Source organism: Streptopelia decaocto (assembly GCF_964273445.1).
Source record: "Streptopelia decaocto genome assembly, chromosome: Z".
Classification (NCBI taxonomy): domain Eukaryota; kingdom Metazoa; phylum Chordata; class Aves; order Columbiformes; family Columbidae; genus Streptopelia; species Streptopelia decaocto.
In genome coordinates, this window is record NC_138657.1 from 28668593 (window position 1) to 28812771 (window position 144179).

The 144179-nt window shown below is 38.6% G+C and overlaps 1 protein-coding gene across 5 annotated transcripts; it reads right to left on the reverse strand.

Moving 5' to 3' along the window:
- Positions 1 to 16420: 16420 nt before the first annotated feature.
- LOC309451289 (transducin-like enhancer protein 1) lies at positions 16421 to 100085 on the reverse strand. 5 transcript variants are annotated; one of them, XM_082074880.1, is made up of 21 exons: positions 98751 to 100085; positions 98019 to 98119; positions 96328 to 96391; positions 96190 to 96234; positions 77646 to 77708; positions 76642 to 76716; positions 58291 to 58495; positions 57521 to 57537; positions 49150 to 49266; positions 45991 to 46044; positions 44384 to 44536; positions 43456 to 43600; positions 42566 to 42756; positions 41157 to 41233; positions 32381 to 32630; positions 30431 to 30678; positions 28322 to 28469; positions 27773 to 27923; positions 27259 to 27335; positions 18446 to 27097; positions 16421 to 18411 (listed from the first exon to the last, which is right to left on the reverse strand). In XM_082074880.1, the coding sequence occupies exons 1-20, from the start codon at positions 98772 to 98774 to the stop codon at positions 26990 to 26992; spliced, it is 2313 nt and encodes a 770-aa protein (XP_081931006.1). In that variant the 5' UTR covers positions 98775 to 100085; the 3' UTR covers positions 16421 to 18411; positions 18446 to 26989. The 5 variants fall into 5 exon arrangements, with proteins under 5 accessions (XP_081931006.1, XP_081931005.1, XP_081931007.1 ...); XM_082074879.1 differs by having other exon boundaries at positions 76612 to 76716; XM_082074881.1 differs by lacking the exons at positions 98019 to 98119; positions 98751 to 100085 and adding an exon at positions 98308 to 98348 and having other exon boundaries at positions 76612 to 76716.
- Positions 100086 to 144179: the final 44094 nt, after the last annotated feature.

A 144179-nucleotide genomic window follows, 5' to 3' on the forward strand; every position in this document is an offset into this window, starting at 1 on the left:
TCTGCAAACCCTTCACAGTGTATTTCAGAGCCTGCCTCATGATTTGCAGACCATTCGCTCACCTCTTGTCTTTCATTTTTCTCTCATTGTCCTATGCTTGTTCTGTAGCTGAAAAATATTATTGCCACCCCAAACACCTTCTGCAGCCTATCATACAGGGGATTTTCACCTTCTTGGAGACACCAGTGAGGTACTTGTTTGCTCAATGACTCTTCAATGCTTGGTGGACACCTTGGTCTTTCATGTAATTTGACATGAGGCAATTCAGTATTTTCCCACCTTCCATAGAGAAAACCCAGAGGTAAAAATCAGTTGAAAATGTTGCAGTTTCTCTTTTTTTCTTTTAAATCGGAATTTACAAAACCCGACAAATGCCACTGCTTACAATGAACACCGAAGGGGCCACCTTTCAGCATTGCCATGTACAGAAATTCCCATTCATGCTAGAAAAGGGCATTACTTCATTTTGGCAACACATCAACTTGAGAATAGTTTTCTCTTCCTCCCTCTGGCTGGTCTCCTCCTCACATGGGTACTTCTCTTGTCCATGACATAGATTTATCAGGAAAATCTCATGGTAAGGGACACTCACAAACAAAGCTGTGCTAATGCATAGAACTTGGTGCTTTGGCATTAGCTTGTTTCGTTTCCAATAGGAAGATCAACATATTCTTACCCTACTGTTACCTTTACTTCCTCCAAAGAATAAGTAGTGTTTGCAGGTCTCAAAAACACATATATGCATTTCCACCCCCAAGCTCTTAAAAAAAAAAAAAAACAAAAACCAAACACACAAAACAAACAAAAACCAACCAAACAAAAAACAACAACACACACACACACAAAAATAAACCACACATACACACACACAAAAAAACTAAAACAAAAACCAAAAAACAAAAAACACCAAAACCAAACAAAAAAATGCCACATTTTTCTTTTTGTTTTAGATCTCTAATGTAACTTTGTCATTTTTCAGGTAAAAGTAGACTGAGATGCTGTAACTATAGACCTCAGATGTCCTCAGGAAATTCAAAGTGCTTTAGCTAAGCTGTTCTCAGTTTCAGCAACGTGGGTGTTTGGAATTAGCACTTGTCACATTTATCTTATGTTAGAGTGGTTACAAATGCATCACTGAAACCATGACACTTCAACAAGCTGCCAGCATAGATTAGTACTACCTTGCTTTTACATGTCATTTTAGCTGTGAATCTCAAAGCACACTACAGAAGATGGTAAGCAACATGCCATTTAGCAGACAGAAAAGGCTGAGAGACAGAGCAGTGGAAGAGCCTGCCAAATACTGCTCAGGAAAGCAGTTCCTGGCCATGGAAACTGAGGTTGGTAACATCCTGAACAAGGTGCTCCCTGACTGCCTGCCAGCAAACCTTCAGAAACTCTTTGCAGCCATGGGTAGAAAGAGCAGGGTTTCCAGGCCAGATTATGGATGTTGGGCTCTTGTTGCTACAAAAAAAAACCAAAAGGCAAAGCACAAGGCTCCCTACAGGAAGTCATTTCCAGAGACTGGGACATTCTACTAAATTCTTTTTTTTTTTTTTTTAGTTGATTTTTCACCAGGAGTACTTTCCCTTGCTAGCACAATCCAGTGTCATATTTAGAGTCCATGCAAACCCAGTTCTCCTACTGAAATCTACAGAAATCTTCCCAATTCCTACCTTCAAACCAAAGCAATAATTTAACCAAAATATGCTTGCATATGAAAATGCCAGTAGCCATTTTAAACCACAATGTATTTCTTTAAAAGATTATTATAAGCAATCACCCTTTAGCCAGTCACTCTTATGCTGTATCTTAATCTTCCTTCACTAGAGCACGTTGAAGCTTTTTTTCTAATCATGCAGTTGCTAGTGTTTATAAAAGACAGGTTAAGCAGGAGACCAAAACAAAAAAAAAAGTATATATAAATATCCTTCTAATAGAATAGAGCAAAGGTAGTTTATGCCAATTTAGAGGTAAGGTGGCAAAACCTGCAGGACACTAGATTTCAAAAGTGAACACCTTTTTTAAACATTTATCTCAAAAAATCCTAGTGACAAGGCTATGGCTTGAACAAACAAATTCCAATGACAGATTTCAAGAAAGAGAAATCTGTGAAGCAGAACTGGATATCCAGAGCTGAAATTGGCTGCTTAGAGTAAGAAAAAATGTACAGCATGAACAGAAGACCATGCTTAAGCAGCTTTGAATTTCTATACATCTGACATGTTTGAAGAATACTCAAAAGGCATCTCAGAGATGACCACAGCACTATTTCAACATCATCATTTAGACATATGCATGCATCAGAACCAACTCTTCTTTCTCAGCAACACCTAAACATTCGCTAAGGTTGGAGAAGAGATTGGCGTGACCCAGTATAGGCTTTCTGTTGCCTATTCTAAGTCTTTTTGTACACTTTGATGATTGATGTTGCTTCAGGCCTATAACATGGTTTAAAAGTAGATGGAGTGAAAATTAAAATCCTAATTTGCATACCCAGGGTGCAAAACTCAAAACATAGAGTGAGAAACAGCCTAAGGTCTACTTTTGAGTCATTGCACTTTCACGGCAATGACAGAATTCAAAAGTGAATTCATGTTTCCCCCTTGAATTTACTCAATATATTAGGAAAAAAGAAGCAAGGAGGAGAGAAACTTTTAAAGGACAAAAAAAAAAAGTTTTAAAAATGTATCTCATAATGATATTACATGGGACTTCTCATTTGAAGATTTCATGTTCATATTCTCCTGCATAGATCAGGTTTCCCAGAGAGCCCACGTTCTCCTGTGGTGCATCGCTTGTAGTTCACTGTAGTTCTGTTCCCTTCCCTGTTTACCTCAGTGAAGTCCAGAGTCAGGACCTGTGAGCACTAGGGAGAAGAGGAACCTGAGATCTAGAAGCCTGCATCATCTAAGAATAAAAATAATTACCTTTTCAACAACAAAAATAGATTTGCTGTGGAGAAGATAACATGATGCTTGTAAAAAAAAAAAATTAAAAAACAAATCAGATTTTCATTCAGTCTTAGTTACAATGAGCAATTCTTTTATTATTATTATAACAACAAATAATAAATTATCTAGTTATATACTGATGTAAAAGTGATATACAATTCTAAATGAAGTACTTTGCAAATGAGCAGGTTAAAATTTTTTTTGTACTATAATTTTCAATTTGCCAGCCTGACAGAAAATGCAGAGAGAAAATTATGAATTTTGTTATCTGAGTAATTCTGTCCCCCTCCTTGACATTTACTGTACATACAAACAAGTGCATGGAAGAAGTGAATTATCATTCAGTAAATCATGCTTAAACTTCACAACCAGAGTATCCAGTATTTCATATTAAGCACGAGCTCTCAAAGAAGTAGTAAAGATCTCTATCGATATTTGTATCTGTGCTTTGGTAAGTTTATGCATTTGCTGCTGGGTGAAAGGTTTTTTGTAATTTATTTTTCCTAAAACTCTGAGAAACTGGCAATAATGCTATCATTTTTGGCTAAGAAAGGAACTCCCCATATTGTCTAGAGGAAGAGATTAAAATAAACAGAAAATAAAATGAAGAATGTGATATTCAAAGCCTTCAATGGCAGATGTTATTCAAACCATCCCACCTTATTAAAAAAAAAAAAAAAGAGAGAATGGAAAAAAACAACAAAAGTATTCACAATGACTATATAGGGTTATTTATTCCAGCAAACATTGAAGTTCACAGCCATCTTATTCCCCGGGCTAATATTTGGAAAACACTGTATTCTAAAAGCAATTCCTAAAGCCCTCTACATCTGAAGACGAAGGTGGAGGAGGGAAGGGAAATTTCAGTCGGTTTCATGACCCATAGAAAAGAAATACAGAAAGTGAAATTACTAAAATGATACTCCAGGGATGACTACACTAAATAGGTGCTCACATAGGCAGATGTCAGATTTTTTCTTAAAGAATAAGAGTTAAGAAACAAGAGGTTCCAAGCTCACAGGATAACATCCACCCTGCTCTGAGTTACGAGCCCCATTTTCTTTTCATTGTTCTATAGAAATGATCAACTTTTCATTCCTAGTTTCTTCTTCATACTCTCGAGGCTGCTATCCTTCTTCCAATGAGTGGCTTTCCTCAGAGGCTGGTATTGGCACTGTTGCTGTTTAAGACCTTTTTCAGTGACATGGACATTGGGATTGAGTGCACCCTTGGTATGTTTACTGACAACACCAAGCCGTGTGGTGCAGTTAACACACTAGAGGGAAGGGATGCCATCCAGCGGGACCTTGACAGGCTTGAAAGATGGGCCTGTGCAAACCTCATGAGCTGCAACACAGCCAAGTGTAAGGTCCTGCACACGGGTTGTGGCAATCCCAAGCACAAATTAAGAGCAACCCGGAGGAGAAGAACTTGGAGATGTCAGTTGACAATTAGCTCAAAATTACCCAGCAATGTGCACTGGCAGCTCGGAAAGACAACCATGTGCTGGGCTGCATCAAAGAAATGTGACCAGCAGGTCAAGGGAAGTGATTCTCCCCTTCTACTCCACTCTTGTGAGATCCCACCTGGAGTACTGCATCCATCTCTGGGGACCTCAACATAAGAAGGACATGGACCTGTTGGAGTGAGTCCAGAGGAGGGCCATGAAGATGATCAGAAGGCTGGAGCGTCTCTCCCATCAGAGTAGGATGAAAGAGTTGGGATTGTTCAGCATAGAGAAGGGAGGGCTCCAGGGAGAACTTAAAGCAGCGTTCCAGTACCTGAAGGGTGCCTACAAGAAATCTGGAGAGTGACTTTTTACTAGGGCATGTAGTGATAGGACAAAAGGTAATGGCCTCATACTGAAAGAGGGTAGATTTAGATATGGGGAAGAAATTCTTCATTATGAGGGTGGTGAGACACTGGAACAGGTTGTCCAGAGAAGTTGTGGATGCCCCACTCCTGGAAGTGTTCAAGGCCAGGTTGGATGGGGCTTTAAACAACCTGCTCTAGTGGAAGGTGACCTCATGGCAGGGGGTTTGGAATTAGGTGATCTTTAAGGACCCTTTCAACCCAAACCATTCTATGATTCTATAATTCTCATCTTTTTTCCTTACCAGTTTCTTCAAATCCTACTAGAGATGGTTAGGAAGAAATTATTTTTTTAAGCTGAACTAAAAGTTGGAAGCATTTTTTTAAAGAGAAATGACAAATTTACTCTCCACAACAAAAGGAAAACAAAAGAGGAAATTCTAACATAATTAAGTGCACTTTGTTTGCCAAAAATAGCTTTTTTTCCCGTTTCTTTGAAAAAAAAAAAAAGTACATACTTTCCAGTGAATCTTAAACTTTCAAACAAAAAAAATTCAATCAATGCATAAGAGACGAAAAAATCTAACACAAATCCCACCAAAAAAAAAAAAAAAAAAAAAATCACATGAATCGAAGAACTTGCCTTCATGAGAATGTAACCATCTAAACAGCAAAGTAGCCAACAGAAATCACTCTCCTCCAATTTCTTCCTTCTGACTGCATAAAGAAACCTGGTATTTGGTTGAGTGTCCTTTCTTCCCCAGCTTTCTCCTCCTTGCCTTTCTTTTCCTGCTTAGTTTCAACTCAAACCATCTAAACAAAGTTGAGAGTAGACTCTAGAGGGTTACACCTGAGACTCACTGCCTTCAGACAAATAGCTAGGACAAAGTGAGTCTCTTTATTGTTTAGAAATATTTTCAAAGCTTTAACTTTTAGCTGGAAATTAGGATGGACAGCAATGATAAGAGTGACCTTTCATGTCAAGAGTGACCTATTCATGTTTTTTTTCCTTTTTAAGCCATTTCCCCAACCGTGGTGAAGGGATGCATATGGGGAAGGAAACTTTGTGCCACGTACCTGTAACTTCCTGGGTAGGTAGTAGCTCAAAGCCAATGCAATCACCAAAAGTGGCAGACACTGAATTTCAGCTTTCTGGCCTTTCTGACCTCTGGGAAGGGGTAATACATGTCCCCTGCTCCTTGTCTGCTTCCAGGTAAGCTCTTCCCATTTGCAGAAGAGCAGTGTCTGGGCCCTGAAACTTTCTCCTGTTCCTTCATCTCCCACATGAGGCAGCAGCAGTCATATAAAAACCTATATTAAACACAATCTTCAGATAAGGAAGAATCGAAGCATTTACACAGTCCACATTCCTGCCGGGAGTGCCACCTTCAGACTAGAACACAAGAGGTTCCACTTAAATTTGAGAAGAAATTTCTTCTCAGTGAGGTGGCAGAACACTGGAACAGGCTGCCATGGGGGGTTGTAGAGTCTCCATCTCTGGAGACATTCAAAACCCACCTGGACGCCTTCCTGTGTAACCTCATCTAGGTGTTCCTGCTCCAGCAGGGGGATTGGACTAGATGATCTTTCAAGGTCCCTTCCAATCACTAACATCCTGTGATTCCTAGCTTGCTTTCAGATATCATTAAATACAACCCATCAGGCTGGTTTTGCATTGGTTGTAACAATGAAATTTTAATATGTATCTTAATTATTAAAAATCCTGTATGTATTTCTGGTTTTACTTAGCCTTGGTTTTGTCAAATGCAGCTAAAATAACATACACAATCACTATCACATCTTTGTTCCCAAATTATTACATATTTATTTGGCAATAACAATTCTTGCCTTTCGCCTTATGTTATCTTCAATGAGAAGTATGGTTGTAATTAGCAAAAGACTTGTGAAAGCAGAGCCATACCCATCCAGCTTTTGAAAAACAAAGCTGAAGTAGTACTGATGCAATTTAGCTTCCCTTCTGAAGGCTGACAGCTGTGTAAGAAGCCTTTCAACACAGTGAGAACAAGTATTTCCCCTCCTTGATCGTAGTGAGTAACCTGGAGATGTAATTTATGATGGATTCACAAACAAAATGGTCAATGGTTCAGTACAAACCAAACATAAGCAGACACATTTCTAAACCCATCCGTCATGCTGCTTACACAATCTGTTGATCCATTGAACAAATATATGTTGAAAGATTAGGCAGGAGTTGACCGCCATTCAGTAAGATAAATGTAGACTAGACTCATTTTCTGCCTGACTTAACACTTAAGGATTTGTATTAAAAGGGAGGGGGAGGGAATTCCAGCCATCTAGATCTTTGGAATGAGATTACCCTGCCAAAGACCTCACACAGAGGTCTCTACCAGCCCTCTTTCATATACTGAACCATCTGTTTTCTGAACAAAATTGCTAGGCAAGTGAACTGGTACTCAAGGAGCAGTAATTCTGGCTATTCAGATTTTTTTCTTGGCAGAAGAGAAAAAAGGCAGAAGGATGAAGTTTTATGGGGTATAGTTGTAAGTTAAAAGCACTAGCTGTGCTGCCATGGTCTTTGTTGTACTGTTGCTTCACAAAAGAGTTGCAGGCTATCGAGCCAGAGAGAAAACTGAAGACCATTAAGTGGGGAAAAGCATTCATGCTGCCTAGGGCCATCCCCTGGAATACAGTCAATCTAAACTTTTACTTGGCTTCTTAGTGACAGTCCCTCTGAAAGCAGCAGCTTTCCTAGAGTAAGAGTCCTTGGGTTTTAACAGAAAAATCCTTCACCAATAGAGTTACTGATGTTTTAGAAGTTGGATCCGTTAATTCCATGACAGCTGAAATGCACTTGTAAACATTTTGGGACAACTGACTATTTTCTAAGCATCTTGATTCTAATCTCTAACTCTTGCTCTATTTCTCACACAAGACAAGATTCATCAGAAGCAGGTTGGATATGTATATCATTACACAATCCCTCGTCCTGCAACACTCTCCTGGGCCAACACTGGCATGTTCCATTCGGCTGTTTTGCTGCGTCACAAATAAGAACAAATACCTTGCATGTATCAGTGCCTATTTCCCTTGTGTTACAGAGAAGCTACTCTTCCAAGCTCTTTTTTCTTTTCTTTTTTTTTTTTTTTTTTTTTCAGAGAGATGAATGTAAGAGTGCTAAAATATGCTTAACCTAGGCCACACCTCCGCCTTTTTCCCAGTGTGCTTAATTTACCCTTTCCAAAGCAGATCCTGCGGTCTTCAGCAGCCTTTCTGTTTGTTTGTTTCAATGAGGGAGCTAATGGAATGCTGAGCGCTACTGGACACTACTGTAATACTGAAAGCAGCACCTTAGAAAAATAAGCAAGCCCATTGCACCAGATACAGCAAACATTGTCCTAACATTACTATGGTTGATTGTGTTTTATTGTCTTGTGCAAACACTAGTCTATGCATATTAAGTTCAAATTCACTCTATAAATTGAAGAACAGAAAACAGAGATGTTTTTGCTTAATAATCACCTAACATATATGATAACAAACCCAAGCATACTCACTTTTCTAATACATTTTATATTACCGTGGTACTCCTACCCCACTCACAATCCCTCCCTCCTTTGATCTTTGACTCGATGTTGTGGTACCATGTACATGGTAGATGGTTTATGCAATCCTTGGTATCACTGTGCTTTATTTTCCAGCTGTGTTGGTACCACAACACTATGTAATTCTGCAACAGAAACAGATCAGACTTTAGCCTTTTACTAGGTCATGAGTTGTCCTGGGATGACGATCTGCTGCACAACTATTATTACGGTGCATACCTGGCATCGCAGGTTTGCACCTGATATATTCAAGGGCATTCAGTGAGAAAATAGAGAGGACAGTGGCCAATAGCCAGAGTTGAACTAGACAAACAGACACTTTTGAAGACGTCATGTTATACAGCTGTTGCACTTGTTTTGAGAGGGGGAAAGCAACTGTGTTTCCAGCACTGAACAGCTTTTTTTGGAATCTGGTCTACTTAAGTAAGAAAATGGAAACTATGATTTCTGATTTATATATAGTCATTTGACATTTTGTCAAGGAATTGATTAAATCAGATTGTGTAGTTCACAGGTCATGATCAATTTGAATGACACACCCCTCTTCAGAATTACTTCCTTACAACTAAACAAAGATCAGGAAGAAAAAAATGAACAACCTATTGCCTTCAGCTCCGTGTCATGCTACATTACACAACATCAGTTGACTTACTCATAGAGCTTGTCCCATACTTGGAGGGAATAGCCATACTATTTAACTCAAGCAACTTAGAAAAAAGTTCCTAAAAGAAATGAAGGGGTACAATACTATTTACAAAGTGAGAACTGCCCACTGTAGGAGCTCTTTTCTTTGTGAATGGACAGAAATAGAGGGATGAAAGTGATTTTTAGTTTAGAAGTGATAACCCCCCCCTGCAAAAAACCTAAAAGGTAGGGAGGCCTGGAACTATCTTTTCTAGTCAGTTCTTTACCAAGTTTAAAAATAGACACTGTCCTTTTATAGATGAGTCAGTGAGTATCCTATTGTTGTCCCAGTAAATGCTTATTCTGTTTCATTAGAGATTTGATTTCCTGGTTTCTCAGTAAAATCACGTTCAGAAAAGATCAGTAAATAACACCTAGTGTTCTTCCATGAAACATTTGCATACCAAGCATTGATGGTTTTGTGTTTTCTTGGTTTTTTACTCAGATGCAATTTTTTCTATATCACTAGTAGTAGGTATTAGAGTTTCTTTAAGGATTTAATTCTGTCAGAATTAGTTTGTACAAAAACATTTTACTCAGGTTCTCAGGATTGCTTCAGCTTTAGCTTACTTTGATTAAATGACTAAATAAGAACACTTGTCCCAAATTTTGGCTACTTTTGCCAAATCTGTTAAACAAATTAAAAAAGAAAATTCAAAACAACAAAAAGGTATGGGAAGAAACAGTCTGGAAACATGGGCAGACAAAGACATCTAGTATGTTTAGGAACAATGTTTCTTATTCAATAAGTAAGCCATCCATGGTTAGAACAAGACAGTTACCCTGGCTGAATACACTACAACTACAGCTCCCTGTTATTCAAACATCTAGATTAATTCCAGGCAAAACGAATGAATTAGATATCTCTAGATAACCTAAGCCAATGATTCACAAGGTTGTGTAGTGGTTTAATTTAAAAACAACAACAACTACCCAGAAAAGGGAAAGGAAGTGAGCAAAAGAGCGAGGAAGAGGAAGAGGGGGGGAGAAAGGGGGGGGGAGAAAGGGGGGGGAAGAAAGGGGGGGGAAGAAAGGGGGGGGAAGAAAGGGGGGGGAAGAAAGGGGGGGGAAGAAAGGGGGGGGAAGAAAGGGGGGGGAAGAAAGGGGGGGGAAGAAAGGGGGGGGAAGAAAGGGGGGGGAAGAAAGGGAAAGAATTGTTGAACAGTGTAAGTTCTTCAGAAAGAAAAAAATTAGGCACTTGAGATTAGTTTGGCAGTCCCAGGCTTTTTAACCTAGCTGTTAAAATTATACAAGAAAAGAAAGCTACAATATGGTTCTAATGAATTCACTGGAGACAGTTTGCATTTTAAAGAAAACATAAACTTGACCATCTGGATTAAGTTACGGCAGATTGCTGAATATTTTTCTCCCTTCAGTCCCACGTATATGTCTAGCAACATCATATTTGGCACAGCAGTAACCTGTGATAGGCTACATGGCTCTTTTGAAAGCCTGCTGGTACCTGCTCCAAACTTGAGAAGTCAAATGCTAATCTTCATTATAAATGACAGTCAAGGAAAGCCTCATTTTGTATTTTCTTTTGCTTAAGATAGCCCCTACTATTACTCTTTCTTTTCTTGATGTCATAACAAATACTCAGCAAGTAGCATCTACAGACAGCCAAGTCAGTATATCAGAACAGTTAATGTTTAAAATGAACGCTTTATACCAAGTGGGGGGGGAAGAAACACAAATGGCCTAGGACCCCCTGTTATTAATGAGCTTCTAGGAGTGCAAAAATTGCATAGTTCAGAAGAATGATGGATCCATGTTCCAGTTTTTATCCCTACTCAGCTGAAAGGAAGAACAGGCAAACTATATTTTTTATATTAGAAACAACAAACAACACCACAGAAACCAACAAATAAAACCAGACAGAACATAAGTACTGAATAGGAAGGAAAAGGTTCAACAGCTACTGAAGTAGCTCAGTTCTTGATTCAGCACAAGGTACTTCCTCTTCACCAAACACAACATTATGTACAACTTACAGCCAGATCAAACTTCACTCTCTAAAAAGCCTTTAATTTTACTTTGTGGAACTGGCAGATGGATTTGCCAGGTGCCAAAAGCAGGAATTTTACAAGCAGACCCTTATATTGTACTACACAAGGACTTTGAAGTTTCAAACACACTTAAATGCAACTTTTCAAGGATAATAAAAATAATTCTGCTTGAAATACAAGAAGCTGGGACTCACAGTTTTGCCCAGAGAAGGAATCCCACAGTGTTTTAAAATACCTGATTCATCAGAAGGTAAGCAGCAGCACATAGAATGTATTTATTATGTCTTGAGAACACAGAACAGGTCATCCCTGCTTTCTGTTTACACTGCAGTGACCCCTGAAGCTTCTGAAGCAATTTGTTCAGCTGTGTCTACAAGACACATTGTGCACCACATTTCATCTGGCAGGCCACATTTTATCTTAACCATCAACATCCACACATCATTTTTGATCTGTGGTCATCACACTGGAAAAACAATGTTTCTGCCTCACAGGAACTTCATCTTACAATTGGCAACTAGAAAATATAATGTGTGTACCTCAATGCCATGGTAGAGTACATGGTGCCTAATTGGACAAGAACACAGTGAGACTTATACAATAGCTAAAGCTGCAAGTAGTTGAATAAGGAGTAGGAGAAAAGTAGCTCTCTTAGGATGTCTGGTCCATCAGACTGTATCTGGGGACATATGCATACCAGACAACACCAACAACAGAACTGAGTCCTCTCAGGTCTTCCTGGTACTCCCAGAGGACAACAGTCCCACAAAGATTGCTATATCCTTTTGAATCCACATTTTGTATTGTTATCACTAGCCAAACTCATTCCAGTGTAGAGAATGTTCTTTTGACTGCTCAGTTTATACAAAGAGCTTTTAGGACAACTTGGACATTATAAGAGCACATAACAACTTTCTAGTGCTTTTGCAGCTCACCCAAGAATAAGACGTCCTCCATAAAGTCAGTGCTGAATACAAGTGCTGTGCTTGCAGTTAAGAAGTCATCTCAGCTACTGCATGGGAGGGAGTGATTTATATACAGAAGAGCTTTAACAGTTCTCAAGGATGAAAACCACAATGATATTTTTAAGGTATAAATTCCTTCTCGTATAAGGAAAAGGGAAAAAAAAAAAACATGACAGGATTTTACAGCCCACTCAAGACTGAGTCATACCCATGGAGGAGTTAAAATTACCATTTCTTTTTTCCCTACATAAAGTTGTCTTTTCCAGCTTCTCTCATCGCAGCTGGTTACCACCTTCACCACTGTTTGCTTATGCCCATCTAATCTTCTCTCCTTCTACTTCATCCCATCCGTCCCCCACCAGTCATGATGGCAAGTGATACACCTTGCCATCATTAGTGAATTTGAGTTACCACTTGTCTCACTCCAGTAGATAAGAAATATGTAATAAAAATTGAACAAGGACTACAGCTGGAATCATGAAGAGAAAGAAGACAGTCTCTCTTCTCTCAAAGAGCCATAAGGAGAAAGAACAGTCCACAAATCATTCTGCCACATCAAACTATTTCTGCCTGTCAGGACAGTGCACAGGTCTCTGGATGGCACAGCCAACGCAGAAGAGGCAGTAGTCCTTATTTCATCTGGATTTAAAAAAAAAAAAAAAAAAGAAGAAAGAAAGGTTAGGCACTGAAACCTGTTGTCTAGAAAACCTGGGGTATCTCCATTCTTCAAGTTATGGAAAACTCAACTGGACAGGTCTTAGGCTAAACTTAACTTTGAACCAGGCACTGTCTGAGCAGATGTTGCACAAGACATACAGGTATTCTAAATAAATTTTAGTCAATGATCCTATTACAGAAAGACTGCCTGACACTTTCCAAGCTAAAACAGCAACTTTGGTAGGAACTGGCTTTGTGGGAAGAAGAGTTAGCAGGAGGTCAGAAGCCTTTATGATAAACTTCAACATAGGGATTATGTTTCCTCCTTGGTTTTACTGAAGAGGTCATGAACAGACAGTAGGGAGCAAGAACAACAAGATATTAAGCTAGAGGCCTACACTAAATAAATGGGGTAGTTTTATGGAACAAACGCAAGAGAAATGGCTGAAAAATAACTAGATTTTAGCAAAGGCTGGTATAGATGTATAACTGAGGAGACCTATGGTGAATGTGCATGTGTCATGTTCCCCTCAGTAGAGCAAGTAGGTCTATTACTCTAAGTGAAAGAGTCTATTTTTCCAGTTGCTTGTTGGCTTTTGTTGTTGTTTTTTGCTTGTTGTTTTTTTCTTCCGATAAATTTCCTACTGGATGCCTGAATTGGTAGTTATGAGACAACCTCCCTCCACTCCCAGCAGGAAATCAAGCACATATTGATTGCATAATATGACATTCATTGCAAAGCTAGCAGAAATAACAAAACAGCTCCTTCTTCCAGTACGATGAGATACTAAACTCTGTAGCTTCCTAAGCTGCCAAAGCCCAGAAAATTGCAATTTAAGAGTATTTTTAACTCGTTTAATCTAAAGAGGTCAGTCCTGATTTACCAGTTTCTGCAGAATAGTTGAGAAGCCCAGCCCACTCATCACACTGGTTCAGAACTGGATAAAAGAGAAATGCATATTTTGCTTGTGTGCCATCCCAAGATAAACAAAAAATCAAGGGAAAAAATTAGTAGAAGGGTTACAGATGTTAGGCAGGCCTTTGAAATACTCCCCATCTCCACTTAAAGACATTCAAAAAGGAAATTCTTCCTTTAAAAAGCTCAAAACATAAACAGAAAATAAATCAATGAAAGTAAGATCAAATTAAAGTTCTTCTAGAAGGAGAAACTTGATTGCTGAGGGATACTCAGACAATTGCTCAGAGCTGAAGCTGTTCTTATTGTTTAATTTCTGTTTTCTTTCATTTTGCTTTTGTAACATGAGTTTCTCCACACTGGCAAAACAGCACGCTACCTTTCAAGGAGCTGGAGAGACAGACAAATAACTGACCATGTTTTACTTTTGACTGAATGTCTTGCTTGAGGCATATTTTTAGGCTTTGGATGAAAGAATGTGAAATTGCTATGATAAGCCTGAGACTTTAAAGCAGTAGTGTAGTGGGGAAGACACTTTGCTACAGCACATATTGTGGAACATTTCAAAGCAACACAGCAGAACACTATTCTGCTACTGACAGAAGAAGATTCTGTCACTATGTATGGGATTAACAGAACCCACACAAATATAAAACCCACTTTTAAGGATTTCTATAGTACCAGCAACAGTGATTTTGAACGATTGGATGCAATTTTCTGTGTTATTTGCCAGTTTGAAAAGATTAGAGAGCAAAGAATTTTCAGGATTGCCAAAGGATGCCATACAATGTTCAGCACTCAGCACTGTATTAGTTGCAAACCAGAAGCTATTGATGTCACATTATAATTGCCGATGCTTCAAAAGACAGAGGTTCCACCTGGGCAAATACTTCATCTGTTTCCTATATCCAGATTCCAAAGTCTCCAGCATGACTGATCAAGAGTTAATCATCAACATTTTTGCACTGAGAATTTTTAGTGTTTTCTAGATATTGTGTTCCTGAACAGCAAGGTGAAATTTCTTACAAGTAAGATATTTTCTTGGGAACAGAGAGGAGGATCTCTAATGGTACCTGTGTACAGCCTATTTCATTAGAACAATTCCAAGCAAGCTGGCTCAAACCAGAATGTTGAGGTCTCTGCCAAAAGCACATTACACTTTAACCACAGTGGTTAGCCACTGCGTAGTTGGATAAGAATATTTCTCAGGAACTTATCAAACATGCAGATAAATATTTGCTTGGATATTTGCTCTTCCACTGCCTTCTTTCCTGGGGGTACTAAGAAAAAAAAATCAGAACAACCAACAGCCTGTTCTGCCTTTGCTGTACTCAGTTAGATAACACATATGTAATATTCCACCCAGATCTCTTCAATCAAGTATAGAGTCTTGGCTTACCTTTCTGGTGTTACATCTTCATTGCTGCTCAAGTGTGCTATTTCTAATGTATTTCCATTTCCTCTGTAAACAGAAAAGTCTTCCCCTGCTGGCAGAAAAATTATGTTCCTTTCCAGTCCAATCCACAGTCACCTTCCTTTCCAGTAAACAAGCCCCAGATAAAGCAGTTCTTCGTCCTGTCTGGTGGGAGGCAGCAGGACCAGGGTGTGCAATTCCTTCCCCTCAGGTGCTTCAAATCTGCTGCAGAGCAGCTTGCTGCAGGGAGGTGAGGGAGATGACAAGTTCACTGTTAATTTAGTGGACACCCCACAAGCGGAAGCAGCCACAATTAGCTAAATACTTGATGCAACCCACAAATCCCTTTCTTCCAGGTATTTTTTTTCACTTGCCCACGAACAATCTTGGACAAGCCCAGACCCCAAATAACACTTAGTGATAGGGCCATCAATTATTTGTTCACAAATTCATTAGCTCACCCTCATTCATAAAAAACTTATTTATACTGCATCTTTTTACCCCGATTTCCCACTTTCCATACTCTTCTCCCCTAAATTTCCCACTAGCAACCCTCCTGCTAGCAAGTCCCAAATGTCAGTCCCCCTCCCTCAGCTCCCCATCACTCGGTTCCTTCCCCAGCACTCCAGCTCCTTCACCACACAGCACCGGGGATGGATGGCAAGCTGGAGGACATACTATACCTCATCACCTTGTGTGCACCCCAGTGCTCATCTCCCCTCTCCAAAAATTACTGCTGGTCCTCCAGAACGTGGCACCTGGGAACCTCCAAGCCCTTGCTGGCCCTGTCAATGGGGCCACACGCTTCACCAGCCTCTTCCAACTCACAGCCAAGTGCTAATGAGAAAAACCTTGTCAAAAGGGAGGCTTTGCTCTTCATCTTACCCCCTCCTCCCTATTTCAACCTGTCCTCCACCCTGTCCTGGCACCGAAAGCCTTAAGGAGGGCTGTGGTCATGCTATAGCCCTGTTTAGTGCCTTGCTGTAAGCAGAAAGCTGAATCTTTATTAAAGTATAAGGAAAACCTTTTGGCTAACTGTACCAAGCACTATTGGATGTCACCTCACAGTGTTGGGCTCTTAGGAGCAAATGGTGAGGACTAGGTTGCTTTACTCTCAGCTGATGTATCAGAAAGCGTATGGTGCAGGAGGAAGGATATTTTGATAGAACCCGGGTATGCTCAGATCAGCTATTTCTAAAACTTAAACAGCCAGTGGAAGTGATTGATGGAGAACTTGAAAAAAAAAAAATGGAAATTGTTTCAATGAATGACTGCGAATATGATTCTGGGTAAAATGAACTATTCATAGTTCAAAACATTTTGCTGGAGTTAGCAAAAATGACACCAACAAAACACTTGATATTTCATAGGATACTGAAGTAAATTAGAACAATTTTATTACATTTGAAATATTGGAAATTTGAACAAAGATGGGCAAAAAAACCTGCATTTCCTAGTGTGGCAAGGGAGAAGTGTTACAATGGAAAGCATAAAAAAATAAACTCAGGCTGATTAAGGAACTCATATTTTGTTTTTCTGATGTGCTATTGGATGTAATTATCCAATATGAAAAACATGTCCTGACTAAACTCAGACCCACCAGAGTTTAGATTGACAACAAACTCTCTTTGAACTACTTACAGAAAAATAAAGCAAGCACAGCTTAATGTCCTGTCTTTTGCTGGAGCTTATAAGCTGTCACAGGATGAAGGGTGCTACTTATGGCTTGCACAGCTTTTCCAGCCATTAAGTGTTGGCTGAGAAACAGTTTGTCCAAGTAGTTTATTCCCCTGCAACCCTCTCTTAAACCATCCAACTATCCAGAGCAACATTTGGTACACTCCAAATCCCTCACAGCCCAGTCTGAATTTTTGTTCTTTCCATAACAAAGCAAGAGCTTGCAACTTCAAATTTATGACAAGAAGCCCCTGCTTTTCACACAGGAATGACAGGTTATCTCCTTCCTCTGTGAATAATAATAGTCTTGGCCACATTAAAGCCAGAGTAAGCATGCAGGTAACAGTGTTCAGCCAGGATATGCTAATTTCTGCATACTATATCAAGTCAATTTATTTTGTTTGTTACAAGAAATGGCAAATCCAGTGATTAGCCAAGGCAGAATTTTTAAGTCCTCTAAATGGGACAGATTTGTGTGTCCCCTACATGTTCTTTGCTCATTCCAATATAGGCATTGCACTATACAAAACCCCCACATTTGTTACTAAATGGCAAGGTTTATTTTGAGAATGCAATTAGTATGTGATACGCTGGAAGATGAACAGCTATTGTAAATACAGAATAAAGGCTCAAGCACCATAGCTCTTCTGTTCCTGTATTTGTGTTTTCCAAGAAAAGACACACAGCACTAAGCTGCGTAACTTCCATAAAAGGTGCTATAACTGATTTAGAAAGACAATGCCTCAACAAATTAGCATTTCAGATTGACAGACATGTGCATGCATGATCATAAGAATTCAAAACATGGGCCCAGAGCCCTGTAACATGAAGTGCTCTTGATCCTCTTCAGCTGTGCTTTGAACTTTGTCATCCTGCCCTATACTCAGCTCCTCTGCCTCAGCTCTGTAATGTAGGCCACTAATTTTCTCTAATCAGTTGTGCGAGTGTTAGTACACCTTGTCAGCTCATTTACATCAGTGAACACTAATACAATAGGAAATGAACATATTGATTTAACTCAGATCCCTGGGCAGCCGCCACTTACCAACATACTCAGCCAAGTTTGAAAACAGCAATGCTCTTGATTGCAAAATGACTTTTTCCCTGCTGCTGCCCTCCCCACGCTCACTTCTGATCAATACATCATTCTGATTCACACACACATCTTCCTCAGGAGGCTTTGAACCAACTTAGTACAACTGCAAGCTCAGATAAAACATTGGCATTTATTTTCTATGTTGCAAACTAATTCTACATATCTCTTCTCTCAGGATTCACAGAAAATTTGATTCTTTTATTGAAAGGCCCTGTAAAACTGAAGTAAAGTACAAGATTAGAAAGGTAGAAGTAGCAATGACAGAGGATGAAACTCATTGCATATCACACCCTAAAAACACATGGCAATTTGTTTAAACAAGACATGGGTGAGTTTCCTAGTGGAAAGGAATTTAATGCTAAGATCTATCAGAACTAATGTGTCCCATCACTCTTGCATTCAACAGTTACAGTATAAATCAGTTCAATTTCACTGTAACTGCCCCAAAATCAAATGTTTGTTATGGATATACACCAAGAATGAAAAAGCCAAAAAGTTGTTCCTCCTCTGACCAAGGCTAGACCAAGTAGAGGCAATTTTCAATTTTTTTGAGATTAGCTTCAAAAATTATCTTTCAGTTTTGTTATTAAACCTTTGAATTTCATATGTATTAACACCATTTAAATACACAGTGGCTTTTGCCCACCTGTACAATGAAATAAGGCTCTAACATCTCCCACCTTCCAATAGGAAGGAGTGGGGGCAACAAAACCTATCGTTAATGCTTGGGCTTCCTGGAGCAGTCTGGCTACAAGCATAGCTAAGATTTGTAACTCCTTCAACGACACATAATACAGTCTTTATTCAGCAAATAGCAAAGTTGTTTCACACCATGCCAAAGGTCAGCTTTTCCTGTACTAATAGCTGATCTGGGAGGATCAGTGTTTTGCTATCCTACATTTTTTCCGGGGCCTGGAGATGCAATTTCCTACAATCTGCAGGCAATTTCCCACCAATTTTCTTGGGGAGCTAATAGGCTGTGACAGGAGATGGAGCTAGCAAGCAGCAGGCGGCTTCAGAAAAGACAAATTGCATCTCTGCCACCTAACTGGGCAATCTAGAAAGATAGTTTATAGCTTTGTAGTGTTATTGGGCCCCATGCTAACAGCAAATCATTCAAGCTGCTACCTGAATTTCATATTCTTTTCCTTCTGAATTTGTTATCACCACATCTTGCTTTGTAGCAGTTTTTCTACAAATGACAGTTAAGCACAGATCATGTATGATTACTAGTTTAACTGCCTTTTAACTAGACAAGCCTTGCTAAATGCTATTCACACTCAGAAACAGTGAAATATACAGTCTCACTGTCAACCACAGTGATATTTTTGATTATTTTCATACTTGTCAAAGTACAAAGCAGATGCCAACAGAAAGGGATTGATTTGTAAGCTAAATTCAGATGAACCACACAGTGCAAATGATGGGAACATTTTAAAAAGCCACTACAATGAGCACACCTATTGTGGTAAGTCCCACTGATCATATACAGTACAAAAGAAAAGCATTAAAAAAAGCCAAATATGACAGCTAAGTTCTCCCGCTACTCTAGCGGTGCTTGAAACCTAAGAAGTTAAATTGAACGGTCTATGATCAGTTCAAAACCATCCATACCTTACAGATTTAAAATTATTTAAAGTCAGTAAAACTAGCAAATCTCTAAGAACGATTCACCATATCCGCTTTAATAGAAACAAAACTGAGTTAAAGCTGCTAACCTTCACCTAAGATATATAAAAAATAATGAATTTTAAAAAATTATTCAAAGGCACATAACACTAGCAACTATTGCAAGTCATATCTGTCACTGTACTTCCCCTTACTATTACAACAAACCTAGGGGATAAATACTGTAAACACATTCTATTACAGAACCCTGTATATCTGTATGTTTTTCTTCAAAATAGAGAAAAATAAGTTTCTGAAAGCATGGAGAATACTAAAACCAACTAACAATATTAATGAAATTATTATAATTAGCAAAATTTGCAGGCTTAATGATACCTTCCATAAGAATAAATTAGGTAGAGTAAAAACAATTCAATCTAAATTATTGCTGTCCACCGGGAGACAAAATTCGTACTGAGATGTATAAAATTTTACTATAATTCAACCCTAAGGATTTTTTTTAATTACTTAAGTAATGAAAAAATGTAAAATTACAGTGAACGAAGTGTTGAAATCTAACATGCACTTTGAAACTCTCACATTAGAACCACTTGTCATTAATATCCCCATTTCATATTTGTGGTTTTTAATAAGTTACAGCTAGATAAAATACTGAAGAACCAGGCAGAATTATAAATAAGAGTATTGGGTCAATAACTTGCACTCAACAGAGAAAAGTGCCTACATAAACAAATTAAAAAAAAAAATAAGAAAACCATACAAAAACCAGAAGTACTTCCTTAAACAGATTCACTGATTAAAAACACCAAAGAGTATCAGGACTTGAGAATCTTGAAATTAACAAATGAAAATTAATGATTTCTCAACACAAGTCTATAAACTTCTTGTAGTACACATTCAAAAACTCAGTTATATCACTCATTAGTGAATATTCACTCAACTGCTGTCAGAAATACACATCTTACATAATTAACAATCAGAAAGACAGAAAACGAGAAGCATTATGTATGTATAATGCATTAAAATATCTCTGTAGGATTAATACATATCCAGGAGGAAACACAGTGGACCACAGTAATAAACTGGTCCCTGTATGAAAAGGAAACTTGTTCCAGGAAGCAAATTTAGTGTGGCCGCAAAAGCTGAAGCACTGAACTCCAAAGTTTTGTTGCATGCATGGCATGCTAAGCAAATACCAAACTGACATTAAGGTCATCTACATACTTAGCAGCAACATTTGGCTGATTCATCAACAATCAAAAATATTTTGAATTTGCAAAGCCATCAGATTGTTTACTTCAAATCTAATTAAGAAAACACTTAGGTCCAACTGCAAAAAATAATAATAGCTAGATTATGTTTTAAGAATAAAGGAAAGGAAGCTTCATTGCCCTTCAAAATATTTTGCTACATCAAACCACAAAACAGGAGTTATTAGCTTACTTGTAGCCAATTTTTAAAGTAATGGAGTAATCCACTGTGGATTGCTGTAAGGAAGTGGGACAAAGACTAAAATGAACAGATGGATTTTATTTTAAACACATTAGGCTCACTACCAGGAAAGAAACTAGTCATTCCTAAGTTTCCCAGTGCTATGGGTTAACTTCCATTTATGACCCTTCATTCTGCTTGTGAACTTTTTAAAACTGCCATTAAAATCAGTCCTTGAAGAAATCACAGCATTATTTGCAGTTCCAAGCTATCATCTCCACTCTCTATGCTAATGATAAGAGTATACAAAAGAGATCACGATAACAGTATGTTTGATTGCTTAATCTCCAAATATGTGTTATCTTCATCTCTAACTCATTTTTGGCAGAAAACTGATAGAAATTAGGTTCAAGAGATACTATACCTTTGTACTGTGAACACAGAAAAGGCAATCCATGCCAAGCTCTATGAAACAGCAACTGCCTAGTGCTCCTTGCAGCATCTCTTCCATGAATTAAAATAACCTTACCGTGGGCAAAATTGCATGTGAAATTTTAGGAGAGGAAAGATCTCCAAATTTAAGTTTTACCTCAAAAGCCACCACAATTTATTTATTTTTTTTTCTATGGCAAGTCAACTACAACAACCACAAACAGTAAAAGTATGACTATGGAACAATGATGCTATCTTATCTCTGGGTGCTTGCTTTAGTAAGGGAAATTATTACAACGTAACACTGGCTGATATTATCTATTCAGCTATCCACTAAAAGATTCAGTCAGGTTCTCCTGTGGTGTGCATCACCAACAGACTTGTTAGCAACAAAATTCTTACTAATACTTGAGCCAGAGAGGACACAGCCTTTCATTCAGCTTCTAGGAGTGAACTGTGGCTTCTGGAAGTAAGGAATACGGTGGGGAAAAAAAAAGCAAAACCCACACACACACTCCAAAACTCTGCTCAGATTTGCAAATAACTAACATTGGTCCCCACACCATCAATTTTTTTATATTCAGCTTTCTGAGCACTTTAGCTCCAAGGAAACACAAATCTGGCTTTCTCAAGAATTAATATATCATAGAAGCAGTAGGTTCTTTTGTTTTGAGATATAGCATCTTTTAAGAACATTCTGCCCTCTAAAAGCAATTAATTTATTCTTCATATTTTTCTTCATATTTTCTTATTGTATTCCATGTATAGATTTACAGTTATGTAAGAAGAAGAAAAATGAAATCAAACAAACAACGCAAAACAAACAAACAACACGCAACACCCATGTGCTTAAAGTGTGTTCAAAGCAGTTTCTGCTGGTTTAGAAAATGTTTGAGTGTTTGTGCTCTCCTATATAGTTTAACAGAAATTGAGTAAACTTCTCAGAAATGCCAAGTAAGCTAGACCCACGGGGAAGATTTTTAGAGCACCCAGTTCCTACAATGTCTGGTTTTCCTAGCAAAATCTACCATGCTGCACTAAGCACTTAAGCTGCGGTGGGACATCTGGGAGCGTGTTGCTGAAAATGGGATTATCAATGGCTGGAAAGCTGATCTTGAGCTAAAAAAATATTAGTTAATGGGAAATCCTGAGAAATGGCTGTGATTTAACTCTTTCCTCTTAGGATTAGATGACTGTTTATGATGTCAAAGAAATGCCCACTTGCAGTTCCAATACCTGGTTCAGGTCTCCTTGAATTATTATGCAGAAACATCTGAACAACTTTATGGAGAAACAGAAGTCAGTGAAATCACTTACTGGAATCTATTCTAGGTGAATTTTGTAGATTACATGGTAGACTATGACAAAAATGTATGTGTGTGTATCTTCCTGTTCATCCTTGTCTTTCCCTGTATTCTCTGCCATGAACGCTTTGTTCTGATGTTCATCAGGTCCTACTCTGAGCAGCTTCACCTTTCCCATTCCGTAAAAAGAGATCCCTCTCTGGCAGGACACCATGGCTGAAGTCTTGTATAGATCTACATTCTCGCTTTCTTTTCATGCAGTTGTGGTAGGAAAAAAAAAAAAAAAAAAAACTTCAAAAAGACAGCACAGTTGGAGCCAGTCGAGCTCCTCCAGTAAAGTGGTTTAAGGGCTAAACACTTTATCAGTAGTGCAAAATCTGAATTCAGTGTTCTTCCTTAGCCTGAAAACATTAAAATCCACCTTTCTTAGTTACCACAATGGTGGAAATTCCCCATCGACTCAAAATTGCACCCACATAATACAAAATATGAAGAACTACTCTAACGAGACTACGTGATCCCACAGGCTCATAAAATCCGTTTGTCAATATGGATTTAAGTTACTTAAGTAACTTATATACTTCTGAAAATTATACCTGCATCACTAATGCAAAGATGTGACAGAAATATTACGGTCAATCATTTATATACAAAACTGTGCAGGTGACTACATGATAGATTCTACTGTGATGTTTATATTACAAAATAACACTCTTACTTAAACAGTCTATGAGCTTCCTATTAATTTTGTGCTCTCTCTTCCCTTTAAAGGAATAAAAACTTTTAAAATGCCAACAAGTTTAAAAGAATTTATATGGATGAAAATTCTCTCTCAGGGACTCACAGCTTGTGGGTTGATGTGAGGAATTATCTTTGCCTGGAACTACAATCAAAAAGAGGTACTCTGACACACTGACAAATGTATTGTGTGGAATATCATCACAATTTTCTGCACAATTGATTTATAAAATGTTATGCCAAGTGCACATATAGAGAATACACAAATTAGAGCTGGCAAAGGATTTTGTTCACTTGAATTGATATTACCACAAATGTCCTCTGCATCAGTTATTGTTTGCACTGACATCCAAATACGTCATTTGTAAGGACTCCCTGCTTCTATCTGGCACCAGTATTGGCCAGAGTGGCACTGAGACATCTCTGAATACTTAGGGCCACCCAGTCAACAAAGACTGTCCCAGAAAGGGGCTAATAAAAGGAATCTTTCAGGACTGTAATTAAATTGACAAAAAAAAAAATATTAATTACCTACACCATAGCTACTGCTGTACTTCTTTTTCCATGTGCTTTTCCCAGTGCCTTTTATGTTACTGCTGGTCTGGGTCGATCTGTTTCTTCATTCAATATGCACTTATTTCCAATCACTACTTTACACAGGCCAGAAGAACTTACAGAAGTTTTAAGCTCTACAAGTTTTAAATCTTGTAGGTAATAGAGTAGGCAGACATGCCAAGATGTCACCAAATGTATCTTTAATTAAAAATTACATCTATCGGTGGTATAGGCTTTACTGTTTGAAAAATGAAAAAAGTTTCATAACCTATACGTGGAATCTGGGAAAAATAAAAGAGAGGACTATTGTATGATGTGTCCTCAAATTTTCAGACCCAGTGCTTAAACTAGATCTGACTGGGGAGAAAAAGAAGTGACTCCTTAATTACAACCAAGAAACACATGGTACAAATATGATTAAATTAATTCACATGCATAAATAATGTCCAATTCCATAACTGCTGACTCACTGTGCAAGAAAACACCAGGTATTTTGGTATTTTCCTGACATCATGATTTTGAACCTTCTGATTGATAAGAATGTGGTCTTACTAGCAACCACTACATTGCAAATTACAGCAGACCCATGTACATGTGTGTATTTATTTTGAAAGTTACATGAATGTGTTAAAATACTTGCATTCTTGGTTCCTCTGATATCTACTTTTAGGAAAGGCAAAAGGACACCTATGAAGTAAACGTCAAGGTAATAGTAGTTTGGAAGAAATCCAAATGTTCCTAACTACAGCAAATTTGCCAGTTTTGCTGAACAAAAACCAAACAAATAAAGAAACAAACAAACAGAAATTGATGATCATTGGCAGAGTCAGACTTCAGAAAAATTTCAGTAAGAAAACAGGGTTGGCATAAAATTCAAGTAACCTAGTACATACTCTTTTTTTAAACTTTCAGTTTTTAAAATGGCATAGCACTTCACAGGATTTCAAAGTAATAAATAGTATTTGTTTGAAAAGCCTGACAATTCTGCTTTTTTGCCTCACTCTGAGAAAGGAATATAACCATTACCTAAGCTGGTGTTATTTTCATACAGATATTCACAACACAGCAACAGACAAAGATATAGATACACATGGATAAAACACTAATTTTAAATGTCTATGAAACCAGATTATCCTGAATAGTTAACATTTTAGATTCCAAATGCAAAGTTAATATATTAAGGCTATGACAATTCTATATGCTATAGAATGGTTTCAGTAGAATGGTCATGTAAATTGAAAAGAAAACTGATGTCTCCTCAGACTGGAAATTGAGAAAAAATTTGGCCCAAGATGAGAAATTCCCTATCCAGTCATTGCATCTGTCAGTCAAACTTGTTTCTTTCTAGTTACATGTCTTTGAAAGAGCAGGGATATAGGTCATGGTCAAATGCTAGCAAAATGAGAAAGCAGTTCTTCACAGATGAGTCTTAACCTGTCTACCTGTTTGTATAATCTGAATTATTTGCTCAAAGATATCCTTCTGTTCCTCTGTACTCTCCATTAGCAACACAAATTCTAATTAAATTACAGAATTTAGGAAATGCATGGCTGTCACTGGTGCAATAGTTACGTTTGTCTAGCGCACAGTGGTAGAACTCATTAATCCGAAAAAACATAGTTAGAATATAATGTAGACATTCTCTCCTCATCCATTTCTCTTGAGTACACCAAGAAAACTTGATTTGAAGATGCATAGCCTTGGTAACCGGCTGCTTAGCATGGCTCTTCACAGATGTCACACACTGATGCAACAGTGGAAAGGACTCAAAGATTGCTCAGTATGAATACATAGAACCTATAGGCCTGTGTAGCATGGGACACTCAGGAAAATTAATTCTAATTAATTTGTAGAGTGGATTAGTTAAAAATCAAAATATTCCTGTGTCAATATTGCCACAAGAAGTGAGTTTAACTTAGTTTAGATTAATTCACTTCACTTGCAGCCCTGCAAGTATTTATAATAACATTGATTAAGTGATCCCCTGTAAAATTTACACTTTTGGTAATTTAAATTTACCTGAGTATCTAAGGATAGACAAGACATTAAAAAGGAAATGGTCATTAACTACCACTTCTCTGTAAAATACAAAGGGTGCAACTTATCTAACTTTGCTTAATCCTAGACATCCTCAGTTAACGAATAAAGGCTCTGATGTACTTAGCTGAAAAGTAATCTTGCATGAATTCTGTTCAGCTGGGTGATAAAGGAGAGGGAAGTCACCTCTTCTTCTAGCGAAATGACCAAATGACTTATGATTAGGCACATATTACTGTATTTGCCAAAGAACAGATGCATGGGACATCAGAATAAACTTAAAATAAACGGCACAACTTTATGAAATGTTCAATTTTTATATTTACACTATAATTAGTACAAAATTGCCTTTTTTTCTGTAGCACAAGACAGTATCTACTGGACTTGGTACCCTAATATGTCAAAACAACTACTTTGAAGTATGATAAAGGAATCTAGGAAGAGTTATAAAGAATAAGACACCATTTTCAAACTATACATAGTGTTTGCTTTTGCTTCTAAAAAGGTTCTTATATCCCCAAAAGGTTTTTAAATAAGCAGGGTGGGAAGGGAAGGGGTGAGGGGGAAGACTGGTTGTTGGTACTAAAGCCTTTACTGTAATAAACTAAATATATTTACAATTTATACAAATGTTTGACCTTCAACAAAAATACAAAAACATATCACAAGATGCAAAACCAGCAAACAAGTTCATCTGAGACACCACTGCTTTACACAGGACAGAATGCAATTTGAGCTGCAAGGAACATAAAGGTATTTATCCCCCATATTCAGGCAATGAGAACAATTTGTATGAGGTCACGAAGAAAGAAAAAAATAAAAGGCTCCAACATTCTTCAGTAGATTCAGCTTTTAAAAACTATGTCAAAAACCTAGGCTACATCTGTCCATCTTGCCTCTGTGTTCCGTTTGGTCCACGTAGCCAGTATTTAGTTGCTGGATGTTGCCTTCTATTTGGAAAAATCGGAGTAGTTTCATGGCAAGGTCTGGAACCTCAATACTTTTGTTCCTTTTAAAAGGCAAACCCTTTCTACTTCTACAATTAAGAACAATTTTGCCCCAGTTCAACTTCTAAAATTTATATCCCCATCACATTTTTCAGTAGATAACTTCATAGACTGTAGCCTTTTTGTCTCCAGAGCCAGTGACTATGTACTTATCATCCACAGAGATGTCACAGCTAAGCACTGATGAAGATTCTTTGGACTAGAAGAAAAATAGAAATATATTACATTACTTAAAAACCAAAATCTGTTACCCTCACCTCAGCATCCCATTTTGGGTAGATCACATAGGTGAAGAAATCTGAGTCCACTCTTGGGACTCCGGGTGTCCTAGTTTTTTTTTAAAAGAATCATCATCCTCACCTGGAAGATACTGGCCCCATATGGAGTTCTCCATGCATTAAGAAGGTTGTCTTTCCCAGTACTTACAAACCATTTACCTAGAACATAAACCAGAAAGACTATGAAAACACAGGAAACAGACATCTGACAAAGTTCAGGTTTTCAACTCACATCTACAAAATCTGTTAAGTAATTACCATTATAAAAAGCTCACCACTAGTCAACATAGTACTTTTGCTTAAAATCAATGTGGACACTCATGCTTTTGCAGTGTGTTACATACTAGGAAATCCCTAGACTCTGCAAGTAGAAATAACTTTTTACACACAAATCAACACTTGCCTTTAGACAAATGGGTGGCTGGTTGTAGATAAGTATGTTTGAATTTATAAAGCAGAGATACTTATTCATAACTTAATGAAATTGAGACACTAAATAAATTTTGATTATCAAATGAGCTATGACTATGTAATAACTAATCAGCAAAGCATGAATTAGAGCTCTGACCTCCAGTTCTGTTTTCAGGGCAACTTACCACAGTAAGCAAACTTGAGTGACAACACACAGCTCTCATGAAGGTGCAGTTGATATTTATCTGGTTTATTTACATGCAGCACTTCCACGTTGCTGCTCTCCATTCCCACAGCTAGCCATTCACCAGTAGGACAATAACCAAGGGAAAATATCTGAAAATTAAACAATATTTACACCTTTTATTTTTTTCCTACACTTCTATTTGTTTTTCTTTTTCTGCAGTGGTTAAATTAATCACAAGAAGGAGAGAAGGAGAAGGGCCAAATGAAATTCACATAGTTTAACAGCAAGACTGCTGTTCAAAATTGAATTGACTAAATAATCCCTGTTCTTACCATTAACTTAGAAAAATAGGAGAGGATAGTAGTGTCAGGCTATCATTTTGTTCTGGAATTTAACCATAAAAAAGCTCCAAACTATTGGGTTGTGAGCAGCCAAAAGGAAGAGAAGGAACAATCTGCCAGTTGCACTGGGCTCAATCACAGCTTTCACTTTAAATGCTTCCACCATACTACACTCCCCCCGGCAAGCTGTAGGAAAATCCAGTTACCTGTGATGTGAAGTCATGCTGTTGTAGTTGTCTCCCCTCTCTCAAGTCCCAGGATCTGACAGTGTTATCCAAACCTCCTGTCCAGAGCTTGGTACCATCATTAGAAATGTCAATACAGCTGGCTCCGTCTGTGTGGCCCTGGAATTGCCTGATAAAACAAACCAGATTGAATAATGATTTCCTGCCAGCGTACAAGGTAAACACTGTTCTGGTGTTAGTTTTGGACTCTGTACGTGCGTGTCATCTCTTCTGTGTCTGCTGATGGGCAAAAATCAGCCCCTCCCTCTTACTGAGCATGAAATACAACAGTATTATAAAAAACACCTTTTGGGTGCTAGAGAAATGAATTGCATCATGGCCAGATCAACAAACTGAAATATTTCCTATAAAGATTTGAAAACTAAAAAAAAAAAAAAAAGCTTGTGAGAACATTAAAGTACAGTAACTATAGTTAAAAGCACTAAGGACAATGCAGATTAAAACAAGTGCTGAGGGAACAAAACTCCTCCAGTTTCAGAAAACAGCTTCTGTATTTTTCTTTGGCTGCAAGTCAAGATGATAAATAGTGAGCAAATATTAACAGGAAGGGATCCAAACAGAGATCCAGATAGTTAAAACACAAGCATTGCTGAGTCAGCAAAGTTGCATTATCTATGGCATGAGATCACAAAAGTCTAAATGGTGCCGTTTGTTTTAACATCTTCTCATTAGTAATTCTCAGCTTTCAGCAACCAGAAGGTCATCTCAAGTTTTCCTTAATCTTTTTGGCAAAAGCCTTTTGAGGCTCCTGTATTTTTCATCAGCAATTTGCTTTTAGGAAAGTCCTGTGCCTCAATGTGAAAGGTGGAAGGCAGGGCAGGGAAGGACAACTAGCTTGGGAATGAACAGTATGAATCACTGGGAGCTGCCACAGAAAGGTCATGCGGCACATTTTGTTTTGTAGCTCTGGTCTCAAAATTCCACGTGTTATTAATTAGCAGGATCAGCCAGCAAGTGGTGGGAACATACAGAGCAAACATTCAAAATCCAAGACAGTCATACATGGAGAGAGTGCATCTTTACAGAGACTAAGCACGCATAGGGCAAAGTGAGGGTTTTATATAACTATTTGTTGATCTAAAAGTTCAACAAACAGTAAAATTTGCCTGCACATTAATATGACTTTGCAGATAAGGTTACCCTAATTATTGATATACAGGAAGTTTTACTGAAACACAGGAAACTAAGCAGGCTTTTTAGTGTTGTATTCAGAACTTTTAAGATATCACAGCCTTTCCCAGTTTAGGCTTTCTCATAATATTGTAAGCCACCACTACTTTGGTAACCATAAACCAAGATTTAACATCTAGTAAACGACACAGCTAATTGCTAAGAGCCATTTCACATATGGCTCTATTTTTTCCTCATAGCACTGATACCAAATATTGACCTGCCAGACATTTTATTCTTTTACTGATACATTCATTAATCAAAGATCTAATAAAAGATTTTTAAAGTAACTTACATGGCAATCCATGTATTATACTGTTTGCAATATGTTCTGAAAGTTTTAGAGATCAAAATCCCCACCCAAACTCAAAGACTTTTCTCTCATGAATAACCAAACATCAGTAGTCCTTTATGCTTTCCTAAGGAACTGAGAGGATCCAGACTTTCAACTGCTTTTGTAAGATTCATTTTGTTACTTTTCATCGCTAAATAAGAACTGAAAATTCTCTTTATCACTTAACAAGGCTTAAGACAAAGGAAAATAACAAACCTCAAAGAGTTCCCTAACAGGCACGTTCATTCTACATCAATCACAAACCAGCAGAAACGTTGCTTGTAGAAATCTGCAGACAAATCCCAACTGACTGAAACCAACAGGAACTTTAACAGTGATTTCAGTAGGTTATGGACCAGCGCTTAGGGCCTGGAAGCGCACCTTTCAAGACAAGGTTGAAACTACCAAAATTAGTTTCTGCCCAACCCGGGTGCGAACTGGAGTCCTTGGATAAGAAATACAATTTACTTTGCTGTCATGAATTACTATTCAGGGAGATACATGTTTACGTAGATACCCAAAGAGTAATTTCTATTAAAGTCTTCTGTTAACAAGTAATGACTCACCTGACCAGTGTCTGATTGTGCAGATCCCACACTGCGATGTTCCCATCACTGCAGCAGGAAAAGCAAACCTTGGAATCAGGGCTGATGGCCAGAGCGTAGCAGGCAGGGGCTGAGGATGTCAGCTCTGCTTTTATACGAGGAGTTGGTGCTGCCAGGTCCCATATGGATAATGTGCTGGCTTCCCCGCCAACTATTAGGGTACAGCCATCAGGCAGCAATTTACATGAGCGGATGTAGTTATCTCTGTTCTGTACAACACAAATCACCTCAGTTATGTTAATACATGCCTGCTAATAATGACCACCAATATGATTCTGACTGCATCCAAGTTTTAAAACAGTAGGCTATTTTTTCCACTATCAAAGTACTGAAGAGGAACCAACAGATCTTAGAAGGTTTCAAACGCCTACAACTCATCACTAACCGGAGACTGCAGCTGCAGAAATTAAACCGCAGACTCCTGTTGCCACAGTCTACTCTGTTCTAAACTTGACGAATGCTAAGTCTTCTAAGTCATTACATAAAAACAGAGCCAAAGAAAGCTTGCATTTCTGCAAATGCACTCCATCAGCTAAGGTCACCCAAAATAGAAATATTAAAGCAAATGACCTTTCACTTGGCATTTAGGCAACCTTATATGAAAATGCAGTTCAAGGACCATGCCTTTCAGGTTTTGGAGTTTTTTTCAAATACTATTTTGCAATCACCATTTTAAAGTTAAAATATTAAGTACTCCCATACTGGTCCTTCACATTTGTGATACTATTGCTGATTGTGAGGTTCTACAGGGGATTTAGAGGTGGAAAATATTTCAGCCTTATTACAAGCTTGACCCCTTAAGTGTATTGGATGTGCATTTCTCTATAACAGCCGCCAAATTAACATGGTAACAGTTGTTTAGGAAACGGAGGGTTAAGGTCTGTAACTCAAAACATAGAAAAAAATGCTGTAGGAAGTATTAAACAGCATTACTACTACTAACTTTCTTTTTCTTTTCGTTTTTTTAATTGAGAGCAAAGAAGCAGTTAGTAGTGCAGTGGAAATGTTGGCTTACTTAGTCGGCCATTACTGCTCCACAACTAAAATGAAGGCAGCTGGAACTGTGCATCCAGACACATACCTTCCACAGAACAGAATACATATTCAACCATACTTTTACTACTAGACAACATAAGGGTAGCAGTAAATAAAGGGTAAAGTGTAAACAAACAAAAAGCCACACCAAACAAAAAAATCCACCACATCTAATTGGATCAACACTGAAGCTAGCATTTCAGAATGTGTATCACTGTGCTTTACAATATTAAACCTTCTCAGTTAACAGTTCACAAATTTCTATGCTGCTTCTAATATGAGCCATTAACTTTTTTGATTTAGCTTTTCAGCTACCTATACTACCACACTCAGTCCCTTTTATATCCTGCAGACATCTAAACAACCAACCAAAATGTATTAGTTGTGGATCACCAACAAAAAGCATAGCGAGACTTAAAGCGATCCTGGTACCCTGTCATATTCTTTCATTATGTGGTTGCTACACTCTTACAAAAAAAAGAGGTTATTGCTCCTGTTTTGAGTGAAACCCCTATGAAGGTTCTGTGCAGTCCTGCATAATCCAGGCCACATTCCTTCTAAATCGATGCACTAAAATGACTAACATGAGCAAAAGGAAAAATAAGAGAAAAAAAAAAAATCAGGTACACTCTATACTCAGAAATCTTATCTGTTATTTCACCCTTAGTGACAATATATATCCCTAAACAAACAAGCACTCTTCTCTGTAACTTGACCTGTTTTGTGTTAAAAAAACCCAGCAAAATATGTAACACAGGAAAACAGAACTGCCTGCTATTTCCTTGTAATATGAACAAAATCCAGACAAAGACAGCTATTTCCTTATTGAGTCTCCAAGGAGAAGCTACCCTTGTGAAAAAGTTCCTGTTCACCTACCAGGCAGTCCAGCTGAGAGACAGGGCTCTTGTTGCCAGGCTGGCTGATGTCCCAGACTTTGACGCAGCCCTTCCCACCCGTGTACACGTGTCTCGTGGGGTTGCTGATGGTAACTGCACACACCACTTCTCCATGGTTCAGAGTATTGATCTGACGGGCATGGCGAGGGATTCCTGGACCGATGAGGGCATCAGGAGGGAAAGGAACCGGCTGCATCTGACCATCTGCAGTAACGTGAAAGGAGTACGCTCTTTTGGGGAAGGGAAAGGAGAGAAAAAATAAATCAGCCAGTTACAGTACTATAACAGAAGAAAAAAGTTACTTTATTTGATTTCTTTGCTAATCTTTGTCTCATAAAAATCAGAGCTACAGTTCCAAGTAACACAGGCGCATGAAACCTCAGAGGTAGACAAGAATTCACAATAGATATTTTCAGCTTGCCTCACCTGAAGTAGTCATGCAGTGGTGAATAATGTTAAATTCTACCCTTAACTCTAGGGACAAAGGTCATGCCTGCTATCCCTCAGCCACCTTGCTAATAAAAAAACCCAAAAAAAATCTTCTAGCCATGGTTTCTAGCCAATATGTCCAAGTCTAAGTACCACAAGCCTTGCAGCAGCAACCCCTCATCAGGCACTACTCTTTCAGACTTCTTCCATGAGGGCAGCACCTGTTGCCTTGCTGTAGCACTAGCCAAAGTTGAAATTTTGCTCCATTTCTGCACCCCATCTTTAACATCAACACCAGCTGTACTCACATGCCTCTCTTTCCAGCTGGTAACTAGTGCTTTAAACAGAAACTTTTTCACAGTGAGGGTGACAGAGCACTGGAACAGGCTGCCCAGGGGGGTTGTGGAGTCTCCTGCTCTGGAGGCATTCAAGACCTGCCTGGACTCCTTCCTGTGTAATCTCATCTAGGTGTTCCTGCTCTGGCAGGGGGATTGGGCTAGATGATCTTTCAGATCTGACATTCTGTGATTCTGTGAAAATAGAAACCTGCAAAGTGGTTGCACACACCTTTCAGCAGAAAGCTGATACCATCTTCTCATAATTATGTTTTCCTGAATAAGTACTTTGGAACAGCTGAAAGGTTTAGTTTCACATGTAGTTTTGGTACTTCTGTAACACCCTTTACTTGTATTCAGTGCATGACTTCCAGTATACAGAAACCGAGAGTTGAGGAAGTGAATCCCAGTACTAAATAAAAGCACTCCTCCTCGGTGAAAGTACACAAAATTATTTATTCGTGTTTACTGTACCGTTTAAAGCCAGCTCTACACAAAGATGAGGGCACAAGTAGCAGCTAAAAAAGGTTTTCAGGGGGGTTCTTACTTTGTTTTAAATAATAATGAAATTACTACTGCAAAAGGCTGCTTTTTGTCATACTGGTGAACTCCTTTTTTGCTTCTTCTGTTTTAAGCACATCCATAGCTCACATTTTTTATGCTGTTGTTACATTAACAGCACTCTTCAAGAGGCCAAAGTGGATTAGAAAATGGTGAGACATAAGCATCCTTTTTTACTAATGAGCTACCTTTTCCCTACTGATACCCTTCTTTATCTAATATAGTTTTGTGTTCAGAATTGCCCTTTTCCAAATGTACCTTTTTCCTCAGAAATCCCCAGTCACTGTAGTCCAAGTATTTGTATTGCATTCCTCTTCCAAGAACACAACAATCGATAATTCAATTTAATCTTCTGTTGTGAGCTCTGAGGTAGTATTTTCGAAGTATTTTATTGCATGTTTCCAAGTATTGCACAGTTTGAAATAACGGAACAAGCAAGACACATTGAACCTAACAGGCATCACAAAACAAGTGAATATGCCCAGAAGCAGAGCACGAGATATTCCTTTAAAACCCAGTGACAAATTTGAGGGCAGAAAGAATTCTACAGTTCTTTCATACAGAAGGTAGCAGTGGAAACAGTCACCTCATGCAATACCAGCACTTTCACAGAAGGGAAGGTTAAAAACTGTTTAACAGTAACTGCTATTTAACAAAGAAGAAATTAATAGCGCATGTATACGCAACTCCCGTACCTCAGTACTTCATTCACTTCAGGGTTGGACATGCAAATTGAAATGGTGGATGAGTGAGTGGAAAAAAAAAATTTAAAAAATAATTTTAAAAATTGTCGGTATGGAAATGTCAGGAATAGGAAATGCAAGGTAAGAAAAGAAGTGCAAAGTTTACTCCTTTACATGCATACAAGATGCACAGCATATCAAATGTATTTCTTCCCATTAGACCCTTTCTTTTTTTTGTATGAAGAATTACAGTAATGATACAGGCTTAACTAGAAATCTGTACCATTTCTGTGAAGAGGAGTAGAGACAGGACTGTCCCAAAGCAGTTATTCACTAAACAAATGAGACACAGGATGGGAGGAGAAGCAGAAGAGGAGCGCCAATCAGACTGCTTGAGGCTGAACAACTGCTCAGGTTCAGGTACAGAATCCAACTATAGAGTCATAGCACTTAAGAGGCTGAAAAGCTGCATACCATCCCAGGCTCTAGATCAAAGTCAGTTGCAGAACATTTGTTAGCAATAAGAGTACACAGAAATGCACAACTTTGAAGTCTCAGCCTGCCCTTGCTTTTATCATGGACAGAAGAAAAACAATTAAGCAGGTATTAAGCAATTTTTTCCAGCATGTTTAAGATGAATAATCCACTTGTGCATGATTATTTTTTAATGGAAGGTTACAGCATAAATGTTCTGTTCAATTCGAAATACCTAAATAATTGGTGTTTTGAAATGCTTCTGTGCACACACACAGCTTCTCAGTTCTTGCTGACATGGGTGGGAGGAACACAATAGGAACATTTTTCAAGTGCTTCATGCATACTATAGAATTATGATTACTCTTCTGCTCTGAAATGCCAGAGACTTATGCAGTGTACTCTTAATCACATAGAATTTTACCAGTATGCCCATGTTTAAAGTACAGTTATACAGATCATAAGAGTAGTCTCTTTTTTTTATCATCATGAGCACGCATTTGCTCCCAAGACTGGTTGGTCAAGACTCAGGGTGGCTGAGTTTGAGTGCCACAGACCAGTGACAGTTTCCTACAAGCCAAGACAGCTTTTTCTACAGGGCAAGTTACCAGCAATCCACTGTGTAAGGACATGGCTATCCATTGCTAAAGCCCTCTGCCCCTGCCAAGACAAGCTCACAAAAAAGTAAATGGTGCTGTTTGCTCAAAGATGTGTGGCAGGTCATGCTAACATCACTGCTGTCAGCATATTTATGTGGTCTAGTAACTTGTATCTACTAGGTATTATGGTATAAATTTTCATTAGGTATACCTTCTACTTTGAAAAAACTTCCATCATCTATGTGACTAACACTCCCTAGACAATAAAAGCTCATCTCCAAAAGAACATAGTACTGGAGACAGCAGTGCAAATGGCACGCAGCCACTGGCTGCTCAGTCGTTGTTGTCCTTGACTACCTCTCCATCAGGTCACCATGACAGAGGGCCTACTCTGCTCCATCTAGGGAAGACTGTGCTGCCAGTGCTACACCTACAGAGCTGCAGGTACACTTGCATGCGATTAAGAAATGACACTAGATATATTCACAGACCTGAATTCTCAAAATTGGCAAGCATTTTGGCTATTCAGCCTTAAAAAAGTAAATATTACATAAAAGTTGGTATCTTGAGTTCTCTAAATCTCAAGGTATTTCTTGACAGGCATTCCTTACCCACCCATCTTTCTCCTCAATAAATTGCTATTGACATCTTAATTCCATAACACTGCAAAATGTAATGTGCATTTTTGTCCTTTTGACATGATCTTTTAGAATGGACAGTATACACTAGAAACTGCTGTTCAGCTTCACAATAATGAGTTTTCTGTCTCACCCATATCATTCTGCCCCTATGAAATGACTGTGTTTTATGATTATCCATCTTCAGCCAAATGACTGTTGGCATTAAAATAGCCCTTCCTCATGTTGGGCTAACAGCCACAGTGAACAGAGAAACCATTCTTGTACAATGCAGCTATAATTTAACATAAAACAAGCTAGTATATATCAACTAATATGTAAATATAAACTTGTAATTAATTGCATATTATGAAAAGAATAGTTGCAAGACAAACTTACATGCCTTTTATTTCGGAAAAAGTTCTGAGAAACAGTATACTGCCACGATTATATTCTTTCTGAATAACAGAAATATTCTTCTGATCTATTGTATCCAAAAACTTTCCTCCTCTCTGTCAAAGCAGAACTGAGAACCTGCAGAGTTCCTATACATTACAACGCAGTAGGTAATACTAATACAACCCAGTGTCTCAGTTTAAATCTGGTAATTATGGCCCTCTAACTTCCAAATAAGTATAAAATAAGTAAGCATCATCTGACCTGCTGAGGAGCATTCAGAACAGTTTTCTCCCCTTCGAGGAAATATTTAAGAGAGCAGGCCTCCACATCAATTCACTACTCAACAAATCAACTAAACTACCTGCCAGCTACTCTAAGTATTCAGATTGACATAATGCATGTAATTCCTGCCTACTTAAAGCACCATGTCTTACAAAAAAACCACTTCCACGTCATCCCTCCAATTTAAACAGAATTCTTTAACTAGCACAAAAATCCCCCAACTACAAAACATGAAAGCAGACATTTCCTTCTATTGATGACTGCATTTTACTTTCTGCTCTTCTTTGTACTCATGCTTATTTTCAGCTATACTTATCACAACAAACAGTGAATATCTGAGTATGGTGTTTCATTATATAGGACAAAATGCCAAGAAATATGGATAAAGGTATAGAAATATTTGTACAGAAACAACAAAATCTTTAACTTCATATATATCATGACATAATTCTATCCAGAGGTACAAGTGGGAAAAAAAAAAAAAACAAAACACCTTGTTATTCTAGAACATAGTAAAATTAGCTTTCCTTTAAAATATTCCTTATTGTATATTCATTGAACAACTGAAGATCAGGAGAATTGAAATCTCTTTAATTTTTGCCTTGGGCAATTCCAGAACAGCACACTATTCCTCTTCAAAAACACAAAGTCAGCTCATTCCTAGGAGATGAAAGAGTTAACATTTATTAATACCACGTGAAATTCCCTATTCCTACTACAATGAGAAACGTGTATTTTCAGCTCTTTCTGGTCTCCATGTATAACATCTTGTGCTTCGTTTAAAATCACATTTGAAAAAAATACTGAGAAATGCATTTGCCTTAATGCTGCCATTAATTCACAATTGTAGACAACAGGAAAGCAATACTATGGACAAAAATCTTACCACTGAGCTTGAAAATCTGTGTTCAGTGCACAATCCAATTATTAGAAGGTATGGTTCACATCAAGGAGAAATTCACAACAATGTTAATTTAGCAACTATGAAAGACTAAAAGCTAAATAAGTACCTCGCTAGAAAGGTTATGCAAAGCAAAAAGCATGATCACAGCAACACACCAAGAACTAATAGTTCAAAATGACAGAGTGCAAGACTCAGCCACCACAGATCCATGTCCAAAACTAGTACTGATTTCCCACCCAAACCTAAGACAAAGTTAATTATTGATTAGGTGATGATTCAAGGCAATCTAGAAGGAAAAAACACACACCTCCCCAAAAAACCTAAAACAAAACCAAGAGCTGCTAAGAAAATAATCTACTGATGGGAATCAACTTTGAAACCAATAATATGACAATTTATTTTATACACATTCATACACACATATGGATAAAATCCTTGTCTATAAAATCAATTTCTGAACTACAAACAGCTAAAGAGAAAAAAAATAACTAATAACAGGTCACACGTATGTACACCAAAATATCAAACATGAAAAACCTGAAAAGCCTAACGAAATTAAAAAAAAAGTAAGCAAACAAACGTAACCCAAAGCAAAAAAAAAATCCTAAACCCACCAAAACCAAACCTGCTACCAAATGCAAAGACTAGCTCATTTGTAAAATTAAGAAACTGATGAAGACACCGATTTTCTAGATTGCTACCCAGTCACCTAACTACATCTGTACCACCACTAACAAGATTAGACTCTGCAAAGAGGAAATCTGAAGGATTCACATCCAGATACAGAAAAACATGGTAGTAAAAACTTATATTTAATCAAGTTACAAAACAAGGCAAGCAAAAGACAAGCTTTACAGACAACGGTCCCTTGATAAAAGCACCTAGACAAGTAGGAGTGGGGTCTTCAGAGGCTACTTACTTTTCTACCACTCTAGTCATTAAGAGATACACACTGGTTAAAGAAAACTGGGTGCTATCATAAATGTCATTCCTTCGGAAAGAAAATTTTCTCTTGAAAGCAGGGCAGGGTGAGAAAAAGTCCCACTATAAACACTGATAAAAATGTGCAGTCGTGAGCATACACATATGGCCGGGTATTCAACAGTTCAGTTTAAAAATTCTCTGTACCACTTGCAACAAGACTCAGACTAAAGCTCCACATCTCATAAAACAAACCTTAACTGCACTCTAGGAAAAGGCCAATTTTGAAAAGAAACCAGGAATACTCCACTAGTTTGCACAATTACACAACCCATGTACTTCGTACCAAATATATAGGAGACTTTACTAATCTAGGTAAGAGATACTCAGAGATACTGCTGGTAGCAGACAGCATCTAGCTAGCTGTAGCCAACCAAGACTAAAACAAGAGGTCGTTCTAAAGCTGTCAGTGGAAAGATAACAGATCAGTTTATGAAATTTTAGGTTTGCCTCGCAATAAAGATAAGCAAAGAAGTCACTTCAGAGGAAATGACTGGCTCAGTCAAGCAACATGACCACAAAAAAAAAAAACTATGACAAAACACACCAAGTCAAGTGGAGAGTAGGGAGAATGTATTGTAGTAGGTGATCTACGAAGCAGTGTGAGTAAAGTGGTGAAAACACCAAATAAAAATATTTTTAAAAAGAAAACCACACAGACTGTAATTTAGCTATGAAATACCAGGATACTAAGTACAGCAGCATACCTGCACTGCTTTTGTGCCTTGAATAGCACAACAACTAGAACTCAGACACAGAAGATTTCTGACTGAACAAAAACAGGTTTTCATAGCTTATAATATGAAATATTGCCAGGCATTACTGATTTACTAAGTCATTGAAAGCTTATAAGTATACCTTTTTAAGAGTAAAAACTTAGAGCCACTGGAGTATGCAATCTCCAAAAATACGTTATATAAGTAATCCAAATTCTACTAAAGTCAGCAAGGATGAATCTGACCATTAATAAAATAATTTTGAGAACAAAGCCTGTTCCTTACTGTACTAAATTTAAATATGCCACCATCTGATATATATAACACCATCTCACCGAGCCCCCACTTTGGTAATTTTGTCAACATACCACCAACTTTTCTCTAAGTAAATCCAAGATTTAACACATTTCTCACACTGCCAACAGACAGTTAGCTCTCTTCTCAGAAGTGTGGTGGATAACAAGGAAAATACATTCAGGATGGCTTTCCTAACAAAAGTCTGATGCTTTCCTACTGTTATGGAAAAAGAGTAGAAGAAAATACATACTTTTTTTCCTGTAACCTGATGTACTTTCAAGGACATTTGCATGACTAACATTACAATGTATGACCAGCTACTACCAGGAGTTCAAAATGAAGGCAAACAGAAATATGCGTGTACGTAACTTCCACCACAGTAAGTCTTACAACTTAGACAGTATCCTAACAGTAATAGCTTCTGAGTTTTTTGAAGCTGCCAAAGGAAAAATTAAACCATGACAGACTGGCAAAGAAGAAAGTATGCACAAGGAACACACAGCACAGGAAGTGCAGTGTTGAGTTTCAAAATTATCTAAGTACCTATCAGATAAAGTAGTACAACTACATAGTTGTAACTGCAAATTTTTGTTGCAAGCGTAAAGGGACAAAGAAGAGGGTCTAACAGAGTGTCAAAAAAATCTGTTACAATTATGTCTGTCCCACTCTCCCCAAGAAAAAAGATTAGTCAAATTTGCAGTCCATGCTCTGTTTGTGCCTACATAGACTGGTTGTCCACACATACTTAAAAACTCCCAAAGACAAATTGCTGAAAAATTTGACGTATGCTGTTTTGGTGAACTTATTTTATTATAACATCAATAAGCCACAGCATCATATTAGTATTTTATTTAACCACCTCTTCATCAATAATTAAAAATTTGAAATAAGAAGAACTTGTTTTGAAAGTTATCCTACATCTATGCACCACCTGCTGTGCAACTGCTTCATCATCCTTCTGCTCTTCAGCTGCACACTCGCAAAAAAACATTTCGCAAAGCCTGCTCAATTACACAAGGTATGCATCAGTTGCTAAAGAAACTGCTTCAGATACCCACCGTCATCAAGAGCTGCAGACTCTCAGGCCTGGTGCCAGACAAGGTGTCTGCGCGTTTACATGAGACATTTATGCTCAGTATAGTACAAAGTTTAGTTTCAGTATGTTTTTATCTTACACATTTTACCACTGTCTCCTAGTTTGTATAGTGCCCTAAACGTCCCCCAGAGAGGAGGAAATAAAAAGCATTAAAGTATACCTTCAGCAGCTTTTCCTTGAAATAGGTATATGTACAACTATTTGGGGATATAACAACTACCATCTGAGAATTCATATACTGCATCTCTTACTAGCAGAAGTCTAAAACAATCTCTTGGGAACAACCAGACACTATTGCCTTTGGAATTCTTGTTCACTGACACAAGATAACTTTATTCTCTCTAGATGTTGCAGATGCTACCAAAATGTTAAAAGTTACTTACGGTTTTCCCCCAGGAATCCCTGCTAGATTTGGAGGGATTCCAGGTACTCTCATGTGAGGAGGAGGATCAAACCCAACCTGACAACGAAAAATGAATTAATCTCACACTTTCAGTTTCTCATTCAGCAAACCCCTTTTCCTCACCCCCAAGATATCAGGCATTTAACCAAAACGTGGCTTTTACCCACAGTATTAGGTAAATGCGTGTCATTTTGCAGGAGAGGTGGAAACAACATGTTTTCTTTGGTCGTGCTTTGGCTAGAAGTATTTGTATGTGAATAGAAAACCAATAATGCATATCGTGCATTCACACCACTAAGCATAACACAAATAACCCCTGTGTTAGCACAGAGCAGGCCCTGGAGTGAGTCCATGGCACGTTGGGGTGTAGGCACACCAGCACTCCCCAGCTCTGCAACAGCCAGCCCGCACCCACCCGGGCACGGCGCTGTGACAGGCAGCAGCTTCAGGCCCCAGCCAACATCTCTGCTGGGCTCCACGCCGCACCATGTGGGCACGTCAGCAGACAGATCTCTCATGCGGCTACACCACAGGGTGCCTTTCCACTAAACTTTTATATCCTCAACAAATATTTATGTCAAACAATTCAAATGGAAATTCTGGCCTAAACAGCCTGAGTTTTAGTTCTGAAGACTACACCTGAGTTAAAATTTTTCATGCTTGAAGGAGTGCATTTGTGATTTAGAATTGCCACGTTTTCATATAAAAGCCCTGTTTACCAGTTTGAAAAAAGTAGCCGTATCTACAATAATGAGACGATGACAATGTTAAGTCCAATCTTGCAAATACACAAGCAGGTAAGTCTATCTACGCGTAAAGCTGCCATCAAGCTTATGTTTGCAGAATCAGGCCTCTAGGTTTTTCTGCTCAACAGCAACTGTAACTACTATGCTCCACTTACTATACCCACAACAACAACTATTCTTAACAATCCTTATGACAGAGGTCCAAGATATGTACCAACCAACATAGAGACACAGATAAAAAGACTTGTGTATGTTTCAAGATTAATTTGTTGTGTCTATGCAGAACACAAATCTGGTTCAGTAAGAGAAAAGCAGATGTTGACAGCACCAATGAAATGTTTTGTACCTACCACAGCCTACTTTTTAATTTAAAGCATACAATCATTTTTTGGCATTTATTAATCAGTGAAAGCACTGATGAAGGTAAAGAAAAAAGGAAACATTCATAAATACACCAAGATTCTTTGCTTTCAAGGTGCAAATGTGTTTCTCCAGCCACACAGCAAAGTGAAACGCACAGTGAAGCTGTCAAGCCTCTGGCGCTGCTGTAACTTGGGAATTTGACAGTGCTAAATGAAGCATGTAGCTCTTCTCAGTGAACCACAACTCACGCGACTGAGATTGCATGCAACGTATGGCCTACCATAGGAGACCTTCCATAGGCAACCACAGCAGCTGCAGCAGCAGCAGCACTCATCTGGGGTGACATATTGTGCAGACTGGCATAGGCTGCCCCTGGACTGGTTAATTCTCCATTCATGCCAGCATGAGGTACCATTCCAAATGGAGCAGGGTACGGTCCTGGAACTGCCAATGGTGTCCGCAAACCTGCAGCTGCAAAATAAAGAAGTAAAGTAGTTCTATTTTTATATTCCTGCATACAGGGAAGAAAACAACCCCTTTTGTCCCCTACAATACCTAATCTTCCCACATACTGCCAAGAAACACTGCCATAATTTATCACTACCACCACCTCTTTTCACTCAGTGTAAATAAGTTCTACTGAAGTCTGAACTTGCTGATTACTTCTAACAATCTCTTCTAGAATTACCTATTTCCATTTCTGTAATATTTCCCTGTTTACATTAATCTCTCCTTTGCCAAATTAAGCACTAAAGCTGACAGACCTGGTTTACACAGCTCATGTCTGAAGCAACTGTGCTGAATAGCAAAAGTAAACTTCCCCCTGCATTTGTCAAGATTTACACTGCAGCAAATATTAGTAGCTTCAGACAAAGAGCCAGAGAAGAGATTGCATTCAGAAGAAGTGCCAGAAATTTCTGAGAAGTCTTTTTATACTGTTTTCAGTCCCTGGGTTATTTGTGTAGAAAAAAAAAAAAAAAAGTAAACAAAGAAGGATAAGAGATAGAAAGGTATTCAAACTCTTGATAATCCAAACATCTGCTTCTCATCAAGCCCTCTCCTGATATCAAGAACAAAGCAATACATTTAGTTAACATTCACATAGAACCATACATGTAAAAAAAAAGATTAATTTTTGGAACCATAAAAACACGTGAGGTAATGCATTACCAGCTTGGTTAACCAGAGGGTCCATTGTTGGAGGCTTGCCAAGGCCTGGACGAAGTCCTGGAGTTGCGCTAGTGCCTGGGGTTGGCACATCACTTCGAGGAGTTGGTGTGCTGGATTTCAGAACAGGCGTGCTGGCTTTTTCATGCTGGTATCATTAAACAAATTAAATGAGTATTATTTTTAATCCAGGCCATATTATACAATTTATCACAACAGCAGCTGGGATGCTGGGCACCTACTACTTAGTCCCTCAGCCAGTTTTCATAAATCCATGCAACGCTGACAACATTAACTTGTGAAAGAGAAATGCTGACCTTTTTGATTGCTGCCAAAATTAAAATAAGAAATGAAACGTAAAAAGTTATTTTTCCTTCTTCCATTGGCATGAAAAAAAAAAATTCCTGAACTTATTTCTCTTCAGGACAATAGAGTATGCATCACCAAATCATTTTAGCTTGAAATCCTTACTGTCTCAGTTATTACTGGACACAGTAAGTCTAAGTAGAAAAACAAAGTATCACCATAGTTAACAGTATAAAAAAATTGTGACACAGAAGCTACGGAGAATCTGACCAAAATATTATTGATACTTCAGGAAAAGTTTTCAAAGAGTAACAGCTTATTCAGAAGTTTAACAAAAGCCTGGAAAACTCCTTAGTCACTATATACAGACTGTGTTAATCCATAAAACTACTGCTCAAGAAAGAACAAATAATGCTAAAGTGATTCTTGAACTATGTAATAAATTTGCAACTCATTTGACAGAAGTGCAGAAAACATAAGAAATCAAAATGAAGCAGGAAATATTGCTGAGTAAGGAAGCAGAATAATACTGTAAAGGCCTGGAAAAACAGCAGTTGCAGGAAAATGGAGAGTGAGACTTTACAAGAAAGAAGATCACTTATCCGGACAACAGGCAGCTACCCACCAGACTCATTTCTTTGGATTTTAGGGAAGTGGAACTTCCTGAAGAGGCTGTAGATGCTGGACTGCTAGAGGCATCTTTCTTCAGCAGGCGGTTTTTATCTATACCGTTTTCACGTGGTGAATGAGTGGGACTTGCCCTTGGAGAGGAAGGATCCTAAAACAATGAGAAGGGAGGAACAGCACAGAAATGTGTCATGGGTTAGTACATAACCACCACTAAGAAGTCTATGGGGAAAAAAACTAGAAGAATTTAAGCAGTAAGTTCAAATGACAGGACATTTTGTTATCTCTATAGAAAAAAAAAAGCTGAAATCCCTCCACATCAATTTAGAGACATAAAAGCATATAGTAAGCAATCTGGTTTCATTTTACACTATATGTAGTCATAAAAGGTTTCCAAGCATAGAGCTTCAAATCTAAGTATACCCAAATACAAACTAAAGCAAGCATAGATGACGTGATAAGATCAAGAAAGACCGAAAGGAACTGCACTAAGTTTACACTGTTCTCTACACACTGCTAGTGACAACAAACATTTCAATAATCTATTTTAGGCCACACAAACCTTGTTCAACTTTGTCTTCAGAAGAAGAGATAAAGATGCATGCTTTATATGCTGTAATATCTGCCACTTCCTTCTAAATATCATCTGCAAATGCCTCACTACTTAAATCTACAACAAAGACAGAAATCACCTCTCAGGTGGTTATCTTTCTCTCTTCCAGAGCACTGTTTGTGTTTACTTTAACATGAAATAGCCAGCCCAGCAAGCTACAATGCCATCAGAGCTCCAGGTCCTCAATGCTCCTCTGGCTCATGAGAACAGCAGCAAGGAGGAAGCGGTCCTCACAGGAGGGCACTAACTCCACAGATAGATGATTGAGCAGTTTCACTGTAAGCAGGGCTTCTGAAAGGATTACTAAAGTCCTTAATTGGATATCCATTTTTCTACTTGGCTGACATCATTTGGGCACTTCAAGCTGCTGAAGACACTTCTCTGTCAGATTCTCTCCCTGTGCTTTTCACAGAGCAGCAGAATCTCACTACCATATTCAGGCTTCCTAAACCTCTTTGTTGTATGAAATAAAAAATGAAGGAAAGGGAAGGATGTTCCTTTCACCTTCATGCCACCGCCAAACCTCTGACTTTAGCTGACTTCATTCTAAAAACTAAACATTTCTGGAAAATGCTGTATTTAACACAGCATGTTAAAATACTACTAAGGTACCAAAAATCTTTTTAATAATACTCCTGCTATTAAATCCAAGGTCAGGTATTGACTTCCTTTTTCATTTGAAGACAGTAGTTTGAGAACCTTTGCCCTCTTCCTGCCTCTCACCACAACTGTCACCACTACAGAGCAGCTGAGAACTGTCAGAACATAACTGCTGAGAGAACAGACCTGGACAAAGCAGTAGAAGGAAAAGCTGACAAGGCATCCAGATAAAGCTCAGAGGAAGACATAGTAACTGAGGTACTAACAAAAAAGGAGAAGTTGTGAATATTTTAACATATCCACACAGAAGATTCTTTTTCTTCTAGCATCTAAATGCAGTTTTCCTTAACTTTTGGGCAAACATCAAGACTACAAAAATGAAAAAAAGTTACCTCATTGGATACATCTACAACCAAGTTATCGTCACTCTTGTCCCCATCACTGTCCTATTAAAAATAAATAAATATCGTGTTCATTTCAATTAGTACATTAAGAGCCCAGAGAGAAAGACTACACATCTACTCAGACATACTTTTTCCTAAACAAAAAGCAAACCATCTTTCAGTACGTATGAGCAATACGGTAAACAATGAAAACAGGAACACAACACCTTATTTCTGCTTCAATAATAAAACCCAAATAAGACAGAAATAGTTGAAAGGTGGTGGTCTCACCAACAGTGCAAGACGGTCAAAGACTCCTCCCTATTACCATCGTAAACAGTGTTATTACTACTCCTTAACACAAACTCATTCTGTTCATGTGCTAATATATTACATGTTAATCTTATTGAAATTACTGCTTTGCATACCTAAAAAACTCAGTAAGTTGCAGAAAGCTTTTAGGCATTTGTTTAATGAATCAACTTCCTCAAAGTAGTAGAACAACTTTTGTTCTTTTACAGAAAGGAAAATTTTGAAATGGAAAGTTCTGGGGAAGAAAAAGCTTCAGAAATGACAAGGCATTTCAACATTTTATGCCTAAAAAAACCCAAAAACATAATACTTTGACATTCCCAAACTGAAATGTTTTATTGTGGCTTGTCAAGCTTCATTTTCATTGTTTCACATAAATCTGTGTTCACCTGAGCTGTTCTAGTGCCTCCTGATAGATGTTACACAAGTGCCTCCTGGTCCCTATCTCCAAAATGGGCTGGGATGTCCCAGTAGACACATGCTATGGTACACAGTGGTCTAGTAATTTCCACAGAGGAATGTGATGGTTCAACCAGAAGATGAGTCTTAACTCCAGAAAAAAAAAAAAAAAAGTGAACAACAAAACTTAAAATTTTCATGTGGGCAAGTTTGATATTTCCAAAACCAGTACTTTAATGTAAAAAGTTTCTAAGCAAACAAATCAGCTATACAAGATTGCTCAAACTGTCCTCTATCTCTTGCTTTCAGTGTCTGGGCTATCACACTTAACACTGGCAGAGGAAGTAGAACACCAGTTCCTTCTTCTCAGTCCAGGCCATAAATATTTCAAAAAACCCCTGGAAAACCCAAACATGTACTTTCAACCCTTTCCTTCTTCTTTAGCAGCTGAATATTGCTGCAAGAAACATTGCAAACATAGTGGGGAACCCAGAGTGTCACTGAAGACAGAATGGTGGCTCAATCTGCCACTCAGAAAGCTGTCCAACCACAGGGTGCAAAAGGAGAAGGAACTGGAAAGCTTCAGCTTGGGTTATCCGCCGCCCCTTGACAAGTATGAAGCACCCAGAAGGCAAGAATTGGTTTCCATATTTGCGTACGTGGGAACACAGTAAGTGGGACAGTTGTTCAACAGAAATGCCACCCCTGAGGAGGGCAAAAATAGCTGCCAAGCAATGATTAAGTGCACTCCACTGCCTTTCTCATCTTGGGAAATGGAAATTTACTGGGAGTATCAAAGGCATCTCTTATAGGGACTTTCAGTATCAGAAAATTCTGCTCACTCACAATCTCACAGGTTGAGACTATACAGATTCTAACATGAAAATCACTCAGAAGACAAAAAGAAAAAAAAAAAAAAAAAGCATTTTGCATCTTATTTCCAAAAGCAACAATTCCTAAAACTCATTTATCTCCCTTCTGATGAATGCAGTACTTCCTTGTCCCTCATAGGGCCTCACTTAAAACAAGCTCAAAAGCAGCAGCTCTGTGTTTGCAGAATCAGGAAACCTTTAAAAAGAAAGATCATCTTCCAGATTAGAATAAATCTGGAACTTTCAAATATCCTTATTTTGCTCAATTCTTTATTTTGATACTGCTTTTATCTGTAAAATCCATTTCAAGGAAATAGCAAAGAGATCCACATGTTTAAAATGTGGATTAAAGCAAACTGCTTCTACAATGCAATAATATTAATTTTTTTTCCAGTAGAAATACAAGGAAAAAAAAAAGCAAAATAAGTTTTTTTTCTATTTTTTTTTAACTTAAATAAGAAATGTAGCTTAAGAATGCTTAATCTTCAAACATTTAAAATGAAAAATTCCCATAGAATATAAAACCCTCAAAGTTGAGGGAATAAGATAGGGAGGTTTGCCAAACCCTTATGTATTCAAAATGTGATTATTAGAAAGTGGTGGGAATACAACTTGCAAAACTGTAATAGTACTACAATGCCACAGTGTGCAGAAAGGGGAAAGTAGCCTCATCTACTCTTAATAGTTCCAGGCTATCCAATAGCTGCTCAGAGATACTCTAGGTCCAAGGGGAGAAATTTCCCTAACAAACAGTGGGGAAATAAAGTGATTTTCTCTTGGATTTCAGTAACCAGGAAGTAATTAGTGATAGGCTTTGTAGAAACTAGACAATCTGCCACACTATTGCTGCCTAGAGTAATATTTTCTGTTAGATTTAAGTTCTGCTTCTCAGTACTCTTTCACAGCAGTACTAGTGTCTAAAGCCTGTTTAAGTATCATTCTGTGATTTGATTGAGAATTTAGACTTGAAGCTGAAAGCCTATGTGAACCTTTTCAGGTTCATGTACCCCACACTATTGTAAGGAAGGGCCTCTTCGAAACCAAGTAGCCAGCAAGCTAGGTAAAGATGCAGAACACAAACTGTGAACTTTTCTTATTTCAGTTGCGTTCTGCTGAAACTGCCTTATCAACCAAAAGCAAACTTTAATGAGCTGGCACAGCCTCTTCAGATACGCAATTTGCAATGGTAATTATTACCCAAGGTGGTAGCAGCTAGTATCAAAAAAAATGTACTAAAGCCCCTCAAATCAACAAAATCTTCCATTTCAAACCAACCTGCAGGTTTTAGAGCAGTCCAGAAAGGATCTCTTGCTTGGACTCTGAGAAATGCCCCAGAATACCTGTGAACCCCAAACAGCTACTCCTAGCTCATTATTCCCCGTTGAAGAGTATTACTTGGCAATAGCCCAAACTATCGAGTCACTACTCTTCCCACAATGGTAATATGGTCTCCCTGGCACATATATTCATGTACTACATCAGCCTCTGGAAACATCCTGCCTTGTTCTTCATAGCTCTTTTACTCCTTACATCAGAACAGTATGTGCAAATAAATTAATCATTTCTTCGACTCAGATCTGCTTACATAGTGACTGGAATCCTTATCATCCACCTTTCTCTTTTTGATGTCATTGGTATATTCAGGGCCATTCCTGCGTTTATCTGTGCTTCGCAGACTGTCTGGGACCAACAGAGAATTACTCTGCAAAGACAAAAAACAAGGTTAATCAAAAATTCTTTTCAAGATTCCTTTACATATGCTTAAAAACTCAAATTGGATATGATAGATGCTTCAGAAATGTGATACCTACATAGTCTTTCATTCCATTTAATTCAACCCAAAGTCCTCCAGGCAAACATGTACAGCTTCATACATTCTAAGAAGCTCAGCTTTTCGTTGTTCAACTTCTCAAAAGTTTAGTTCACTTGTCAGTCATCATCTATTTAACTAGTTAATCCAACTGAATATATTGTTCAGGAGAAGCAGAATTACTGTTTATTCATGAGCACATAACAATGATTTTTTTTTTTTTAAATATACAGATCTCATATAATAAAAGAGACTTACTAAATATAATCTGAATGATGGCTCACCTCAGACCATCATAAACAGTTGAGGTTTTGGTATGTCTAGGCCTGCAGGCATGGATAGATATATGGCAATGTGCCTTTAACTCTTAAAATAACAAATATTGAGCAAATAAAGTTATGCAGTACTCATTTGTGAGCTGCTGTAATCTCCAGTTGGATGCCTTCAACAAATGTATGGCAAACAAAGATCAGATATTTTACTTCCAGCATAACATTCACGACTAGTGTAAAATTAAGGCTAAAGTGTTGTTTAATAAGACTTGGTCTGAAAAACTGAGGCACACACACACAAAAGACTTATCTTTTCCTCAAACTACACGGACTGCTTTCATTCATGCTAAGTTATGCTAAGTACAAACTGTTGACTCAAAGAGAAAGGCATTTTAGACACTTTTCAGTCACATGACAATTTGACATGCCCATGATTCCCATCTCCGCTCCAGCTAAAGCATTAAAACAATGTTACAATGAGTTCTTTTAAGTGCAGGATTAGCATATGCAAGAGGGCAATTTGTTCAGTGATGTGTTAATGCTGTGAACAATACTGAAAGAGTTGAGAAAAAAAATCTCATTTCACAAAGACCTGGTAAGCTTAGTTCCTAAAAGCCAAGTACATGCTTACATAAATAAATATATGCTCACATAAAGATATAAGTAAATACGTATTTACACAGATACACATATCTCTCACAAGGTAACAGCCTAATACTGACAGATATATACAATGATATAAGTGTACGCCCTCAAAGGAAATACTTAGATCTACCCTAGAGCCAGAGATATTTACTCTTAATACAACTCAAACATATACTAATAGCCAGTGAACTGTGCATCAAATGGCTTCCCGTTTAAAACTTGAGGACAGCAGGCTAGTTTTGCAGAGACGTTAATGTTTAGTCCCAAGGAGAGGGAAAACAAAACAGGGTACATAAGGCAATCTGAATCCTCTTTTTCCTACTTCAGAAGCTGCACTTTAAAGGCAACCCTAAGCTCTTTTATTCATGACTATTCAAGCTAAATAAATGCCAAGGGACTTACATAAAGCATACAGGAGGGTCTAATGAAATTCTGTAAAAAGGAGCTCAAAATAACGTCTTTACAACAATGTTTTGCAGCTAAAAGGTGGGCTTGTTGGATCACTGAACTAATTGCCTTGACAAATAGTCTGTATTTAACCCCTTATCTACTCCCAGATGCACACAAACTCAGGGATTCACTAGTGTGAAAAGCATTAAAACCCATCTTCTAAATTTTAATATTGAATCCATCATGTCTGTAGCAATAGAAACATATTAAGAAGCAAGCTGTAAATTCAAACTTGAGCAGGGATTCATGCTTTACAAATGTCTTTTCTTAAGGAGGAAAGTCTTTTAGTTAGGAGATACTTCCCTTAACAAAAATCATTAAACTATTTTACTTCTGAAGAGTTTAGAATGGAACGATGAAGGCAAATGTAGTAGAGTGAATAAATGCAGTTTCTCATTTTAAATTACCAAAACTATGCACAAATAATGGAAAGGTGGCAAAGGGGCAGTGGCTGGGAAAAATTTAGCAACCCTGCTATTTGAAGTTACTACACAAAAGTGTACGGAACAGCCCACAAATTCTGGCATCAAATGCATGTAACTACAAAGGCCAATATTTTTTTCTGGTTTAATGTAAAGTCTACCTAGAGAATGCTGTCAATATTCTGTACAGTTTGTATTATGGAATTTAAATACTGTGAAGCATAGGTAAGAACTCCTATGTACACCTAGCTCCCACTGTCTCCTAAATGCCAAACAAACACTATTACATCTCCTCAAAAGACTGATGGCTTACTTATGTTAAAATACAATTACAACAATAGAGTCCTCACAAGCCTGTTCTGCAAAATATTCCCCTCTATAGTCATATTTACGCTGCCCTTCTCTGACTTACCACATCCATTAAATCCCTGTTCTCTGAAATCACACTTTCCATGCTAAAAGCTGTAAAGCAGCTTTTTTCACAATAAATCCACTAGCAGTTGCAAATAGGAACATGCCGTTACTCCGGCAAAATTTAACAGCAAACTCAATAATTATAAACTTGCTGTTTTCTTTCTCTTAGTAGTTCAAGGAAGTTCTAACAATTGTGACTGAAATCAGGTAAAACATAACTTTTGATGAAAACCAGTTTGCTACTGTAACCTACTACCATAAGATTATATTCAACAATATGAAAATATGCATATCTTAAAGTAACAAAGGAAATACAAACAAGAACTGGGAAAGAGAAGATCATATGTGCTTTGGGCTATTGACACTTCTTACCCACTTAATGTTAAGGTTCAGGGAACAGTGAGAACAGCCTACTAAAAGCGACCTTTCTTCATTTCATCTCCGGTACAGTTTATATTTGTTATATGTTCACTACCAAGCATAGGGTTAGCTAGCAGACAGCAGCAACAGCTTCACAATTATAGAGTTCTCCTTATCTTCTCTTAAAAAAAAAAAAAATTAGTTCTTCTACCACGCCTACTAACATCTGATTTGTTTGCATAATAGGACACTTATTTTAGCTATAATATTTACATAATTTTCAATAATGCTATAGAAATTTTCAGCTGGGATTGATCTTCAATAACAACATTTGTACAAAAAGGGAAAAAAAGATATCATTTTGTCTTAATTTCAGCAGACTAGACACAATTGAGGATAAACCTTGCTTTCATACTAGGAGTTCAATTTATTAGGGATTACCAATGCAATATCTGTAAATCATGACTCTCAGATCAGAATGGTCAAATCAATTTTATGTAAATGTTTTATTTTTGTCCCAATAATTCCATATTTATTCACATTAATCCCTTCTTCAAATAAGACCCGAAAGAAGACAAAAAGCCTACCGTAGCACTACATCCTGTAAGAGTTACCACACTGGATAAGGGCTGTGTGACAGGAAACTGAGGATCATAAAGCGGTCTTGTTGCCAGCAAAAGTTAAACACTGAAACCACCAGCAGCAAATTTGAAAGTAAAACCTAGTAATGACACACAGAGAAAAGGTAGGTTCCCTATTAGGAGGATAACACTCGCTATTCAAATGTGGTTCCTCAAGGGCCCTGCAGTTCCCCATTGGAACTGCTTCCAAACCACAACTACGTGTGCCAGCAGTACAGGCTCAGCGCCCACTGTATCTCACTTAGCCCCAGTTATCATACAGCACAGACACCCCCCTAGAACATCCAGAACCAACAATTAACTTTATACTGATCATTACAGCAATTAAATAACAGTATTTACGTGACATCTGTACTCATGGTTCAACTACACCTGGTCTCAACTAAGAACTTCTCTAGTGCTGGGCTCCTTATCCCTCCCAGTCCCCTTTCCCCAAGGACGTGCACACAGACACTTGCTCTGTGCTTGGCCATTCACTGTCTCTGCACATCCAAACCAACTGCACTCACCTGCCATCAGAGCCTGTCATTACAGCTCCAGACCTGGGCTTGCCCATATTAAGCAGCGCCGCTGTGTTTATTTAACCTTACACCAGACCTGTGCTGCTGCACCACACCCAAGTGTTATCTACAGATACCAGTTCTTAGACAGTAACAAACGTACTCCCTTGTCGAATAGGCAAAACAGGGTCAAGTCTAACAGCTACAGCCACAACATCAGTTACTCAGCAGTCCCACTGCCCCTAGTTGGGACTCTCTGATAGGACTATAGTGGACATCTGAAGAGGGACTAGCGGTTAACCATCACCCAGCAAGGCATGAGATTGCACTCAAAGTTATTTAAATCAAGAATCTTTAACTTCCATTTGTTGAATATGCTTCTTACAAACACGCATCAGCAACCCGAAAGTTGACTTACAAAGTCAGTAGAGTTCGTTTTAAATTGCCAGTGACTGAAAGCTACTGACTTCACCCCCTTTTCACCCACAATTTTAAGTTATATTTATACTAGTATGTTAGAAACAATGAAATCTAGAAGCCTAAATGGATTTGAATCACTCTCCACATTGATTCCATTATCAGGAGATATTAACAGAGAGTAAGACTTCTGTTGATTTCAGTATTTTCTAGCTGATGTTTGTGAGAATCAGGGTATCCATAAAAATTTGTACCAGAACACCCCAATCCTCTTATTCTTTGCCATCAGCCTCATGCTGCTTTCTATTAGTTACAAACTAAACTGCAACGTGTCATCCTACATCTCTTCTGTATGAAAAATTTCTGCTGAAACTAATTGGCAGTTTGCATCCATGAAGACTGTAAGATTTGACTTACTTCTAAGTTGACAGAGCCAATAAAAATAAAAGATATAACTCACTAAATAAATTTGCATTTTTAGATTACAAGCTATATAATGGAAAATAAACACTATTCACAAAGGCCAAGATGCATACATGTGCTACACTGACGAGTACCCTACATTTTCATGTAACTCCTTTTTTGATTTTTCTCCCTTATTTAGAAGAATTAAAATACTAAATGAAAACAGCTTGCACATATCAACCAAAAAGCAGCATCCAAATGTGCATGCTCCATTCCTCCAAGACTGGGAGAGGAGGAAGAGGACAGAGAGCTAGAGACACTGAAAATTCTTATCTTTAAGAAAAGAGCATTTGCTTTGCAAAACAAGAGCAGCATTTATGCTTAACAATGTAGGTTAAAAAAAAAATCTTACAAAATGTATGACTACTTCGTAAGTCTAAGAAAACAAGTTCAGTATTTTCATGAGGACAAAAGACAAACACCAGCTTTAATGTAAACTGCAAGTCAGATTTCACTGTCTACAAATTATTACTGGTACAACAGAGCGCTTCAGAACATTTGCATTTCGATTCTGTCTAAACAGGATACTAGAACAGTGGGAAGACAAGCAATAAATGAACATCTAAGATGAGTTTGAGAAATGCTGCCAGTATGTTCCCTAGAGAAAAAAATGCAGACATCAAAGTTCTTTTCCACTGATGTCTCCCAAATCTTTATTAATCTTGAGTTGCAAAATTTGCTTACTTCACCTGGCATCATTACCTGCAGCCAGACTGTGTCACAACAGTAGGGATGCCTGTCTTCCCACAATAACATGACCCAGTTTTGAATGGTCAGAGATTCATCAGCCAAAAGCCCCCTGCCATTACCTACGTAGTCCTGTAATTTAATTTTGACCAAATAATTTTAGTAGTTCATGTATGAAGTATCCTATTATTACTAACTCAAAGGTTATATATTACACAAACATGCATTTTCAAAGAACTTACTTTCATTTTACTTCCCCAAACTTTAAGTAATATAGAAAGAAAAATGTAGCCCTTGCCATTTACATAAAGTGAAAGAAAAATGGTCACTCATCACAATCAAGAATAATGAAACCACTACATCTTTATATTCAATTGTAAATACATGAATCTCACTGCATTATTAAGTATTTCTAAAGACATGATACATAAAAGCTCATGACTGCTTATTTGCCTAAGGAGACTTCAAAAAAAAAATAAAACCAAATCTTATTTAAAAACCAATATGCTCTATCAATATGCCACAATGTAGTTTAACTCAAAGTTCTGTAAAAAAACCCTCAATTTAAAACCAAATAGGTAAGCGCTAAATTGTAATGTTTCAAACTTACACATTTAAAGCTGTCAGCTTCTACTGATGACAGTTGAAGGTCACTCTAAACATATTTGATGGAAAACATACTGTAGAACTGCACAGTAATACCAAAAATGATTAATTTAGGTAACTGACAGACAACCACAGGTTTTGGAGTCGTGGATGATGAAAGCAAGCCTTTGTGAGGATCTCTAGCAGCACAATTACACTAATATGTTACTTTGAAAATCAAATTGATCTTATCTTGGTGACCCAGGTGTTATAAAGTAATTTGCAAAATAAGAACTTACTGCTCAGTTGAAACCATATGTAAAACTTAAACAGACCTGCTGGTATGCTTGTGTACTTGTGACCAATTTTATACTATCCCTAAAAATGTATTTCATATTAAAAAGGAATCCATTAAAAATAAGAGAATTAGAGAAGTTCAAAGACTAAAACATTCCCAGCTGCTCATTTTAGCCACAAATTTGAACTGTCACTGAAATTATGATTCTTTCACTGAAGACACCATTTACTGCTAAGCCAAGATTCTAATGTAACATGGTATTCAAACAAGTTTTAAGTTCAAATTCAAGTTCACCTGTAGTCAGCTATTAAAGTTTAATTTAATTACAAAGTATTATTCTCCATGGGGACCAAACAGAAACTACGGACACCACAGTGTAGTAAGCTGAACTTGATATATCCATACAGCAAAGTTATCTTACGAAATAAAGTCTCAGATTGTTTAAAGGTTACTTAGACTTTTTTATCCTGGGTTTCCCACTACAGATAATAACCAAGAAATCATGACTTACACATATGGAGACAGAAGTGACTCCAGTGACGGTTTTATGTAGTTTAATTAAATAAAACTGACATATGCAGTAAACTAAGCAAGTAATATTGCAAATTTCCCACAACACAAAAGCCAGATTTATTTTTTGACAGTTCTCCTGCCATACGCAAGAACTATTGTCAGCTACAAGATGAATTCAGAGTCCAAATCTCACAATACTGTGAAGCATTTGATTTTAACCCAAAAACCCTTTAGGAAAGTACATGATGGACAGGGCCAAGTAAGGATGGGAAGAGAGCAAGGCCAGGAAACTTAACAACCACATCAAAACACCAAGTCATCACTCCCACATGTGCACGTGTGTGTGTGTCCATAGACATGGACTGCAATCCTCCTTCCTTAGCTCTTAAGACAACTCGATGAGAATTCTGCAGTTGACTAACACCACTCAAAGAAATACATACTACTCAAATAAATATGTCCCACTCAAAGAAATACATCCTTAAGAACTCCGAAGCTTCAGGAAAACCCAGCCTAAAATTATTTCCACTGCTACACTGTCATTAATAACATTAGGCAAGCAGAAATGAATCCTTCTTGCTTAGTAATCTAGAAACAAAAAAGTTTGCTGCAAAAGATATGCAGATTGTTTCCAGTAAATAATTGTCAAGCCCTAGTACAAAAACAAACAAACAAACAAAAAAAGAGCAGCCAGAAAAATCAGAAGTTTAGTACCATAAAGGTATCTGTCAAATAACTTCTCCTAGTTATTTTCTAATTGAGAAAAGGAAACAAAACAGAGCTCAAATTCACCTCCAGCATCAACAAATACCATTAGCTTTGTTACTTGAAATGATGTGAAAGCTTCACCAGCCCATCTCCAACAGATTAATATAGCAATATCACTCAAAATACAACAGTATAAGAAAGCTGTAACAAAGTAGGGCTTGACTGGTTTTCAGATAAGATTGTCTTAGACCAATTCTATTACAGCTTATGTCTAAAAGGAAAAAAAGTATTGCTAAGGAAGTTATACCTGAGGCACAAATTAAGCAGTAAACACATTTGTAGGGCTTAAGGAGATTCCGTTAAAGAAATTTCTAGGGCCAAACACCATCATGACACATGAATTTTAAATTTCTCACCTGTTTCACAACAGTAATTCCTGAAAAACCTACAGGAAAAAATTTTAACTCTGACTAATGACATTACACTTTAATTTCCAGTCAACATTCTGTTTGATTTGCAGCTTCCCTTACACCCCAAATATGTAAACTAAAGTTCAAGCTTCCCCATAATCATTCTGCCCAGAAACAAATCCAATTCATACAGTCCCACAAACAAATGACTTGGTGTTCTGCATAAATCAAGAGCCATCTTACACCTATGCCCAGTATCATGAAACTAACTAAAAGGAAGACAAAACAGACAAGCAGTGCAATGTCTGATTATTACATTATACAGAAGGGGAAACATTAGCAGGAATGTTGGTACTTACTGTGCCCGGCTCTCTGTCTGCTCCCGCAGTAACCAAGAAATGCACAGACATGCCCGTTCAGACACAGAGGCAAGAACAGAAATAAAAAAGGGGGGAAAAAATTAGAACACAAGCCGCAAACAGTTTTAAAATGGCTTTTATTTATATAAGTCATTGCACATTCCTAATACAGTGATTTCCTGAAAATTACAGTATTTTGTAAACATGATTTACAGTTTAACCATACACAAAGCCTAGTTGTATTTCATGACAGAATAAATTACTTTCTTTTCAAAAATTAGTCAAGTGCAATTTTGCCCAATATTTATTTGCGTACTAGATTTTAAGCCTATGAAACTAAAGTAACAGATGCAATTATCTAAATCTTCTGTTTGAACACATTCACTTCAAAATTTAATTTCTTGTTCCCCCTAACTTCCCACCCACCCATTTAACAACATGACTTTTTTGTAAAAGTTACCCATTATGCAATTAAACTGTTTTCCACAATACGGTGCAGGCCACTTGTGCTACAACTAAGCATTTACTAGGATGTCAACATGCCTTGTGAATTACAGAGCAGGTGACACCTAGAGATCCCCTTTTAAAATACTGAAAGCTTCAAAGCTGAATTTTGCTTCAGTGGTATATATGCAGACATTTTTAAGTTTGCCAACAGTTTGGTTTTGTTTTTTCTCATTTTATATAACTTGATTTCTTTAGAGATGCACATGATTTGCAGCAATGTGCAAATCTGACAATGTCCTAATCAGGCCTGCCATGCCTCTCACCTCTGTGGTGTTCTGCATCGTGATGCTTCTTGTCATCTTTTATTGCCAAGTGAGACTGCCCACCCAAAGCACTAGAAAGGGCAAGAAGGCCAGCGCTGCTTCCGAGTGGAGGGATTCCTGGAGGCTGAAGTCCTGATGGATGCGGTGTTAGAGGCACTGGAGGTCCATGGCCATGGGAGAGATGTTGAGCCTGCAACTGCTGCTGCTGTTCCCAGTAGTATCATCATCCCCAGAAGAACAATGCAGAGCACACAGTTTGGGAAGGAAACAGGAGAAATTTGGTTAATTACTGAGAATCAACAGTGGATTTTTTAATTTGTTTTAAATCTAGCCTCTTCTATTTGTCCCACCACACTACACACCCTGTATTAGAATCACGGAATTATGGAATAGTTTGGCTTGGAAGGAACCTCCAAAGGTCATCTAGCCCAATGCCCCTGCAATGTGTAGGGACAGCATTAAATCATGCTGGATGTGGACTGCTCTGCTCATGCCCCATAAGCCAAAAAAGTTTAGCTGTATACTTGTTCTTCAGTCCAAGGAACTCATTCAACTACTGTAGGTTGTTTTGGGCAGCTAATGCCTGCCACAGCACCATGGGTGAATAACAGCAGCGACAGAAGGCCCGTATACCCTTCCCTCTCTATAGAAAGAAGTATCAGTGCTCTGGGAAAAAAAAACAAGTTTCACTGGCAAGACTGATTTAAAGTCTGCCCCTTCTCTTCCCCCAATTTAGAAACAGTAAGTAGGTTTCTACTTTGAATATTTAAAAAAAAAATCAAATGACACCGTTCAATTTCATATTTAGTGTAGTTAAATTTATATTTTGTTCTAGCTAAGCTTAAAAAAAGAAAAATCTTGAGCTAACACTGTGTTTAGGAACCAACTTTGAGCTTAAAATCCAGGTATTCCACATAGCATAAATAAAGTCATGGAATCCCCAACAAGAAACATTATATTAATGAATTAAAATACCTCCATCTGTTTCAAAAGCAGCTTGCAAGATCAATGTCATAATGAATGAACATATAACACTGTAACCAATCTGGCAAAATAACCTATAAGCAATTTTAGAAACAGAGTCCTTCTAATGGAAGGACTTCCTCAGAGTTTAAATACTGAGATATTTTCCAGTTAAAGCTCTTTTCCAAGTTCAGGTAACCATTGGATTTTTCCAACATGCTCAGTCAGATTTATTTAGAAAATTATGCTTCAAAACCATCTTTGGCTTAGTCATAGCTCCCCTTTAGTCTGCTACAGGTAAACAAATTTTCTGCCTCTTTCCTTCTTTCCTGTGCCTGGGTATATTAATAGAAGACAGAACAAACCTCTCCACTTTGGCCACGCTTCATCATCTCTCTGCTGAAGGTAGGCACCATGAAAAAATCTAAAGTACCACTCAATTCACGGGATCAAAGAGAAGACAGACAAGCAAATGCCTGAACAGGATGAGCTCAGTTAGACATGAGAGTTTGACCTGGTGAATACCAGTCATCCTGTAAGAGCAGGCAAAATTGTTACAGTACTGCTGACAGCTATTGAAATCACACCTAGACCAAAGCTCACAATATTTCACAAATTACTCCAAAGTAGCTCAACTTGAAATAATAAAAAATATTTTATCTGCTTCCATAGGCCCCAAAACTCTTCAAGACAAACTGTCAACAACATCTGCATAACATCTACTGGTATATGAATGACTTAATTTATTACTATTTAGATAATTACTGTGCCCCTACACTTTTATTTCTCCTCATCACATGCCAAGACATGCCTTGAGCTGTTTATAAATTTACGTAGACACGAGTGTCTGACACTGAAAACCTCTGGACTGGACCTGCTAATATTTCACTTTTCTGCTGTCCCAACTGTAAAGCAGCCATCATTTACTTATTTTTGAAATACAAGACTGTTTAGTGACTTCTACAAGGCCTCAAGTTTACAAAATATTTCTCACAGTATGTACCAGGAACTTCTGCAAAATCAAGCAGCTATTGCCAATGAAAGTTAATTTAACTGAAGAACTCTCAGTAAAGGTGTTTTTTTGTGGGTGTTGGGTTTTTTGGTTTTGTTTTTTATCCAGCCTCTAAAGAACAAGAGGACATCTCTCTTTTCACAGACTTTATCAAGACTTTAGTAGTTTCCAGTATGTTTCCTCAAATCAGAAGATAACCTGAATGTTTTGGCAGACTCTCTCCGGGAGATGGTACCTTAGTAGTTTCCTTCCTCATTGACCACTTAAGCCAAGTCAGTAATCTGCACTTTAACTGTGAGACAACACGCATCAGCAGTACTGTACCACATGCATGGCATTGGCCTTACTTGTCTCCATGCTGCTACTATCACATGAGCACAGTAATCCCCTCTAACAGATTCCAAAGCGGAGAGCATGTGGCAAGAAGGGCTAGGTCTTGTTTCTGTGGTGCAAGTGCATACAAGTGGTGGAGAGTAATGCCCAGAGTAAGGTGTGGAATGGAATAAAAGAGCTGCAAGTGGAAATGCATCACTCTGCATTATCCCTTAGGAACTTTGCAAAATGGTTACTGAGGGTAACAGAGAAAAATGGTACCCTAAAACGCTTAAATATTGAGCTATGTTAAAGACTGAATACTTGATCATGGTCCTTTATGCCAACAAAGGTATATCGTGGTTCAATGTTTATTATGTGAGGCTCACTGCTGTTTAAGACCAAAGTATATTGATTTATTGTTTATATATTACCTATTCATAATAGGTTTAAAGTTCTCCCTAACATATAGATAAATATGATCCTTTCTGGAAGTTCTTGCTTTTTTCATTTAAAAAATTTGAATTGTTAAAAGTATATTGTATTTTCTTCATAGAAGGGGAGAAAGGAAAATGTGCTGCACACAAAGGAAGAAGCTAAAAACCAGGGAGATGGATAACAGCAGTGCTCAGCAGATGTACTTAGTAACTAGACATTTGCCATAGTAGATCCTAGAAACAATTATGCTATGCATATAATCACTTTCCCGTCACTTCAAAGACACTAATGCTTGCTCTGTCACCTTTTAAGAGCTTAGCAGCAGTGAGATATAAAACGGAATAAGCTGGCAGCAGTACCATGGTCTACTAGGCATGTTCATTAGCACTTAATTAAAAACCAGACACCTGCCATAAGAAATATGCTCAAAAAAGGATGAGTAACAGGTCTGTCTTACTACCAATTATTACCATTACTTGCAGAGCAAAGGCTGTGTCCACTTTCAGAGAGAAGTGGGAAGGTAGAGGAGAGTGCAATGATGCATACTTAAGTGACTGCACTGAGATAATTAGCCACAGCATTGATTTTAAAAGCATCAGTAGTTCACCCACCATTTTGTTGAAGAACAGAAGTTCTTCATATTTTCAAAGGGAGAAAAGGAATGGCAGACAGCTTAGTCTACTATCTAGATGCATGGTTTACTGGCTTTTTTTTTTTTTTTTAAACTAATATCCCCCTAACCAGATTGCAAAGACCCAAAAATCCACATATGAAAAGCACAGCACCTGCTGGTCTGAGGAAGCACCTGCTAACAATTTTAAAGGCAATATGTTTTTTTACCTCCAACATTACAGGCAGGTTCCAGCTATAAAGAGCTCTATAATTAATTTTTAATCTCTGCCATAGAATTCCAGAAACACGGTTAGAAAATCTGCTTCTCAAAGACTTACTATACATAAACAATGACACATCTCTTTGGGCTCCTTGCTTATCAAGATAGAGCATGATCTCCTACAATCACACTTCCCACCTTAAAGCAGCTCTGTTGATGTCACAAACACCTATGGTTTACTTTAAAAATCTAGTTTTGAATTCCTAGCTTTAAAGGGCTAGAGTAATGTTTTGTTCTTAAACAGATGTGTGATGTGCTACTCAGTATCTGTTGAAAAGTGCTGAATTAAGAATTCAGATGTAATTGTATGTGAATGGTGAAAAAAAAGTTTATACCTGGTCCCAAACCACAGCAGCTGTCTTATCCTGTGCCCTCCTAAATAAACACCAAAGAGTAGGAAAGTCTTCAAATCCCTATCAGCACTAGCACCACTAACACTATCAACAGATTCCCTAAAGCTCCACAGAGGTGTTTTGAAAAAAGTAACTGGCAAGCACAAGAGTCATTTAGAGACCTAAAATGTAAGGGGCATTATTTCAAGTCGACTTCTGTAAAGTCAAAGAAATTAGATTTTGTTAAATTCAAGCAGGCAGAAAGATATGAAGGGAAAGTACGTATTACTGTGTTCAATTTTATGGCCATATTCTCTTCCTTCCAAAAGGGAAATCTTCAGGTTTTTTATTTGCTTGCTTAAGTAAGGAAATAAGAGCCCGTACCATGCATCTATGGCCAATGAACACATAAAGGTCACTTTCTGAGCACATACAGCTAGCTGACCAAGCAGTAACCTTCTCCCTCCCTCTTTAAAAAGATTCTTAAAACTGCAAGATTACATTGCAAATATAACCTTAAAAAAAAAAAAAAAAAAGGGAAATTATTCAAGGTAACACTCCTATGGGATCCAGTCTTCTCCCTCATTCCAAAAGAGTGCACAACCTAACAGTAGAATCTTGCAGGAGTAAACTCTAACTAGACAGTCTAAGCCATTAATTAATACTTGCATTTAAGTTTGTAGGTACTTTTCCAAAGAGTATTTCACCTGCGGGGAAGAACATATTGAAGGACAACAACCAACATCCCTTAAGAATACATCCACATTCTTCTACAGTGGAGTGACTGCACCAGCAGACAAGGCAAGAGCCACAGACGTCATCTACGTAGACTTCTGGAAGGCCTTTGACATGGTCCCTCACAACATTCCTGCTACTTAATTGGAAAGATATGGGGTTGATGGGTGGATTGTTAGACAAGTGAGAAACTGGCTGGATGACCTCATCCAAGGAGTCAGTGAGACTCAATCCAAAGAGTCAATGGTGCAACATCCCCCTGGAAAGCAATAACTAGTGGTGCACCTCAAGGATCCCTAGTAGGACTAACACTATTCCATATCTTCATCAAGGACATAGCTAATGGGATTGAGTGCACCCTCAGCAAGCTTACAAGTGACAGCAAGCTGAGTAGTACAGTTGATTCACCTGAGGGATGTGATGATGTCCAGAAGGACCTTAACAGGCCTGAGGAGTGCACCTGGGTCAGGGCAATCCCCAGTACCAATACAGACTGCAGGATGAATGTATTGAGAACAAGCCTGCAGAAAAAAACTTGGGGGTATTGATAGATAAAAAACTGGATGTGAGTTGGGAATGTGCACTTGCATCCCAGAAAGTCAGTCATTTTCTGGGCTGCATCAAACAAGCACGGCCAGCAGGTTGAGGGGTGTATTCTCCCCCTTCTCCGCTGTCATGAGATGCCACCTGGCGTATTACATCTAGTTCTGCGGTCTAGGGAAGGCTCCAGGGGCACCTTATTGCAGCCTTTCAGTATATAAAATGGGCCTATAAGAAAGATGAAAGACTTCTTAGCACACAGCCTGTAGTGACAGGACAAGGGTCAACGGCTTTAAACTGAAAAGGATAGGTTCAGATTGGACATCAAGAAGAAAATTTTTATTGTGAGTATGGTGAGGCACTGGAACAGGTTGCCCAGAGAAGTTGTAAATGCCCCATCCCTGCAAGTGTTCAAGATCAAACTGGATAGGGCTTTGCACAACTTGATCTAGTGAAAGATGTCCCAGCTCATAGCAGGGGAGTTGGGCTTGATCTTTGAAGGTCTCCTCCAATCTAACCATTCTATGATTTTATGACAGATGAACAGACTGATGTATGAGCTACCCAATACGGGTTGCCTAATACTCCACTTTCAAACTTTGCGTCACCAGCAGAAGCTGAGTTTCTTCTTCATTACTTTTGAATATTTCTTCCTTGATAGTATCACCATTATATAATACTAACTAATCATAAAGCATGTTTGTTAACAGTCCCTGCAAGACACTTCCTTCTGATCTATTTGAACCCTAATCTCCAGTACTGTAGCAGCAACCTGCAAAACTAAGCTGCAAAACTAAAGTCCAAATTTGCTTTCATTTGCTGATGACACAAAACTGGGAGGAGTGCCTGATAAACCAGAGGGCTGTGCTACCATTCACAGACCTCAACAGACTGGAAGACTGGACTGACAGGAATCTTGTGAAGGTCAACAAGGGGAAGTGCAAAGTCCTGTACCTCAGGAAGAATGAACCCATACACCAACATAAGCTGGGGGCCACCCAGCTAAAATGCAGCTTTCACAAAAAGTAACCAGTAGTCCTGGTAGACACCAACTTGAACATGAGCCAGCATTGTGCCCTTGTGACAATGCAGATAAATGGCATCCTAGGCTGCATTAGACAAAGTACTGCCAGCAGGTTTCCCTCTACTCATCACTGCTGAGGCCACATTTGGAATACTCTGTCCAGTTGTGCACTTCCCAGTACAAGAGAGTCATAGACATACTGGATAGCATCCAACAATAGGCCAAAAAGGTAATTAAGGGACTGGAATACCTCACATATGAGGACAGGCTGAAAGAACTGTGACTGCTTAGCACAGAAAAGGCTCAGGAGGGATCTTACCAATGCACACAAATACCTAAAGGGAGGATGGAAAGAAGACAGAGGCAAGCTCTTTTCAGTGGTTCCCAGTAACAGGGCAAGAGGCAACAATCACAAACTGAAATACTGGAGGCCTCCTGAACATAAAGACTTTTTTTTTTTTATTTATTGTGATGGTGACTGAGCACTGGCACAGGTTGCCCAGGGAGGTTGTGGAGTCTCCATCTTGAAGTTACTCAAATCCGTATGGACACAGTCCTGCATAACTGGCTTGAAGTGGTCCCACTTGAGCAGTGGGGCTGACTAAATGACCTCCAGGGATCCCATCTAACCTCAGGCATTCTGTGATTCTGCAGTTCTTATTGCTTACTGTTTTCTCCCCATTTAAACATGTTTTAGAAAAATGAGTCAGCTACTGCTATCATTCCTTAATTTTCTACCTAATTCCTTTGAAACATACGCATTTATTTTGGTTCATTTGGTTTCCTTACTTCCTCTTCTAAATATTCAGTTTTCTAACAGATAGGAAGCTACACTATATCACAGTAAACAAGCATCTCCAGATAGCGAGCCAAGAATGAAGCCTTTGTAGCTTTGTTAAAGTTATCTGAAAACTATCTATTATGTGAACAAGCCACAGTGCCTTGGGTGCAGAAGGAAGTCTTAGGCAAGCCTCTTCCATCTCTAAACCATGTGAAATGTGATTGTACTACAAAGACTGAAGCCCACAGGACAATATGGGCAAAAGCTATTCAAAGCCATATATATCAAACATATAAAATTTGTGTGGCAGTGGCATGGTTAAATACCCCACTGACTCATGGGGAAAAAAAAAAAACACTCCTTTCTTTCATGCTTTATTACAGAAGATGCATAGGATGGCACCTTTGGGTCTCAGTGTAGAGAACAGCTATGAGAAACCAAATATCATATTCAGAAAGAAGATGAAAAAGTTAAGTTTGTTCTTTGTTATTATTTTCTACTATTGGAATCTGTTTTAAACTAATGTTAAATTTCTGAACAGAAGCCTCTTCAAAGTTTTTCCACAGTTCCTTTTCCCATTTTTTCAAACAACACAAGCCATACTAATAAGCCTCAATTGCACATCAACTTTTTTGAAGCAGTAAGGGGTTGCATAAATTGCCTCACATAAACCAGAAAACTGATGCTATATTGAGATAAAAGCAGTTTCCCCCCTTACACGCTCCTCATGCAGTCCTTTTCTCACAAATTAACTTCATCTCTAAGGTAACTGAAATAAGGGTGAGAAGTTTTATTTCACTGCTTTGCTGATATAGCGATTATAAGCACACTAACAAACTAAGCCCTTTACCTAATAAGAAAACAAACCAAACCAACCAAACAAACAAACCAAAAAAAAACAAACAAAAAACCACACAACAACACAAACACCCAAACAATAAAAGAAACAAAACAGGAAAAAAAAAAAAAAGGACGCTCAGCATGTCCAATGTACTCCATCAAGCTACTGCAAAACAACACAAACTCCATGGTTCTCAGAATCTTATCTGTTTTCCTTTCTTCACTCCTTTTTCTATTTGGTCACTTGATTCCTTCCTCCCTGTGTTATTTCCCTCATTTTCAGAAACCATTTTCAGTCCTCTGCTATGCAATCCTCCTTCAGGAATCAAGTCTTGTCTCTTTGTTCTTCGGAAAATACAAAATATGAAAAGCAATATTGATTTCAACTAGGCCATGAAGATTAAAAAGACCACTTAACGCTCTGGTGCTCTCACTATACTTTTACACTGATGCGTATTTGTCTCACTGTAAAACGTATTTCTGCTACAGATTTATGCTACACAGTTTTGCCATAGAATACTAAACCTGGCAAGCTCCAGAATCTGGTTTGTTGTGGTATTTTTCTCCTTGCATTAGAGATGAAACTATGTTCTTTAATCTTGCTAAAGTAAGGAAGGTTAGCATAAACACTTACTAGAATAATTCCCCATATACTTGCTCTATAAGGCTAAAAGTCATTCTCTATCTAAAGAAAGAAAATAAAACCTAATTGCAGTCATGAAGCTTCCACACTAACTTTTCTGTAACAAAAATAAGTATTTTTTGATTGGCATAGTTCAAGTGAAAAAAAGATCCAATAGAAAAAAACACAACACAGGAAAAGAAGGCATTTTGACATGGGGCCAGCAAACCACTGATATACGTGGGTCACCTCCAAATTGCCCAAAGAGGGCAACTGAGATTGCCAAGAAGGGTCAAAGTAGTTATACCAAAGCCAGCTTCTTCCTACCAAAACTCTTCAATTCTATTTTCCTTACAACAGGAAAGTTTTCCTGGGAGCTCGTTAAAATCCTTATAAGACATAGAAATACTTAACACATATTCTTTAGCTTGTATTTCGGAATGTGTTCTGTATTCCATGAGAATTTTTTTTTCACACGGAAAATGAAATCTCTCAATACGAGAAAGGCCTGGGTTGCTATCAAGTCAAATTACATGGCCAGTACCTGCCGGTACCTATAAGTACACACACAGTACTTCCACTGAATAACACAGATATTAATACTGTAGGTAGGTTTATACCTATAAAACTAGAAACAAGTTCTTCAGTACTCCCCGACATAATGCAAATAGCAAATTTAATTTCAAACGGTAGCTTATTAACAATTGATTAGTGGTCACCTCACCATTATAGACTGCAGACATACAGACTGCAAGAAGGAAAGAAGCACTCTATCTTTTCCTTAACACTACACTGAGCACCAGCTCTGATCATTGCTGCTCCTTTCTGTTTCACATTGAACAGCCAGGTTGCTCTGCCCTTCCAGCATTTTGGAGGGCAAACCCAGGCACCAGAATTAGAAAGGTAGAGTTATTACACTTCAGGGCTCGCTCTTCAAAAAGATCACTCTTGTAAACAGTAATGCCAGATGTGGGTGACCCTACCCAGGCGATGAGACCGCACCCAGTGAATGAGCATATCAGCCTTTTATCCACTAAAGTGATCAGCAATTAACAACAGTTTAGTGATAATTGTTAAATGGCAAAGATTTTTAACATCCTATTGACACAGAGGGAATAATTACAGAGTACTGTCAGCATGACTGGCACTTTCACAAGAGCAGATCTGCACTTGCAGCCCAGCTACGCTGCAGAGCCGCCACAGATTGTCCCACGCCAGCAGAGCCCTGCAGCCAGGACACCGGACATTGCCAGCACATGGAATTCTTCCAGTTCAGCGACACCTTCTCTCCAAGGTGCATTAGCAGTCCACTAGTGTGGATGTGTTCACATAAAGGTTTTTTGCCAACAGAAAAGGGGTTTCTTCCCTCCTCCATGCTTTTAGGCACTGTAAGTCAACCTAAAACTTAGTAGCTTGTAGTACCATGTACAGACCCATTGAAGAACAGCTAGTGTTTCTGTCAGCAGCTATGCTGGCAACACAACAAGCAGCCCATGAACTACAGAAGCCCTTTTGCTAGCATAACCTTCTATATATACACACATAACATTTTCTATATTGTATTCACACAATTATATAGTTTATATCATATCAGTAATATATTGTTACATGCTACATATACTATGTTATATATTATACATGTTACTCTATATATTACATATTGCTATATATTGTTTATGCTTCTATATAAAAATATAAAAGTTCTTCTGTGTTTTTGTATATATAGCTTTTTCACAGAGAACTGTTCTTCTAAAAATATGTATTACAGGTCTGCTATAAGAACAACTCCCTTCTCTTGCAGTCTCTGGCAAATAAAGGCGATAGAAACAAGTCAGAGGACTAAGTTCTAAGGGTCCTCATATTAATAATGGTACTTTTTTTCCTTGGGTTAAATAATGTTCTTTTTATTTCCCTTGGGCTAAATACTGAAGAAATAAGGGACAAACAGCAAAGTTGAAGTCACACTGGAGGAAAGAGACTCTGCAACAAGGGAGGAATCAGAGAAGCCTTTATAAAGGACAGATGCCAGAAGGTAAGAGGGAGTGGTAGAGTCAGAGTGAAAATGGCAAAAGTGATCCTTGCACAGGAAAATGTCTTCACCAAAGGATTTCCCAGATTCTGAAGAAAAGTAACAAATTCAAAATCACAGAAGATGACCTTAAATTCTCTTGGTCCAGACACGACAAAGGATGGTTTTCTGAAGCCAGTTACGTTCTTCTGATCACTGTCAGGTTAAGTCAGTTTGTGAACAATGCTTTTCTTTCATTTTAGACGAGTACATATGGCTTTCTCTGGAGACTCAGAAGCAAGCCTTAAGTCTCTATAATGAAGCTGCCTACACACACTGCTTTTGGTTTGTGGGAACCACCAGCACATTTTTCTTCTAAGGCAACTCTAACTTCCTGCTATTACCCACCTTTTAACCTCATATCTACACATTTGCCTTTTTAGCTACTGTTAGCATGACACTACCATCCAACGACACTTCAAAAGCATGTTCCTGCTACCATAGCAGCCAAAAACAACTAGTTCAAGCATGCACCAATTTGGAAACGACCTAAAGATATTAATCTAGGGGTTTTTATTACTGACACATGGTTATCTCAAAGTATTTATTTTCCTCCAAGGCTCTTATAGTGCAGAGAAGTTTAAATCTTGCAAAACAGAAGACAGTAATTACAGAACAGAAAGGCTTTTTGGTAAATTAAAATCCATAAGTTTAATACAGTATTTTAAAGCATATTCATCACCCTTTTGTCCCAGCTACTACTAACTACAAAAGCATTTCAGAGATATCAAATAAAAAATACGAAAGTCATGAGAAAAACATTACTTTGATTTTTATCTACTGTTCCAAACCACAGACCAGATTCTTGGAAATTCCCTATAGATTCTAATGACTTCTTCCTACCAAATGACAACCACTTCTGAACATGCATTTGAGTAATCCAGTTTTGCTAATCTTCGCTTTTACTACCTCAATACTACTGCTTGTCAGTATTCAATTTAAAGAGCTACAGTTAGCCAGCACCTTTAGAAACAGTACTGGACATTCTCAGGAAACTAAGTGTTATACAAGACAGCAGCCTCAGCAGTTCAGCAAGTAGTCTGAAAAAAAGAAAAATAATGTGGTCAGCAGATACCAGGAATCCTGCAGCTGATGCAAACTCTTCAGCATTTTGAAGAGTTAGAGCAAACTGCTGTACAAACTGTCTTTATTTTGCCTTGAGTATTTCCTAAAGTTATCTCAAATGCCTATGCTAGTCTCTCTCTGTGCACTAACAAGGAAAGCAAGCTTCTCTCCCTTCTCTTCCAGTCCTCCCACACAGCCCCCTATCTCGACAGTTTGCCTTGCTCTTCAACCACGAAAAACCACAGTGGGTTGGTGTTTTCTTGCACATTTCCAGTGTTTAATATTTACAGTATTTGTGTCCACCTATGTCTTCCTCTAGCTTCTCTTCATCCATCTCTCTGCACTTTCCTGCTCCACTGACTTCATCTTTGCCACAATCATCCAGTTACAGGTATATTTTGCCCGTGCAGTTCACACTACTGGACTCACCCTTTCTCCCTTCAGCACACTGACAGTTCCTCTCAGTGCATCAGTGTTATCAAAACTAGACCACAGTTCCTTTTGAATCTGTATGCTTCATTTTTTGCACCTTTCTCTCCTACCACAAAGTAGTCCAGCTTACAGCCCTACATCATCCAACATGTAAACTCCCACCACCTTTCTCTATTCTTACTCATATTGCAGGACAACGCCATAACCATGCTTCGTTTGATTTAACCTCATGGGCAGTCTCAGCTGAGTTTCTCCTTTGTCTGGGCCAACCAATTGCTTCTTCCCACCCAACTCCTCCCTCCTCCAGACCTAGCATATCTCAGACTTCTTTCAAGAGAAGCACTGAAGGTCACATCATATTTTTATCTCAGCCTACTGACTCTTCACCTACTCCAGTTCCCTCACACGTCTCATTTCCAGTATGAATGCAAAGCAGACATATTGTAAGAAAGAAGAAGGTATGCTCATCTCTTCAGTCTGTCTCCTTTTATTTCCTTGCTAACTTGGGGAAAAAAAGTGGACAATACACAAAAAAAAAAAACTATCTTCAAACATAGAAAGCTATTCTGCTTATATATACTTAGATCAAGAGAGGTGCTTTGAATCACCCTCTGGAGGAGACAATCCTCTGGGATTAAATAACCTACTCTTCCATGCCAATGACTTCTATATACACATATTGAAGCTCCTCTGCCTCAACCCACCTTCAAAAGTAAACCTATCCCTAACCCCTATTTTGTCTTTCCAGTAGCCCTTCCATATTTTCTTTATTAAAGTTCACTGAACACACTTTCTGTAAATCCTTGCTTTGAAATGTACTCTTCCAGCATTTTGACCCAATTTTAGTCCTTTCCATTCCCCTGAAACTACTTGTTCCAAAACAATGTATTTAACGGAACCATTTGGAGTGAAGTTCATAAAAAGAAGGAATCATTTCTTACACCATTATCAACCTCCTCTGCTTCTACCTACTTAACCCTTCCTGAAAAGATATTCTCCATTTAATTCTCTAGTCTTCTGTTTACTGTTGCCAAATACACAAGTTTTTCTAACCTTACCAGTCCCACCTGTGCCTCTCTCCTGCTGCAAAACAGAAAAACTTACAGCTCTACACCATTCAACATGTATATTCCATATGCCCAATTTCTGCTCAGTAGACAGTAGTTTAGCAAGTGGTACCTCGCATACTCATCTCATCAGAATCTACCTTCTCTCTGCATTCATAGCTGCATATCTTCAGGTTTGAGCTCCAGCCAACCGGAATTTTTTCCAGACATCTCTCTTTCACTCCTTTAGTGAAAGCTGCTTAGCTTCAGAAATTCATATCCATCTACTTGGTCTCACCTTTAACTTGTAGCTCAGATACTAGGTCTAGATGAGAGAGCCACATAAAGCTCTTCTGTTCTTTTTGGACAAGATCCAAGATGTAGCTTTTTCTATCCACCCACACATGAAACCTTTAAAGGAAAGGGAAGTCTGGCCTGCAGTTCAGTTACATTTAACTTTTGGATGCTATTTTCCCCTCTTTGGAATAACTGAGAATATAATCTTCTCCAGGAAATTTTTGTCTCATGTAGACACTACCCTCCTTTATATCGCTGCTCCTCTGTTTCCCCATCAGTCCAAAGTGCAGGGAATATGAGTGTGTTGGGGGAGGAGGGCTGGTCAAGTGGAGACTAAGTCTGGTCAACGCGATCTATTAATTCACATCTTACACACCTTCTCCCAGGTTTTCTGTTTTGACTAGGGCAAACTACAAATACACATCAATAACACCTTCCTATTTTTCCTCAGACTTAGTGGCACTAAGAATAAAAAACTGACTGCTGTGTGGGGACTGGTATTTACAGAATACCAATTGCCACACAGATGAATACCATCTACCTTCACTACCCATTTGAAACTTAGTTTACAAGTTTGGAGCCTTTGTATTCTAAAAGCACACGCTGTGACAGACTCCTAGCATGTAGTTAAGGCTTCCACATATTTTAAAAAACAAATATGAAGAATAACCCAGGATGTTGCCACACACTAGAGTTCCTATTGCCAGAGTTTAGTAATTTAGACTTCAGGTTAGCTAGCTTATGTTAAAAGTGAGGACACTGTGTCTCGTGCTTACTATGTCTCATTTTATTTAATTTAAAAGAAGCAGGCAATTTCCCCTCCCTCGGGACATAAAGCAGATCATGGCTGAGGAAGATCTAAACTAATGCTACAGCTGCTTAGCTTTTCCCTTGCTTTAAGTTCTGCATTCATTTTTGCTCTAGTCTGTATTTCTATTTTATAATGAAACATACAGCCTAGTTATTTATAGGCTTTCTAGGGATTAACTACACACTCATAAGAATAAACCCTCAAGAGGTTAACCTCATCCTCTTAAGCTTCACACACTACAATCCCAGAGATAGCTGGCAACCACAGCCAAGAGAGAAAAAAAATAATCCCACATCTTGCTAATCCTTTAGCCAATCACCTCACGCAACAGTGGAGAGGCCTCTTGGAGGCCTACAACTCAATCTGTCTCAAGAGTACTGTCTATCCAAAAGATACAAATTTCATAGAATCATTATCAACCCACCTCAAAAGGCAAAATAGGACATACCTGACTACTCAGTGATACAATGAAATCATGCAACTAAAATGCAATGCTGAAAAATATTCCAGTTTGCTGCTTGTATTTCCCATTCAGATATTTGCATATTCTACTCATAGAACTACCTAGTTTATTAATTTGAAAGTAAATTAACAAATTTGTCATTGTTTGCAGCCAGACAGACCAGTTTCACCTGTCCTTTATATTTCCTAGAATGAACTTCCATTATCTTTGATTTTCAGGGCAGATCACATCTCTAACAAATAAGCAAACAAACAAAACAAAACAAACAAAAAAAAACCAAAACAAACAAACAAACAACAACAACAAACACCTCATGATAATCTACCTAATTCTTTCATACCACAGTCTGGATTCTCCTGTAACCGTAAATGTAGACACTGCCTGAAGCTGCAGCAGTACCAAGGACTTAACAGGTACACTTATCTTTTAAGTCAAAGGTTTCCATTTTGATCATTATTTATCTAGCATAATTGCTACTTAATTCAACTTTAAAATAACAAATGGTGCAATATAAAAAAAAATGGCAAGAGGTTGCGAGTAGAAGGCACAGCCTTCAAGAACATGCAGGAAAAGTATAAGGCCAGAGATATGACTGTTGGTAACCAAATATCATCCACAGTTCTTTCCTGAAGTAAGAATTTTTAATCAACACAGAGGATTAACACTGCTTACAAGCTCACTGAGTCCAACTGTATTACTTAAAAAAAAAATATATATATATATATCTATATATAAAAATTCCTTCATTCTCTTTTTTACGTTCTAAAGATACACCAATTCCAAAGCCTGGATTTTGACTTTGTAGGTAAATTCTCTGAAAAATCTCGGTCCTATGAGACTACAAGTCCCTATCTTCAGTATGTCCTCTAATAAGCTTCCACTTTTTCAACTGAAAATGGAAAAAAGCATAAAATAAATATAGTTCAAAACCCGGTTGTATTTCCAACATTTTTCCCACTATTTAAATGCTTTGTTCCCTTCCCAAATTCAAATATGGCCCAGCAGCAACAGAATTGCTCTAACTCAGGAAAGCCAACTGGGAAACACTTGAATCATCTAGTGTCAGGAACCAATGGCATGTAAAGAGAGAAAGGAAGGAGGGGAAAAAAAGTTAAACCCTGACAAAACTGCAGCTTTTATCTAATCATGAGTGAGAAACCATGCAAGTGAACACCAGCTAGGAAAATTAAACTTTCCTGCTACCCTCAAAATTGCTTGTACATGTGCACCCTCAGCAGTATGAGGCCAGAGGCTACTCGATTTCATCCTCTACTGTTACAGATTGCTCCAGCCTATTTGCATTCTGAAAAGAAGTTTCATGATCTTTCATGCTCATAATAGATGTCTAAACCGTCAAATTACTATTTCTTTTCTTATCTTGAAAGACACTGAACTTTAACAGCATGGCCCTTCCATTGTTCTTTACACTAAGTCAGGTCCCTGAACAATACTGACAGCTGCTATAAAACTGGGCCGTGCTCATTCTCGGTGCAGCTGCTGCTTGTAGGAACAGACAAGCTTCTGACGTCTCCTCCCCTCTGGGGAGAGGGCTTGACATGCTGTGTGCTCAGTGAGGGGGAGCAAAGGTCCACTGAATTGTCAACCCAATTTTATGCTATTCAGATTTTCCAGGATGCACACCATCCCTTTCAAACAAAATCAAGCATATGTCGGAGCATGAAACTTATTGTGCAGCACAAGATAATTATTGATCATGTAAGACTGGAAAAAAAAAATCACTGTGACATATATCTAACTTTAGCATTACATATATGCAAGAGCACTGAAAATTTTGTGCCCAAGGTGTTCCTCATTCACAATTTTGGACTTGTATGGTATCATTCAGAAGTCTTTCAGAAGACATAGGAAAGTATCTCTTCCAGTGATTCTTAGATAACTTAAAAAACTAATTCAAAAGGTGGAAAGTTCTACTCCTGCTTCCAAAGAGCCTCTTCCCCTTCTTCCCCTCGCAAAAAAGTTGTTAATTGCATGTGATACTTGTAGATCCTATTGCTTTTAAAAGACTACACTGTGCAGACTTTAAAAACATGCTTGAGACAGCAAAATTTGGTTTGGCTAAGCAACACTATTCTAAGTCCGGCAAGAATATTTTAAAATATATTTTAATACATATTTCCATTTACTGCATAAAATATTCTTTAAAACTAGTTCATTAAAAAAGGTTTTCCATTCCATTTTCATCGTAAAGAAGTAATTCATTTAAAAAAACTGCAGGAAATACAGTTCTCTAATCTTTGCTAATCAAATACCACAAATGTACATTTGCTGTATTTCAAAGATCAAATCAGGTATTCATAAAGTAATTCATTACACAAGCAAAGCACAGAGGAGATTGTGACAAATACAGATGTAATTGTGTGGGTTTCTAAGATGTGATTAGCAAATCAACTAAGTAACAGTCAAAATTTGATACGAAGGGAAAAACCAGCTCAGATTTGAAGGGGGGTATGTTTATGCAAAGCTAATCTGTCAAGTGTAATAAAGCAGCTTGAATAAAATTTAAGCTGAAAATCCACTGAAGCTCCCCATTTCAGGGAGGAAAAGCTATTAAAAGGAAATGAAGGTCACCCTCCCAGTTTATTTCAACTAATTGACTGCCAATAGCTTACCACAGGCAAACCGACTGCAGATCTGCAATTGAGAAACTGATGAAAGGAGAGTTTTCAAGCTGAGGCTCATTCTTTTAATCCTCCCTCACTCCTATTTTTTTTTTTTCCATCTCCAGTTGGGATGTAATTTTAAGCACAGATGGATTAACTGGTTCCATTGTCTGTAGACGTCATTGGACTATGGCACTGTTAATCCGTACAGCAGCATGTCTAATTATCATTACAAAGTGTCTGAGGGAACTATAAAGACCAGCAGGGCATCTTCTCACAAGCAATTAACATAAATTGATAAATGAGTAATTTGAATCTGCTCAAGGCGCTCACATATGAATAAAATCAGAAAGGACGGCTTCTTGTTTCGGCTACTTCTTTCACTTAGTCTGGAAGGGCAGAAAACACGAGAAATATTCTAGACTTAGTGGCGGAGAAAATGCACTCATGCAGTGGAAGGAATGTATGGTTCAGAAAGTTCATTAATACAAAGCAAATGACTTGTGATTGACAACCAGTCACAAGCAAGCAGTATTAACTTATTTCAGCATATTCAGAAGTACAAACTTGGTGAAAGGCTATTAGAACACTGTGTCAGACAATTAATACTACTTCAAAAGCAAGTGAAGTTTCTTTTCAGTAGCTTGCTAATTTAAAATTCATGAAAGATTCACAAGAAAGGGAAAAGAAAGAAGAATGAAAAGTTGTACAGGCTCCAAGAATTCTAGTGTCACAAAAAGCATGAGGCAAAGGCAGCTAGATCAACTGACATACAATACCTACAAATAAACAAGCAACTCTCCTAATCATTACATTTCTTGCAAGAAAAGTTTTGTTACACCCAGCATCACTGCACAAAATGATGCTCTGATGAAGTAAACTATTAACTTTATCCCTGCTAAAAATCTGTCTGAAGCAAGGCAAACACTTCAGCAACACTGGGCATCAATACAGTGTCACATATCAAAACATTAAGCTTATTGCAAAAATAGTAAAGCAGTAAGATATGAAAGCAAGTTATACACACTGTAGGAGGTAGACCTGGAAGGCCACGTACCCCGATGATGGCATTCAGTTCAGCCATGGTCACTTGTTTGGCACGTTCTACGGCTTGGGCCACTTGCTGCTGATGCTATCAAAAGAAGAAGGGGTATGGGGAGGAATTTGTGTTAAGGTATTGCCCACACCAAATCAAACGTGGATCACAGACACTTGCACAACCAGTTTTCCTGCAGAAGCCTAGCCTACCTATTCCAAGACATCCCATGCAAATAAAAGGTAACAGTGCCTTATTTCTCACCTGTTCAAAAGCAAACAAGAGCCCTGAAGGCACCTAGCTTACCTCTTCCCCCATGCCAGTTCAATATTAATTTTCTGGCAAATGAGTAATCAGTTTCTAATTGAGTTGACAGGAAGATAATGTCAGCTTCACATTAGTGTCAGTTTTAACATTTATATACTTTGCACTCACACAGCAAAACCTACTGAAATTTCAAACAGGGAAAACAAGTGCTTCACTGACCTCAACAAGAGTTACAAATACTACTTGTAAACTGTAGAGTTTGAAAAGGCATATTCAAAATAACAGGCTTCAAAGTGTAACAGCAGCTGCCCACAATATGCTACAATCACAGTCATCCAGACCAGATGCAGGCTTGTAATCTTAAAGAGTGTTTTGCATCTGAGCTAACTACTCACCTTTTACATTAAAATTTGATACAAATTACATAGACAAGATAAGCATGCTGATTTCACTAGATTCCCATTTGACAACCGAATATCATATAAGCAATTGCCATGATTAGAAATAAAAGCATTTTCTTGCATTGGTAATATTATCCAGACTCCCACTCTCCTCAGGCAATGAATAAGGCTGAGCCATTGTCACTAGTTTGAACTCAGATTTGTTAAGACTGAATTAGCAGGGGGTTTGCACACTTCAGCTATAACAGATGTTCCTTACACTTGTGTATTGTGACAAAATTAACATCTTAAAACTAGCTAATTTGCAAACAGAAAAGCAACATAATTGCACTTTAACAGCTGAACAGTTTTACTTACTTCCTGAGACAAAAATGGGATGACTTGTGCACAAATTGTATTCAATCTCTTGGCGATTTCTGTCTATAGAGGAAAAGTATTTTGATTAAAACTGTGGTTTACATTTGTTGCCATATATCAACTAGCGTACAGGATGACATTACGTTCACACAGTTAAGGAAGGAACAACAAATCCACATTTTCATACTACTGCCAATGTAAATAGTTAATATATAAGCCCAGATGAGGACAGAGAGTTAGTTAGCTACTCTAAGACATCTGCCATGTCTAAAGCATCTAATCTGTATACACATTTAGGCACAAATCTGGTCGTTGTACATAGCTCATTAACAAGTAAAGCATTTTTGAAATCCATTAAGTTCAAGATAAAGCCTTTTAAAAGGTAGATTTATTATTACTCAAATTATCAAGCAGCATAACATGAAAGCGACAGGCATGGAAGAAAAATGTTTCTTTCATGATCAATTTCATCTGCTTATTAAAAGGTAAAATTAGTTTAGCTGACAGAAACACACCATCAGTCGTACAAAAGAAACATCAAAATAGAAGCAAGACAGAATGGAGACAAATGGTAGAGACTTCTAAAACACCCATATTGAGAGAGAATTAAAATTATGCAGAAAATGAATCAGATCAGAAAATGTGATAATCAATAACAACAAATTAGCGAAACCAAGAATAAGGCCAGGAGCCAGCAGAAAACAGAACGATCCTTCACTGAAAGCAGCAGAGAAGACAACAGGACAAAGTCCAACTTTTCCACAGCTTTATCTATCTCAGGCTTTTATATCTCCCACTTTTAGCACATGAAACTGAACACAGGATTTCTGGTAGGGCACAGGTATCTTCTTCTCCCATTACTCAGTCTTGGATGTACTTACAGCTTTTCAGACCTATACATCTGCCCACCATTAAGAGCGACCATTAGAATTAACCCTCAACTCTTAAAGGTACTTAAGATGGTCCTACAGTTTTCCTTAAAAACACTTCCTGCAGTCACTGCAGTACAGTTGCACAAAACTAGGAATTAGCATCCAGATGTAAACAATCTATATATAAGACACTCTGAACAGCTCCTGTCCATCTCTGTTGTATTACTAATCCATGTAGATATTTCTTGGCTTTATTTGTTTTAAGACACAAAACTGCTGAGAATCATTAGGCCTTCCATGAAATGACATGCATAAACCTGAGCAAAGATAAACTCTTCCAAAGAAGTCATATAAAAACATGGTTAACTCGTTTGTCTAGTTTTTCCCTGAGCCCTCCCATCATCCTCAGTTTCTTAGGAAGACATTACTATGCACTGATCCTTACATATCAGTCAAGCAGTAATTAGGATACAAAAGACACACTTGGCTTTTGTGCCTCAACAGACAGGTGATTTGGGATTTAAATACACCTGGCAAGCTTTAACACCTCTTTCCTCACCTCTGACAGACACAGGGAGAATTGTTGATAGCACTAAGACATGTCTCTCTGACACAGGCTGAACTATCCTACCTGACCAAAGTTTGGTATTTGACACATCCACGCTGAAGTTTTGCAGAGACAAGCATCTCCAAAGCAGTTCTGGGATGGTTTCTTTCTATGGCAAAAGGGTTCCCCTTAAACAAGTTCAACGAAGTGACAGTTGCTTTACAGCAAAAGCTTTCTCCCCCTGCAACATGGGGAACAGATCTCTGTTCACAATAGCAACAGCTGCCATGTCACAACCATAAAATATCCGCCATTCTGTAGCCTTTAGGACTTACAAACCAGTGCAGGCAATAAAGGAAGTTACCAGCTTAAGTATTATCAGTTATCAGACTTAACTATTACCAAATCTGTTGTTAATTTCAGTGTCTATGCCACTGTGAGAGCTTATGTACTAAAGGGCATTTTTCCACATACTAGACATGCCTTCCCAGAAAGCAAGGTATGTCAGGTATGGAAAGAAAGTCTGTTACACAGTAGTCTGATTGGCTGATGTTTAGCTAAGATATTTAAGGTTCGAGAAGTTAATTACCCTAGACCAACAGGATTACCTTTGTTTTTCAGGACAGAAGACAGGATGAATCACAGCAGGTGATAAGAAAGAAAAGAAAAAAGTAAAATAAGACATTCATCTGTTTTTTTACTGGAAAGTTCTTTGGTCCATATGGCCTACACAGAAGTCTCCCTGTTTCATAATACTGATATACATATACTTATTGCAGCTGAAAACAAAACAAAACAAACCTATTTTGAGTAGTCTATACAATATGTAAGTTGTTCACGTTATTAGGTTTTCCTGCAAAGGTCCCAAATATCTGAGCTTCGCTATAACAAATAAGATAGCATATTAGTAATATTCATCTGCAGTGCTAGGTGAACTTCAAGGTACATGCCATAAATCAGTTTATTTGGGGACTGATTGCTCCTATTACAAGTGCCAGTTAAGATACATTTACATTGAAAGAAAACTGAAAAGACTATTCTACACTTTGTAACAAAAGTCTGCTTACATTTAAAAGGCAGTTTGCCTACTAGTGGTTTTTCCTACATACAATTACTTATCCACTATGAGATCTCATACTCTGTTTGCTGCCCCCAAATGTTCAGTAAAAACTATTCTTATTCACAAACATGTTAAAAAAGTAATTTTTTTTTTCTCTAGTGAACTGCAGAAGTTAGATTTTAATGCACAATTCACCTAATCTTGCCCATCAGGAGTTGCAAGAGTTTCTTTTCAGAATTGAGAAAAAGGAACTTTCATTACTTTAAATATAAACCTAGCTGTTCAAAAGGCAATGTACATTCACCTTTCAAGGTAAACCATCTTGAAGTATACATGTGTGCGTGTATATATAGATACATTCTGAAAGCAAAATTTTTTTGAAGTATTCTAGAAGAGCTTCATTAATCAAGACCAGACATCAGTAACTGGTGGCATTTGAATAAGCTACGCATTCCAGATTTGGGGCTTATGCATTTGAAAGTCTTAAAAGAAAGGTACTTATCAGTTACTTCTAGAGGCCTCCCAATAAAACGTTAGCTATTATCCAAGAATGAGTAAACAAAGAAAATTTTGCAGAAAGCTGCTGGAACATAGACAAACATGACTAATAGCCCATGTTCTTTGGGTCCTTGGTAAAGCAGACTGTAGAAGCCTGCATCTCTCATGAAAGCCCTCCTAGCTCTACAGCAGCTCTTAGCAGTATCTGAAGTGCCCTTAATTGTTTGTGTTCTTAATGCAGAGCCACTTGAATACATTCATTTTTAATAGAGGACTTGAGTGTGGGCCCCATCAAAGAATGACAAAACTACATCATTCACTGGTTCTTGCCGTTGTAATGACTGTCTTTTGATTTATTTGCAAATGACAAGCTCGTCAGGCCCCTGATTGAAGAGCTACCCTCCTTTCTGAAGTATCATTAAAAATTAACATGAAGGAATTCAGCTGCATTTTGTAAAATTAAGTTGAGCCGACAGATTTTTTTCTTCACTGAAGTATTTTTTTGCTTCTGTTCCATCTAATTAAGGACTTAAATGTTTTGACCTAACCATTGCCAAACTCAAGTGTTTGTACTTAAGTTTGTCCCTTGCTAAAGTGAATTCTTAACATAATGGCAAAGAACAAAGCAGCCGGACTAGTTACTAAAAAGAATATGCATTTAAATAAGCCATTTTACTAAGCAGTTAAGAAAGAGCTTGTATATACAATTTTAAGTTTTTTCCCTTCTGCACTGTTAAAAAAAAAAAATTTAAAAAAATGAAGTGTTTTCCTCTACAGTAGTATATTCTAGATCATTTTGAATTTTGACAGCTTGTACTTTGCAAAGCACCATGTAAGTTATCATACTTAACATGATTTCTTAAACACCTACAGATTTTTGCACTGGAATGACACAAGGCAAGTACAGTACAAGTATCCAAACTCTAACGGTATTTCTCACCACACCTAACACTCATGGTGTTATCACTAAGGCTGGAAGCCCTAGCCTTGGTAGCCACCGCTGTGGGTTGAAAGTGAAGAATGCAACCTTTCTCTGAGGAGAAATAGTTAATCACCTTTCAGCTTCAGAGATTTCAACAATAACAATTCAGGGTTTGCTCCAATCAGTGTCTACCGTATATGTCCCAGTGGTGACTTTAGGTAGAACAACCATGGTGATCTAAAGCAAAAATTAAATGTTAACATGATGTTATTTTTAACAATCAGTTGTATTGTGACAAGCAGCCTGTTATCAGAGTTAAGACTCCCCAAAGTTGTCCAGGCCCACCTATACAAAAAAGTGCTCATCTAAAAATGTCTACTGTATAACAGAAGCTTTTTTTTCCTTTTCTTTGCAAACTGCACTTCCTTCATCACAAAGTTAGATCACTATTTGAAAGCACTCTATCACTACTTCTTATGGACAGTCTCATGTATTCTCATTTATTACTTTTTTATTTACTTTAGTTATGTCAACCCAATTTTGAGAATCACAGTTGTCATTACACTGGGACGAAGCATATAGCTTAGGAACAACATGATTAAAAGTAAAGCAAGAAAACCCAGAAGTTCTGATGATGCCAAATAAAGAGTATGTCCTAGTCCATTCCTCTAAAGCAAAAGAATCAGAGAATCGGCCTTTAATGTACAGAAATAATATACCATTAAATCACATTCACAAAACCTTTGGAAGGTAATTCTGAAGTACTCTGCCTCCACTTATATTTTCAACATGTAGAAAGCCAAATACAACACTGAACTCCTTCTGGAAGAACAAAATGGACTTCCTGCCTTTTACAGCATGTAACACAGTAATCCACCAGGGACTAAAGGTCAATGTTGCACTTTTGGTCATTACTGAATCATTTGAGATTATCTGTGGTGAGGATGAGAAGAAAATCGAAGGCTATGAAAATGCTGCAAATGGCTTGACCTCAAACCAATTTTCATCTCCATCCATCTAACATACATGTGGATAAAAGCCCTCTTTATGAGACATGCTTGACCATTTTTTTTAATCCTTGTTGCTAGCCATAAATCAGTTAAATACTACATTTCAGAAGTCATTGGGTAAGAAGCTGTACGTGTATATTTTAGTCTTGAGCTGAAGTTGAGTACCTATATGGAATTTTCATATTTCCAGCAGAATCACTGAAATAAGCAGTACACTTAAATAACACAGCCTTTATTCTTTTTGTAACTGAGCTCTTCAAAGACAAAAATTATACATATTCACAGAGTAATTACAAAAAAAAGAAACATTTCACTGTGCTTAGCTCTCTGCATGCTTTGTTAGAACTTCGCCACAGAAAGACTCAGCCACTTACAAAAATGTGTTGCTAAAAATTCAGGGGGTGAGGGGATGTTTGAGGTATAATTAAATCTCTAAACTTAAATATTCAAAAGCCTCAAATGATTAAGGTTAGCATTCTGTGAACTTTGTTATTCATGAGCTATTGAATCCACGTTGAGCACTGAGATATGCATATATTATTAATGCCCTTTTATTTAAAACTAATACACTACAATCTGTTTTGGCAATGGCCACAACAGGAAAAAAAAAATATATAATAAGAAAAAAAAGGCAACATGCCATTTAAAAGTTTAGGCCTCCATAGTATATCAATGTCAAACAACAGCATGTCAAGCTAAGATTCAATTCAGGTAAGTGCCACTGCCAAATTTTCTTGTTCCCAGACGTGCTTTAAGATTATTTTATTGCTTAAAATTTAATTTGTTCCAACTCGCATCTCCATGACAACGTTGGCTAACCCTGCAAATCATTTGGGTAATTGGATATCTTATCTTTCTATTGCTCTCAAATCGAATGATTCTGCTAGAACTGCAGCAGCCAATCAAATTTACAGGCCTCTTGAGTAATAGACTCGCACAAGTAGCCACATTCATCTCCCCTTTACCGCCGTATTAACTACCCTGTGACAAACTGTGGAAGTTGGCCTTCAAACTCTACTTTAAATTATAAACACTGTCATTACTAATACTCTCACCAATAGGCGGGGGTGGGAAGGTTTATTCTCAACAGATACTTGAAATTCAATCTGACAAGCGTCAACGGGTAGCACTCATTTCAGCGACAGGAACAATCTCTGTATTTTGGGCTGAAGCTGTCAGTTTAACATGACATATCATTAACAAATACAGCTTTTCCTCTGCCCCACATTTGTACTACTCATTTTAATTGCAAGGTCAGCCACCCACAAGATGATGATACTGAAACCCCAGAAGACTGGCATGAAAAATCTTTAGCTATGAAAAAACCCAAAACATCACCATATTGCAAGTGGGAGTAGGGAGAAGAAGAAGTAACATAAGTATTAACAGAATCAAAACTCGAAATTATAAAGCTACAGAATGCCAAATAGTTTCCAAAGTTAAAACAGTAATTTTTTTTTAAATTCACTGCCTTAACTACATTTATCTGAATACTCTTAGATGTCAATTTAAATTACAGAAAGGTCAGGTTAATTTAAAGAAGGTACATATGATGCAGAAGTCAACAGCAACTCTTGCCAAACATCTACTACAGGTTTGGACTTCATTCAACTGTAAAGTGAAGTGACTAAATATATTTCAGATGTCTAATTTCAAGGTTTTCTATAATAATAAAGAGAGGCTGCTGCGAAGCTCTCAATGAACCAATGTACACAACTGTCCATCCCATTTGCAGCTGTAAATCCTGTAGAACCTAAGCCAACTGGCAAGAAATAAGCTGTTGTCAGGATGTTAAAGTGGTCCTTTCACAGATCTTCACTATGTCAAGACTCTTCTTGAACTTGACTAAACAATACAGCTATCACATTTCTCCTTTAATCCAACTTCAGCCCATCTTGGTCAAGCACTCACAACTACAAAAAGTTTTTATTCAAGTTTTAGTTCCACAACTTACCTTCCATGCCTAAGCTAACCTTCAATACACAAGTAAGTGTTTAAATCTTGAAATCAGTACACAGCTTTATTTTACTTTCCAGCACACAGAGTTCCGACTTTTTTTACATTCCATGAGATGCTGAGCAAGTCCAATGCTGACTCCAATCCAGAAGAGAAAGCCTTGCTACCTTTGCTTCCAGAGGTACAATTTCTTCACACAACACTGCAGACATCTGGACATGTCCAACATCTCAACTAACTAGTCAAGCAGAAAACAGGAAAGATCCAGCTTAGACCACCACAACAGTGAGTTAAATAGGCTCACAGGAGGCATCCGTCAGGTAGCAGAGCAGCCCAAAGTATCAGAAGAACCAGGCTGGGAGCAGAGGTTTTTTGGGGGAACAGCAAGCTCCCCCTTTCCCACAGGACTGAAATCTCATGTGCTCTTACAGTGCTCCAGAAGAAGTGTGGTCTCTAAAACTATCCAGCCTACTTTGCATTGTTACCCTTCAGGACATTACAAACTAAATTTCCTCTGGACAACTGAGCTACACTATACAAGAAATGAGATACAGAAAAGCAGTATATCTGCAACCGCTAAGCCCCTATCAGAAATGAGCCCTCTTGACTTCTCACTTAGTCATTATTTTAAAACTACTTAATATTTTGCCTACCCTCCCTCCCACAAGCTGCATCCAAATTTCTGCATACATGGTCGCAGCACTTGCCACACTGAGACACTTTATTGGGATGGTAGTAGAAAATCAGAGCTGAAAAAGTGCGTAGAACCACACAGCTTCTAAAACTTAGAGAACAAAGTTCCTCAAACAAAGCACATACATTTAGAGTATATAAGTCAATAACAAAACTCCCAGTCAGGATTCAGTCCTTATCAACACTCAAGATTATAATAGCAGTAGAATCTGGATTTGACTAGAAAAACAAGCATGCCACCTGCCAATAAACAAGACATATCAAAACAAGGGCCTGAAATAAGGAGGAAAAAAAATACGCTATGTTCACCGGGACTTTAGAAATAACTTCTAAATCAAACTTTCCAAGATAGTCACATGCACTTTTGTATCTTAAATGCAATTTCACCATTTTACAATACTTAGTATATTCACAGCTCAGTTTCAAAAACTCCTCAAGTCAGAGAAACAACTAAAGGCCTTATAAAGGTGTTAATATCAATGCTTCAGGTGCCATCAGCTGACTCACTAATGAATAACATGAAGAGTGACAACTCTTTTTAGCAACTAGCAGAATAATCCGCTACACAGGATTTGGAAGGAAGGTGAATATAATAGAGGTTTTCACTACATGGGAAAAAAGTTTGGAAATCTTTCAGCAAAACCTTGGGAACACGTTAATAAGTTTCTTCCCCATTTTATTATTTTATTATGTATATTCTGTTGCTCACAGAATGGAAAAAAAATAGTAAGATAGCATCTAGATTACATTCTAATAGAGAAGAATTGATTGACACTGTCAAAATAGAAATTAATTTGATTGAGACTGACAATCATTGCAGAGTTAATAATTACTGGGACAGGAAAGAGGAATGAAAAAGCCAGTAAGACTTCAGGAAAGCTAATGCCAACTGGTAAGATCAGCTTTATAGGATCTGTTAATGAGGGGGGAGATAAAATAGCATTACAGAGAGCTGACATTTTCTTTATGAAACAATATTAAGGACATGGGTCATAGTTAATACACCTGAGAATGGAAGAAGGGACAGAGGAAAAAGGGAAGGGATGGAATTGTGCCAGGAAAATTCTTAACTGACTTCAAACAAACAGGAAAGCATTCAGGAAGTGGAAACTAGGTCAGGTGAGGCAGTATGAACATATACAGCAGCAGCAGCACACATTTTTGTAACTATGTGCCACTAGTAAGCTACAGCTAAAGTAAAGCTAGTGCTCTACAGGTTGGAATAGTTGGAGAAGAAAAAAAAATGGTCCAGTCCCCTCAATTAGAAAAGGAAAGATATGGTCAAGGGACATAAAGAAGGCCAAATTAAGCTATATTTTTTTGAATCTGACTTAGCTATACAAGAATCACTACCAACCACATAACATAAATCACTAGTTACGCAAGGTCAACACTTCAGCTTAAACAGGAAAGGAACAGGTCAGAGTGTTCCAAGTAAAATGTCTTCAAACTGACATGGCCTGATGAAATAAAAAGAGCACATTAGTGAACAGTGAGCAGCTAGCAGACGCCTTGCAGAACCCGCACATGTCAAACAAATAGGAAACCCCAAAAGAACAATGCCTAATAAACAGAAAGCAGCCAATGAAGGAACAAAGACACTCCAGTTTAATTACCATTCCTTAAGTCTAGGGCATTAAAAAGCCTCTTATCCATGAACATCTGTGTGAAAAAGGGATATAAATCACAACTCAGAAATATTTTTTGGCAGTAAATAACATCAGAATTATGCAATGTCCAAAAAGAGAAAGTAATTATGGCTAAGAGAAGCAGATGATGTTAACATCCTCGCTAAGAATTTAACAGTCATAGGACTCTTAGGAGTAACAAACTGCACAACCCAGCTAAAACTTCACAGGAAGAAGTATAAAACTGCTTGATGATTAAACCATGTATGAATACATCATTCTCTTCTGTAAATTAAGAAGGCCTGCATGCATGATAGGCCCAGTATTTTTCAGTGTTTCTCACTAACAAGCATGAAGATCTCTTCATTTGCCCTAATCCTTAATTTGCAGAGAGCTTCAAGCTGAGAAAGACAGAATATGCCAAAGAATAGCTTCAGAACTCACTTTGCAAAGAATGAGAAAGTGGACTACAAAGGAAAAAAGGACAGGGATAAACAGGAATAAAAGACCATAGCATGCCTAGACAGGAACATAAGGGAAAAGGAAATAATGGGCCAGGAAGGAATCTCTCGGTCACAGCAGATCAGAAGTTGAATGTAAGTCAATAGCATGCTGTTGCAAAAAAGGCTGCCACCACAGTATGCCAGAGGCTAAGTAAACCCTCTCTGCAGCTCAGCACGGCATTTCCTCCCGGGAGTACCGCACTTCATCAGGGCAACAGCATTCAGAGAATAAACATTAGACTGTAGAGGCATTCAAAATCCTTCTGGAAGGCAGGCGAATGATCTGTTCTCCCTGTCCAAGGTGAAAAAATGCATAGTAAAGGAGCTGAAGCTGTAACAGAAGAGACTGAAGTTGTAACTGAAGAAGCACTTCAACAGCAAGGACATAAAAGCACTCTGCTACCTGGAGAGCTTGTGAGTCACCACTCCTGCGAAGTCTTTGCTAACAGATAGGACAAGCATCCTATCAGGAATGACACCGGTATAGCCAGTCTTGCTAAGGCACAGGGAGCCGCTAGGTACTTTCCAGTTCTGTGATTCTACAGTTCATACTTCAGATTAAAGAAACAGCATAAGAGCTTCCCATAAGTCTTGTTAATTAAAGATTTTGTGTTTGCTTAACTGGCAATCTATAGCCATAATTTGAGGCCACAGACAGCCAGCTGTCTGCACAGTAACAGCTGGAAGCCTTATACCCATTTAAAAACCCAAAAATTTAGAGTGACCTTATACCCAAATTCACACATCAGCAGTGACAAAACATTTCAGCTTTTTTGGTTTTAAACAAAAAACTTTGTTGTAAATGGAAACTATTGTGGCAACACCACAAAAGGATTATTTTGCTGTTAGTTATTTTTCACAAGAAGTTGTGGGTTTTTCATTCCCTGCCCTCAGGCATTTAATTCAAATCTATACATTAAAAAAAAAAAAAAATTGAGATCATCATACCATGAAGCAGAAACTACAGCAATTTGAGGGTTTTAGAACACTTATTTTAATAAATAGGCAGATTTCCACAGCTCATAAAAACTATCCAGTTTCAGATGACCTTTCATCTTCTTGACTTAACAAAAGCAGGTTTCCTCATAAAATTACTACCTAAACAAGGTAGCTGAACAAGCATATCCATTCTTGCTTCCCTTCTCCAAAACTGAAAGCTATGTTTTTGTTTCTGCTTGCTAATCCATAGAAGCCTTTAAAATGGCACAAACAGAGGCAGCAGTAGTTTGTTCTCTAAATCAATTTTATCCCCAGCCATCAACTTGATGTTCCAGCACAGAGAAAGAACAGTCTTTTCCTTCTAATTCAAAAATCCATACTGCCATTGCCCTTGCAAACTGCTAAACAAGCAGTATCGGCAAGTCACTTGTGTTCTGTAATATATTTACTGCAAATCCCAACGGCTCGCCTCCTAATGCAGTTTTCTATTGTGTCTGTTCGTGTCAATACACTGACTGGTCACCTTACAAGTAAGTTCCTTTGACCGACTGTTTACACAAACATCAAAAAGCTTCGAGAAGAATAAAAAAGACTGAAGAGGAAAAAAAAAGAACTTCCATGCTGCTGGGGGAGGGAAACAAAAACAAACAAGCTAACACCCACACACAAACAAAAAACACACAACCCTACAACAAAACACAAATTAACCTCAGTTTTCAAGTTCTGTTATCACATAGCCAAAAGGGCTAGTTAGTTCTTCAGATCACCTGCGAAGTACAAGGTATTTCCAGATAAGCAGCCCCTACACAGAGCCTACCTAAGACTCCTTAAAACAACTTTAATTTGTAATTTAATCATCTGTGCCAATTTGTTCACGTCTGAAGAACATAATGAAAAGGCAAGCGCAACTCAACCAGTCCTCAAGCAGAGATTAGAATCTTAAACACTGTGCAATTTATCATTAGCCACAGAATACTATTATCATTATCAAAAATTCAGTGAAACCTACCAAACTTTCTTTAACTGTTTTGCCCATACTAGAAAATATATTTTATAACAATGAGACTTGCTAACAACTAAAATATGCCTCAACATGTACGAACTTAAAATACTACTACCCTATGAAATAATGCTATAAACATTTTTCTATTCTCATCTCACTTGAACATATTGTGAATATGGTTCCAAGTGAGAAAACTCAACATTGTTTCAATTTATTTTTATGAATCTTGACACAGCAACAGAGTGGGCTCTTTTTTTAAGTACCCAAAAAAGTGAATCACTAGGCCTTCTTTCAAAAAGGGACAACCTCAGGAAATAACTTATCTTTAGAACCATTCAGATTTAAACTAGAGTTCAGGTAAGAATAAACTGGGTTTCAGCAAGCTCTAATCTACTCTTCAACCCTCTCCAGCACTATGCCATAAACAGGTCACCAGTGGAGTTTCACATGAGCCTTTACTGCAATCTGTTTTCTGAACACTTTCAGCAGCTCAGCCTGGAAAAGAAAAAAACAATGACTGAAGAACTGCAAAGAGACCTTACAAGTCTAAGCGGGCAATGAAAAGAATTGTATATTAACAAAATTTATGTACACAGCGAGTAGCCATCCCTGACCTCAATGTAAAGCGATGGCTCCTGAGCTTATAATCATCATTCAGGAGCAAGAACCTAAATGTGAAAGGTGACTCCAGCAGTTCAGCACTCCCTGGCAGCCAAAAGAGCAATCTGATACTGGGAACTTTACTAAAGGGGAAAAACCAAACCAAACCAAAAAAAAAAAACAACCCACACAACAACAAAACAAAACCAACCAACCAACCAAAAACAACCACACACAACCAAAAAAACCCACACACATCCAGAAATAATATAAATCTCTGCTTCATCTGCACCCTGAGAACTGCATTTAGTTCTAGTCCCCTCATTTCAACAGGATAAGTTAAAAATGAAAAAGGTTGAATGGAAAAGCAAAGAAGATGATCAAAGAAATCTACACAACCGTGTGGGCTGTGACTGCCCAACCTGAAAAGGAGTCAACAGCGACGGGTTACAACAGAGACATAAAATGTTGAGTGCATTGAAAAAGCAGCTAGGCATCAATAACTTGTAGAGACAGTGGAAGCCTGGTTCAAAGTAAACACAGGTTGGTGTGTGTCCTGCACTTGGGAGAGCCTCCCCACAACAGCACAGCCAGGATGGAAACACACTAGGAAAGAGTTTTGCAAAATAGGGAATGGGTGCCCTGAACAACAAGTTGAATACACATCAGCACTACTCCCTTGTGTTGATGAAGGCTACATCTCACACTAGGATGCAACTGTATGACTGTAACAAGCTGGCTGATTAAAATCAATTGTTCTCCTTTTTGTTGCGCTTGTGTGGCAAGAGGAAGCAGTTGCCAAACTGGAGCAAGTCACTAAGTGACGCCAGTGAGATGATCAGGCAATCTGAGCACACAATGTACCAGGAAGAAGTCAGTTTTGTTTAGTTTCAAGAAGAGGAGGATCAACGGGACAGGAGATCTGACTGTTGACAAAGAGTTGATTATGGAGAAGACTAAAACAGACTCCTCTCAGAGGTGCACAGCAGAAAAGCAGAAGGCTAGCATCACCAGTGCAGAAAGGCAAAGTCCCAATCCCTAACATTCTGTGATTCTGTGTGAAGGTCAAATACTGGAAAGCGTTGCCCAGAGATGTCACATAAGATTACCTACGCAAAATATTCAAGATAGAAATTTGATACTTGCAAAAAGCACAGCCTGTAAGCTCAGGTTGAACATGAGACCAATTTGCATGTACTTCAAAAGTCATTGCTTACAAGTAATTGTAAGGACTGATCTGTTAAACTAGCTGTTTTGACAAAGAGGTGCTGAAAAAATGGGAATTATCCCCATCTACTGTAGTTTTTCCCCTTTCTGAAAGAACTATGAGAACAACTACTATTGCTCAAATAGCTACACCCAGAGTACAACTAAGTAATATGATGTAAAAGACAAAAAGAGTGGTGTTTGACGTAATTGCCATTTGATATCCCAAAGTCTTATTTCAAGTGGAAAGATAACAGCTTTGAGTAGAACTAATTAGGTTATCATTTTTAAAATAAGAGTACCATGCACTCTTCCCATAAGTGCCAGTTAACCTGAAATAGTTTTTAAAGGCTTTTACTGTATGCCAGTGGTGACCAACTATCAAACCTGTAAGATCTTCCAGTTTGCATAGGAGACACAACACAATTTTACTGCTTTGCTACAAACACTTTAATGCTGGAATAGGGTGGGATGAAAGGCTATTAAAATACTCAGCTTGATTTGCTATAACAACTAGCAGAAGGAAGAAAAGTGTTTCCCCAGAATCCGTTGTAACAAAAGGGGTACTACACATTCACAAACATCTTACTCTTCTTCTTGCCCAAAAAATTAGCAGGATTTTCTTTTGCCCACTTGAACCAATCCATATATATACATATATATACATGTATATCAACAGACATTTGGCAACCTAAGTTCCAGCAATGCATGTGGCTGGTAGGAATGCACCTCCTCTCTCCCTCCACAGTTCCATGAGGAACCTGAAACCTGGTAGACAAAGTCTAAAATGTGAGATGATCAAGCAGTATTTAACATATGCACAGTGTTTACACTGTGACATACTTTCAGATCAAGTTGTATATGGAGTCAACACAGTAGATGGTATCTGACAATATGGTTATCTAAAAACCACATACAGGCTTATTTCACACAGTGCCCCGAATCTGTCAGATAACTCCTTAACAGTAATAATGGTCTTGAGCTTGAGTGTGGTTCAAAAGTTGAGAAAGTTGAGGTAATTATTCTAGTCTTTCCTCCCCATTCAAACTGGCAACTCTAGTTGTGGTTGAAATGGCTGCACTGGTGATACAACTGTACTCATTTAGAAACCAAATAGTTGTAGAATAAGTACAACTTTGGAGTGAAAAACATTATGTTCCAATCAACCTTACAAAAACCAGATTTTGTAAGCCTTATGTGACAGGGCCAACTGTAAAATGCTCTTGAAGCACTCACTGCACACCACACCAAAGCCTTAAGGATTATGCAGTTTTCATTCCAATAATTAAAATGCAAAGAGGAAAAAAATAAATTCATTTATCTTCAAATCCCTTTCAACAGCACAGCCATCCTACTCCAGAGTTGTAGAGAGCTAACTAAGCTCCTTAATTCTCTTCTATTTAACCCACTCCTGAAAACTGATATTCTGATATACCCATAAAAGTTTCTGTCCTTTGCTGTTGAGCATTAGAAATGATTCCACAAAACAGTCCAGGCTAAAACATTTAACTCTCATACAATTGGTTAACGTAATGCAGTTTGGGAGTTTTGTACACTTTTCTACAAGCCTCAAGGTACCAAATGACAGATCTGCCTCCAGGCGGGTCACAGACATCACAATAACCCATCCAAAGAAACGGAAACCTAGCTGTCACCATTGGGATAGCAGAAACCCACATACTGTAGGAGTTTATATAGTCTGTCAGTTGGTTCAGTAGTGATGAATTTTTCTTTCTTTGGCTGCCTGCCACTGAACAAAAGCTAATCTTGCACCTAAACAATCTAGGCATTAAACGCACAGGAAGCCTTATCTTCTGACTTATGACAGAAGATGACAAACAGAGCCGGTGAAAATAAAGAGGCACTGCCCTAATAGCCAAGAGCAGCAACCCGTTACGTACAGCATGATTTTTAACACCCAACCAACTTTATATCTTGGCACTAACAGTTGATGCATCTGCTTTGCCAGCCAGGTTGTCACAGTGGGAAAACTCTGACTTGGATGGTATAACACAGAAGACAAAGTTAAGACCATTCTGTCTTCTTATGAAAATAATATCTGAATCAACCCTAAATGAATCTTCAGGTGCTTGTTTGTTCCACCTGTGCAAATCTTAGTAACTATTCATCTTAAAACAATTAACTCTGAAAATGGCATAAGAATTCACACAACATCCTCCTAAGAACTAACCTTTGAAATTCTTTAAAAAAAATATATATATATAAAATAAATCACACAGAAACAAGACCAAAAAAAAAAAGACCCTCACAAACCAGCCACAAATATGCCAGAAAGATTATTTCCTGACCCCTGTTCAGCCAGCAGGTTGAAATGCAGCAGCACCTGGGCTTTAGGACACACTCCTGCAATTCAGCACTTCAAAATGCCCAAACCGCAGTTGTGAAGGAAGCCTTACTATGGCCATTTCTGGACTCAAATGCAACATATTCAAGTGGAAAGCTCTGCACTACAACTGTTTATGTATAGAAAGTTCACCTCAATTAAGTTTGTGTATAGCAACATGAAAGTCCTGACTAACTTTTAGTCAACTTGTAACAGATTACTAATTCAAATGAAGACAGAACTGCTGCTGCAACTGTACCAGTACAAGAAATCAAGCCTTTCACAAGCAAGCAAACTGCAAGTACTTCATTTTATCGACGTGACTCTACCTTAACAGTGATGTATGCACCACACCGCATAAAAAAACACCGCTGCAGTGTAATTTTTCGTTTTTTTCCATTCAGCAGTGCAAGCACTACAAAGGGCTTCACATAGAGTGAGTGCAGCATCCAAATAGGAGGCAGGCCTTAAAAATATTAAAGCTTGTTCAGTGGAAAGTTTCCCCATCACTGCATTTTTCAGTAACAAAGACGTTGTCAGAAATGACAATTTTTCGTGTCCCCTGATGATGCCTTGCTAGCATTTGGTTATAAGCCATAAAGCAGGAATAATTTCAGCCTGTCAGGAATCTAGCTAATGCCCAGTTTCCCCCCAGAGAGAATTCCTGTCAAACGTAATGAGAGCTCCAAAGGCCCTCTCTACAACATAATGAGCACTTAGGCCATGCTGGTGATCAGCCAGCAAAAAGCATCAATTTGAGCCTGGCTACACCCTTGGGGCTAGACGTCACCATTTTTAATAAGAATTATGATTACTATCTGCCAAAAGCCTCCTCAGAACTTATCGTTAGCCATGGAAATTCAGAAGAATGTCATTGGTAGGTTACAGGAAACAAAAAACCTAAGACCACCTACATACCGACAAACTGTAACACCATTTGGCATCCTCATTGCAGGCATCTAAATCAAGAGTCTTTAACAAGAAGGTGCTACTTTTACTGGAAATCAGAATTACTTAACATGTAAAAGCATAGTATATGAGACTCATATGCAGGGAAACATATTTATGCCTTCAAAAGCTTATTCTTTTCTTAACAATGTAACATGCAGAGCAAGTGTGCTCTAGTTCCCCTGGCTAAAGCCAACATAGGTATAATGCTCTGTTATAAATCTTAAAAGCTTCCAAAGTATCACTGCCTACTGGCTATGTAATTATAGTTGTCATACATATAGAACATTAAACCCTTGCAACACACAGATGTTGAGGTCAAAGTGGAAACCTGAGTTCTGACTCTCTTTAATCTTATGGGCTTAATTGATTCTATCTAAAGATAATTCCTAGTACATTTACTGAAGTCACACATTCTCTTCAAAGATCTTCTGAAAATAACATCCATTTCACACCAAGTAAGGCTCCTATACAGATGTTGGCTTCCTCACAGGTTACAGTGTGCCAAAAACTCGTTTAGTAAAATTAAAAAAAAAAATCCCAGAAAGAAATCTCCAAATTACAATTAAATCCCCAAATTACGAAGTCACCTCACAGAATAACTGATATTCTTCTAAAACACAAGACCCAAGAAAACCAATGCAGCTACAGTATATAATCAAGTTAAACACTACTGTAGTTGTTCCGTCTACCTATTCAGTGCATTACTTAAAAAAAAAAAAAAAGTTGTCTTAATATTTTTTCTTTTACCAAGATTTTAGATTCAAACAAGTATACCTCTGAAAACCAAGAGAATACCTACCCATGTAGAAAGTTAGCATGGAATTATACTACTACCTTATCAAATGTAATATTTTTAGGGGAAAACAAAACAAAAATCAAAGACTCCAGAGTTACAAAAGCAAACTTCAGCTCTGCAATTCACTCGCTTAATGAAAGTCTTTGAATACGCTGAAGATCCAAAGCCTGAACTAATCAATTTCTTTGCTGTGCCCTAGCCGGTCAGCCATGCTCTTTAATTTAATGAAACAAGAGTTTTAGATGAAATAGCACATACACATAACGAAAGAATTGTATTGTTGCACTTTGAAATGTGTCCAACTGTGCAACTCCATCTAATGATAATTTTTTTTAAAAGGCCATCGATTTCTGAAAGACTTATTGTACCAGTATCTTGATGAAAAAGTGAATGTCAGCATATCTACAGAATACTTACACCCTGCCATTAATGCTTTATTTGGCAGACAATGACTACTCAATTGAGGGTCCTCTGGGCTGAGCAATCATTTAGCTTTTCTTCTCTTATGAGGTCCTTAGTGTCTTGTTCCAGTTCAATACTCTTTTTATTCACCATTATAGTGGCTGTAAGTGTGAATTTTATGGGAACTTGCAAACTCATAGTCATAACTAGAGCTTTCCAAGCCACTAATCTTTTCATACCTTTAAATGGCAAGGATTTGAGCAACTATCACTACAGGCTACACAACCATAAGACCAGTTCTACATATCAAAAGCTCTACCACCAACAAAAGAAAACCATGTAAAGCACCGAATTATACTTTTGAAACCACAGACAAGATCTTTCCTATTTCATCAATGTATTTCAGGAACAGTATGAAAAAAGCCTGGCATTTAACCTAATCTCTCAGAAATCTACCTCATTGGACAGCAGGTACGCAAAGGTTTACTAATAATAGCTACAAATCAGCCTATTGATTCAGACACATGATACAGTCATCCAAACATAAACGGAACAGCTACATTTAAATGCACTAGACAGACGGCAGATTTTGTGGTAAAAACAAAATGCCTTACCTGTTTGTGCATTTCAATGTTTAATCCATACGACATTTCATAATACTGCAAATGAAGAAGCACACATTATTTTCTTCTGCTAGCTTACATTGTATTCGGAGATATTTACTGAAATCAATAAAAAACAAATACACTTACCATCACATAGTGCCTCTGCATTTCAGTCTTTTCGCTTGCCAGTTTCTCACATTCCAATTTAAGGCTACAAAACAGATCACACTTTAATGTAACTGTTACATCATTCATTTTGACATCTACCCATTTTCTTTGTATTTTGACAGAAGCAGATAATTTTAAAATATCTCATAAATTAACAAGCAATCGCAGGAAGACTTAATTAAAACTTTAAATACAAAGGCTGAACAGTAAATCTAAAAGGCATTTCATGGGTGTTGTGTCAGACCTAGGCTGTTTCCAGAACCTAAACACAGCCAGACTTCATGTTTTGATAAAGAGCTGCTATGAAGTGCTACAACTTTCAACATGTAACAGGATCTGAATTTCTCCAAAGTACTTCTCAGTAGTAAAATAGAGATATTTCTTTGTAGATGACAGCAAATTACTGCCAAATAACACAACTGAAGTTTACAATTACAACTTGAGTATGTCTATAATTCTTAACCCTCTAGCTAATGTTATCTTGCCGGCAACTTGAAAATCCGTAACTTTGATTCTCATTTACTGGAAGGTTTGTTTTCTATTTTTGCTTCCATAAATGAAGTTGCATTTGGCACTTGCCTATCTAACGGCATCTAGAACAGTATAATGCTGGCTAATTTCACTAAGGGTAAATGCCTCAACATCCCCTTTGTTCCCTGGCAAACTGATTTTTTTTAATAACACTAATAAAAATCCTAAGGAACAGTTAGTGTGTAAGCCAGCATTTTTCAGTCATAGCTGCAATAGTACATGTTTACACTGCATTTCTAAAGTAATAAATGGCTTAAACAAGTGAATGATTTTAGATAAGACTGAAACCACAGCATCATAGGTAAGAAAGAGGAAGTCTAATCAAAACCAAGCAATTTTTAACTGGGAAACCTGGAAAGATTTTGTTCCTATCCAGATCCTGCAGGTGCACATAACTACAAAATTAAAGAAGATTAATGCCCCTTAATGCCAACTCCCTTTTGTATGCAAGAGCCCATACCCTAAATCTCTGTGGGGACCTCAGCAGCAAGCACAAATACAACAATAACATCTGAAGGACAGCATAGCAATCAGAAACTCATGCCATAGCTTCAGTAGATTAACATCGACTTTGCGTCAGTACTCTAGTTCTTGTGTGCTTTAACACTCCTTCTTGGCTCTTCTAAGAACCGCATGTTAGCATTTTATTAATCTGTACATTAACACCACAGACAAATGAGCAAACATGAGAATTAGCCTCCTTAATGCTCTGTGCCACAGAATTCGCACTGTTTTTCTCTCAATATACTTAAAGTCCTCCACGTAAGGATCCCTAATAAATACTATTTTTTTTTAATTGCATATAAGCGCCTAACCCCTCCAGTTTCGACGTTACCGGCCTTTCGCAGGTGCCCGGGCAGCACATCGGCAGGAAGACCCGTGCAGAGCAGCAGCGTCATCTCCTCAGCGCCCCGTCCTCCGCGCACCCCCCACCACCGCTGGGACCAGAGCTCCCCGCGTCGCCTCTTTCCAAACCGTCCGGCGGAGGCCGGCAGTGCCGGGGCGGTCGGGTCCCGCGGCGGGACGCAGCGCGACGCCGCACGCCACCGCCTGGACGCGGCCGATCAGTGCAGCCCCCCGCGCCCGGCCGGGAACGGGGCAACTACCCCCAGGCTCTGAAGCGGCCTGCCGGCGCTCACCTGTGGTACTGCGCCTGGAGGAACTGGAACTCCTCCTTGATGCGGTCCAGCGACTCCGGAATGGTGAATTTGAAAGGCTGGCCCGCAGCTTGGTGCGGGGTCTGGTGCGGCGGCGGCCGGTGCGGGAGAGAGAGGAAGGTTCAGACACAGCGCGGGCGCCCCGCGAGATGGTAGGGGCGGCGCCGCCCGTCCCGGCCGGGGCGGAGGGATGCAGGGAGGGATGCGGGGAGGGAGAGCCCGGCCCGGCCCGCCCGCCACCTCCCCGGGGCGCTACGCACTTGTTACCCACCTTCCCGTCCCTCATCTGCGGGGGACGAGGCTAACCACGCTCTGGGAACCGCTCTGGCCCCGACCCACCCGCTCCTGCCGCCGCCGTCGACCCGAAAGCGGGGCGTGCCGGCTCCTCCCCGCCGACCCCCGCCGCGGGGGCACGCCCGACCCGGGCGCCGCGCTCGGCGGGGAGGGGGATGCTGCCCGGCCCAGAAGCAACCTCCCGCCGTCATTCATAAAGCAAATAAGTTGCCGACGAAACAAAAGGGGTCGGAGGAGGGGGCGCGTACCCTCCCTGGCCGCGCCGGCAGACAGGATGCACCACTCCCCCGAGAAAGGGACAAACTTTGGGGGGCGCCCGCCACCCCCATTGCCGGGCGGGGGGGCGCCGGCAGTGCGGTGCCGCCCAGCCCCCGCCCCGCTCCCCCACCCGCATGGAGCGGCGGCCCGGGCCGTACTTACGGGGTGCCGGCTCTGAGGGAACATGGCTCTGGCCGCAGCGGGGTTCCCTCACAGCGTGGTTCTCACGTCGAGCTCTCCGACCTGTCCCGACTTCACACCCCGGGACGCCGAGGAGGCAGGAGCGGCGACACTCGCCGGCCGCTTTCCCTCCGCTGCCGCGAGCAGAAGCGGGTGAGGCGCCGCTCAGTGCCCCCTCCGCGGGGACATCCTCCGGCCGCGGCGTCCTTTGTTGCTGTTGTTCCTGGGAGGGCTGGGGTTGCCCGGAGGAGGGGGAGGGACCGCGCTCGGGACGGTCACCGCCGCTCCGCGCTCCTTCAGCTACGGTCCGGCCGGCGGGCGGCGCCTACAGAACCCGGGCGCGGCGGGACGGGACCCGACGGGACAAGGGGGTGGGGAACGGCCGCCCCGACGTGGGAACGAATAATGCCTCTCTCGGGCTCTCAAGGTGCCGATGCAACTGTAAGGCCGGAAACCTCGGGCGCGGGCGACTTCTCTCCCCACTTCTGCCTCCTACCAAGAGGGGAAAATCCAGGCGGACGAAGCGGTTCGCGGTGTCAGTGGTGGGACCGTCGCAAGCCAGGGGGGCGAGGGAAAGTCTCCGGGGAGGGCCGCGATGCTCCCGGGCGTCGTCGGAGGGGCCAAGTCATCGGCAAGATACGGAGCGATGAACAAGAGAGGAAGGCGGGAGGAGGAGGAGGAAGGGGGCGGAGGGGGCCTCTGCACAGCCGGCCCCGATCGGAGCCGCTCCAGTAGCACATGCACGAAACGCAGGAGGGCAGAGGAGGGGGAACCACACACGCAGCAGAGACTGTTCCGTTAGTTGCAGCGAGGTCCCCTAGGACAAAAGAAAAACGAAACTCCTCCAAATGTCCGTTGGCCCGACCGGTCAAGCCGCCCGCTCGTCGGAAAAAAACAAAACCACCACCAACAACAAAAAAAAAATAATAAAAGAAAGATAAAAGCGTCTGTTTCGGGCTAAATCAGACGAGAAGTTCCTTCGTGCAACGGCACCACTGCAGCCGCCTCCGGGCGAGTGCGCATCGGAGACCTGCGCTTCTCACCAGGACCCGCCGAACGCGTTACATCGCGACGGCATCAGCAGCAGCAGCATCCTTATCCTCCCCTGCTCCGCGCTGCCCCGCCGCTCCTGGCCGACCCAGGATGAAGTTCTCCCCGGTGCAAAATCCGGACCGGAGCTGCCGGAAACGCCACCGGCCTCCTTCCCCGCTCCGCGCTGGCTGGGGCAGCCGGGGCGGTCCCGCGGGAGGCGCTCGGCGGGACGGTGCGCGGCCCTGGCCGAGGGGACGCGCCGGGCTCGGCCGCGCCGCTTACATTAGCACGCGGTTTCACACTCCGCCAGCTAACCAGCCGCCCGGCCCCGCCCACGCCGCCGCGCAGGGGACCGCCGCCGCCTCCACCCAATCGCCGGCGTCGGCACCAACGTGGGGCCGTGATGCGCCCCGGCGCCGCGGACCAATGGGGAGAGCCCGAGCCTCGCCGCCTCTCAGCCTTTCGCTGGGAACAGTTTCTGGCGGAGCGGCCGGAGCTCTTCGAGATGGCCAATAGGAGGGCGCAGAGCGCGGAGAGCCGCGGGGAGGAGGGAAAGGTCGGTGGGAAGGAGAGTGGAGAGGCTGAGCTGTCAATCAAAGTAACGTGGGGCGCTCTGGCGGGCGGGCGCAGTGGGGAGGGGGGAGCGGGGGTGCCGGCGGGCGGTGCAGGAGGCGCCTGCGCGCACCCTGCGCCGGGGCCGACGGCTCCGCAGCGGAGCGGGGGGGAGCGGGGCGGGGGTGCGGAGCGGAGCGGGCGGTGCGACCCTGCTCTGCGCCTGCAGCCCAAGAGGGGCCTCTTTTCCGAGGGGCTCCGTGGCTAGGGGCGGTTTACTCACCAGCGGAGGCGCTTCTCAGTGCTCTGCGTGCCTATTGCGGGCGGGTGCTCGCGGTGCACAGGTCTGCATCCGCCATCTCTTGCGATTAACTGCAGGGGTGCGCGTCGCGGCCGTGGGAAGGATCTGGCCCCTCACCCAACCAGTGCTCTCACGGAGCGTGGCACAGGGCACTCAGGGAAGAGGCTCAACTTTCCTGTCCCGAGAGTTCGCGTTCTAACGCGGGCAGGCGGGTACGGCACCTCCACCCCTCTTCTTTTTGTAAAGATAGGGGTGCATGCTGTGGCAGCTGCTGGCGGTGCTCTCAGCTATATAGAAACACCGTAAAGAAGGATGAAACCTCACACTTGTGTGCATCACTCAAATATACCAACTGAAATACTGGTTAGAGTGACCCTCTGATCAGATGGAAGTTGTCCTTTGGGCAAAACTTTTTTCTTTTTTTTTTCATAAGAGAGGTCTGCTGGAGAGAAGCTGTCAAGAACTTTGCTGTTGTAAATGGTTTATAGGCCCACTTGAGGTAGATGAGGGTCAAACAGATTCCACCGACTCTCTGTGACTACTGAGATGACAAACGGTGACACAGATTGTGGTGGGAAGTAAACTTCAGAACATATCCTCTATTAACAACCACGTTATTCATAGCCGAATTACATGATAATGGTGTGAAATAATGGTACCTTCAAACTTAACATCTTAAGACATATTCATGCTGTTAGTATACCTATACACTTACTAGAAATAGGCCTTAAAATGTTGTATCACATTGTTTAAACACAGTAAGACTAGTTTTATAACTTGCATTTTCTTACAATTCCCCATTAATGTTTACAAAATACACTTATTTAGAATTGTACTATGCTTCATCTTTTACTCTAAAGAAAGAGCAGTCTACATTTAAAATTTGATATGAAGTTTTATATGAAATTTGATATGTTGCAATATCAAGATACAGCTTTCTCGTTCGCAGCGCTAATTTGCATAGCACATTATTCCCAGTTCTACATAGAAATGAGCAAAGAAAAAGAAAGAAAATGACATTCCCTCAGTCTTCTGCAGTGAAGTGTGTACTTCATTCTGGGACTGCAGAGCTTTGACAGTGAAAACAGATGCATGTGTGTCTCTTTGTGTGTGTCTGTGTGAACGTAACAGTGTCCTTACCTATACATATGTATGTGTGGTCACATGCATATAATGTATATGTACATACATCTTTGTGAATATATAAATAAACTTGAAGACTTCTGACATTTTTTTAAGAAATTAGGCAAAATACCTTTGGTAGTGACCTTTGATAGATTGTGTTTCCCGGGCTGTGAATGTAAATTTATCTAGTGTTCCATGTGCATAAGTAAAGTTAAAGATCTTGCATTCTGTTCCTAGCTGTTCCCTTGTAGTCTTGGAAAAGGCAACTCACTGGCACTGGAAAGCTTAATTCATTAATGCTTATAGAGTACTCAGATCTTCAGATTAAAGATGCCATAAAAATGCAAGCTTATACTTTGTGTATGTACGTAGTAGCTATGGAGTCTGTAATAACGTAACACTTACCTAACTTTGGTTGTACTTTGCTTAACCTGCTGGCACAAGTTGTTAATGAGATATTAACAGATATGACATTAAAACAACACTATGTTTTGGAACATAAACAAAAGCTTTTTTTTTTTTAATTGCTCGCCTACATGAAAGTTGAAATGTCTTGTAACCTTTATTTGTCATCATTAAAATGTCCAAGGCATGTTTTAACAGAAACAGAAAAGCTCTATTTTCCTGTTTTTTTTTTAAACAAGAGCTTTTAGCCTACTTAGACGCTGGAATCAGACACTTAAGGGCATTTTGAATGTTCTCCATTATAACTGAGATAGAAGAGCTGTAAAAGCAGTAGTAAAATCAAATGTGATTTTTTTTTTTCAGATGAAAGCCACTGACATTACATAGTATGAACAACAACCAACATGATCTGATATTTAACTAATTTATAATGCATCATCATTGGCTGACTAGAACATAAACAATTCCCTTTTATTGGATGACTACAAACCTGGATTAATCCCAGAAAATAGAGCATCCATGTTCCGTGGCAATACTCACTATTTACTCCACTGAAAGGCCAAAATATGGCTAAATATTGTAAGACCTTTATTCAACACAAGGTAGTATTTTATACCAGATCATTATGCCACGATACTGTACATACTCTACCCAGTTCTCAAACTGGACTAAAATAATTGTGTTTAAACCTTTGTCTCGTGTTTTAAAAATCCAATAAAAACAGCGCAGTGCCTTCAATATTAACCCCCCTAAGCATTTTGTTTAATCATCCATTTGACTCTGCTGTTTGAAATCAATTATTTTTCACTGTAAGCATTTCAATGCAGTGTTCCTAACTCATATAGCAAAGGGCCTAATACTGCATTGACTGTGTACTGAAAACTGTCACTGGAAGCAGTTGAAGCTTTGACTCAAAAAAAGGCATTACTGGATCCAAAAGGTACTTTGAATATACTGAAAGGGTTTCATTTGTAGCATATGTTCTTTAGGGAAATGAAGTATTGTATCATGTTCTTTTTATCATGCTGTTTATATTTTTCCCTTTACGGTTAACAGTAATATTTGCAAGCAATATTTTTTAACTCCCCACAAACTGGCACATATAATAAATATGTTGATTATGTTAATCACTAGGCGTTTGCTGCAGGTGGGTGGGAAACAATTTAATAAATTCGTGATTTATCCCACTGTTCTACTACCTTTGTAGTGAGAGCAAATCAGTGGAGGAAGCAAATATGTAATTCAATAGATGTTATGCTTTCGAAGTTTTAGATTGAGAGATCATTGGATTTTCAACTGAAAGAAAACCAGAGTATGTTTAAAAATTATGTATATGTGCATGGGGAGAGGGGTGTTATTTTTTTTTTTCTTAATAGCAGGAAGGCAAATGTGGAATAGAGAAAAAAATAGTACCTGAGTCATACAGTGCATGTGGTATAGTAGTGACTACCTATGCAGCTGCAAGAAAAATAATTGTTATGAGAGCATGCAAAACAATATAACTTTAAAACTATTTCTTTATTTATGAAGTGCAAATTATGTGAGCAGGGTAAAGCAATTACATTTCTAATTATTCACTATCTTTTGGCTAATAGCCATTGCATACCCTCTTTGTAATTTGATTTCTTTTTAATTAGTAGCTTTCCTTGTAGGCAAGAGTGTTCAAAACACTGCACTAGGTCATTTTACCATCATGACTGTATTCTCTTCACCCATTCTTTCACTCTTGAAAATTCCCTGACTTTAATTTAAAAAAAAACAAAAAAGTCAGTAGCAGATCGTGCAGCAGTAAAACCTCAAATAAAATCAGATCCAAAGAATCCCTTGTGGTTTCACACAATACGGTAAAATTAGAGATTGCAGGAAACCAACAAAATTAAACTGAGAACATTTGAAGAGAAATGACCAGGCTTTATGAAAATGACACATTGACTGGCCAGTGTGTTTTTTTTATCAACAATATCTTTGTTGAGGCATAGATCAAAGAAACCTGCATATGTTTTCATTTTGTTCTAAGTCTAACTAGAAAATTACATCCAGATGTTTAATAGGCATTCTGTTGGTTTTTCTGCATTGATTAGATATGTTGGTACTGTTTGCTTACAAGTGTAGCTGGATCATTAGCTAATGCAAAGAAATGTTTGCAGCGAGTTGCTAATTAGGTCTTTTGGAAACTCTCCATACTCAGGAACAATTTGTACGGTGGCCAGAAAAACTTGTGGCACTTGAGAAGTTGCTTTCCCTTCTGCGTCTGGGAAAAAACAGTCAGTCGCTTTCCCTAATCTTCTTTTGCCTACAGGGATTGCAGTGTGATCCCAATGGGTTGAAGTGCAAATAAATTAGGAAGAGACCACACACACACACGCACGTGCATGCGCCCCCGCAACACACCCCCCTCTCCAATCGGCTCTTTCAGTCAAAATGCAGTCGTACAATCTTACAAAAAGCTAACCAAAATGGAGTGTTTAAAACTAAAACCTGATAAATTCTCAATCTTCATGTTATCAAATATACAGCATTTGTGAGCATACTTTAGAGACAGATGGGTAAGCCCTTTATGATAAATGAGTGTACTTGAATTCATTACTGTGGTACTTATAATTAAAGCAGCTCTTTCACAACTTCACCACTTCTGCAGGGTACTTCAAGACAATGCTTAGAGGAAGTGTATACATGGATGACAGAGGGGTGAAAGAGATGCAGAATAACTTTAATCTGTATTTTGTTAAGTCTAAAAACAGGGTCAAACAAATTACCTGTCTACAATATCGTCGGGGAAATTTTTGTAGACTTCATGACTCTGGCCTGATAACCTTCTAGGTGCAAAGTCACCTTTCAAAAGATGCTTGACAGTGTCAATGACCTTTCTAATAAAGACCACCTGCCAGTATATCACACTTCAGTCTGTTGCAGAATGAGGTCTCCACCACAGGAGATGACAGCAAAAGGAGCAATGTGTGTCTGTTTTGTACAGTAAACAGGGACACATGCTCATACCAGATCCCTGATCCTGTTGTCATGCACATGACTAAGTTTACTCCTGGAAATAGTCCTTTTGAAGTCAATGACAATGCTTGCATGAAAAAGGATATCTGTGTCAGACTTTACCAAATCAGGGCTGCATATATAGAATGCAGTTGTGTGTGACATACATATGCAAAACACATGTGTTTTTACCAGTGAGGCTGAGCAAGTATAGAAGACTGGGTTATATCCCCTTTAGTGAGAATTATCTAACAGGGAAGAGTGTCTCAGAAGTACAGTTAACAATTTCACTTCAGTGGACTAGCTGTGGTACACTATATTTCCTTGACTTGCAAAATCCTAAAACTTTTCCAGCCTACTTTTTTTTTTTTCCCCTGTGTATTGACATTTGACAGAAATAGTAGATTTTTGTTTGTTTGTTTGTTCCCCTAAGCTGTCAATAACAACTTAGAAAGAGTCTACAGGTCACCAAAGATCCTTAGAATTAAAACCATGGATGAAATAGCATTGAGACAAATGGTCTTGTGGAAGTATTCCTTCCATAACATTTGCTGAAATGAGTGAAGTTTCATTTTAGAAAGAAAAAGATTATCTGAGTGGGAGAGATGGCTCCAACTGAACTGGCATTTCAAGGTTAGGAACAACAACTCCTTCCTTCTGCAGAGGTACATGAATCCCTGTCTTTTACCCTAATATCTGTTCTCTGTGTATGAAAGCAACAGCCTTGAGGAATCTTTTAAGTACAGATGTGATAAAGAAATATTGTGTGCAAAATCATGACTCTCTGTCAGCCAATACGAACTAGGTTCAACTGGAAGTTGGCTGGAGTTTGGCAGCTGTTTCTTTAACACTTCTGCCTCTCAGTTCTCCGGAATCTGAGTTCTTGCCTAAACTGAGGTTACAAACCCCAGATGAGCTTCTCTCACACCAACCATCTACTCCAGACCTCAGATTTCAGTCTGGTGGAGTCTAGATGAGAGCAGATTGTGCTGTCCTGCTGTCTTTTCATAACGCTGATGCTGTAATGTGCTGGCATGCTATGGCTGCAACATCTGTGGAGATGCTTTTCCAGCACTGGTGGCACAGAGGCACTAGGTCTGTTTCCAGCTTTCCCTGTACTGTAAAAGCTCTGGGCTCCCATACTATTGAGGGAATGGATTTACCAATATGTCTGTTAGGATCCAATGGGGAGCAGAGAGATTATGAGAAAGAAGTTGCTGGACAGGGATAGTGATGGGGAGGAGGACTGGGGAGAGGGAATGGGATTATACTGGGAGGGAGTCAGTAGCAACATAATGCAATTCTTAACAAATCCTTAACAAAGGAAATTTCCTTAGAAAAACACCATTGAACCTCAGGCGAGATTGTAAACAGTTATAGTCACTCACAGTATAAAAAGAAAATAATTAAATGTCTCAGTCATCCAGCACTGTCCACTTTTCTGTTTTTCTTCTCACTCTGAGCTTACTGCTCTTCCACTACTTTCAATGGAGGTATCTCAGTTTATATCCTGAACGGCTAATATATAAAGACAACTGAAAGAGCTTTTATAATTTTGTGAAAACAAAGGCCTAATGAGTACAGTACAGCTGGGATCCTGTATGTTGAATTGCTTGGGTGAGGAGGGGATGGTTGTATGGCATTTTTGGTTTTGATTTTGGTTTTGTGTGGTTTGCACAAGAATGATTTACCATCTATCCACCTGAGCTCAAAAGCAATAAAAAGTATGTGCATATCCATAATTTACCATTATAAATTCAACAGTTGGTAGTAAAATATTTTCTATCCAGCCTATCACATTTTCTGCTGTAGCTTTACTGTGCATTAATGTGCTTATGCATACTCAGGAGCTCAGCTTTCTGAGTTACGTAGCATCCATGCAGGATAAATTCTCAATGTTACAGGACCCCAGAGCATAGCTCAGGAGAATGTATATACCCTGAAACTGGCAGTAGATTGTACTTTGGGAACAGACTGGATCACATAAGTGAAATAATTATATTTTCATTAAATTTACAATAAAATAGTTTGCAAATCTCGACAATGCAAACCATGAAAAACAGGGAGAAAGCAACACAAGGCATACAGATATGCACATACACCATTTAGCATAATTATATATTGGATTAAGTGTTTTCCTATTGCCCATATGGACAGATAACAGTCCAGTGTCACTATTTTGCTTCTGAATTAAGGTCTTTCACTTAAATGAAAGATAGATGTGATTAGTCTTCTGAAGGTGGTTCAATACAAGACCACTTTCACCAGTGTACTTCACATCTGCAGGTGAGCTGTCTTTGAAAGAAAAAAGACAGTATTTGGGGATTTGTAGAAAGTTGTGTAGACCATTTTTAATGGGGTCCTATGAAGCACCTTTTCTGAAAACATTCTATTGCATAATAACACACTGCCAATACGTCCCTCCCCCCCAGCATTTTGCTTTTAGCTCAACAAAGCTGGCGAATATTTGTCTAGCAAAAGGAAGAAGTGATTAAGCATTTAGGGATATTTCCTATGTGCATTTTGCATGAAAAACTCTGAAGTCTTGCAGAACAATTCAGAATATGGCCTTTAATTTTCAAGGGAGATGTACTACCTGCAGTAAATGGCACTTACTTCAATGCAACTCCTCTAAAATAGTGGAGTTATTTAATTCATTTAATTAATCTGGTAAAGCTTTGTCCATTTTGGTTTTACTTACATCCTTAGGAGCTTGATTTTCCCAGTGTTTCTGATAGATTGTGGTATGTCTGAATGTAGATAGACTCCTGAATATCTATCACAATTATCCATTTAAGTAGATATTTTTATTTTAGAATCACACATTGTCATTTGAAGTAGGGGGTTGTATAGTTTCTTTTCTTACACTATCAGTTCCACTGAAAAAAAAACGCTAATAAATGTGGGAATAAAAAAAGAACCACAAATCATTGTTCAACTTCAGGTCTGTCCTGGGCTGAGATACTATGAAAAAAGAAAAGGCTGTATTCTAACTCAGTTTTCTTTAAGTGGATCCCATAGGGCTTCTGCTGAACTGGCCAGATGGTGCAGAGAAGGTCACACATGTTTTTAAATAATTTTTGAATATTGGTTGTCTCTCTCCGAACTAGCCAGCCAAACCACAAGACAACTTCTGAATCTTCAATTGAGCAAAACTCCCACAAGCAAATTGCTCAACAAAGCCTGGCATATTTGGCCCCTGTGTTTGAAAACAAAAGGAACAGGAAGAATATTTCCTGACTTACTTCTGTCCCAAGCTGTAAGACACCTTACAGAAGGCCCTAGGAGGGGAACAGGTCATGTACAGAACAAAGGGTGTAGCACTGGGATGGCTGTCTTCTAATGGTTTCCCTTGAATGTGGGCTGCCAGCTGCAGCACAGCCATAAACCTGGTCTCCTTTTCCCTGTTCTACACATCACTCTGCCTTGTTTAATACCATAAATCATGCTGATGTGTTTCCCTGTCTACTGGGTCATAAAGTATGAAAGACTCAATGCATGAGGTACAGGGCTGACTATAGGAATATCAACTGTGTAGGTTTCTTGCTCTATGCATTCCACAGGTCCCGTTCACTTCAGCTGGGGTAGCATTTCATCCCAGGTACCTGAAATGTCTAGAAAAATACACAGAACATCCTAAGATATACTGAGAGCTTTCCTGCTTGAGATATATAAGAAGAGATAAAAGCAACCACCCAGAATCACCTATTTTAACCTGATAGTCAAGCATAGTTTTTTTCTTTAGAAACCTGTGCAACTGCAGTAATGTTGCAAGGTATAGTTTGCAGAATTTTACTGTAGGGCATATTTGTCCCTTTTTGTCCACTCATTTTTTATTTTAAGGTCTTTCATAATTGTGCGGCCCTGCACGAATGTCTTCTTCTTTTGCCTGCAAAGGACATTTGGGACTTGTTACTTACTTGCACAGATAAGTGCTTAGAATATAGCTTATCTGGAATACAGTATTAGAAAATATTTTATCAGCAGCTGTTGAGTTCAGAAAAAAAAATGTGTCTTTTTCTAGATAGCCTTCTATCACTTACTTTTTTTTTTTTAATTTTTAAATACCACAGAATTTTTTACTTCTAATGGGAATGCAGTGGAACTTTAAAGATAGACATCTTCAAATCAATCAGTTTATTATGTTGGCAGTCCCCTGGAACATTGTTATATGGTTGCAAGAAGTTGCAACTCTGCAGTAAATCTCCACCAGAAACGAAGAACACATTTATCTGGATAATAAGTATTTGAAAGGCATGAGAGAGTGGAAAATAAAGTTAAATTTATTCGTAAGTGCTACTTTAGATACTTTCTTTACTGGATTCTTATTGTTTTCATTGAAAACATTTGAGAAACCATTACACGAAATCTTGGGCCTAGTTAGGTATTTCCTTAGTGAGGGGAAGGCTATTACAAAAAAGCTGAACTACTAGCATCTGACTCAAGCCAGAAAGATTATTCTTTTATAGAAGATAGACTGTATTGCCTCAAGCCTCTGATTAAACTCTATTTTCTATCTAGTATGTGACTATTATTTGCCCTCTCGTGGATAAAATGCATCACTTTCAAAGTGTTACTTTAATGACAAAGTGAGCATTATGCTTTCCCAAATTTTCTGGAAAATCACAGTTTTATAAGCATCCTGTACAGATAAGATAATAGCAAAAATGTATAAATTTTATTCTCATCTTTCTCTTACTTTAGCTAAGAAGACAGGGAGAGTCACAGGCACTGTTTGGGGCAAAATGTGTGGTATATACTAAATGATGGAGATGATACAAAAACTTGCATGATTCAGGGTATAATTTTGTGTTTCTTGGTTGTTCTGAATAAAAAAAGAGATATATGTTCTTCAGGAAATCAGGAAGTTATTTATGCATACATACTGGTAATACACGTATGTGTGCACATACACCTATACATATACAAAAACACGAGGTACCAACTGATCCATTCAATTCTCAGGCAGGCTATTCTGTGAAGCCAAAGGGCTGGGAAGCGAGAACCTGATCCAGAGGTGTACAACTTTCAGTTCATGCCATGATTAATTGAAAGTCAAGCCAAAGTAACCTCACTTTTTTTGTTGTTGTTTTTTTTTGTGTGTGTGTGTTTTTGTTTTGTTTTGGTTTGTTTGTTTGTTTGTTTGCTTGTTTCCTATCCCTGTTCCAAAAAGAATGCAGAATGCTTAAAATTGTCCCTGTTGGAGTGTGAGATGCCAGGGAATGCTGTTGTCTTCTGTTTTCACCATTTTCTATTTTCTGTTCCTCAGTACAAAATGGCAAGCTGCAACTGGCACCTGAGAAAGTGTTAAAACACACTGAAAGTATTGAAGTGATGCTGATAAGTGCAAACAGCCTGCCTGGGGGAATATCACCTTCATTGAGATCATCTGTTTTCAAATGTGTATATCTGTGAAAACACACATATTTTTATAGCTTTTACCACCAAATCAATACTTGGAGAATTATTTAAATGAAATAATAAATATCTGTTTATAGCTTCAGAAGAAAAAAAAAAAGCTCCTTAAGATAGTTCTGTAATTAAAGAGTCCAAAAGACCTTAACTGTTTATCGTATGATAAAAAATGGTGAAACATTCTTCTTGCAGTGAATAGTGCAAGAGTTCCTGTTGTGTTTTTTTTCTTCAAAGTTTTATACAAAAACAAGGCAAAGTATATTTCTCTCTTTTCAATACAGAATCTGATTTTATTAAATGCTAACTCAGTTGTAAAAGTGTGCCACCATATTAACTGATTCATAGTTGTGCTTTAGATTATTTTGTTCTATTGTTGCACTTTCCTTTTAAGCCAGTCTGTCCTTTTCTGGGGCAATACGCTTCATTCAGATGGGATTTAACATTCACATTTTTGAATATGAGAATGTGGTGTTCAGCTTTTTTCTCTACCTCCATAAGAGCAGGTGTGCACACTCACACACATTCATATATTCACATAAGCAAATACAACACTAATCAAAAGATGTTTCATGATTGTGGAGGTAGAAAGCCACTGGGATTTGTAATCAATGTATGCAGAATAGGAGAAATTATAAGAAGTATTTGATTGTGTACTGGTGGAAAGGATATTCTAGATGATATGTAAGCTTGGTCCTTTAGCTTTTTAGATGGAGGTTGATATGACATTTTACATTTCTATATAGGAAGTAAACAAGCTGTGAACTCACCATCATCCCTGAGTCTGGTTAAAGGGCAGCATTAGAAGAGATACAACTTTCGGCTGCATGCAAAGGGTGAACTGTGAGACTGTGTAGGTAGTCTATGTGTGGTTCATGCTGGGTCTGGTCAGCAAGAGTGAAGTGACCACCTAGTGTACTCAGTACCAAAATGAGATTTTAGTATAGTGAAGAGTGACATATTAGAGCTCATATGGGATGCTGATGTACTTCCTCTGTTAATTTAAAACTCTCAGATACAGTTTTTAGAATACATGACGCTTTTTTACAGGGGTGCTTTTTCTGTTCCACATACCTTCCCCGCATTTCCCATTTGCATTGCTCCTGCTGCTACTGGTGAGAGACGGAAAAGAGATGTCTTGCAAAACTGCAGAGCATTGCAACAGGATGTACTCAAAAGTTATGTATTGCTCTCTGACTGCAGTACAACAAAGTGAAAGAGTCCGTTGTTTGTTAGGGGAATCCAGCAACTTCCTCTGTGGTGTACTCCCCTGGTTTTATGAAAGAACACAGAGCTAGGCAATTCAGAGATTCCTGTGCTACTTCATGTATGTTGTCATGTTGGGTTTGTCCCACAAAAGCACTATTAGGTGCTGATTATATATATATATATATATATTTTTTTTTTTTTTTTTAACATGCCAAGTAGCATCCCCAGGTTTCAGGTTAAAAATAGCCACAATTATGAAACCCTGTTTCATCCAGTCTTGTAATTCCAGATTAGAAAAAGGGTTTGGTTTCATGTCTAATCCATTTATTTTAAAAGGGAATAAGAATGTTTCTGTGAACCAAGAAAATAATTAATAATGTAATTTTGTGCATTATTTTAAAAATATTCTAATTCAAATTTTTGTTTTTGTCAGTCTAGATCAAAGAGTTTGTTGTTGTGTTACCACTTCAAACTTATCTTTTACTTAAATCTGCTGAATATTTAGGTGCCAGAGGTATTTACGAAAGAAGATTTAGTCAAGTGGAGTTATTAATCATATTGTTGCAAGTAGATTTGGCCTAGTGATTTCCCAGCCTTTTATCTGTGAGTTTCTGAAGGAATGAGAGGTTTCTGTCACTGAGGATAGGGCTGGTTATGTGTTTAGCAGTTGTTTTCAGTTCAGAAAGGACTTACAGGTCCAGCTACAGCTCACTGCTGAAAGACCTCCATTTTCAGTTCAAAAGGAGAAGGTCAGTAGTTCACAAATGAAGTACCAAAGTTCCAGTTAAAATGTCTATAGGTGTTGAAGGTTACTGAAGGGAAGCATCCATGTAACCAAGGTTGGGTTTTATCCTTCCTGATTTTTTGTCAAAAAGAAATCACACAGAATTTAAATTTACATCTGTATCTTTGGCAAACAGAATACATTAATAATGTTGGCTAGAAAGTGAGTACATATTTTAAAGTATTTTTTAATAACTGCTTTGCAATATTTTGCAAAGTACCTACATTTAAAATTCACCTGTCTGATTATTGTGCCATCTTTGTAGGAATTGAGTATAGGGTTAAGAACACTAAAAACATGAGTAACACATATTTAATTTTTTCTTCATGTTGTCAGAGGTGAACTTTTAAGGAGTAGAAACAAAAATTCCTGTGACCAATCTGTTCTTCACAAACCCTGTTTAAGATTGTACTTCAAAATATATGGGTCTGTGCTCACAGCAGCTGTGGAAAAAAAGATTTTAAATGGAAAAGGAAGGATGGTAAAATATAGGAAAGAGACACAGTTCAAAACCTGCTTTTCAGTTGGTGGTCACAGCTAGATCACTTCCAGTGTCCATTCTACTTAATTTAGAGCTTGTTATCAACCATGTACTCTGTATTTTTGTGGAAATTAGTCCTTGGACAATTTCCAAAAGGAAAAAAAAAGCTTTTGTGATGGGATGCAGTGTTGCAGTACATGGACTTACCTTGTGGAGTAAGGGTGAGATAGTTCAACCCATTGCAATGGGGAACTAGCTGGAATAGCAACAAAACAGCCTTGCAGAACTGAAGAAATATGAGTGGGTGCTAATGTTATACATTAAAATAATTTCCAAAGAGCACCCTCAGGCCTCCACTGGGAAAAACAACAGTCAAAAGATTGAATTTTTTGTTTGGCATTTATGGTTGTTGACACACAGGAACAGCAACCCTACTTTATTGACCAGTGCAAAATACTAGGAATGACACCAACACAACACGATAATGTGGCAACATGAGAGAGGAGCAATAGCAGCCATTGTGAATCTTGTCTTACTTTTCCAAAGAATATGAATATAGCCAGTAGGTACAATAGCAAGAGGAGAAGCTTACTTTTCCAAAACAGACTGGTATCTACGTTCCTTTTCAAGGAACACTGCCTGTGGCTCACTTCTCCTTGTGTCCCAGAGGGTGCTGTTCACAGGGACTTGGACTTGCTGGCTGCATAACAGTGATTTCTGATGTGGAAAGGTCCTGTGCAGGTCCTTCTGCTCTGGCACAATTTCCTTCTTGAAAAATTTTGATTGCATAATCAGATATGATCAGGAAGATACCTCACTTGTTTTCCATTTGTTTTGTTTTGTTTTGTTTTCATCAAATATTTGCTTTGAGATTTTAGACATAAATTCAAGATAGAGAAGTTATGCCATTGAAAAAATAGTTTAAAACAGCTGGTGTACCCAGAATACAGCAACAAAACTAATAGGAGAAGAAGGAACTCCAGGCATTATGGATGACAGCTTTGTGCTCTTGTATGTCTAGATCTAGAGCTGCAGTGATTGCAAAGGGAAAGAGCCACATAAGCAGACACATAGATTTCATGCTAGCAACCCCATGCTACATTGGTAATTTGTGATCTTAAGCCATGTTTTCTTTCTGGTGCAGTTTATCCCAATATTTAGCCAAAAAAGAACTTTATAACAACCTTTTGTGGGAAGTCACAGCAGCTTGGAGAATATAAGCAGACATTTGTATATACACTGCATGGTTTGTTTTATGTATACTGAAAAGCTCTCTTTAAAGTACACTTAAATGATAAAAAACTAAGGAAAGTACAAAAAATCAATTGATCTGCATTTTTTTTTTTCATATTATCCATTTGGCAAGCATTGACTCAGCTTTCTCAAACCTGTGAATGAAGCTTAGAGGGAATTGATGAGCCTCACATAAGAAAGAAACCTCATGGCTGTGAGTTGCTATTATGTGGTAGAAGTCATACTCAATTCTCTTTCAGTTCTACAACTCACCATCTACCAAGACACTGCTTCAAATCTCTACCAGGTGTCCTTCTTAATTTAGATTCTCACATATGAAATCCAGCATAGTGACAAAAAGCAAACACCTAGTCTGTTCGCAAGGAAGTCTGACTCTTCCTAATGGGAAAAAATATCTCTCTGTCAATCACGGATGATATTTCCCCAGAACTGAGACCTACATTTTCAGAGTACTCTCAACTGGAATTAGGAGATTGATCAACAAATGGTCACAGCTTTCAGTATCCAATGACCTTGACTGAACTTCCTGGCATATTATTGCTATTACCTTATATTTACTTCCTTGTGCTTCAGAAGCGGCATTTTTTTGTTTGTTTGGTTTTGTTTTGTTTTGTTTTTAAAAAGTCTTGTTATAGAAATGCAGTTGTAGCTAAATTGCTTGAAAGAAGAGACATTCAATTTCTGCATCTTCTCATGTAATGTCATTGCTTCCTTATAGCATATTTGCCCTATACCTATCAGCAGGTTTGCACATTATGAGGCTGAAAGTACTCACAACTTAAAACTTATATTTAAAAATACTACTTTTCCTAAAGGAAAATAATCTTTATTAGAATGAGCTCATAAGCTTTTCAGAAATGTTGAGGTTCCCTTGAGTCATCCACTGTTTGTTGCATGCAGACATCATTGTTGCCTATCAATAGGTAGAAATACCAAGGATGGGCTTACTAGCACTGAAAAGTCACGATTTTTGATCTGAAGCAGCCCAAGAAGGGCATTAACTGTTGAAAGATCTATAACCTTTCATAGACTGAGTCTTATGGAAGTAAGACTCCATCCATGGAAAGCTGATGGAACAACTTATTCTGGATGTCATCTCCAAGCACGTGGAGAAAAGAAGGCTATCAGGAGTAGTCAGCATGGATTCACCAAGGGGAAATCATGTTTGACCAACCTGATAGCCTTCTGTGATGGTATGACTAGCTCAGCAGATGAGAGAAGAGCAGTGGTTGTTGTCTGCCTTGACAAGGCTTTTGACACTGTCTCTCACAACATCCTCATAGATAAGCTTGGAAAGTGTGGGTTGGGTGAGTGGACATTGAGATGGATCATGAACTGGCAGAATGGCAGAGCGATAAGGGTTGTGATCAATGGTGCAGAGTCTGGTTGGAGGCCTGTAGCCAGTGGTGTTTCCCAGGGGTTAGTACTGGGTCCAGTCCCAGTACTACCAAACTGGGAGGAAGGGCTGACACACCAGAAGGTTGTGCTGTCATTCAATGAGATCTGGACAGACTGGAGGACTGGGCAGAGAAGAACCTAATGAAGTTCAACAAGGGCAAGTGTAGGATCCTGTACCTGGGGAGGAATAACCCCACGCACTAGTACAGGTTAGGAGTGGACTTGCTGGAAAGCAGCGTTGTGGAGAAGGACCTGGGAGTTATGGTGGACAGCAGTTTCACCAGGAGCCAGTGATGTGCATCCTGGCTTGTATCAGAACTAGTGTGGCCAGCAGGACTAGGAAAATTATTATCTCACTCTGCTCGACACTGGTGAGGCCGCACCTCAAATACTGTGTTCCATTTTGGGTCCGTCACTACAAGAAAGACACTGAGGTGCTGGAGAGAGTGCAGAGAAGGACAATGAAGCTGGTGAGGGGTCTGGAGCATAAGTCTGCTGAGGAGTGGCTGAGGGAACTGTGGCTGTTTAGCCTGGAGAGAAGGAGGCTGAGGGGAGACCTTATTGCCCTCTACAACTACCTGAAAGGAGGTTGTACCAAGGTGGGTCTCAGTTCCTTTTCCCGAATAACAAGCCATGGGACAAGAGGAGATGGCCTCAAGTTGCACCAGGGGAGGTTTAGATTGGATATTATGAAAAATTTCTTCATGGAAAGGGTTTTTGGGCCTTGAAACAGGCTGCCCAGGGTAGTTGTTGAGTCAGCATCCCTGAAGGGCTTAAGTGGTAGATGTGGTGCTTCGAGACACAGTTTAGTGGTGGCAGCATTAGATTAATGGTTGGACTATCTTAAGGTCTTTTCTGACCTAAACAGTTCTATGATTCTATTTGATGATTGTACTGCCTTTAGAGCTCTGCAGAAAATTTCCAGTGAGACAGTATCTCACCTCAAAATGCTGATTCTGCAAAATAAAAAAAAAAATTCTGTGAGAACATGGTGCCTCTGTTGTAAGGCTGAGTGGATGCCAGGAAGACAGGTAGGATTACTCCTGGGTGGGGCAAAATAATATGCAGAGGTTCAAGTTAGGTGAAAAGCAGAATTGTCGTTTTGTGGTCAAGATTCCTTGATCTGTAGAGCTTAAGGTACATCTTTCCCTTGAGACAAGTGTGTTGCAAGCATTGTGTCAAAATACTTCACAAAATACTTCCTAAAACACACACACACAAAAAGGTCAGAGCAAAATTTATGTTCTGTTCAATACTAATTGTTCTCAGTTGATGACTAATGAAATCTCTGCGAAAAGCTGCATCTCTCAGACTCTCCTTTCTGGGTATCTCCATGGAAAGAAAACCTACCTGTTTTCCTGTATGGATTAATCCCGTGCCTGCCACAGTTAAAGACAAAATATTGTATTAAATCAATCGTGAGGAATTAGACCTTCAATAGGTTAAATCAGATCCAGTACATGTAAGGTAGTTTTCAAACACTAACAGACAAACTATTTAGATGAAAAAAATTAAGATTTCCTTCTACATATTATGGATTAATGCTAACACATTCCATACTATGTATCAGCACTAGTTGGATAAGAAAGCAAGCACAGATTTCTGATAGTCTGGTTCAACTGATTTCAGCAATTAATAAAACATCATGGTGGTTTAAATTGCAAAATAGCTTATTCAGAGGTTAAGTGCCTGAAAATTCTGGCCCAAATTCTTAGTGCATGGGAAATGGTTATGTTTCATTTAAAAGAGAAATGTCTGCCAGTAGGCAAGCAGGTAGGTGTACATCACTGCAAAACCAGAAGCATGGACCCTGTTCCTTTTTAACAAGTATCTTAACTGTAAGAATGTAAGAATCTGTTTTATTAGCTAGACCTATCACCTTTGTAAACTTTTACTTCTGAAAAATGTAGATATAGATACATATTCTGGAGGAGGGGAGGGGAGGGGAGGGGAGGGGAGGGGAGGGGAGGGGAGGGGAGGGGAGGGGAGGGGAGGGGAGGGGAGGGGAGGGGAGGGGAGGGGAGGGGAGGGGAGGGGAGGGGAGGGGAGGGAAGGGAAGGGAAGGGAAGGGAAGGGAAGGGAAGGGAAGGGAAGGGAAGGGAAGGGAAGGGAAGGGAAGGGAAGGGAAGGGAAGGGAAGGGAAGGGAAGGGAAGGGAAGGGAAGGGAAGGGAAGGGAAGGGAAGGGAAGGGAAGGGAAGGGAAGGGAAGGGAAGGGAAGGGAAGGGAAGGGAAGGGAAGGGAAGGGAAGGGAAGGGAAGGGAAGGGAAGGGAAGGGAAGGGAAGGGAAGGGAAGGGAAGGGAAGGGAAGGGAAGGGAAGGGAAGGGAAGGGAAGGGAAGGGAAGGGAAGGGAAGGGAAGAAAAAAGAAAAGAAAAAAGAAAAGAAAAGAAAAGAAAAGAAAAGAAAAGAAAAGAAAAGAAAAGAAAAGAAAAGAAAAGAAAAGAAAAGAAAAGAAAAGAAAAGAAAAGAAAAGAAAAGAAAAGAAAAGAAAAGAAAAGAAAAGAAAATGTGCCGCATCACAAAAATATTCTTGATGAACCATAAGATTAAACTGTCTGCCTTGAGAATTTTGTATTTAATTGTTAAACAACCAAAATTCCCACATGCATCTTTTGGTTCTAAGTGTCGCTTTTGTAGTGTGTGACTTCATTATGTAATATTACAATTGAGTTTTGATTAATCTTTAAAGGAGGTTCAATTTACTTAAAAAAAAGAAAGTATTTGAGACTGGAAGATGATTCAATTTAGAATACAAATTTAATGGCTAAAAATTCCTTACGAGCTTTGTATTTATAAAACCTTAAATATTTTTTCTTATTTATATTATTTTAAATACTTTTCTTGTAAATATTGCAACTCAATTATGTCTTCTGTTTGGAGATAATTACTAGAGCATCACATTTGCCATTTCTGTTGTATGAAACCCATTTTTCATGGGTTTACAATTGCCTATATTAATTTACACTGTAATTATTAATATTTTAATTCACAGAGGTTGTGAAATTTTTTTTAGGTGTTACTATGTTCCTGGACTTTAGGCTTTTCTATTGTTTTCTAAAAATAGAAATTGTTTAATGTTGTAAAAAAAAGCATTCTTACACATATGATAGATGTTTTATGCTGCAAAATCTATGCTCATATGACTGTGCTTCTTATGTGCCTTTCACAGAAAGCCATTAACATCTCCTTACTGTAGTGACCCCAGGTGAGGCTTGAGATCCCTTTGTGATACATACAACACAAAGGAAAAAACAAGACACTTCCTGCCTCTGAGACTCACAATCTGAAATTATGGTTTACATTCATCCCTCCTGGAAGATGTTTTGCCTTCTAACAGATAAATAAAACCTTATCTACCTTCTTTGTAGTCTGGGTCATTGTGCAAAATGCAATGCAGGAAGAGAAAAGGGAAATGTCATCTCTCCTTAAGTGTCTTCCATGAACTACACAAACAAATGCATGCCAAAGTTCTGCACCCTGCTGTCATGGACAATTCAGAAAAGCACATAATGAGTAAGTGGTGGGTAAGCTCTTTATTTGAATTAACAGCACAGTAAATGTCCAGATGAACCAATGTTATGAAAGCCAGTGAAAAAAACTACAAGTGTGTTATTGTCATCTAATTAGTAGATTATCTTATAAAAACCTTACAAAAGAGTGGAATTATTTCTAGATGGAAAAAAAAATAGGTGAGGAAAAGAGTTTCTGAATTATTCTTCTGTCTGTTCTGACTTTTCCTTTTGTTGATTTTACAAAGTTGTTCAGCTACTGCACAGAGACTAAAGCTCTGCCCATCTCAAGGTCATTGCTTCTTAACACCAACTTTTACTGTAACAGATGCTGTGTCGGAAGTTCAAGGCCTATACAGTCAAGCATCTGATGAATAGTATACTATCTGAGGAATAATATCCTCAACGATTCTTTCTATTATTCCTTTTTATCTCCACAGGTATGCTTTAGCATAGTGTGGCCTACAACAACTTGTTCAAGACTGTTAAGGATATTTTTCTTTTGTGTAGTTTTGATTTGAGTCAGCGTATAGAAGGGAAGTAGTTTCCTACTTTTAATCCTGCTTCTTCAGGATTTAAAACAACTTTTGAAAGTCACTTTACATTAAAGAAAATGTGATGGTAATCTTATGCAAGACATACAAACACCCACTTTTGATAGTAAACACTCATTCTGAATAGTGTCATTATAAGGGCATTCAGGCACTGAGCAAGAGACTGAACATCATAATTTTCATTTTGGTTGGTATGTCAGCCTATCAGGGTCATGTCAGCAGCAGTGCTTGCCCTGCTGCATGGCATGTTCAGAAGAAGAGTGGCAAATGGAAATACTGCTCTGAGGCAGAAAGCTAACACCTGTAATTGAATTTTTGGCAGATACTAGAATTTTTTTATAATTTTCTGCAGGCAAGGAGACTTTTGAACAGAGGGATACAATTTAAATTTCACTGTACACACCCCTCCAATTTTTTCACCACCCACTTTCTTATAGAAAAATGTCATTGATCCTCATAGAGAAAGTGACAAAAATTAAAGTTCTTCTTAAACATAGTGACAGTATTACATAGGAAACTAATTGTTCATAATTACAATGTGCTGTTTCTTTCCAAAGTAGTACACTGTTAGACTGTACCAGGACTGCCAGATGGCCATTTTTCACTGTGACAAGGCTAATCTTGGTTCTGTGCAATGCCGTGCTTAGTGTTAAGACGAAGGCCACAGTTATAGGGATTTTGAAGAATGTAGGAAGAAGAATGATTTAAAGAGCCTTCTGGGTGAAAAAATCCTTCCAATATTTTTTAGTTATATTTTCCTCCATTTCAAGTAAAACTAAAGCTTACTGGTAGTGCAGATTGATCCTTTATTGACTTGGGTAGGGATATGGTCAGACCATGAGCTAAGACCCTGGTCTATGCAGGGATGTAGGACTTTTGATGACCCTTGTTTGTAGGCACTTGTCCCTCATATTCCACAGTGAATGTACCCTTTCTTGTTGCACACTCAGGCTACTGGTACAATGCATGTGAAGGGTGAGGTCCCTTGAGAATCCTGGATATGAAACTGCTGCCTGAACTAGCATGCAGGGAAATTTCAGGACAGTCGATGTCTCAATTTCTACTTCAGTCCATCACTTTGACTTGGGACTGTGGGGAGATATTTCTCACAAGGAGCACCTACACCCACAGCCTTTTCTTCTGACAGCTGAGCAAGGAAGTCTCTTAAGTGCATTGAAGGAATAAGGGGGGGAAAGAAACAGTAGAATTTCACTTCTTTTTTTTCCAGCATAGCACCCTGTTTTATTTGAGTGCCAGTCACCAGAGTACTGCCCTGGGAAAGGGTTCAGCCTGAAGAATTCAAAGCTATTCTCATGTGAGGATACTTTCATTTTTTTTCCATCTTTGCACTAGCATAGCTGAAAGGCTTGTGTGACACATTGATCAGCAAGATATAGGGTAGGATGAAACATATTTTTCCCTTGTCAGCTATTAATTTATAAGACTTAATTCAGTATGTATATTAGACAATTATAAATAAAGAAAACAACCACAGACTTCAGAAGTGACATGGGACACCATCATGCTTACAATGAGAAACCTGACTTAGAGCTTCTTGACTTTTTGGACAAGAATTTCCACTTAACGTTGTTCTAATGTTGCTTTCAAGTATAATTTCTATGTGTTTTTTATTTTACCTTGCCTTCCTTGGAGTAGATAAAAAATATCCTAGCTACAGTTCAACATCCCAAAGTATTTCTGCATATTCTGATCAAATACTATTTCCTAACCACAACAGCATTTCTTAGAAGGTGTCTCTTACTCTTCCCCAAATGAGAATATATTTCAGACTACTTTTTTGGTTAGCATAGCATCTGACCAGACAAATGAACCTCTGTAACAAAACTGCTGAACTATTCCTGTCTACCATATTACTAGTAAAGTGTTATTTTGAAATGCATTTTGTTATAAACGTCCAGATAAAACTTTCATCAGGAAATCTGTCTAATGCCCACATTTTCTGGGTACAAAGTAATGCCTCAAGTTTTCCAGTATTTTGGTAATAATGATAACAGTGGAGGCTCAACTACAAAGGTAATAACCAAAAATACTTAAAAAAACCCAGCACACACACAAACCCAAAAAAACTTAATGTACTTGGTGTTTGTTGTTGTTTTTGTTTGTTTGTTTGTTTTATGACTGTAGTATCAATCAAGTAGCAAGTCTACTTATTAAAACAAGGAATTACACACTGAAGTCAAACCTGATGTAAGAGGTACAATGTCACTGACTTCTAATTGGCTGTATTAGGTTTGCATTTTCCCTGAATATCTAAACTTCACCTGAATCGTTGTCTCCTGACAGAATCACAGCATGGATGGGGTTGGAAGTGACCTCTGAAGGTCTTCTAGTCCAACCCACCTGTTGGAGCAGGCACACCTAGAGAAGATCACACAGGAATGTGTCCAGGTAAGTTTTGAATGTCTCCAGGGAAAGAGATGCCACAATTTCCCTGGGCATTCAGTGCTCCTGATGCACTGAAGGACTATGATAGTTTTAAAATCAACTCTGTCCTACATACTGCGTATGAGTAATAGCATCTCAATTAGTGGAAATAGTTACTTCATTTTCCTCTTGAATGCATATTGCCAGTATTATAAAAAGTATTTTTGTGAGCTTTTACCCACTCAGTGTATTTTATAGTATTTTCTCAGAACAAGAAGCTGAAATGCCATCTGGTTTTGACTAGTCTTGGCTAAATTTCAATTATTTAGATGTTCTGTGACATCGCTTTATAAATTATATACTGATATAATACTTTCACAAAAGTAACCATACAGGACTTCTGATCCTATGACTGTCTTTGTCCACACTTGAACCAGCGATCTTTAAATTGGTGGTGTATGTGTCCTATTGCCACACCCCTGAACCATACAGTCCCTTGACATTGATATGTCATATTTGTCATTTGTAAAAACATTTCAGTATTTGATAATGTTTAGCCCTTGGCAATGGCATAATGGTATGGTAGGCTATTATTAAATATATTGAGTCAGTTTCATTACCCTTCCTTGTGTTGAATGGAGCTATTATTTTTAAATAGATGCTCTAGTTTTAGTGGGATTGTCTGTAGAGAAATGGTGTAAAGAGAGGGCAGAAAAAAATAATATTCACCTTGATGTAGTCTGTAGTACTAGGTTCATCTATGCTAGAATTTTCATGTATTGTGTTCTGTAAAAAGAAAAAGCTTACAATTTAAAAATATAGCATATTCCCCACCCCCACTCCTCCCTCCAATTGTATCTATTAATTATCTCCTAGGGATACTTGCTGGTTATCTGAAGTACTTCATCATATGTGTTATTTTTTATACTCTGTGATCTTTATTCAATTCCATAGGTAAAGGCTGCACTTTGTGTATGGGAACTGCCAGAAGTAGCTAAGTGGAAAGCATATGGGAACACCAATATTGATCTGAGAGAAAAAAGTATAGGCAACTCTGAGTAGAGCTGGGAAGAGAATCTGACTGCTAACCCAGCAAAACAACAATAATCATCCTCCTTTCTCTTACAACAAACCGCTATGTTTTTAAGTATCTACTTTCCTAAATTCTAACAAGTGTTTATGCCACTTGCATATTTTTATGTGTAAAACGGCATAGACTCAATGGACGGCAAAAAATTCTTCTGTTAAAAAACTTCTTGAATAGTTTTCCTTTATTTCTAGGAATGATGAACTGCAAAACGTGGTATTTGTGAAACAAAGTCAAAGAACAACTCTGAGAGAACTGTTGAAGTGGACAAACAAGAAAAAAAATAAAGTATACGAGGGTGAATCAATAGTAAAATATAATCTGAAGATACAGCTTCATTTAACACCATCACATTTAATCATGTTCATATTTGAGGTAAGAATAGCCTTAGTGATAGAGTTTCAAGCACAACCAGCATGAAATCAGCTACAAGCTTTTTTTCTGTCAAGTTTTTCAAACCTAAATGTGTACATGAAGATGTGTTCAGATTTCCTCTAAACCTGTTACTCCTAAGCTCAGAAGTATGATGCCTTCTGCTGAGGTGCAGTACTGCCAACATGGCCTTAGGGAAACAAGATACATCGAAGTTTTAATGTTTAAGAGGGAAAAATGCTGCCCCCTTACCTAGGCTGTGGCTAAGCTGAAGCTTGCAGAAGTTTGTGAAAAGGAGGGCAAGTAAATTTAGCTGTGTAGCGCATGCATGGGAAAAGGTCCTAACTCTGTGGACTGCATGCAAAAATCTGTCTGTGCCTGAGAGCCACTGAGACAGACTACATACTTTGCTGACTCGGGGGAGAGGAGCTGTGTGAGCTGCCTATGGCCATGAGATGTATCTCTGTGAGAGATGGGGAAGTACATGGTGTAGAGTCCTCTTAGTAATATCAGGGATGTGGTTGATGTTTAAGAAGACTAAACCAGAATGAAGAATTGCCCCTGGAAATTTCTATTTATAAGGCAACCTCCTCAGAAACCTGTAAATTCAGTTTGCATGCCACTTTATACCACAGGGGTGCCAGAACTGGTGTGATTCTTTTTCCATTGCTGGTGTGCAGGTACAGGCCTCAGAGCAAAAATTCAAAGATGTAATAAAAAAAGAGCTTTGATGAAAGCTCACACCCCCATTGTTTCCAGCAAAATTCAAGATAATTCAATGAAATAATAAAGATTTTTATTCTGAGGCAGTTAAACTGCCAATAAGTTCCTAGCTAAAATCCAGACAGAAATGCAGTCGGCATCGACCCTGTATCAGAAGATTAACTTTAATGGCAAACTATTGTTCTGAATTTGGTGCTTTTGTTGGCCGATCCCATTAAAAAGCATTATATTACAAAATATGTATTTGCTTAGACCACTTTCTGCTATTATGTGGGATGTGCCTTTTCTTTTTTCTTACATAAATTTTAGAGGCAAATCTTTTAACTAGAGTTAGTCTGTGGTTGTATAGAGTCAATGAGCAGTATACATTTCTAATTGTGACCTACTTTACAAGTGAATGCTAAATTTCAGGATCATTTTCATGCAGATCCTACTTCTTTGGCTATGACTGTGAAGTTTAGGGCATACATAACCATGCTAGGATATAGTGGAGGAATTTTAGTAATTATTTAAAACTACTTATGCTTTCTGGTACCTCTCTTGTTTTATATGCAAGTTTTTGTTTAATTCATTTAATCCTATGACAGTTTCTTCCCACCTTCCACTCCCTTAGGTCATAAGGTGCAGAAAGGAGCATCAGGTCCATTTTCAAATAAACGAGATAAGAGGCATCTCCTGGACTATACAGACATCTGAAAAATATTTTTAGTATTCCAAAAGTCTGAATTGAACAAGTTCATTTAAATACTTCATTACAGTCATTTTGGCAATCATTCACTAGAATGCCATATGTTGCCAATAAATAAGCCTTCACTAGATAGCCATTGTCCCATACAACAGACATAAGCACTAGTTAATTAAACCTAATTAAGCCAATAGCATACATATTGGAAACACATGCTGACCAATTTGCTAACCAAAGTTGCCCTGGCCAAGTCTTCAGCTTTTGGCAGATTGCTGACATTTCAAAGCCATTTACATTAATAAAAAAATCAGGCTATTTGGGAAGATTGACATGAAAAAGGGTTTTGTACACAGACACAACCCTGACATCTGTATAGATGTAAGGCTCATTTTCTCTGTGGCCTGAGAGCCAGCAACACTTCAATTTTATAGAATTCAGTCATGGAAAGTGTCTCAGAGAAAACAGAAATCACACACAACTTCTTTACCGCTTTGTCAGTGGCTATGGACAGGGAGCACCAGTGAGTGTATGGCCAAGAAGAAGTATTGTGCCATTGCAAACTCACGCACAGCCACATCATGCCTCCTGGTGCAGACACCAAAGGCTAGTTCCCCTAAAGAACCTGCCCGCCAAATACTGTGACCCATTCACAGGATGCCAAGAGTTTTTACAAAACCAAGAGCTCTTGCTTCAGAGGTGTCTGTGTGCTTTCAAATCAGTAGCAAGTTATTTCCAGATTTTTTCATAGTTGCATTAATACTATACAGACCCTTTTTATACATTAGCAGGCTACTGTGATATGAGGAACAATAGGAGAACAATACATAAAGCTACATAACAACTGTCATTCTGCTTTAGAAGTAAAGCACTCTACTGACAAAAACATTGCTATACTTTATATCCTTCCTTCCTGCCTACCTGCCTTCTCCCTTTCCATTTCCCTTTCCCTTTCCTTTTCCCTTTCCTTTTCCCTTTCCCTCTCCCTTTCCCTTCCCCTCTTTCCCACCACTAAAATTCACCATTTCAGCACTCTGAAAAGCTCAGTCCACCTGAGCTTTGTCACTTGGAGCCATCAACGTAGAGAAGGACACAGATAGTCACCCGTGAGACAGGCTGCAGGCAATGGCAAAAGGGCTGCCTGAAGTGTTAGTGCACATTTATTGTTCAGAGTATCTGTGGCGTTTTTACTTTAGTGGTAAAGCTGCCTGATAGCTGCCATGCAACAGTGTTTCTTACAAAGCATACAGTATAAGAGTGCAGCAGGCTTACATTTTCATGAGGTTATGTTCTTAAAATAATTCTTATTTTGACTAGCAAATTTACTAGTCCCATGTCACACCTGCTGCCTTTTAGAGGCTGTGACCAGTGGTGTACCATAAGGAACATGACTTAACTTTCAACACAACAGATATACACTGAAATAGAGACATTTTTAGGAATATGGACAGGAGAAACATAATTGTGTTTGGTTTCTACCTACCAGACATTGCAGTTTCTTATCCAGATACAATTTTTGTATAGAATATATTGTTAATAAGATTGAAGAAGACCAATATGATTATGTATGTTCTAATATTCATAGTTGTCTTAATCCTGCTGCGTGAATTCATTCACTTTTCCAATGTCTAGTATGACATTTTAAGCCTAATGCAATAAAATGAAAGCGCCTTTATTTTTTATTTAATTCAAAGCAAAATTTAATTCAGATGTCTCATATGCAACCAAACATTTGTATGAAACATCCTTGGTTTATGAATATTATATTAGGAACATTTATTAGTTGGCAATTTCAATTATCCTTTATTTACATATGCAATATTAAGGCACAAAATTGCATAAGTTTCCAATTACTATAAAAGAACCGAAATTATTTACAATGTTTAAAGTAACAGCAGGGAAGTTGCTGTGTTGCAATAGTGGGACAAGAACTGGTTTTTAAAACACAGCAATATCTGTGGATTCCTTAGAGGGATGATGTATACACAATTGCCTTCACTCAGGAATCAAAAGAAGTATCGCAGTCCTTTGAAGTTTAGAGTATGGTGCCAAGAGATGGTGAAATTATGGTGGGATGATGAATTAGATCAAAATACTACCTCATACAGAGTGGTGGAAGTTTGCAGGAGAATGTGCAACCAACTCTTCCTACGGGAAGTCATTTGAATTATTTCCTCTCCACATACAAAAGGGAGACAACAACATGTCCAAGTGTTTCTGCTGTTTTTTTAGTGGTCTAGGACTACACGGGAGTCACTAAATGAATATGTATACTTCTGGAAAAATAATTTATTACAAATACTGATTTACCTCTCCTGATTTTTGAGAAGCAGCAAATAAAACAAAATTAATTTTCCAGACTATTTTTTTTTCTTTTAGTAGAATGTAAGCAGAGGCAAAAACAAACTTAAGATGCCAGACTATACATTCAAAGTCATAGGGAAAACATTAATTCTTGTTGCTTTCTGAATAAAATATTTTTTTTTCTCAAAATGGCAAATGCAAAATAAATCCTTAACCTCAGTTATATTTTCTGTTGATTAAAGCAACACAGCATTTCACATGGGCAATCTAAAATAGACTCTTGTTTATAGAATTACTAACTAGTTACAGAAGTTTGTGGTTTGTGATGTTCTGGAAACAGAGGCATTCAAACTAGTTATGCCCATCAGGTTTTCTAATTAATCTTCCTTGAAGAGCTATCTGATTTACTTCATTACTTAACCGTGCATTTTATGGTTACAGAGATTACTTTCAGATTGAATTTCTTTATTTGAACGTGCTTTTAAAATATGCTACATTAGTTTGTGTGAAGGTTCTGTGTGTCTAGTGGAAACTATGTGTATGACTAACTTCATGAATCCCAGAAGCTGTGCTGCAAGAGAACAATTGTGCTTATGGAGTTCGCAGATATAATAAGATACACTTTATTAAACTCTGAAGAACTATTATAATGTATGCTTACAGAAAACAATTTGTTGCAGACAGGTACAGGTGAAATGCAGCAGCCTTCATCATGCCATTGATAAAATATCCATTGCAAATCTCTGATGGGCAAAACTGGATTCGCATTAAAATGAAGGATTTTTCCTCCTCACTCTATCATTTTCATGTTGAATGTGAAGATTTTCCATAGAAATTTGACCACAGATTTCCTCAGAAAATACTCCGATTTTCAGGTCAAAATGACCATTTGATGAGAAACCATTGTAAATCACCAGTCATGTAAACATAGGGAAACCAGAGAAATAGAGTCTAATGTGAAAGTTGTAACATATCAGGTCCCAGTATTTTTTTCCAGATTTCTGTTTCATAAAAGTTTACATAACTTATAATATTTGTTCCAAGATGAATGCAAAAAAAGGTCAAAACATAAAAATTCTTGTGGGAATTTTGTTCCCAATATGATGCATAAATTATACTATTCTCCAGAGGCCTTTTCATCTCTTTTCTTGAGAAAGATATGAGAGATGTTCCTCAGACTGACCATTAAATTTCTTCAGGTTTTCTTATGCGAGAATGCTATACCAGCTTTTTTTCATAAGAATGGTAAAAGGTTCACTGCCATACCTTTAATTTTAGCTTGAGTAAACCATCTTTATCTCACTACTTGTCAACAGTTAATACATAAAATCGGGTAATAGTCTATATTTCGTAGATGCTTGTAAAAATTGTGTTTTGGCCACTAACTCTTTGAAGATTTTTAAGTAGAATCATAGAATAAGAGAATGTCCTGAGCTGGAAGGGACCCACAAGGGTCATTGAATCCAAATCCCGTCTCTGCATAGGACAACCCCACAGTTCCCACCATGTGTCTGAGGGTGTTGTCCAGTCTCTTCTTGAACACTGTCAGGCTTGAGGCCATGACCCCTCCCTGGGGAGCCTGTTCCAGTGCTCCACCACCCTCTGGGGGAAGAACCTTTTCCTAATGTCCAGCCTAAACCTCCCGGCACACCTTCCTGCATTCCCTCGGATTCTGTAATTGGTCACCACAGAGAAGAGATCAGCACCTGCCCCTCCTCCTCCCCTTGTGAGGAAGCTGTAGCCGCCAGGAGGTCTCCTCTTTGTCTGCTCTTCTCCAGGCTGAACAAACGAAGTGACTTTAGCCACTCCTCATATGGCTTCCCCTCCAAACCCTTCACCCACTTTGTGGCCCTCTTCTGGACACTCTCCAGTAGCTTTATGTCCTTTTTATCCTGTGTTGCCCAGAACTGCACACGGTGCTCCAGGTGAGGCCGCACCAGTGCAGAGCAGAGTGGGAAAATCACCTCCCTCGCCTGCTGACAATACTGTACTTGATGCACCCAGGACACGGGTGGCCTTCTTGGCTGCCAGGGCACTGTTGCCTTATGTTCAACTTGCTGTTGACCAGACCTCCCAGATCCCTCTCCACAGAGCTGCTCTCCAGTATCTCATCCCCCCATCTGTATGTACAGCCAGGGTTGCTGTGTCCCAGGTAAAAAATCCAGCACTCGCCCTTGTTGAACTTCATGCAGTTGGTGATTGACTAGTTTTCCAATTTGTCCAGATCCCTCTGCAGGGCGCCTCCACCCTCAAGAGTGTCAACAGCTCCCCCAGTTCTGTGTCACTGGTGAACTTACTATTCCCTCAAGTCCTAAGACTAAGTCATTTATAAAGACATTGAAGAGTGCTGGCCCTAAGATGGATCCCTGAAGAACCCTGCTAGGGACTGGTCACCAGCCCAACATAAGCCCATTTACTAGAACCCTTTGAGCCCGGCCCATCAGTTAATTACTCACCCACTGCATTTTGTGTTTATCCAGCTGTGTTCTGGACATCTTGTCCAGGAGGATACTGTGAGAGACAGTATCAAAGGCTCTACTGAAATCTGTAAAGATCTCACCAACAGGCTTCCCTTGGTCAACTAGGTTGGTAACCTTGATGTAGAAAGAAATCAAGTTGGTCAAGCAGGACTTTCCCCTCATGAACCCATGCTGCTTGGGACCAATGACTGTGTTGTCATTCAGATGTTTTTCAATAATTCCCAGAACAATCTTCTCCGGAATTTTGCCAGGAACAGAAGTGAGGCTGACACGCCTGTAGCTACTGGGGTCATCCCTGTTGCCCTTCTTGTAGATTGGGACAACATTTGTCAGCTTCCAGTCAACAGGGACCTTTCCAGATTCCCAGGAGCGTTGAAAAATCACGCAGAGAGGTCTCACTATGATGTCAGCCAGCTATTTAAGCAAATCCCATACAATTCCCAGATTGATTGGGAATTTATTATTCTTGCAGCCATGGCTTTTTAACCCACGGTTATGGGGGCCCTTAAGTTCATCATCAGTGTTGAAGACTGAGGCAAAGAAAGCCTTAAATGTCTTGGCTTTGTCTATATCTCTGTTAATAAGGTGACCATACTCATCAAGTAACGGGCCAATGTTATTTCTATGTGGCCTTTTGCCACTAATACATTTTAAAAAGCCTTTTTTGTTGTCCTTCACAGTACTGACCAGCTTCAATTCTAACTGAGCTTTGGCAGCTCATGAATTGCCTCCCTACAGTGGTGAGCAGCATCTCTGTAGTCCTCCCATGTTGCCTGACCTTGCTTCCACTGACCATGTAATTTCTTTTTATTTTTATTTCAAGAAGAAGATCCCTGCTCAACCAAGCTGGCTTTTTGGCTCATCTGCTGGATTTTTGGCATCTTGGAATTGCCTGCTCCTGTGCTTTTAATAGATGATACTTAGAAAATGACCAACACAGATGAACCACAGCACTTTCAAAAACTTCTTCCCAGGGAATCTTACTAAGTACTTCTCTGAGCAGGCTGAAGTCTGCTCTCCTCGTATCTAGTGTTAAGATCTGGATGGCAGTTTTCCTCCTATTAGCAAAGATTATGAACCTGACTGCTTTGTGGTCACGGTAACCAAGGGAGCTACCAGTTGCCACTTCTCCCATGAGACTCTCTGTGTTAGTGAAAATCAGGTCCAAGAAGGCACCTTTCCTGGTCAGTTCCCTTAGTACCTGCTTATAGATCTTTGTAACTCTGTATGTAAATGCTAACCAGCTGGTCTTCCAAATTCTTGCCTATGAAAGCATATTGGCTTCAGTAAGAATACTCCTATGGAAAGAAATATAAAAGGACTGGTTGTGGAATCAAGCACAAGAATTTTAGAAGTACAGTCAGTCTTTAATTATTTCTTTCCAAAATTGAAAATGTCATCACCCACAAAGAACATGATTTTTAAATAGTTAAGTCAGTATAACAAAAAACAGCATGTGTGTGTTAGGTTTGGGGGGGAGGCATGAAATGTCCAATAAAATTCATTTTGTTTAACAAAGCTATTTTATCATCAGTCTGTTATTGCACCTGTGATGATGAATAAAACTATGCAAAGATAATCAAGAACCTGATTTGACATGACAACCTTGATTACTGTGGCTAGAACAGCAAAGAGCTTTCTGAAGGGGATTATGTTAAGCATAGGCTCTCTGTTACTGTCACTTTCAACAAATCTGTTAACTGTTTTAACACCTTACTTAGGTAGGAAGGTCAGGAATGGGAATGTTACAAGGAGGTGAATAATGAGGTGTTTCCTCTCCAAATGAGAACAACGTTACTGTCTTAATGTATTTCTGAAACACATAAAGGAAAGACAGATACATCACTTAATGTAATGCATTCTTTTATTCATTACAGTTTAGATAATGGGCAGAAATCCTTGAACTAGACTGATAAAGGCTTGTGTATCACAAAACAGTATTTTGAGTAAGTGTTTTCTAGGATTGAAGCTGTAGTGAGAAAGTGAAATGTGCTGAAGAAAACCAGGGTCGTTTTGAGTGAAGCATAATGTATGACACATGGTAATGGTTGCTGATAAAAGCAATGCAACTGGATACAGTTATTACAGAGATAAATTGTTTGATTGTGTTACGCATTCTGCCATTTAACTGTTTAACTGTTTTACTGGGCCTGGCTGAGGTGGAGTTAAGTTCCTTGTTAACAAAGAGTATGGTGACATATTTTGTATTTGTGACTAAAGCAGTGTTGATAACATATCAGTGTTTTGTCTGTTACTAAATAGTCCTTCTGCAGTGTCAAGGCTTTCTCTTTTTACCCACTCTGTCCATTCCCACAGTGAGTAGGCTGAGGTTAGTCAAGAAATTGGAATGGGACATAGAGAGGAAAGCTGACCCAAGCTGGCCAAAATAATGTTCTGTATACGTAGTGTCATACTCAGCAATAAAACTGGTGTAGCACAAGAAAGTGATTGGAGTTTTTGTGTTTTCCAGGCTGGCTGTTGCTCAGAGACTGGCTGAGCGTCAGTCTTCTTTTGGGAGGTGGCAATTGATTACCTTTGCATCATTTGGTTTTTAATTTTCCTTCATTTACTAAACTGTCTTTTTATCAACCCATGAGTTTTCTTGCTTTTGCTTTTCCTGTTGTCTCCCCCATCCTGCTGGGCAGGGTGGAGAGAGCAAGCAGCTGTGTAGGTGTTTGGCTGCTGGTCACGGTCAACCTACCACAGGGTTAATTATGCATATGAAGATTATCTGACTCCTTTTTCAAGTTGGAACCTATATGGCTTCCTTACACACACACACACATATGTGCATGTTCATACAAACTATACAGTCATACTACTCAAAATTCCTACATCCCTACCTCCAGGTTTCATCAGAAATGAAGGAGATTCTGGGCCCTTAACCCCATGGATACTTTGGCTGATGCAGATTTACCCACTAAAAAACTGTTAATCTGCATAAAGACTTACATGGACTTTCTTTTTTTCTGTCTTAAATTTAGATTTTTTTTTTTTAACAAATAGACTTCCCCATATCTAAGCAAACTCATATGTATTTTCCTTGACATCAGGAAGTGTTCTAAGAATGAGGAACATTCATTTGATTTAGAGATTTTATTCAACATTACTAGTCTTGATATGTTTTGTTTGGCACAACATTCTTGGTGTAGTGGCTCCGTGGTTGAATTCTGCAGACTTTGTGCAACAAGATCCCCATTTAATGGTTTAGTCTGGCCATGTTTCAAGAGTAGATAAAATGTGATGCACTTCTGATTTATAGGCTTCTTTTCCTACTTGTGGCTTTCATTTGGGATTTTTTTAATAACACAGTATGACCTTTTTACATATGAATGGCAGCAGCCTGCTAGGAAAGAGTGCTTTTTGCAATATTTGATGTCAATAATGTGTTTACATGTTGCTGTAATAATTTTAAAACTTTGAATATCACTGTACTGATTCAGATTGTAATCTGACTGGGGAATTTGAAGGGTAGCAACAATTTTTGCTAAGTAGATGAAGAGTCAGAATTTAAGATCTGTAAACACAGTGGGATGATTTGTAGATTTTCTTTTACATTGAGAGATGCAAGGAGGCAACTAGGCTGAGATACAATTCACCTAGGTGTCTTACATTGTGAACATCTAGGTCTTAGCTAGGAACCTCTGAGGGTCAATGGACCACAATGGGCACTTCTAGAACATAATTCATATAAGTTATTCCAAAAAAAAAAAAAATCGCCTTAGCATATGACAAATGACAGCCTAGAATTGCTTCTTTGTGCTGACTATAAGGAAAACCCAGAAAACCAGTTTATATGTAGACATGTCAATTTGGGCAGAGTAATCCCACCACTAGTTTAACTTTCAAAGACTGCAGGATACCTACAGATTTACTTTATTTCTATCATATTCTTAGGTATGTAGACACCTTTAAAAATGTCTGGCCTACTGCTCCAAAGGAATTGCTTAGATAACTGCAAAGGCATTAGACAAGAACCCAAGTACCACAATTCCTGCCCTTGCAAGGGCTAAAGAACCTGGAACTTACTGAACAAGTGTGAACCTCAATTCACAACATTAGAGCTCATTGACCTTGGTAACAGAAATACAGTTAATAAAGAAGAAAATATAACTTAACCTAATGTAATACTCTAGGTCTTCAAGGTTGACCTTGAGAAAAATACTTGAAGAACAGTGACATAGTTCATGGTTTTCTCAATTGCTCAGCTTTAAGTCCTGATTACAATTCACTGCCATTTCTGATTTAAACAGAGGTTCTTGCTTTTAATTTAGATTTTAGTTATATATTGCATAATTACCATGTGTGCTCTTTGAAACTGCCTGTTTGGTGACCCCAAAAGAAGGAATATTCTTACAATGCTGGTGATATGTTTTTAGAGCTAAAACAGTTGACAAAAACTGGTGTTGTGTTTTGAGGAGGTATCATGTTTTCCAAAGATTTCAAGATATGTTACATTAAAAAATCTATTTTTACTACTACGCAAGATTAAATCATTGTTGGATTTTATACCATAATGCTTTCATATGGAGGCTTATAGGAAAGAGGAAGAATCAGATGCCCTTTCTTGTAATTTATATGTTAAAGCTTTGATGAGTATGCAGTTCAGACACAATAGTCAGTATAGTTAATAGGAAGTTTCCAAGTTTCAGTGACTGGAATTTGAACAAGTAAAGTACAGAGAAAAACGGAAAAATAAATACTGTTTTTATACTTCTCAGCAAAAAGTCTCTGGTATCTTGCAATCCTTAAATACTAAGGCAAGCAAAGAGAACCTATGCCATATTCAAAGATGTGTTGTGCCAACATAGCACAATGTGGTACTTCGCAAGATACTTTCATAGCCACAGGCTGTGTGCAAGGAAGTGACTGCATTGATTCAGTTCAGTTTCACCTGCAATGTCTCTGCATGTTACCACTTCATACTTTACAGGCCCACCCAATCTGCACATAATTGAGAAAGCATGTTAATTACCTTCTTCATTATTAGATTTCTGTGAAATACGATTTGCCCTACCTATTGCAATAAACTGGTGTCCAGACGTAGGTGAAGGGCAGAAATGTAGCTTCTGGATAAAGTCAGTATGGAAGGATAAATGACCTAACACTTCTGTACCTTGTTCTTATACCTTTCTCATCCTTAGATATCTGAATTTCCTTCAGCTGATCATTAAACAGCCATGACTAATATCTGCCATATGTGGTTTGTATTTCATCTTATATACAAAATGCAGTCTTTTAGAGTCCTATTTATTTTTACTATACCCATATAAACGTGTGTTGCGTTAATGTACTTGGTCTTGGATGTAGGAGTATAAAATGGTAAAAATTGTGTTGAGTTTCAGTTTAATTTCATATTCTTACACTACTTCACACAAAAGCCATTTCTATAATGACTAATTGGCTTAAAACTTGCATTGTTCCAGAGGTACTGGCTGTCAGACATGTTCTCTATCCTGGCATATGTCTTTTAGACACAGCGAGACTGAGAAATGAGCACGATGAATATAAAGGTCTAAACCTTTAACCTGTCTCCACTTTCTCTGATAAACCAGCGTTATGAATACAGTGTGTTTATTATCTTTATGTCAGCCTGTGCAGCTGAGGACACGGGTGCAGTTTTCTTTATAGGACAGATTCCCCCAGACACCAAGGTTGAAATCTTTGCTGTTGTTTCAAAGTGTAAGGCTCCAAGTAACATTTGGCTCTCACACAAAGGGAAAATTCTGGATCTTCTTTCATCCCATTTGTAATTAGCCAAGAAGGAAACCAACTATAGGTAAGCATCCATTCCCATTATTGTCCTGTATGAGACAATATGTTCTGTATGTGCTATGTCAAAATGACACAACTATGCAGTCATGCCTGATGCAACAGCTACAAGCATAGTGTCGAAAATCAACATTTCTATTTTGCTGGAAAAGTTGGAAAAAGCAAAAGCTAAACCCTGAAACAAACACCACTTAGAGTTCAATTTTTGGAATGTATAATACATGTTTTTAAAAAAGACATGGGTGGGAAAATTACCCATAAAAATTATACTAATTCTGAATTAATCAAAATATTCTGTGTAGAAAACATGAAAGCAGAAGAGGTTTGGTGTTCAGCTCTGAAAGGAAGAACGGAAGTCACGTGAACAACACTTCAAGCCCTCATTCTTGAGGTCTCCAATCTTCCTGCTGAGCTACTGGGTTTTCTTAGGCTTCCAGACTCCATTTCACAATAGTATGAAGTTCACAAATCAAGCTGTCTTGAGCCACAGGCCAGCGCCTTAGGGGCAGATTGTACAACAGGTATGCTACTGAAAATCCTTGGGTTTTAGGCCTTGGAGAACTGCAACAGGTGAGACAGCAGGAGAAGGAAAAGCTTTACAAATGAATGCTGACTCTATTTCATCAAAAGTTCATAAAAATGAGCTTTTGTGCCTCCTGTGACACAACAGAGCCTTAATCAAATCAGTGCTCTGAAAAAATTGTTTTGTTGGAAAATTCTCAGCCAGCGTCAGTCACATAACAATATTTTCCAGAATTATCTTCCAAGTTTAGAGGCTTTTTTGTGGTTACTTGGATGAGGAGGGATAGTGAAAAAAGTTTTTCAAATGTCCACTTACACAAGTCAGTCCTGTTAATTTGATGACTTTTGAAAAATGCAGTCACCAAATGGAACAAGATATCTTTAAAACAATTAGGTGTAAATGCTATAAATCAATATTAAATCCAAGTGGACTCCAAGCACAACAGCAACAGAATTAATCCCCCTGTTGGAGCATTTACATAGTATCTCAAGTCTATAAATATTTCTTCATGCTAGGAAAATATCTCCATCTAAATTAATGTAGGAAGGTATGTGGTGTTTTGTTTCTTCCTTGGGCTGTTTTCCAGTAATCGTCCACAATGAGCACACAATATTTTTTAGTTTCTGTGGTTGGTTTTCAAATGATCAACACATCATAATTCTCAGCAAAGTTTTACATGGCTTTGCTGTCATCACCCTTTAATATCAGTCAAGTAAACACAGAAAAAATAAGTCTCTGGTGGCTGGTGATTGCTACTGAGCAAGAAAGCACACTCAAAAGTCCCTTACATGGTGGGCCTGTGGCACAAACCAGAGAAAAAGCATTGTTCGTAATTGGAAAGCAAACCTAAGTATGGAAGAAGACTCCATTTATAGATTTGACCATTTCTTGCCATAATTTTGAAGATTCACATGATTTCAACAATACATACATAGCCTTCAAGCTAACCTTCAAGACTTTCTTCATGCCTTTTGATTGAACTAGAGATCAAAAAAACTTGATACTGACCTTTGGTCCTTTATGGAGGTACTTTCAGTAGTCTTTGTAAGGGAGTAGTAAGACAATCATTGGATTGTATTTAAATTTCATAACTTTATTTGTATTTAGACACGGAATTTCAAAGATATGTTTGGAAATGAACTGCAGCTCCAATAATTTTAGAAGTTCCCATTGATCTGAGTGAGATACCTTTGCAGTATCTTGTCCATCCATTCTCAGTTAAAAGCCACACTGTTAAATAACCTCTGAGTATAAGTAATCCAGCAAGGAACTTTATGATGGTAGATAACTGCTTTTCAAATCAAGTGCTAAATTAGTAGCTAGATTTAGAATTGGTATTATTCAGAACCTGTATTACAAAGCCAGGCTTCATAACTTGATAAGTATGTTGGCAGCAAAACCAATAATCAAACATGTTTTCTGTCTCCTTAAAACTCTAACAAAATTTTGTTAAAATCAGGTTCACAGATCTTTCAGATGAATCTGCATTGACATGTGCATCTGCCTTGTGAATACTATTTGTTGACCCTCTAGGAATCTTCACAGCTGTCTAAAAGGACCTAGAAAATTTAGTTTTGATATGCTGGATACATTTTCAACTTGTTCAGTTGAATCCCAAAAGCATTGGTCACATGAGCTGGCTATACGGCAAAACTGCCAGGTTCTGTAATGCTCTCCTCATGGACCTAAGAAGCCTGGTTCCCATCTCTAACATATAGTGAACCATTTCTCAAGGGTGATGTTCTTTGATGAATCACCCCTTTTCTTTCCTTACCTCCTACAAGGACTGAGGTGTCCGGTTGTTTGGAGACGATAGTCAGACAGAACCTAAATGCCAACAGCTTTGATTCTTCTTCTGATGCATGGAAAGAGGAAACAAAACTCAGTTTCTCTGGAGGGCTGTGACATGGAAAGGTCTAAAGATTAAACACATCTCACAGTGGATCCATTCTGAAGATGGTACTGCTTTCAAATTCCGAAAAAGTTATCCTTGACTCTCCTGTCAGCATCAAGCCATCCCTTCTGTTCATCCACTCACTGTTAGTAGGTACCTGCAATGGGAAGTTTAAAAACCTTGCCACTCCTTGTCAGATGTTACCTTCCTAATTGCATGCTGTCAGCAAACTAGAGGGTTGTTACAGGGACAAAAAAAACCATGACTGCTGTAGAAACCACATGTTTTCTATCATACAGGCGAAAAATTAAGGTCAGTGGGGGCTTGAAGGGTTGTAAAGCTTTAGTCTGCCTGAATTATTTTATGCTTGTGAAAGTTAAGCAGATGAGAAACACATTAAATAAGATGACAGAATTTAGATTATAACTCCTCCCCTCCTCGTGCCCCTTCCTGGTCTTTAGCTCAGTGGATGAATTCCTCCCCCAATTCCTCTTTTTTTTTTTTTTTTTTTTTTTTTCCAATTTGTTAAGATGCTGAAATCTGCTTTGTGTGATTTATGAAGGAACTTGAAGCGATTAGTTTCACAGTGCATGAAAATTCCTCAGGTTCAGAGGGATGTCCAATCTGTTACACCATGAGCTGTTGACTGGATGAGAACATGACCAGCTCGGAGCCATAAGGAGATTGTGTTGAGTTATTAAACACTTGTGGTAAAGCTGCTTACTGTTAATTCCCCCATGTCCTGCTGAAGCGATCGGATAAGATCAGATCGGATTAGATCAAAGAGCCTGGGAACCAGCCTTTCGAGCAGATTCATTTAATCAATAAAGAGGGCCTCCAAAGCAAGAGAGAAGCAGTACCAGGATCACGAGAGATTAGTGTAGGGAAAATAAGAAACAACATGTTATTTTCCTCTTATTTTTTAAATGTAAGTCCGTAAAACAAAGCATGATTTTGTGTGTGTATTTATATGTGTATGTGCAAATTCTTGTAACCAAAACAGCCAAAAAAGATATAAATCTTCCCTTAAAATTTCATTACCAGGAAGACAGTTTGAAACCAAGTATTTTGTAATACATTAATACTTTGTAAGTCAAGAGACTGTAAAAGTATTATTAAAGCAATCAGTACCATTAAATACCTACTGTGAAAAAAAGAACTCCTATTAAGTGTGTTTCAGCAGAAGCAGTTTTTGCTTTAATGATTCCCTAAGAATAGGGGATTCTGGGTGGGTTAATCTGCACAATTTCCAATCTTTCTTTCATCTAAAAGAAAAAAATAAAAGACAGTGAAATCCAAAAACAACAATAACAACAACAACAAAAATGTCTACCCACCAACACTGCATCAAGATCTGAATGTATTGAATTAATAACACTGACAGATGTTACAGAATGTGCATTGTTATAATACATGTAATTACAGTACCACTGCTGCTGTTAATGCTTGTACAGTGAATAGACTCATGTATAAGTACTTCAAGAACCTTGCTAAATCTGTACTAAAAGCTAGAAGCTGTCAGTAACTGATTAGAAAGTTAACCTACTGAAGAAGAAGGAAAAAAAAAAAGTAAAATACAAATAGTCAATTGTTGATTCTTTTGAAGCCATGGCAAAACTCATTTCCATTTCTAGAGGAGCAGAATTTGGCCAAGAACAATTTGGAGAGAGGGAGAAACTTCCTTCAATGATTATTAGCCCAAATATCATTGTAAAAAGGAAAAAAATTACATCTACTTTTACAGATTATAATTTATATTCAGAGTTAGGTAAGGATATGTATCTAAAAATCCCTTCTATAAAACATAATTTTCCATCTAGATAGGCTGATGACTTCAGGCCCTGCACACCTTTGCCAATTGTTAGTTACTATGGGATAGTTTAACACCATTTTCCAAATCAGCATGCATGCATAAAATGACTGCAATCTAATTTGACATATTATTAGTGGTGATTATTGTCATAGATAAATTAGATTGAACAGAAAATAACCTTCATCCTTAGCATGTTTTAGCTCTCAGAATTAATGTGATTTGGTGAACACATATAAATAAAAGTCTGATGAGTCCCCGCTGACTGCAGGGCCTGCTGGTGCTGAAGTGTATCAATTTCATGCAGATGATGAATTCCTTAAGCATTCAATGATAATCATGCTTGATTTGACAAGACTTTCTCATGCTATTTTAGGGTCTTAATTTTCTGTGAAGTTCTGTCAAGTGTTCATCAAGCACCCACTTATCTCCCTATCTTAACCTGGCAGCCAATCCAAAGGTTGCTTACCAGTGCTTCTACCAGTCCCAATCCATTAATATTCTCACCATGTGACTGTCCATGGAGAGAAGCCAATCAATGGCTGATTAACATTCAGGTCACATGATGCCCAGGGAGAGTAAATGAGTTACACAGTAAGACATCAAACAAATTTTCATCTTGAAAGAGTGATTGCTTTTTCTGCTGCTGTGATGTTTGTCAAATTCGCTCTAGCCTTGTCCAATTAAGCTCCATGAGCTGAATGACTAATGAAGAGACGGGAATGCTGTGCCAGCGTGACAGCTATGAGAAGTACCTCTGAATAAGAACTGCTAAAAATTTTTATAAAAAATTAAAGAAAACCCACAATGATTGAAAAATCACATCTGGATAACTGGTGTAATTGCTTTCAAATTTCACATGCTATTTAGAAGTCTCTAGCAAAAAATATAAATTGCAACTTGCTATATAGGACATTTTCTTTCTGTCTAACTTACCATTGGAAAATGAGTTTGCATTTTCTTGTAATAAAATTGTTTTTGAGATTTTAAACAAATATACATTAACTGGATTACTGCCAGCAAATGTGCTAATGAACTTTCACAGCCTCCTAGAGATGCACTGGTGACAGATCTAATCTTAAAGTGTCAGCCAGCATGGCTAAAGCAACTCTTCACATTATGGAATGGAATGGAAAAGGGGGAAGAAGAAGATATTTAACAGATGAAGTGGGGGAGAGAAGCATGTTTATGGGGTGGACTTTAGAAGGGTGTAGCTTTACAGGACATTCATTTAAATATTGAGTGAGATTCTTCAATAACATAATTTGACACAACTCCATTTGCATCATTTTAGGAGCTGAAATAGTGTGGATTGATTATTTTCTTTTATTTTACTTGATTGTGGTTTTTTTTACTTTATTTTATATCACTACTATATATTTGTTGCTTAATTAAAATTGCTGAGAGAAACAAAAATGAATATTTGAATAAAATTATAATCCTGTTTAGTAGAAAGCTTTTAAACTAGATATCCAAAACTACATTCTGGAACATGATTTAAAGTCTACTTAGTCAGAAAGTCAATTGCATTTCAGTGCTGATACTGTACTAAATTCTGGTGACATGTTTAGAGTAGAGACTCTATGACTAATAAAGCTTTCATCTAGTCACTGAAAGGAGTTACAGTCACCTAATGGATTATTGAAGATATGAAAGTGTCAGATCCTACTTATTAAGTTCTAGCATGAAATTAGTTAAATTCCCAAGGCATTCTGAAGCAATATTTTTCAAGTTGGCTTAATAAGGGTGTTAGAGCATGCCAATTAACTGGCAACCTGAAATAAACAGTAGTTGGAGGCATAAGACAGTGTTTATATCTGCAAAGTTAATAGCATTTTAAATAGGACTTCTTGCTATGATGGCTCAAGGTGCTGTAAGGAGGCAAGGTGTGGAACCTACTGTATTCAAAGGATCGTAAGTCAATACTTTGCATTGCTAGTCAAGGATAGAGACTGCGAATAGAGAAGTAATGAATTTCTGAGCGTCAGTAAGAAGGGAGACAAGAAGGTAGGAGGCTAACAGTTCAGCAAAAGAAGAAGGAGACATCTATTGGATACTGTTGAAGCAAGCTGTGGTCAGTGGTTTGGCCAAGTGCCTGCCTTTAAGACATCACCGCAAAGGCACATGATAGAAGAGACAGTGCAAAGGGGGCAGTGTACAAAAGGGAAGAATACGTTTAAATAGCAATATGACGTACTGCTTGCATAAAACATTGTTTGTAGAGAAGTAGCTCAGTAAACTTCAGACATGAAATATTAGCTGTTAGATTACAGTTTTACTTGTTCCTGCTGCAACCATACCACAGAGAATTCCTGGGCTTTAAACCATTAGCTGCTCAAATGTTAACAAAATAAAAATGGTGAATATTATTATAAGCAACACCACTTGCTGATACCTTTAAATCAGCAGTGGGGAAGGTGTCTAACCTTCTGTCAGTCACATTAGGTGGTTATGAATAAAAGAGTATTCTACTTTCTGCATAACTTTGCATAATTAATAGTTTTTCATGCAAACTATTGTTTGCCTTAATTGTTGTTTCAACAGCTGTTTTCATTAATTGTAAAGCTCTTTGTGTTTAATCCTTTGAGCTGCACTATTGATAACAAGAACACGCTGGAGCTAGCTTTAGAAGAAGAGAGTCTCTGCCAAGCTGGAAAGCAGTCATGAAGTTACTTGAGAAATAAGGCCCTACAGTGGGACTGGTTGTGTAGCTAATCCATTAGTCTTTTCAAAAGGACCTTGCTCTGCACCCTTATGGCTAAATTGACCCAACAACCTATCAATGCCTTTATTTGCTGAGTGGTTGTCCATGAAAGGTCTCCGTGCTGAATCCAAGCTGTAATCAAAGCCTCCATCAGTACCAGGGCCCTGATGACACAAATGGCCAAACTTTCGATGAGGCTGGCTGGCTTCCAGCCACACCATTTTGAAGATACAAAGAGGCTGTGTTGTGCTGTGGAATTCATTTTCTTGTTTACTTCCTACAGAAACAAGAGCATAATCAGCACTCAGTGCATTGGATCAGACCGCTGAGTTGTTGACAGAAGCTTGGAGAGGCTTGCCAGCTTTCCACATGAAACACTGGCTTTCTTCTAATACACCCCCCACCGTCTGTGGCCCTGCCAATTGTAGCACATCAGAGCGGCCATTGAGATAATGACCGTGAAGTCTCATGATACACTTTGATGAAGTGTAACATTTTTTAAAGGATTTTTGTCTGCGCCAAAATGATAGAGACAGCTGACTAAAAATCACCCCATCAAAATCAGGGCTGATGAACAGCAGGCAAAGACGTGCTTCCACAAAGAAAAGGGAGGGGAATTTACAGCCAGAGACTCTCAATGACTATGTGCACTGCAGATTCCTTTATTTTGCTTTTAAATGATCCTTTGTTTCAAATGAATATATGTAACTCTGCCAAGAAACCAATTTCTCCCAATATTTTTTTTTAATTTTACATCAAAAAATGATTCAGAATTTAGCTTTTATAAAGCTAATTTTATTTCGTAACATGAATTTTTGCAGCCTTGCAAGTAGTGTTTTGGAATAGTTTAATTGTCTCCTCAACCATGTTTAAATTATGTAGTGGTAACTGGTTGAATCAACTTAGCTTATGGTAAAACAATTTGAGATGTGTTTTCCATGCAATCCATAAGCAAAAGAAAAAGTAAGACAGTCACTTAAGGTTCTACCCTACTTGCATCAGGAGTGCAATATTTTTCCTAAATGGAAATTCATGACTAGCAATGAATCCATTGATACACACCAGTGCTAAGAAGCCTGGTTTTTGAGGTTAGAAAAAACATGCAGAATCTATTGAACTAGCTATTTACCATGGATCTAGACCACCCCACTGTGTTGATGAAAGTGTGGTTAGGACATCTTCAAGCTGGATCAATTTGAGTTGGAATTTTCACAGTGTATCACAGTTACAGAAACACCTGTGCAAAATATCTTTGAAGTGAATTAATGGCATAAGGGTGCAGGGGAGAAGGAAGGAGAGAAATGGAGCGGGAAAGGGAAAGCTGTTTTCAGTAGCTTTCAACATTTCCTGCTTGCAGAAAATTGGTCCGAGGGACTGTATTTTAGACTACCTTTACTCTAACCAGTACAAGATTTTGTCTCCTCAGTACTGTAAGCCTGGAATAATTATCCTTAAAGTCTCTTTTGCTCTTATGCTGTATTGATATTAGAATATATTTCTGCCAAACTCAAATTTACAAAGCATGCTGGAGATCTACAGTGGCAAAGAAGTATGCAGTAGTCTTCTGGATTAGAGAAAAAATACTGGCAAGAGAACAAAGGCACAAACTTCACTTTGAACCAGGTACATAATGTGTTGCAACTAACAGTATTGTAGGTGTGCAGAATGCAGAGA

Excerpts from the sequence above, each read along its gene's own strand:
- LOC309451289 (XM_082074879.1), bottom strand. The coding sequence starts at position 98,774 with ATGTTCCCTCAGAGCCGGCACCCC. Across the intron at positions 77,709-96,189 it reads ACATTGAAATGCACAAACAG|ACAGAAATCGCCAAGAGATT; the intron begins GTAAGGCATTTT and ends TTTCCTCTATAG. Across the intron at positions 43,601-44,383 it reads AATCCAAAGAAATGAGTCTG|CATGAAAAAGCCAGCACGCC; the intron begins GTGGGTAGCTGC and ends TAATGATACCAG.